Genomic DNA, 144,179 nt, shown 5'->3' with positions numbered 1-144,179 from the left:
TTCTCATCACTGCAGTCAAACACAAATGTCCATTTGACCCCACTGATGTTTAGAAAATCAAAAGAATGTTCTTAAAATGTAGAATTTCAAACAATATTCTACTAGTGTATGGGCAGCTTTAGATTTGTTGCTCCAATGTGAAATGAAATGTATTACTACAACGCAACAGTCTAACTGGTCCCTGAGGGCCGGTTCACACCATGAACGCACATGCGCCTGTGTCGTGTGTTTTGACAGGCTGCAAAAAGTAGTGTTTGAGCTACTTTTAAAAAAGCACAGCATCAAACTGCTGTACCATACCGCATCTGCAATCTGTGTTTGAGATGCCATTAATAATACATTGGAACTCCCATGCAGATCGCAAGGGCTGTGCGCTTGAATGTGGTGCGGGAAACGCGCAAGGAACAAACAGAAAGCCCATACAGAGGTACATGCTGAAAGCTGGAGGACACGTCTGCAGGAGCCCGCATTGTTCCCATGAACCACTAATCACGGGTGCAAGGCTTTCTAAGCTCCTGCAGGAAAAAAATAAATGCTTTTTTCTGTAAAAATATGTGCATTTATTATTTATTCTGCAAAGCAGGGTGGATAAAAATCAATGATAAAAAAAAAAAAAAAAAAAAAAAAAAAAAAAAAAAAAAAAAAAAAAAAAAAAATCGGATTTTTTTTATTTAAATCGGATTTTTTGGAATAAAATGCTTTTTGAGGAAAATATATTACCATCCAAAGGTTATTCCATCATGAAATAAAGATTAGTTTTTTAATTATGTAGAATAAGGCTGTATATGTTTAATTTTTTTGGTAAATAAATTCCATGAATCCATTCACAATGTCATGCTCTTCCAGAGGTTTTTGTAAGATTATTGGGCAGTTTCTCTGCCTACAAGATATTATCACAGATGATTGGTTTACTTTTGCAGTTATCAAAACTGAATTTGACTCAGCGGAGATCACATGCCTCTTCACAGCAAGAATGTTATAACATGAAGAGTTAAGAAAAAGACCTTCATCCTAACTTCTACAAACCTATGAATACAGAATCAACCCCTTCAGTGCTAAGTTTCAAGAAGTTCAGTGAATAGAATAGAAACAATATTTTTCTGATTGTTTGGAGTGGAATAGATCTGCACAAGAAGAAAGTGAAACTAAGTGTGAGGAGGAAGGGGCTGACAGTCCAAGTTTCTTAAAATATATAGATTTTGTTTAGCCGAATTAGTTACCAAACATGGATGTTTAAGCAAATCACATATGCTGGAATATTATTGTTTCAGTTGAATAAATCTATTTAAATTGTTATTAAGGTAATGATTATTTTTCTCCTTCCTAAGTACAACAAGAAAGTTGTCCAAATATGAATGATTAACCTATTAAACTGGGGATAAAAAAACTAATCTGAAAAGTTGTTATTCTAAAAATCTTCATCTACTTGCATATTAAAGTTATACCAGCAAGAATTAGTCTTTATGTAGAAAACTAGGATTTAAATCAAGCCTTACTGACTAGTGATTTAAATCAAATCCACCCTGCTGTAAAGATAAACTTATCCTTTAAGCTGGTGCCATAATCACTGCCCCAGGCTTCCTGATTCAGGATGGCTCCTTTCCCCTTGTAGCATCCTATGGAGCCACCCTTGTATGCAGAGACTAGAGCTGTGTCTCCCTACACTGTGTGCCTCAATAGAAACATGCATTCTTCATAGCCTGGGACAGCAAAGCGCTCCCCTGCTCCTCCCCCTCCTTCTGCAAGCTAGCAGACTGACTGGAGACCGTACTATCCACTGTTAACCATTTCCTGGGAAAATAGACTAGAAGTTCAGGGAAGCGGCACTGAAACAGAAGCCAAAAGCATTGAAAGTTGTAAACTGCAAGTGCTGGGGTAAGAATTTAACAAATAGCTCCGTGGTGAATGTTTATTTTATTGTGCTCAATGTGATACACAAAAAAAAAAAAAAAAAAACGTTTGAGGGTTTAATACTACTTGCACGTTCTGTAGCGACCGGGTAGTGCTGACAGTGTTAGTGAGTCACCCATTCAGGGCAGAGTGAGAGTGTCTCCCGATAGCCCCCCATCCCCAGTCGCTCTGCCTTGTCATCTCCATGTTCTGTCTCACAGATCGGGGGGTTCCAGGTATGGGGGGGAATATGTGAGAATACTTGTGTACAAACATGCAGGAGGGAGATCAACCACCCTGCTAAGCTCTGACACCAGCTGACACCAGAGCTTACTCAGGGTAGACTCCTGTACCGGGGAGGTGACTGTTAAAGCCGGCCATAGAACATGTATTATTTTTATGTTACCAACATGGCTTCTGTTCCTGCTCCCACTTTTACTTCTGGTAAGTTATTTTGGTTTGGTTTTGTAACAACTTGTATGCACTGTGGATTCAACCATACATTTATGGTTGGCCTTACCACTTGTGCTAGTACTTTGAAGGGGTCCTGCTTTGGTATTATATTAAGTTTTTTCTTTTTGTACTTCCCTTCTAATAAAAATATTATAGAACAAAAAAAAAAAAAGCCGGCCACAGATGGATTGAATCTCGGCCTGTTCAGTAGGGCCAAGTTATGATCCATCTATGGGCAGGCTGGTTACAGTGAAGTCAATCAAGCGATCGACTTACCAGCCTATAAGATTTTTTGCATGCGATCACTGCAGCAGTGATCACAGAGTTCTGCTGGCAGGGAAGGCTCCCTGCTGGTACAACACAATAGCACTGCAGGAGGGATTCCCCCATCAACACAGACTGTGCTGATGGTGAAAAAAATTAGCGTTTTGTTTTCCCTGCAACCCATGGTTGCAGGAAAGAAAACTGCACCGCCTATGGATTGCTTAAGTGATGCATTGCCCATGCAGATTTCTTTTTCCCCAATTGTCAGCATACAATAAAAACTTGGTGCTAACCATCCTTTGGTCCCATTCACTGTATCACTGTTGGAGTCTGTGGCTCAGCACAAGCTCCTCGTGTTGCCTATGACTGATGTTGAATGGAGTATACAGAGATCTCCTCTTACAATTGTAACACTGATGTATTTATGGATCTGGTTTGGGCCAGAGGAAACACTGAACACTTCTATGTAAAGGGATGAAAACAACCCAGCACAATGAGACCATGTGCTGTATGGAGGCACAGGGGCAAAATAACTGCCTTGCAGCACCTGGGTCCCAGGCTCAAATGCTGGCTTCCACAATCAAAACGTACAGGAGAACTGACATGAAAAGGTTGTGCAGTCTGTGTGACTGTATATAGTGAGGACATTACAGCCTGGTATCACTATGACAGTCACTGATGTGATAAGTGACATTGGGCCCATTAAGGTGCTTGATACAGTATTCCTGGGACAATGTACACACAAAATTAGAGACAGTGTACACTGAAGCCTTTACAAACACCAACTGAAGTCTGCAGCACTAATGCCCAACTAAGAACAGACATTGGCTCCTTCTCTGGACCTGTTGGTTTGCTTTAATACAAAGATTGTAAAAAGCTTTATTATTTTTTTAAAAATAAAAAATAAACATGTTATACTTATGTGCTCTGTGCTATAGTTTTGCACAGAGCAGCCCCAATCCTCCTATTCTACTAGCACTTTAAAATTTACCTACTAAAGTTCAGTGCATGTATAAGGTCTGTTTTTAGACTGAAATACGATACGTAAGTTTGCCATGGAATATTTTTGTTCCTATATGCAATAAAGAAGATTTTTGTATTCACCTGTTGCCGACATTTTTGGAATTGGACTCCCAATACAGCCTCTTAGCTGTATATTTACAGCGTGAGATCTAAGGCACTGCTACCTCTGACTGCTAGTCTCAAGGTATCTGGAGTGAAATCTGGTGAGGTCACCACTGTACTTCTCACTGTTCTCCTTGATGACATGAGGAAGCAAAGCCCCACCTCTACCAGTACTGCTGACTGGTTATTTGCACTGTGCATGGATTTTTTTTTTTTTTTTTTTTGGGATACCACCAAAACATATCGGCCGAAAATAAATGTATCGGTATCTTGCAAATAGGAAAAATTTTGCTAATACAGGGGACTGTGTGTACTGCAGATGTGAAGGGGGGGGGTCACTATAGGTCAGTGCTGGTTTTTAGATGCAATTGCCGGGTTTTTCTTTTCCTTCACTAGGATGCTTCAATAGCGGCCTTCAGCTCTTCTGCATTGTTCGGTCTCATGTCTCTCATCTTTCTCTTGGCAATGCCCCATAGATCTCTATGGGGTTCAGGTCAGGCAAGTTTGCTGGCCAATCAAGCACAGTAATCCCACGGTCACTGAACCAGGTTTTGGTGCTTTTGGCAGTGTGGGCAGGTGCAAAGTCCTGCTGGAAAATGAAGTCAGCATCCCCATAAAGCTCGTCTGCAGAAGGAAGCATGAAGTGCTCTAAAATCTCCTGGTAGACGGCGGCATTGACCCTGGACTTAATGAAGCATAGTGGACCAACACCAGCAGATGACATGGCTCCTCAAATCAACACAGACTGTGGAAACTTCACACTGGACTTTAAGCATCTTGCAGTGTGTGCCTCTCCATTCTTCCTCCATACTCTGGGTCCCTGGTTTCCAAATGAGATGCAAAAGTTGCTCTCATCAGAAAAGAGGACTTTGGACCACTGAGCAACAGACCAGGTCTGTTTTTTTTTAGCCCAGGTAAGACACTTCTGACGTTGTTTGTTGTTCAGGAGCGGCTTGACAAGAGGAATACGACAATTGAAGCCCATGTCCAGGATCCGTCTGTGTGTGGTGGCTCTTGATGCACTGACTCCAGCCTCAGTCCACTCCTTGTGAAAGTCCCCAACACTTTTGAATGGCCTTTTCCTGACAATCCTCTCCAGGCTGCGGTCATGTGGATTGCTCTTCAGAAGGAACCACAAGCCTAAAAGAGCCCTAAAAGTTTGACTGGAGTTTTACAATGTATGATGAAAACACCTGAGCCATCACATAGCCCCATGATAGAACAATGAAACAGTGTATGAACTACATTCCCAACTGGTCGATGTTATGCATATTGGCCAATGCACAACCATGTGATGTGCAACAGAAGGATTACACCTGTTTCTCTTGTTTAGCACATAGAATTCACAGAAAGCGTGCAAAAAAAAAAAAAAAAAAGGGAGGGTGTCAGACTTCACTTTGGGCCCATTCACATGGTTGCCATAACATGCACAATTTCTCAAAGCACATTAAGTGCTTTGCTTAGTGGCACCCCAACACAATAAGTGCTCATTCACACAGAAGCTCAGCAGGAAAAGCCCTTTGTTTACTTTTCTGCACTCGTATTGAGATGCGTGCAGGCTGCCCCTATTAATGAATGGAAATGCTGTAGGGCTCTGCCAGGTCGCACAGACCTGGCTGAGACCTGCAGTGCTTCTCCACAAAGATGGCGACGCAGGACAAAGTCTGGGTTGGACAGAGGACAATACTGGACTCCATGGAGAAGTGAGTACATTATTTCTATATACATACAGGAATAAAAAAAATAAAACAAAAAACACAACAGTTAGGCTTCATGCACATAGCGTTAAAAAATGCCTCTTTTACAGGTGTTTATTTTTTTCGGCCTCTAAACGCACCTCTATGTTATCCTATCTGTCCATGAACACAAAGGTCTATTACAGGAGTTTCAGAAGAGGAGGTGGTTTACAGGCCGAGAATAAAATCATCACCAGCTCATTCAGAAGAGTGTATAAACAGAAAAAGCGTATGAATGCGTATAAATGTGCATTTACACTACACATGTTCAAGTGCGTTTGTGTGTTAATGCATTCTAATGGCAATAAATTAATATTCTGGACAGTAGAATGCATTAATGTGTCGTTAAACCCACATCATACAAAACAGTATTTCATGCTGTACATATTCACTCAGTCACTATGGGAATTGTTTTCTGTATTCTGCAAAAAACCTGCTTGATCCTGTTGTTCTCTGTCTCCCCCTTCTGTCCATGTCCCCACTGAAGTTGATTTTTCAGAACAGTGTTGGCAGCTACTGCACATGCTCAGTTTTCAGTGTATTTCTGTACTCCGCATTCCCTTCCTATCACATCTCACCAGCCCATGTGACAATAGAGCAACATATGTGGGCATATACACAGTGGTAAATGACAACCCGCTCCCTCCCTCCTCCTCCATGCCCACTAGCCAGCTAAACAGAATGGGGTGGGATATTACATCTTGATTGATGGAGGCTTCACCTCCCTGTTATTTATTCTAAGACACAGTCTGGAGGGGTGTGACACAGCCTGTGACTTGTATAAATCCGCCCACACCATGTTATTACCAAAAATAATAAAGATTTGATTTCAAATAAATATTTGTATGACAACTTAAACAGTTTATTGATATTATTTATTTTTACTCTGTATTCCAAAGGCAGTTTTTTGAACATGTGACCAGCAGCAGAGGACTAGAAGCTCCTTCTGCCACTATTTCCCTGCAGGCAGGCTGGGAAACAGCTGCATATTGATTAGGAAAAAAGGTACATAGATTTTTTTTTTTTCAAATAGTTAGGATGTCATCATCCACATACAGAAAGAAAAGGGATAATGTAAATTAAGCAGTGTGTGTTTAGTATCGGTTTAATGCCAAAAACATGAACACACTTAAATGCATGTGCAAAATGTGGCTTTTATCACAGTTTTCTAAGCCACTTTTCTCCTGGCAGGAGAAGAGGCATTTAGAGGAGCTGAGCAAACACTCCGTGTGTGAGGCCTTAAAGAAGAGCTCCAGTCTCATCTGTAAAAATTCGAAAGCCAGCAGCTACAAAAATTGTAGCTGCTGACTTATAATAAACAGAAACTCACCTGTCCCAGGATCCAGTGCTGTGCTCACCCCAGCCGTTCTCACCTCCTGTCTTTTGTCTCAGGCATTTTATCTGTGGGCACCCAGCTGTGACAGGGAGTGGAGGTGCTATGGAAAGAACTTCCACTCTGATCACCTAGGCGGTCAGAGCTGAAGTGGGAGAGGATACCTGTCAAAAATCGGGTACCTTCCCCCACCCCCCCCCCCCCAAAAAGTGCCATTTTTTACCACAAGTGGGGAAGGAGGACTTTCCTTTTTGGATGGAGCACCGCTCCAAATTAGGTGAAAGTGGAATTGCTCTTTACCTGCTTCCCTATCAGCAACAGTAAATATACGTCCTGGTAGGGAAGCAGTGAAACCGGGATCATGGCTGAGGCTACAAAAATTATCCCAGTATCATTTTTTTTTCAGCCGGCGATCCTCTATGAAGTAAAAGTAATCTGAGCGGCTAAGCAGCTGCTGGATTACTTTTCCAGGCGTACACCCCAACGTGCCGTTTACCGACACGGATGCACATGAAGCCCAGGATGTTATCTGCTGCTGCAACCCGGTTATCACAGATATGACCAAGGACCGGATCGTCCCTGGCCATCTCTATGATCCTGGGAGGCCGGAAGCAATATCAAAACATTACTGCCAGTTCTGGCGATTTAAACACTGCCATTTGTTTGCTGGAAAGCACGAAATCAATTTTGTTTGATCTCATGCTTTCCAGCATAGAGGTTAATAAACCTCAGATCTCTCCAAAAAGAGGACCTGTAATGACTAATTTCTATCACAAGCAAAGATTACATTCCTTGTGATAGGAAAAAAAGTGATGAAAAAGAACTTTAAAAAGAAACAGTATGTAAAAAAAAAAAATGTTTTAAGTGCTCCCTTCCTAGCAATCCTCACGGCCGCATATGTAAATGGTGTTTGCACCACATGTTAGGTATTGCCGCAAACATTATAGCGATAGCAATATTTCAAACACTCTTCTGTAACTCTAAATGGGTGAACTGTAAATATTTTTTAAGTGACGCCTATTGAGATTTTTAAGTTTTAGATTTTGTTCCCATAGTTGCAGCCACTCCCGCCACCCCACCTCTCTCTTACAGATAGTACAGGGGAACTTCTCCCCGTATTGTCTGTGAGATTTGAAAACAGTGGGGTCGTGCGGGGCTCCGCCGCCCACATGGCTGCTTCATTCATTCATGGACTTAGCAGCTGTGGGCTTGTAATTTTCAATGAGCTACCACGGTACTGTGGAGCGCCATGGTAGTTCATTGAAGCTTCCTGTCAGAATATCTGCTTGACCGTACATCCCGTACACCAAGCAAATATTCTGACAGGTCTGCAGGAGACCTGCATGACATCATCGATCTACTGATCCCTGGTGCAATGATTTCCAGGCTCCTTTGGACAAAAATAATAAAAGCACATTTATTTACCTGCAAAAATTTTTTTTAAAAAATGTGCATTTATTATTTTTGTCCAAAAGGTGAACTTATCCTTTAAGTACAGCAGTTTGCCACCATTCCATGAGTGTGCACAATTTTAAAGCCTGACATGTTTGGTGTCCATTTACTCGGCGTAACATCATCTTTTACATTTTGCAAAGAATTTAGCTTACGCATTATGTTTTTTTGCATTAGAATTCATTCAAATGTATTATTGCCAAAAAAAAAAAAAAAATTTAAGTTTGAAAAATCGCTGCATGGCAAAAAAAATTGCAACACCCATCGTTTTTTTCTCTAGGGCCTCTGCATATATATATATATATATATAATGTTTGGGGGCTTCTGAGGAATTTTCTAGCAAAAAAAATAAATTTTTTTTTAAATGTAGAAATGTCAGAATAGGCTTGGAAACCAAGTGGTTAAAGCGGAGCTCCATCCAAAAAGGGAAGTTCTGTTTTAAGGCCTTATCCCTAGCTCCCCATTAACAATTGGCACCTTTGGGTAGATTTTGACAGGTACCCGCTCCCATTCTGCCGCCATTGCATAGGTGATCAGAAGTGGAAGTTCTCTCCCCCTCCCCCACAGTCTTCTGGGACATGTGACAGGTCCCAGAGAACTGCGGGACCATTCACAAAACGCATCACTACTCATGCATGCGCAGTGGGCACCTAGTTGTGAAGCCATAAGCTGTCACAGCCGAGTGCCCACACTTAGCATGATGGCACCGGGGACACAGGACGGCCGGTGAAGCCGGCTGCGGAGAGGACACCGCTGGATCCTAGAACAGGTGAGTGTCTGTTTTTTTTTAAAAGTGAGCAGCTACGGTTTTCGACTCTTTTTTGCACCGGAGATACGCTTTATTCAGCAAAACGCACGCCATCGCAGTTTTAAAAAAAAAAAAGCAAACCGTGCAATGCGCACGGCAACGCCCCCCTACATTGCACACCAGCAGGGGGCACATTGTAGCCTGAAGGCTGCGGTGAACGATCCCTAAGGCCAATGGGAATTTTGCTGCCCTGCCTTCCTAACGCCCACTGACATCAGCTCTAAGTAAGTCCGGCAGCACTGTAACCCATAGCAACCGCTCCTGTGAACAGAACTGAAATCTGATTGGATACCAAGGTCTCCTCTGTCCACTTTTTCTTATGAAAAGGAAGTCACCACCAAGAAAAACACCTGGGTGAGAAGCCACTGCTGGACACTGACCCCGTAATGTGGCTGCCTGGGAGGGGCTGCTTCTATCAGGCTTCTCACACAGGTGCTGTGGTCCTGACAATGTCAGGGGAGGGCCAGAAGTTGCAGACCAGGACTTACCCACATCTGGGTCGAAGGGGTTGGAGGTGAAGAGCGGCATGGCTGCGGGGGAGGACGGGATGGGGGGGTCTCCTCAGGATGCTGGATCCGGGAATTCCTGCTGATCACTCCCCTCCTCCTGTCTGCCTGAGCATCAGCTCTCCAGAGGGGCCACACAGCTGCCTGGGCCACTGAGCATGCCGGGAAATGCGGCTGTCTATTCCATTGCCTGTCCCCACCAAGACATATAAAAGGCAGCGGCGCCGGGCTGTCCCCTCTTATTAATTAGGAGGGGAGACAAAGGAGACGGAGAGAGGAGCTTGTCAGCGACTCCCTGGACTGATGCTGGGATTGGAATTTGATGACGCTCCCTCTGGGGGGAGAAGGCGGAGACAGGTATTGCGCAGCCGCACTGCAGAGGGTGGGGGGGCTGACGAGATGATCAGGTTGTGCGCATGGGTAAGGGGGATACCCTGCCGATGCAAAAAAACAAAAAGCGGGTCATGTGATCACAGATTACCTGATAATAAACAACACCACGTGATGGAGTCCTGGTCACGTGGCCGGTCATTGCTCTCGTTTCATGTCCTCATCGGTGTCTCCTGTGTTCTTGTATATGAAATACACACGTCATCCATCCCCCGTGTTCAGTCCAGGGGCGGACTGACAACTCATGGGGCCCCCGGGCAATAGGGGATCATGGGGCCCCTGTGTCCTTGCCCAAACTCTAAAAAGCCTAAGAAAAATGTACCAGGGGCATCTCATGGGGCCCCCTACTGACCCCGGGGCCCTCGGGCAGTGCCCGAGTTTCCAAATGGTCAGTCCGCCCCTGGTGCAGTCACTCAGTCCTAATGTCTGGGACTCTTCACACCATTTGCTCTGAGATGTACTAGGCAGAGTTGTCCACCCCAGATACCAGGCACTGTGTCTTGTTTCCTTTGTCGTCCATTCACACCGCAGTGTTGTGCGCTGAAAAATTACTCTGAATAAAGCATACAGTGAAGGAGATAAGTATTTGATCCCCTGCTGGTTTTCAATGTTTGCCCCTCACACAGAAATGATCAGTCTAAAAATCAAATGGTAGGTGTATTGTAACACTGAGAGACAGAATAACAACAAACTCAGAAGAAATGCATGTCTAACAAATGATGGCTGATTTACATGTTCATGAGGGAAATAAGTATTTGATGCCCTATCATTCAGCAGGATTTCTGGCTACCCGGTGTCTTTCATACAGGTAACAAGCTGAGATTAGAAGCCCTCCTGAGATGTGTACAAACCTGGTGGCCAACTCCAGGAAACGTCTGACCTCTGTGATTGCCAACAAGGGATTTGCCAAGTACTAAGTTATGTTTTGTGAAGGGGATCAAATACTTATTTACTTCATGAACATGCAACTCAGTCATCATTTGTTAGACATGCATTTCTTTTGAATTTTTTGTTGCTATTCTGTCTCTCAGTGTTACAATACACCTACCATTTGATTTTTAGACTGATCATTTCTTTGTGAGTGGGCAAACATTCAAAGTCAGCAGGGGATCAAATATTTCCTTCAATGTACCTGTGAACCCTCACCTTGTAACACAAGCCATTCAGTTACTAATCCCCGGACCCTGCATTCACTATATCTGGTCTCCCCGGACCCTGCATTCACTATATCTGGTCTCCCTGGACCCTGCATTCATTATATCTGGTCTCCCCGGACCCTGCATTTACTATATCTGGTCTCCCCGGACCCTGCATTCACTATATCTGGTCTCCCCGGACCCTGCATTCATTATATCTGGTCTCCCCGGACCCTGCATTCACTATATCCAGTCTCCCCGGACCCTGCATTCACTATATCCAGTCTCCCCGGACCCTGCATTCACTATATCCAGTCTCCCCGGACCCTGCATTCACTATATCCAGTCTCCCCGGACCCCGCATTCACTATATCTACTCTCCCCGTACCCTGCATTCACCATATCCGGTCTCCCTGGACCCCGCATTCACTATATCTACTCTCCCCAGACCCTGCATTCACTATATCTGCTCTCCCCAGACCCTGCATTCACTATATCTGCTCTCCCCGGACCCTGCTTTCACTATATCTGCTCTCCCCGGACCCCGCATTCACTATATCTGGTCTCCCAGGACCCTGCATTCACTATATCTGGTCTCCCTGGACCCTGCATTCACTATATCTGGTCTCCCCGGACCCCGCATTCACTATATCCGGTCTCCCAGGACCCCGCATTCACTATATCCGGTCTCCCAGGACCCCGCATTCACTATATCCGGTCTCCCAGGACCCCGCATTCACTATATCCGGTCTCCCAGGACCCCGCATTCACTATATCTGGTCTCCCAGGACCCCGCATTCACTATATCTGGTCTTCCCGGACCCCGCATTCACTATATCTGCTCTCCCCGGACCCGGCATTTACTATATCTGCTCTCCCCGGACCCGGGAATTCACTATATCTGCTCTCCCCGGACCTCGCATTCACTATCTGCTCTCCCCGGACCTCGCATTCACTATATCTGCTCTCCCCGGACCTCGCATTCACTATATCTGCTCTCCCCGGACCTCGCATTCACTATATCTGCCCCCCCCCGGACCTCGCATTCACTATATCTGCTCTCCCCGGACCTCGCATTCACTATATCTGCGCTCCCCGGACCTCGCATTCACTATATCTGCTCTTCCCGGACCTCGCATTCACTATATCTGCTCTCCCCGGACCTCGCATTCACTATATCTGCTCTCCCTGGACCTCGCATTCACTATATCTGCTCTCCCCGGACCTCGCATTCACTAGATCTGCTCTCCCAGGACCCTGAATTCACTATAACCAGTCTCCCCGGACCCTGCATTCACTATATCCAAACTCCCCAGACCCTACATCCACTATATCTGGTCTCCCACAGTTCTCAGAACATGGAAATGCAATTATTTTAGTAGATATAAACTGCTAAATACCTTTTCTCATCAGCAGTTAGTGACTTCTATCAGTGTTCAGCAAAGCACTGTTTAAAACTTGTAGGATGAGTTTTCATTCTCCTCTGACTGTCCTATGAGGCTGCAGGACCCCTGACCCTCTGGACAGTGCTGATTGGCCCTGTGCTGATCACATACACTCTCCCAAGAACAAAACAAACTCTCAAGCAACACAAACTGAGCATGTGCAGCTTGCCCCCAAGGTTCTGTTCTATCAGGAGAAGGATTGGGAACAGTAGAAGGGGAGGATCAGAGAAGACACGATCAAACATCCTTTTTACACAATGCAGAGGATTAACCTCTTAAAGCGGAGTTCAAGCCCTTTCTTTTTCTCCTCTGAAAGGCCGCTTTGGAAATATATATATGTACATATGTGGATATATATATATATATATATATATATATATATATATACACACACACGTGTGTGTATTTTTTTTTTTCTAAATACATTTTATTGATAATTTCTGGCTACACTTCCGGTCCCGGTCACCTAGGCGATTACATCATCAGGCATTCCCAAGGGCTTCTGGGATATCGGTGTCATCTATCCCAGCAGTCCTAGGGAATACCTAATACCAAAATCTCGCTTTATTATGAGACTGGAAGTGACGTGACTGCTGGGATTTCTACGCACTGCGCAGGCAAGAGAAAGTGCCACACCTTCTTCACACTGCGCAGGAGCGAGAACAGGAAGTGCATGCTGGGTAGCCAGTTGCACAATTTCCCGTAAGAATGTCTGAGCAGGCTTCAGGTGCCCACACTTCAGATGACAGCGCTCAAATATGACGGTGCAGTAAGTAATTTTATTTTTTATAAGGAAAGCAAAGGATTACAAATACAGGTAATCTCAATTTGCATTGCCTAAGCTGCCACTTTCACGCGGGTGCCTTTAGAAATAATAATTAAACAGCCAGAACTCTGCTTTAAGTTTCCATAGTGATTATAACAAGCATGCTTTACAGCATATACAGACACCTAAAAACGGGTGGAACATGTAACATGTTCCCAAAGGTGAACCTATCCTTTAAGATCGGGGTTACTGCAGGTCAAGCTGGATGACATAACAGGTTGGGACTCTATCTCCTCCACCTGGTTCTGGAAGACCATGGAACCTTCCAGAAGTCAGTGGGCAAAAGAGGTGGAGATAGGGTTGCCACCTCAATGCTTTAAAACCGAACACATATTAATTACACAGGTTCTGAGGCTAATTTAATGCAGATAAGGCACTAAGTGAGTTTAGTTACCACTTTAGTCAGCCCCAGAACCTGTGTAATTAATATGTGTTCGGTTTTAAAGGCATGAGGTGGCAACCCTAGGTAGAGACCTAATCTGCATGTTTATGGGAGTCTAACCAATCCCAGGTTTGGAGGCCCTGCTAGAGTGCTGAGGCCAACCAATAAATATGGGTTAGTCATGCTGGCAGGGGAGTCGGGAGGAAGATGGAATGCTGAGGAGGCTGTCTGTGGACTGGGAAGGGTCCCCTAAGTCTAGGGGGGCTGGCTCAAGAGGATCCATTGAGCATCACGATATGAACAGGATCAAGTCAAACAACAAAAAAACAAAAATTCCAAACTTACCAACCAGCCTGCAGCCAACCAAATTATCCTGTCTAACAGTTCACCAGGGGTTTAGTTAGCACACATTTGAAAATACATGCATAAGCTTCAGAGCTTCTTTATGGCACACCATTATTTTCTGCAGTCCTAACTCTATAAGTCTGAGAGCCTCCATAGTAGAAGCACATGTATTATGATGTGTAGCACCCTCCTAGTTTAGCTAGAGGGAGCTAAAATCCTGATTGTTAATGAGGAAGGCTGAGTAGCAGCCCGGTTGTAATAGCCAGAAGGTCAAATTGTGCTCAGGAGCTGAGAGGCTCTGTAGGCCATCTCCTCTTGAATTTCCCCCTGCTCTAGGCTTTGGAGGAGGACCCTAGATGCAGTGGGTGGATCTGAGAAGTGGCTGGCTTGCACTCTTGAGGGATTCTGGCCAATCCCCAACAGGAGGTTGGAAAGGGGCCAGGAAAACCTTAAAAGTGTTGTTCAGCTGCAGGAGAGTTTGGGTGGAAGACAGGGAGGAAGATGTGAGGCTGAAGAAAGGAGGCTACAAGGAGGCCCAATGGGATAGGATCTACCTGCAGTCCTAGAGCTGGAAAGGGAGAAGCTCATACTCTCACTGGCCTCCAGAGCGAGGACAACCTGTATGGCAGGGAAGGAGCAGCCCAGCTAAAAAGGCCTGTTAGCAGCCACCAGCCCACCAGCGGTACAGGAAAGGATCTGAGTGAGTACACCTGCACCCCCTGGGTGGATAGGCGGAGCACTCTGATGGGAAACCAGATTCGCTTCCAATTTGGAACTGTCCACTTTTAAAGTAACAGGCAATAGATCCCCTGTTCAGGGACACCTCCAGATTTCTGGGTGAAGAAGTGTTTATCTAGGGTCTGGGGTGGTACATTAAAGATACACTGGCCAGCTCTCCAACAGATTTTTCCAGTGGATTTGAAGTATTCGAGTTGAATCCGAAATGAAAATATTGAATCAATCCAAATTCATTGTGAAGAATAGCTGGTTCTATATTTAATTTGAAATTCAAATTTCAGAAGATGGCTATGTTCCTTCTATTTTATTCCATTCTTTTTGAAATTTGAAATTCGATTTTCAGAAGATGGTGATATTTGTTCTATTCTATTTTATTTTATTCTATTCTTTTATTTTATATTCTATTGTTTTCTGTTCTGTTCTATTCTATTAGTTTCAAATTTGATTCAAATTCAGATCATTCATTATTTTGGACAAAATTTTGTTTAATTATTTCGGATTCATTTAAATTCGATACTCTTGTAATTCAGATACATTCGAATTTCTGAATAACAGATATTTTGTCCAAATTTCGATTCAAAACAAAACAGACCACACATGTCTACCTCAAACCTGATGGTGCAGTGTTTCCTATTTAGGTACCCTGGCATACATCATCTTCTGAGGCAGGCTAGAAGAGTGTGTAGCACTGCACATTGTCATTATCACACAGTGTTTGACTGGCTGACATTCAGCGGCAACTCAAACTGTCTGGTATGTGATTTACCTGCAGTTCCATCAGCTGGCTGTCAACAAGTATATGTGTGGTACAAGGACAGGCTCAGGAGATCTGGGTTTTTCACCATGTCAATTTATTCTCTCTCTCCCTCCCTCTCCCTCCCGCCCTCTCTCTCCTCTCTCCTATCTCTCTCTTCCCTATCTCTCTCCTTCCTCTCTCCCTCTCTTTCCCTCTCTCTCGCCCCTTCTCTCTCTCTCCTTCTCTGTCCTCTCTCTTCTCTCTCTCTCTTCCCTCTCTCTCCCCTCCCTCTCTGTCTCTCTCTTCCCCCTCTCCCTCCCTCTCTCTCTTCCCCCCCCTCTCCCTCTCTCTCTCTTCCCCCCTCTATCTCTCTTTCTCCCCCCTCTCCCTCTCTTTCTCTCTCTCCCTCTCTCTCCCGCTCCCTCCCTCTCCCTCTCTCTCTCTCCTTCTCTCTCTTTCTCCCTCTCTTCTCAGAAATAAGACACTGTAACTATTTATTTCTATATGAAATCTGCTTGCTTTCTCTTTCTAAAATGGCAGCCTATCAAAACAAGATTTAATAGCTGTGCTGAAATTTTTTCATTGCCATATGAAATCTGGCTGCTCCCCTTCTCTCCAATTGCATCCTTGCAAAAATGGAGTACAAACTGTCCAGCAAATCTGTATAATTTTTCTGTCTTCAGGCCGCATTCACACTTGTGTTTCCTGAAAGTCAACTCACAGGAAACATGCCTTTTGCTTTTCAGAAACGCACAAAAAACACAATGCGAACGTGCGCCGCATTAAATGTTAATGGCACCCAAAATGCAGTTGGCAGATGTGCATTTTTATGCACATTCTGTCATGCCTCAAACGTGCTACTGAAAAAGGTTCTGGAGGTTCTTTGGCACATTTGGCTTGTGTAAGGTAGCCCATTCACATGAATAGGCTGCCCTATGCGCAATGCACAGAAACACATGAAACATGCACAAAAAAAAAGCAAGCAAGCACAGACAATCTCACTACACCAAATGTGAAAGGGGGTCTCAGCATCAGAATAAATACACTGTAATGTTTTATTTTCAACTTAAATCTTCTTGCTCTCTCCCTTGCACATTGTATCTGTCCGGCAAAGATGTACACTTTTTCTGCCTTTGGTCTCAGAAAAATACACTGAAATTTTTCATTTAATGAGAAACCCTGCCTAGTCTCTCCAAATCTATTGAGGTGTAGTAAAAGCACTTACATGTTGTGAAGCACATCATTCCAATATTTCTTGACTCTGATATAATAAACTGTCATTTTTCTCACAGTGAAAACTGCCCCATCTCTTCTTCTAACATAATGGCCCAGTAAAACTACTTACATAATGTTCAGCTATTCTATACATTATACCTAGCTGCTGTGTTTTAAATATCACACTCTAATTGTTGTTATATTATAAAATATTACTCATCTCTCCTGCTTACATTGCTGTCCAGTGCCCAGTCAAGGTGCTTACATACTCTCCAGCCACTGTTCTATATGTGTGGCTATTGTCTCTACAACGTGACACTGTAATTTTTGATTCAGCATAACAACTACCTCATCTCTGGAATATGGTTTGTGGTTTTGAAGTGTTTTGGTTCACTCTATTTTGACATTGTATTAAAACTTGTGCACAATATAGTGTGATACTGAAAAGAAATCACAAGCTATTCTATGGAAATAGTTTTGCCACTGCCAAAGTTGTTGATGGCTTTAGCTTTATTTTTTCCAAGTGTATACTATTCAATAGATTTTAAATCTATTGTATACGTTTCTTCCACAGCTCAATTCTCACATATTACTGCTACACAAAAAACTATTGTCTTACCATAAAAACACCTAATAGGAAATCAATCCTATTAGGTTCCTGCTGCCATAGGGAAGCCAATAAAAAATTAACAAGTAAATTGCAATCTTTTATAAATTTTTCTCTTTCGTCCACGTCCAGGGAAATTAGCTACAGTGCCATGGGCTGTAAATATCTTGACAATGTTGCGCACAGTGGACACAGGAACATTAAGATCTGTGAATTGATACAGGTGGGTTTAATTACAAATTACAGGAGCATCACAAACTTGGATTGCAATTATTTATTACAATTTTGAGAAGGTGCCAATAATTTTGTCCAGTCAATTTTTGGGATTTTGCATGGAATGTGTCATATTTGGCTTTTTGTTTCTCAACTTTTTTGTGTCATTCCAATACAAACAAAAGAAATAAGCATGAGAATGCCTAAACATTTGTAATTGCAACAATTTTCTGGGCGTAGTAGTGCATTATCTGACAGGAATGCAGGAGTGCCTATATTTTTGGCCATGACTGTAACTGGATACTAACATTTATAGGTAAAGTTGATTCAGGGAATATCTGATTGCCTCTCGGGGGATCAGGAAGGAATTTTTCCCCTGCTTGAGGAAATTGGATCATGCTTTCCTGGGGTTTTATTCCCTTCCCCTGGATCAACTGTGTGTATAGTATTGTGTATATGGGATTGTATTTTTTTTTTCCTTTTTATTGGCTGAACTAGATGGACTTGTGATTTTCTCAAAATTGTATGTTAGTGCAAATAAAAAAAGTATCACAGACAGTACTCAATTTTTTCTTTTCAACCAGACTAACTATGTAATACAGAGACAAACCTCTTCTACACCTCTGATCACATGGACAATGATTGTGAGCCTGTTTACCTGTATGCATTGCACAAACACGTGCATTACACCAATGTACGTTACATGCATTGTTGCAGTGCAGTGCCATTCATTTTGAATGTAACTAACAGTTGGGGGCGGTAAAATCCAATGGTTGAGCCATGGTTTTACCTTCCCCCAACTGCTCACCTATTAGCTGCAGAGGTAGCAGCTGGAGGTGTACACATGCCATTATTATACCCTCTGTCGCTTTCAAGTGAAAGGGGCTGCTATGCATCCGACCTGCAACCACGTGCAATGCATACGGTTGCGTGGACTGCAAGGGCTTAAAGGAAGTTGTGAGGAGGAAATACAACACTTCCTTTCCGCCTGTCAAATGTCGATCGCTCTTTACACTTTAGACATTTGTATAAAGGAGCCCTAACACACTGAGGCCACGCACCGTGTATTATGTAAAATATTTTGTGGCATGTCCAAGGTTCCGGACATTTTGGTGCATTGGCAGCCCATTGATTTCAATGGACTTCCATAACACAACACAAATTAACACGCAACATAACACGTGTTGACACCCCACAAGGATTTAAATGTCCTTGTGCTTGGGACCTTAGTGTGGCCATACATAGCCTCATTCTGTGCTGGTCGACAGCCCATCTCATTGTGAGATTCCCTAGGGTGGCACTCTAGAAGTATTACTGACCATCAATGGCAGGCAGATGTCTGACCTACTGCCATTAACCTACTACAAGCCTAATTTATTGTGCTAGGAAAGATACACAACCTGCTTCTTAACCTCCTTAGTGGTATTCCTGAGTGTAGCTCGGGGTAAAATGTCAGTACCAAAAGCGGTAACCCCGAGCTACACTCGGGCATACCATGCAGCGTTGCATAGGGAGTCCCTGCAGCACTTACCTTGTCCTGCGCTCCCACGATGTTTCCCCTGCAGCGTCCCCGGCCATCTCCTCCGACTGATGCCGGCATCCGGCTTCCGTGTTCCGGTCCCTGTGACGTCGGGACGCTGGCGGCAAATTTGAAATTTTTAAAAAATGTCATTTTTTTAAAAAATGATTATTACATAGTAAAACATTGCTGCTTCAATGCATTTCACATACATTTTGTCCCTACTGCTTTGTCCTGTGCCCTGCCTGCATTTTGACTGTTCTTTCTGCCTGGAAACTTAGAAAAGTCCATGGCGTCCAAAAAGCGTCCCTTTACGTCAAAAGCGGTTTTAGACCGGCTAGAGAACAGCGATAGTAAATCAGAACCACTTGCAGAATTGATGTGATGATTCGTGGGGGAAATTCGTCATCAGACACTGAAAATGATTTTACGACTTTGCTCAGCGATGTGCGAATTTGCCTCTGTATTTCAAATTTCAGTGTTTTTGGTTTGATTATATTAGTGAATTAAATGTATTATTATTATATTATTATTTTTTATGATTATTTATTAAATTATAATTTATGATTTTGTGTTTCAAATTTTATCCTACCCGGAATGTTTAATAGACTCTTGTTCGGACAGATTTCAGTGAGTTATTCCTAAAAATTACAGCCTACAATAAAAAACTACATATTTCCATGCAAAAAAATGGTACCGCTTTCAGCACAAAAAATCGGAAAGAATCATACCGATAGGGAGGTTAAAATGTTATTTGCCATTCCCACTCGACAGAAGTCAGTCTAATGATCATCTTCTGTTGAACAGGAACGTTGGAAAACTTTCATTCGATCAGCGGCTGCAGTGCTGATCAGTGTATTCTGAGAGTGAAGGAGTCCCTCATGTCAGAATACAGTAAGGGTCCTTTCACATGGGTGTTCCGTTTTTTCTCTTCAGTTCAGTCACGTTTTTTCAAAGAGTAAACGGGTGACTTTACATCTGTTTTTTCATCCGTTTACATCCATTTTTTATCTGTTTACATCCGTTTTTTCATCTGTTTTTTCATCTGTTTTTCATCCATTTACATTTCTTCCATTTACATTGGTTTACATCAGTTTTTCCTCAATTTAGATTCGTTTTCATCCATCTACATCCATTTTTGGTCTGTTTACATCCGTTTTTTGTCCGTTCAGGGTTTTTTTTTTGCGGAAGAAAAATAAGGTTTTCTTCCATTCAAAAAAACGGATGCTAATGGATGCGGACATTAACGGACGTAAAAAGATGTTCATCCGTTTACATCTGCAAGTCCATAGAAATACATGGGGGTCCGTTTTTCATCCATAAACGTACAGTTTAAAAACGGACATACGGAACACCTGTCTGAAAGAGACCTAATACAGTGGGGAGGATTTCTCAATCCACCTCTTTTGTGTGGATGGGGAATTCACAAATTTTTTAATTTGTTGGCCAGCCCACCACCTGATAAATAAAAATCCATCCATGCATGGCCAGCCTAAGACATTAGAAAAAGGTATTTATTGTTATATTTTTTTCTGACTGTGTAAGAGGGAGGGTGGAGGAGGCAAAACAAAGGAAATCTTCTTCGTGGGTGAAGGTCTGCTTTGGGCTCTGAGGAAGAGGCCTCAAAACGCGTCAGCCAGTTGGTCATCCAGGGTTCCATCGTTGTGGACTCAGCTGCTATATGGATTGAACCACATTGTTCATTGTGATGTGCCTGTGTTTTATATGTCCATTGTGAGTATGATACCTACTTTTTTATTCTTTCAATAAATATTTTAAACGATAATGCACTAGGCCGGTACGCCCTCTTTGTTTTTCTTTTGCATGAAGGTCTGCTTAAGCCTGGGTTTACACTTCTGCAGTGCGGCTTATTGCATGTGATTCGCACACGAACCACATTCCTGTGCAAATCACATGCGAATTCTGTGCGGTGCAATTTGAGAAATACGTTTTGTATGGCTCAAATCGCACCACATCCGCATCAAAAAGCTGCAGGACCCTTTTTGTTCAGTCGGCACTACAATCGGATCGCATGGGTATTCACACCGCGTTTTGCGAACCGATTTCGGGTGTTGTTAACGCCCACTTAAGCCTGGGTTCACATTTCTGCGGCGCAACATATCGCATGTGATTTGCACAGGAACCACACCGTATTCCTGTGCAAATCACATGCGAATTCTGTGTGGTGCAATTTGAGACATATGGTTTGTATGGCTCTAATCGCACCGCATCCACAACAAAAAGCTGCAGGACCCTTTTTTTTGTTGGCACTAGAATCGGATTGCATGGGTATTCACACCTATGATTATTTATTTCAGGTACTTATATAGTGCCGTCAATTTACGCAGTGCTTTACATATATATATATATATTGTACATTCACATCAGTCCCTAACCCTCAAGGGGTGTACAATCTAAAGTCCCTAACTCACATTCATACATATACATACTAGGGCCAATTTAGACAGGAGCCAATTCACCTACCAGCATGTCTTTGGAGTGTGGGAGGAAACCGGAGTACCCGGAGGAAACCCACATATGCACAGGCAAACTCCAGGCAGGTGGTGCTGGGGTTGGGATTCGAACCCACGACCCTAGTACTGCCAGGTGGAAGTGCTAACCATTTAGCCACTGTGCTGTCCATTATAATTATGATGCGGTGCGGAATTTGCACAAAAACCAGTGCAAATTCCGCACCGCATCAGTGTGAACCCAGACTTAATAGTGAAGTGCAATTGTTGTGTAAAGTGATGTCTTCATAGAAGGAGGAGATGGAGATCAGGACAGAAAAAAGCAGCTGCGGATAGGAGGGAGCAGGCTTTGTTGGCAGCTCTGTAAGAAGGAGTGTGTATTGTTCCAGCTGAGTCACAGATCATGTGCTCAGTCATGCTCTCCATTTATCACTGCAGGACATGCATATTACTCAGTAATCAGTCACAGGATGCAATGAAACACAATACATCACACAGGTATTTCCTCTGCTAGACACGGGGACCTTTGCCTCTGCAGCTCAGTGCATGCTGAGATTTATATTCCATTTGTATCAAAGTAGCTAACAGGGGCGGACTAACAACTCATGGGGCCCCCGGGCAATAGGGGATCATGGGGCCCCTGTGTCCTTGCCCAAACTCAAAAAAGCCTATGAAAAAGGTACCAGGGGCATCTCATGGGGCCCCCTACTGACCCCGGGCCCGCGGGCAGTGCCCAAGTTTCCATATGGTCAGTCCGCCCCTTGTAGTTAATATTAACCTGTCTGGTGTAAATTAAGGCTCCATGCACACTGGGCGTTTTAATAACACTGGTAGCATTAGCTGTGTAATGTCGCATTAAAAAACGCACGTTTTTCAGAATTTTTTTAGCGTTTAGCTGCGTTTTTCTGCGCTTGCGGCTTTTAGTGTTTGTTTTTTTTTTTTAAAAAAAAAAAATTTGTGCTAAAAAAAACTTACAAAAACACCGGTGTGCCGCGATTTACTGTATTTTTTTCTGCGTTTACCAGCATTAGAGCGTTTTTACAGCTAAAAAAGCTCCTCTAGAAACCCACTAGCTCTGGGGTTTTTTTCCAGCCAAAAAACGCTGATTAACCCCCCTGGCGGTATTCCCGAGTGTAGCTCGGGGTAAACTTTCAGTACCAAAAGCTACACTCGGGAATACCCTGCAGCGTTGCTCCGGGATCACTCCAGCACTTTCCTTGTTCTTCGCTCCTGTGATGTGCCCCCTGCAGCGTACCTGGCCAGCTCCTCCGGCCAATGTCGGCATCCGTCTTCCGAGTTCCGTTCCCCGCGAGCGTCGGGATGTACGGGACACATGGTAAATGAAACCGGCGGGAAATTCAAAAAATTTTAAAAAGTGACAGTCACTAAATACACTAAAATCACATAGTATAACATTACTGTTTCAAACCATTTCACATACATTTTGTCCCGAGTGCTTTGTCCGGCGCCCTGCCTGCATTTTTACTGTTCTTTCTGCCTGGAAACTGAGAAACGTCCATGGTGTCCAAAAAGCGTCCCTTTAGGTCAAAAGCGGTTTTAGACCGGCTAGAGAACAGCGATAGTAAATTAGAACTACTTGCAGAATTGAGTGATAATGATTCGTGGGGAAATTCGTCATCAGACACTGAAAACGATTTTGCAACTTTGCTCAGTGATGTGCAAACTTGGCGCTATATTTCAAATTTCAGTGTTTTTGGTTTGATTAAATTGTTGAATTAAATTTATTATTATTATATTATTATTTTTTATGATTATTTATTATATTATAATTTATGATTTCGTGTTTCAAATTTTATTATACCCGGGATGTTTACTAGACTCTTGTATGAAAAGATTTCAGTGAGTTATTCCTAAAAATGACAGGCCTACAATAAAAAAACAACATATTTCCATGCAAAAAAATGTACCGCTTTGAGCACAGAAACATTGACATAATTAGACCGCTAGGGAGGTTAAAGCCTGTGTGTGCATGGACACATAGGATAACATGCTGGAGAGTTTGCTGGCTGTGGAAAAAATGACAAAAGCCAAAAACAGCAGCTGTACCATTCAGAATACTTACCTTCAGCTCCATGGCCCTGTCTGGTGCTATACAATCATTGCTGAAAGAAGCCTCTTGCTGTACATGTATGCTACTTGGACCATTCATATATCTGGCTTGAGCAATATTGCTCTATATAGAAACAATAAAGTGCAGCGCTACAAAAATAATATCCAAGTGACAATTATATATGCGGTCATCAAATATAGGAATATTGAAGATGATAAACAGTTCAGTGATGGGGGACTCTCAGGGAGTATAGGTGCAATCCAATCCCAGGAATAGATAAATTGCCTGCTTACCAGAAGCGCAATATCAATACGCATGTACAGGTTATATGTAGCCGGGGTCCCATGTAGGCGCTGCTTATAGTACCCAGATGGTCCGTCGGTGGTAAGACGATGCTGGCCTGGTCGGATCACACTGCTCCTTGGATCCACGCAGAGAACCTGGTTCTCTGGTTTTACAGGTTCTCTGCGTGGATCCAAGGAGCAGTGTGATCCGACCAGGCCAGCATCGTCTTACCACCGACGGACCATCTGGGTACTATAAGCAGCGCCTACATGGGACCCCGGCTACATATAACCTGTACATGCGTATTGATATTGCGCTTCTGGTAAGCAGGCAATTTATCTATTCCTGGGATTGGATTGCACCTATACTCCCTGAGAGTCCCCCATCACTGAACTGTTTATCATCTTCAATATTCCTATATTTGATGACCGCATATATAATTGTCACTTGGATATTATTTTTGTAGCGCTGCACTTTATTGTTTCTATTCTGGTTGGAAGGGCTTGTAGTTCCTTTTGTGCATTTGCCGCTCACTGAAGTGCGCTCACTTTTCTTTATTTTATACAATATTGCTCTATATGACTAGGGCCCACCATGAGAATGGTTGGAGGGCCACACAGCTAAGAACTAAGGAATGAGGCAAAAGGTAAGTACTTTGGCTGCCACTCGGGACTGAGGGATAACATTTTAAGACAACTTCACTAAAAGTGATAGATACCTAATGAGCCATGATTGGTTTACATATGCCTTTATCAACCAAGTTTTCATGGAACCCTAGGGTTCCTCCAGATCTTGCTAGGGGTTCCCTAAGCTTCCCAGATAAGTAACCACTGACACCAATTATCTTTTTAACTATCTGTAAAGGGGGAAATATACCATTATTCCCACCGACCATCATGCTAATGAACTGTGAGCTGAAGAGATAGTATTTATTATCGGGTTAGCTGAAACCAGAATGTTATTTCCAGGTCTTCTCAGTGTTGAAAAATGATGCTCTACACCAGCCTTTCTCAATCTTTTCAACACAGAGGAATCCTTGAATTAATTTTCTCGGGCTCAGGGAACTCCTGATACAAATTACTATATTTACAACTCATGATACATCAGTGTGATGGTCAATGGGAAGAATGCTCCGTATACTTCTGGTCATTGGAAAGAATTATTCCCCTATAAATAGCTAAAAAGATTAATGGTGTTAGTAGGAATTTATATCAGCCAAAGTCGCCTCTGCTTTTATTCCAGACCGGACAAGACAAAGCTATTGAATCGCTCCTCCCTTGTGCTCTATTATTGGAGGAGCCATGTGCCACTGTATGTTGATTTGACAGATCCAGTCTGAAACAAAATCTGTCTGTGTGTGGCCAGTTTATTAATAAGAATTTTCATTCATCCTTATATCGGCCAAAGTCGCCTCTACTTTTATTCCAGACCGGACAAGACAAACCTATTGAATCGCTCCTCCCTTGTGCTCTATTATTGGAGGAGCCATGTGCCACTGTATGTGAGATTTGTCAGCTCCAGCTGTCAGCTGTGCCTCAAACTTCAGCCTGACCCTGCAGCTTTTGCCTGTGAAGCCATGGCATCAAGTGAGGACGATGGGTCTGTAGAGGAGAAGGAAAATGCCAAAAAAAAGCCGATCAGCTCGATGGCCACAGCATGGCTCACTTTTTACAACATTGCCATGACCGCAGGGTATGTATTGCATTTTCAAATGTTGCAATATAGCATAGCACCTGTACAAATCTTCCATCTTCTGTCTGATTAGAATGCATTCTACAATCTGAATTATACAGGAGAGGCAAAGTTATACAACTGACATTTTTTTTTATATCCTGTGACTGTAAATCCTTTACGTGTCAATAAAATTTAGGCGTAAAAAACAGAAAAAATTTTGTTTATTAAGCTAGTTAACTAAGTGAAAGTTTTGGAACTTTCTAAAAGCTTTTAGAATATTTTGTGGAATTATATGGCTGCTTTTTGAGAAATATGTATTCCGTTATAAAGGTGTGATCATAAAAGGATATGTAACCCAGGCTGTGCCAGCCGCTATAGGTCTTTTAGGTTGTTTGAATTTTTTTTGACATTTTGTTGATCAAGAGAATTCCTTGAGAAATGGAATTGTAGCCAAGGAATGGTGAATGAACAGCAATTAGTTCTGTGCTCATGCGAGTTGCATTGCCTAATACGGTTCATTACAGCAGCTGCGTCACCCTACTGCCGGTCTGTGTGGATAAGTATAGCATAAGAAGCCAGTAGGCGGGGAAAGTGCTTCCCTCGGCACATTTTACAGTAACACAAGCATGTTGCCCTCAACATAACTGTTCGTTCACAGCGCCGTACGGCTAAAATAAGGGAGCCGGCTATAGCTTTTGCATTATATTTAGTGCATAGAGCCCTCTGGAATTATTTGCTTTCCTTTAAAGCTGAACTCCAGGCAAATATAAAATACTCAATTGAATGCAGATTTGTGTCCATTAATACGTTATTTAATGTATGTTTTAAACTGCAAGCAATGTAAGTACCAGCATTTGGCTTGGTTTCAGCCTCTTGCAGTCTCTGTGCAGCAGAGCTCAGACTGGGAGAGGGAGAAGCCGCACAAGGAGCCACTCTGTTGTGCTTCAGTGCTCACGTGCTAACGGGGTATGCTGAGAGGAGGAGAGAGCAGAGTGACAGAAAGATGAGCTCATTGGTCTGCTGCTTCTCCTTTCACTGTCCAGTCACAGTCTGGGGGAGAGACAGGACCTGTAAATGTTACTGTACTGCAACAGATACAAAATTAGATCTCAGAGCTGTCTTGGGTGGCAGAGCTGTGAAAATCTCAGAACTGGATGTACAAAATTACAAATGCTTTGGCAGGTACTGTAAATCAGCTCGCATACAGTATATGTATTTCGTCTGTGCCTTTGCAGTTTTCCTGGAGCAAAGCTTTAAAGTGTAAAGCAGGGGTCTCCAAACTTTTCAAAAAAAAGGGCCAGTATACAGTCCTTCAGACTTTAGGAGGGCCAGATTGGGGCCAGTGAGGATAGAATATGTCCTGGCCCCAGCGTCAGTGAGAATAAACATGGCCTCAGGGTTGTTGGTCAGTAGGAGGAGTAGTGCCCCATCATTGGTATTAGTGAAAAGAATAGTACACCATCATTGGTTCTAGCGGGAAGAATAGTACACCATCATTGGTTCTAGTGGGAAGAATAGTACACCATCATTGGTTCTAGCGGGAAGAATAGTACACCATCATTGGTTCTAGCGGGAAGAATAGTACACCATCATTGGTTCTAGCGGGAAGAATAATACACCATCATTGGTTCTAGCGGGAAGAATAGTACACCATCATTGGTTCTAGCGGGAAGAATAGGACACCACCATTGGTTCTAGTGGGAAGAATAGTACACCATCATTGGTTCTAGCGGGAAGAATAGTACACCATCATTGGTTCTAGTGGGAAGAATAGTACACCATCATTGGTTCTAGCGGGAAGAATAGTACACCATCATTGGTTCTAGCGGGAAGAATAGGACACCACCATTGGTTCTAGCGGGAAGAATAGGACACCACCATTGGTTCTAGCGGGAAGAATAGTACACCATCATTGGTTCTAGCGGGAAGAATAGTACACCATCATTGGTTCTAGCGGGAAGAATAGTACACCATGATTGGTTCTAGCGGGAAGAATAGTACACCATGATTGGTTCTAGCGGGAAGAATAGTACACCATCATTAGTTCTAGCGGGAAGAATAGTACACCATCATTGGTTCTAGCGGGAAGAATAGTACACTATCATTGGTTCTAGCGGGAAGAATAGTACACCATCAGTTGTTCTAGCGGGAAGAATAGTACACCATCATTGGTTCTAGCCGGAAGAATAGTGCGCCATCATTGGCTCTAGCGGGAAGAATAGTACGCCATCATTGGTTCTAGCGGGAAGAATAGTGCGCCATCATTGGTTCTAGCGGGAAGAATAGTACGCCATCATTGGTTCTAGCGGGAAGAATAGTACGCCATCATTGGTTCTAGCGGGAAGAATAGTACGCCATCATTGGTTCTAGCGGGAAGAATAGTACGCCATCATTGGTTCTAGCGGGAAGAATAGTACGCCATCATTGGTTCTAGCGGGAAGAATAGTACGCCAACATTGGTTCTAGCGGGAAGAATAGTACGCCATCATTGGTTCTAGCGGGAAGAATAGTACGCCTCATTGGTTCTAGCGGGAAGAATAGTACACCATCATTGGTTCTAGTGGGAAGAATAGTACGCCTCATTGGTTCTAGCGGGAAGAATAGTACGCCTCATTGGTTCTAGCGGGAAGAACAGTACACCATCATTGGTTCTAGTGGGAAGAATAGTACACCATCATTGGTTTCAATGGAAGAAGTGCTGCTACATTATTGGTCTCAGTGGGAGGAATAGTGCCCCAAGGGCCAGATAAAAGGTAGCAAAGGGCCATATCCAGACCTTGGGTCGCAGTTTGGAGACCCTTAGTGTAAAGTGTTCATCTTTCAGTGTTTTAAACATACATTTGATTGTGTTTTGCTCTAACTGTCTGACAAGTGCAAAAAAAACTGTTTATAACACAAGAAACCTTGTCAGCTAATAACTTTATGTGCTTCCTGCCTCCTCACTGTTATCACTTAGTATAGTTCCCAGTTTTCTTTGTGAACTACAGAACACCTCTCCCAGTGTTATGGAGATGAGGAGAAGGAAAGGTGTTTTGTAGTGCTAAGACACTTTCTATCCTAGGGTGACAGCACTGCTGCATAGATACAGAACCTGAGCAAGAGGGCGTTGGGAGGACACTTGGTCATTGCATGGTCATCGATGGCAGCGATTCAGGACCCCAATTACACATGTGCAAAACCATTTGTAAAATGTCTGCAGAAAATGCTTGAAAATCACCAGGAATACCCTCTGCTCAGGTGTGTGTGAATGCAGCAAAGCCTCCTTTACACTCTGTCTGACTACTCTCGACAAGCAGAATCCCATTCTTTCTAATTGTCCCTGGTCACATTTTGGCCCTATGAGAGTGCCTGTAAATATGCGATCCGCATGTTTTTATGGGTGTATTTATTTCTGAAGACCTTCTCTCCTTCTCTTCCCCAGCTTTCGAAATAAATGCCTGAAGCTTGATACATGTGCAAAAACGCTCGTAAAATGCCTGGATAAAAATGCTTCAAAATCACCAGGAATACAATGTGCTTATGCTGCCCAATTGTGAATGCAGGCTAATGTGAAGTCTGAATGGTTGCTATGGGTTATTGCACTTTGTACCTCATCATTGCTTTTAACTCTGCTTTATTGAATAACTAGACAATCTTGCCCAATAATTATTGTCTCTGCTAGTACAAATCGCTTAGAAACAATATGTTCCTCAAAAAAGGCAGACTTTATCAGCATTATTATTTTATTATTATTATACAGTATTTATAAAGCGCCAATAGTTCACTCAGCGCTGTACATTACAAAGGGGGACAGAACATGTGACAGAACAATACCAATACAATGCAAAACATGAGGGGATCGAGGGCCCTGCTCTTTCGAGCTTACAATCTAGAAGGGATGGGATACTGGTACAGGAGGAGATAGCTGTGGGGGATGGAGTGGTAGGAAGAGTGGAGGAGGTCAGCAAGTTAGCAGGGGGTGAGGTAGGCTTCCCTGAAGAGATGGGTTTTCAGGGTGCGCCTAAAGGAGAGGAGAGTAGGTGATAATCTGATGGGTTGGGGCAGGGAGTTCCAGAGGATGGGTGACACCCTGGAGAAGTCCTGGAGGCGGGCATGGGAGGAGGAGACCAGGGAACTAGAGAGAAGGAGGTCTTGTGAGGAGCGGAGTGTGCGTGTTGGGCGGTACTTGGATATTAGGTCAGTGATGTAGTTCGGGGCAGTATGGTGGACAGCTTTGTACGTCAGTGTTAGGATTTTAAATTTGATCCGTTGCGCAATCGGAAGCCAGTGGAGGGATTGGCAGAGGGGGGTGGCGGAAATGGAGCGGTTGGAAAGGTGAATGAGTCTGGCAGCCGTATTCAGGATCGACTGAAGCGGGGATAGCCAGCGGCGAGGCAGGCCAGTGAGGAGGGAGTTGCAGTAGTCGATTCGTGATATGATGAGGGAGTGGATGAGCTGTTTAGTGGTTTCTGGGGTTAGGAACGTGCGGATTTTGGCGATGTTGCGGAGGTGGAGTCTGCACGAGTTTGTTAAAGATTGGACTTGGGGCTGGAAGGATAGGTTGGAGTCCAGAATGACACCAAGTACTCTGGCCTGCAGAGCGGGTTTGATATTGGCGTTGTTGGATGTGATGTAGAAGTCAATGGGGGGTGGGGTTCGGGCTGGGGGGAAGACAAGGAGCTCGGTTTTGGAGAGATTCAGTTTAAGGAAGTGGAGCGACATCCAATCTGATATGTCGCTCAGTAGGTGTGTGATTTGGGCAGAGACCGAAGGGGTGAGGTGGGGGGTTGAGAGATAGATTTGTGTGTCGTCGGCATAGAGGTGGTAGTTGAAGCCGTGAGAGTGTATGAGTTGGCCAAGGGAGGAGGTGTAGATGGAGAAGAGAAGGGGCCCAAGGACAGAGCCTTGAGGGACCCCAACAGAGAGGGGGAGTGAGGGGGAGGTGGTAGCATTATAAGTAACGCTGAAAGAGCGTTGTGACAGGTAGGATGAGAGCCAGGAGAGAGCAGAATCTCTGAGGCCGAGGGAGTGTAGTATTTTGAGGAGGAGGGGGTGGTCAACTGTGTCGAAGGCCGCAGAGAGGTCAAGGAGTAGGAGCACTGAATAGTGGCCATTAGCTTTGGCGGTTAGAAGGTCGTTGGAGAGTTTGAGTAAGGCGGTTTCGGTGGAGTGTAGGGGGCGGAAGCCAGACTGTAGGGGATCGAGGAGGTTGTTGTCGTTGAGGTGAGAGCATAGGCGGGTGTAGACGAGACGCTCGAGGAGTTTAGATGTAAGTGGGAGCAGGGAGATGGGTCTGAGGTTGTTCGGGTCATTGGGGTCCAGGGAGGGCTTTTTAAGTATGGGGGTGATGTGTGCATGCTTCAGTGGGGAGGGGAAAGTGCCGGAGGAGAGGGAGAGATTAAAGATGTGGGTGAGGGAGCGTAGGATGGAGGGGGAGGGAGGTCGTAGGAATTGTGAGGGGATAGGGTCGAGGGGGCAGGTGGTGAGGCGGGCATCAGAGAGGATCTTGGAGACTTCCTCAATGGTAGTAAGGTCAAAGGTGTGGAGTGTTGGGGGAGCTTCAGTATGAGGAATGTAGGGTGGGGTGGGAGTGGAGGTCAGAGCAGTGGTGGGGCCGTGGGAGAGGGGTGATGAGGGGGTAGCTGAGTGAGGGGGAACGGGGTCGGAGGGAGTTTGAGCAGTGACGAAGTCCCTGCGGGTAATGTCGAGGGGGAGGGGGGATGAGGGGGTAGCTGTGTGAGAGGGGACGGGTTGAGAGGGCGTGTGAGTTGCGGCAATGTCCTTGCGAATTGTGTCAATCTTGTTTTTGAAGTGATTGGCAATCTCAAGGGCGGTGAGCGAGGTGCTGGGTGGAGGTGGGGGTGGAGAGAGTAGAGAGTTGAAGGTGGAGAAGAGTCGGCGAGGATTGGAGGAGAGGGCCTTGATGAGGGTCAGGAAGTAGGCTTGTTTGGCTGCGTGGAGGGAGGAGGTGTAGGTGCGGAAGGCAGATTTGTAGCAGGAGAAAGCTTGTTGGGATTTTGTTTTGCGCCATAGTCGCTCCAGGGCACGACTGCGTCGTTTGAGGGTTTTGGTGTGATCAGTCTGCCAGGGCTGGAGCGGTCGGAGTCTGATGTTGCGTGTGGTTAAAGGCGCTAGTGAGTCAAGGGCTGCTGACAGCGCGTTGTTGTAGGCAGTCATAGCCAAGTCGGGGCAGGACAGGGGGAGGATGCGGTCGTGGAGTTGATCAGCTGCAGAGTGGAGGGGGGCAGGGTTAAGGTTGCGGAGGTTACGGCTGGTAGTAGTGTGACATTTGGAGGGGTAGGCGTTGGAGGACGAGGAGATAGAGAAGGTGATCAGGTTGTGGTCAGAGAGAGGGAAGGGGGTGTTAGTGAGGTTGTGGGGAGCGCAGCGGTTGGAGAAGACAAGATCAAGGATATTACCGTCGGAGTGGGTGGTGGATTGTATGCACTGTGCAAGTGCAAAGGAGGAGGTTAAGTGGAGGAGACGGGCTGTGTCCGGGTTGTCAAGGTTGACAGGGATGTTGAAATCCCCAAGAATGATGGTGGGTAGCTCAGAGGAGAGGAAGAAGGGTAGCCAGGAGGAGAAGTCTTCCAGGAAGCGGGGTATGGATCCAGGAGGCCGGTATATCACAGCAATCTTCAGGGGGGTTGGGGAGAATAGTCGGACGCAGTGGGCCTCGAAGGAGGAGAAGGATAGGGAGGGGGGGTTTGGGAGGACTCGGAAGGTGCTCCGCGGTGACAGGAGCAGACCAACTCCACCACCTTTACGACCGTTAGGTCTGGGTGAGTGGGTCCAGGTGAGACCTCCATAGGAGAGTGCAGCAGGGGAGGTAGAGTCAGTGGGCTGGATCCAGGTTTCCGTGATCGCCAGGAGGTTGAGGGAGCGGGAAACAAAGAGGTCGTGGATGGCGGTAAGCTTGTTGCACACCGATCGGGCGTTCAGGAGTGCACATGAAAACGGGGGGGAGATTTTAGGGAGCAGGGGGACAGATACTAGGTTGCGGTAGGACATGGCGGCGGGAGGGTGTTGTGCGGGTGAGGGAGGTGGTGGAGGGCCAGGATTCGGGGAGATGTCTCCCGCGGCTAGGAGGAGGAGAAGGGTGAGAAAGGTGGCATGGGAGCGGGATGTGCAGGAGCGTGAGAAACTCCTAGTGGAGGTGTTGGGGTCAGTGGGAGAGTGGAATAATAGGAGAAGGTGGTGGGTGCCATAGAGGGGCGAAGGAAGCAGTGAGGACACAATGTACAAATGTTTAGGAGGAGCAGAGGGATATAGTGAATGGATTTGGGAATGGAGGAGAGGAAAATGAGAAGGAGTAGAAGAGGCATTGTGGGGGGTGATGAGAGCAGTAGTAGGGAGATGATAGCAATGAGGGGGAGATGTGCAAGGTTTGGGGTGGAGCAGAGGGGTAAAGAAATGAGCATAACGCGAGGCAACTTGTAAAGTCACAATTTTTATTTCCACATAATTGACATAAAAGGATAAAAAAAATCAATACAACATCATCTTATTAAATACATTTAGGATGAAAAAATACCCAACCATGAGAAGGAGTACTAGAATACGCATACCAAAGTTATATACCAACATAACATCATACTATAAATTGGCGGTCATGAATATAATTAAATATCTCTGAAAGATGTTACTAGCATCTCCATACATATTGCGTCAACACGTTCTGTGAACCTTTCTAGCTTCCTCAGGATGAGATTGGGTAGATGTTGTCATAAACTGTAGAGCGTAACACAGCGTGTAAATATACAAATAGGCTCTATATTGTATTGTACATATAATAAAACAAATAGGATTTTTTTTTCCTCATGCATGCTTGCCCGATGAAGGCATCTTGTAGAACATAGATGGTCAGATGGTAAATTCCCTCTTTCTTCTTCCTCATCCATTCAGGAACCTTCGTGGGACTCTAGCATTCTTGTAGAGGGCAGGAGCTAGGCCAAAAGATATTGCAAGATGCCATGACTGTGCATACACATCCAAACTTCAGATGGGCCTGTAAATCTGCTTTCTTGAGGAGTAGGACCTTGCGGGCGCTGCAGGATTTCAGTCCATGGTGGCGTATTGTGTTACCAATGTTTTGTTTGGTGACTGTAGTCCCAACTGCCTTGAGATCATTCACAAGCTCCTCCTATTCTGGGCTGATCCCTCACTTTTCTCATGATCATCCTTACCCCATGAGGCGAAATTTTGCATGGAGCTCCAGACCGAGGGCGACTGATGGTTATATTGTATTTCTTACATTTACGCATAATCGCTCCAACAGTTGTCTTCTTCTCACCAAGTTTCTTGATGATGGTCTTGTAGTCCATTCCAGCCTTGTACAGGTCTACAATCTTGACAGCTCTTTGGTCTTGCCCATGGTGGCGAGGTTTGAATGGAAGAAAGATTCTGTGGACAGGTGTCTTTTACACACATAACGAGTTGTTGTTAGGAGCACCTTTCCTAAATTGACAGGACTAATCTGTGTACCACATGAGCACATAGCCAGTGGGAGCCAGAATTATTGTTGGTTGGTAGGGAATCAAATACTTATTTTACTCACTAAACTGCAACTCATTTTATAACATTTGTATCATGTTTTTTTCTGGATTTTTGGTTGATATTCTGTCTTTATCATTTAAACTACAGCTATGATAAAAAATATAGACCCTTCATTTCCTTGTAAGTTGGCAAACTTACAAAATCTGCAAGGGAACAAATAACTATTTTCCTCACTGTATATGCCTTTACATAGCTTTCACTAAATGTGTTATTTTGGTTGAGTGCAGCCATCTGAAGTCTCTCCTATGTTCCTGGTCTTCACCTGGCACTTTACACCTGATATGTGAGGATAGCGTGGGAGATCGGGTAGCATATTGGCCTGGAGCAGCATCCTATTTATTTGGGTTCATGCAGCTGGCTTTGTCAAGTGGCATTATCCCCAGAACTATGCAGGCACCAGCAAATGGGAGGTCAATCAGCCACAGCTCAAGGAACCCCTAGCAACCTCTGGAGGAACCCTGGTTTACAATGGCTGCTATAGAGCATTAGGCTTGGAGGCTGAGTTTATGAGAAATACTATTAACTACCATTGATACTAACAGATTTCATAGAATCTTTACAGATTATTAAATGAAAATGCTATGGCCAAGACAGTTATATATTCCCCCAGGCATTTCTATGTATTCCCCCAGGCATTTCTATACATGACACCCATAGACACCAGGGTCACCAGCTTCCCTACATATAAATTAAAGATAGAGGTTGTCACTGGATAATTCCTTCTGCCTGTAATCAAATTACTATAATCATAGTGCTTCTTTATCAGAAATGAAGAAAATAATGATATTTTTGTCGCCCATGGCAACCAGTCAGTTCCATTTTTTTTTCAAGAGTAGGGAACAAAAGGAAGGATCTGATTGGTTGTTCTAGTAATAACAGAGACACTGTTCTTCACTATTAATCCTGTTTGATTACATAGAGCTTTGGCTCCACAAACTGTTGGCTAGTAACCCCTATCACGTTTCAGCTTTGTTAGGTATGCAATTATATCAGTCATTTGCCAACACATTCCCTGTGGAGGACACACGGCCGTTTACATCAATGACTGCCAGCCACGGTGCAGATTTCTTCACTATTGATCAGATATAGGATTCCTCTTCTTTATTGCCACATACACTTGGGAATTTATTCAGTTCAAATAAGTTTTACAGCTGTAAGCTAAAGGATTAATCAATCAGCATTGTTTGAAATTCTAATCAATTACCAATTCATCATTAGATTGGAATGGAAATTACTTAGAAAAAATATACAGTAAATGCTCAAATGGTCCTAACCAAAAGAATCAAAGGGTATTAAAACCAATTGCCCTCCAGGAGATTTATCCCCACAACCCCCCCCCCCCCCCCCTTCCCATGACCAGGCCACTTTTTTGCTATTATGGTGCTGTGCTAATTTAAATGACAGTTGCGCAGTCATGCAACACTGTACATAAATGAAATTCATATAATTTTTTCAAACAAATAGAGCTTTCTTTTGGTGGTATTTGATCATCACTGGGTTTTTTATTACTTGCGCTATGAATGAAAAAAAGACTGAAAATTCTGAAAAAAAACCCACAATATTTTTAGTTTTTAAAATAAAACATTTAGTTTATAAAACATATCCAATAAAAATATTTAAATAATTAAAAATTCTCCACAAATTTAGGCCACAAAGTGTTCTGCTATATGTCTTTGGTATAAAAAAAATTCCCAATAAGTGTATACTTATTGGTTTGTGTGAAAATGATAGCATCTTCAAATGACGGTGTATATACTGGAATTTTTATACTAGTAAAGTTTAATGTGATCTAGAACAACTAATCAGTGCTACTACAGAAAATTCACAATACTGTTGAAGAAAAGAACACATTTTCGTTTGTCCTTCTGGATCCTTGGATTATAGGAAATATGTAACTGATTCTGTTAATTCATTATGAAGTTTGCATGCCCTGATTGTCAGTGCAGCCCCATCAGTGCCAATCAGTGTAGATTATCAGGGCCCATCAGTGCAGATTGTCAGTGCCCATTAGTGCTGCCTTATCAATACAGCCTCATCAGTGCCCATCAGTGCAGCTTATCAGTGCTGCCTCATCAATGCAGCCTCAGTGTCCATCAGTGCAGCCTCATAAGTGCCCACAGTTCACATGAGTTAAGCCTCATCAGTGCCCATCAGTTCACATCAGTGCAGTCTCATCATTGCATATCAGTGCAACCTCATCAGTACAGACTCATCATTGCATATCAGTGCAACCTCATCAGTACACATCAGTACAGACTCATCACTGCATATCAGTACAACCTCATCAGTACACATCAGTACAGACTCACCATTGCACATCAGTGAAGAAGAAAAATTACTCCATTGCAAAATCTTATCACAAAAAACTAAGAAAAATATTTTCTTTTCAAAATTTTCGGTCTTTTTTAGTTTGTTTAGCAAAAAATAAAAGACGCGGCTACAGGGTCACACTTACATTACATCACTTCCCAATCTACACTACAATGTGTCTACATCGAACAAACAAAAACCTTTGTTGTTCGATAATTTTCACACAATTAATCCTCTGGTTTGACTTGCTGAAGAACATTGAGAAAAACCAGCTGGTCGTTCGCCTGATTTTCTTATAGCGTGTACCAAGCTAAAGACTAGCTACAATTTTTCTCAGCCAGGAGACAATTCATCAGTTAGAAATTTCCCTTCCCATTAGATTCAGCAAAACATTTCCACCTTGTCCTTTGATTTTTTTTTTGCTCGCTGTGGTCGAAACGGAATGTCAAATCATCTCCTTTAACTCTTAGATAATCAAACGAACGTTCTGAAAATGACAGTTTTTGAACGAAGTTCTACATGTTTAGGACCAGCTTAGGATGGCACAAATTGTCCTTATTGCTTAACAGTCTTCTAGATGGCAGATCAGAGGAGAAGTTTTGTTATTAATGTCATCGTTGTGTGTCACATTGTACGCAGTAAACTTTGGAACACTTTCAAAACCTAAACACAACTTGCTATTGCTGGCATAAGCCTACTGTATGCTATGATCTCTTTTCTGATAAAGTGTTTTGCGTCCGGATGTGTAGACAGATTTGCCAATACATCGGTGAAGCAGCTGCTTATTACAGTGTTGATGGACTACTAATGTGACCCAATAAGTCTGGCCATAAACAGTCCATTTGGTGGAGGCTTCTAAAACTCAGTGTTTAAGGTGTTAGCCCTTTCATTTTTGATCTTGAGCAACTTCGGGCACCTATGCTGCCACTTCCAAGAGTGGTGAATAATGTTTCCCCTGCTGGGACCTGTGGTATCAAACACAAGGCCGAATCCTGCCCACCATGCCATTTTCATGTGGCCCTTGCACCTCTTCTGCATCTGGGGCACCCCATTGCTCTCCACCCCCACCTTGTCTCAGCATTCCGCAGCTGAGTGGAGGACAGTACTAATCCGCCAGATTCTGCGCTTCTCTGTGCAGCTGTGGACAGGCTCATCTTTTGACCCCCCTCTCCCATCTCAGCAGTCGGCAGCAGAGAGGAGGACAGAACTCTGCCTACAGATCCTGCTCCTCTTTATGCAGCTGCAATGCAGCACTCCCTCATCTCCACCTCCCCTGGTCTCAGCATTCAGCAGACTCTGACAGCTTCCTCCAGCTCTCCTCTGGTCCTCCTTCAGACCCTGTACTTTCTGCTTCCCAGCTCTGCCCCCAGCTTCTTCCCAGCAGCATCACAAAGAAAAAAGGGTGCACTGTGATGGAAGCAAGGGTGGGGGATTCTCGACTCCTGATGGTGATGGAGGGGGTGTGTGTGCTCTGGACATGTGCTTATAAATATTGTGAGAATAATACAGTTATTTGCCAGTTAAAAAGGAGGGTCATACACTGCTGGTATCAGCTGGAGATTGCTCAGATAAAACACCATGGCACAACCATGTTCTGTCTGAGCAGTCTCCAATAAAGCTTCTTGTGTATGATATCAGTGGTGTGCGACTCTACAGACTTGAATCATCTGCTACAGGAGTATGAGTGGGCTCCATGCAAGAGTCTTCAGGAGGGGAGGAGAAGAGGAGGGGTTTTCTGAGATAAATACACTCTCCTTTCTGCATGCCTGAGATAAAGGCAGATGAATTCCAGGAGGTAAATGCTACATGAATCATCTGCCCTTCCTTAAAGTGTTACTAAACCCCGGACCCTGCATTCACTATATCTGGTCTTCCACAGTACACAACATGGAAATGCAATTATTTTAGTAAATATAAACTGCTAAATACCTTTTCTCATCAGCAGTTAGAGCAGTCTTGTGACTTCTATCAGTGTCCAGCAGAGCACTGGTTAAAGCTGGTAGGAGGATGCAAAACCACTGACCTCTGTCTGGACAGTGCTGATTGGCCCTGTGCTGATCACATGGAAAAAAAACCTCTCTAGCAATACACAGTAAAATAAGCATGTGCAGAATGGCTACGGGTTCAGTCTGTCTTATCTGGAGATAAGATGTGGACATTCAAACAAGAGGAGGATCAGAAAAGTCAGGATCAAATGGCCTTTTTCTGCAATGCAGAGAATTAACCCCTTAGGTCCCACAGTGAGTATAACAAGCATGGTTTACTGCATATACAGACTGATCTTACTGTTGTGGGTTTAGTAACACTTTAAGAAGTCCACAGCCAGACATGCTAGGGGGTGTTTTTTTAATGTGATTTCTCAGCAAAATGAAGAATGGAGACATAGATGGATGGGGGAGTTTGCTTTGAATTTTAAAAAGGAATTAAACAGTGCTTTTGGTTTGTGGTTCTCAGATGCAGTGTAGTTCCCCTTTAATGCTGAATTTCAGGTATGGCTATTTTTGCATAGTTACATTGGGCCAGCTCTCGATCAATGTAGGTATGCATGTTTCATGTCTGGAAGAGCCCACTGGAAGGTGGAAATCTCTGTAATAGGCACTGCTACTCCTGTGATTTCCTCTGGCTTCTCAGGTCCCATTCCGAGCAGCTGTCCTGCTGCTTCGTGAACACGGGATCGCTCACTTCACCTGGGCACCATTCAGAGAACACTTTGCATTTACTCAATCAATGCAAAATGTTCTCTGATTGGAGGAGGTGGAGATTGTAACGTCAATACCCCGTATCTCCATTTTGTCCAATCACAGAATGCTTTGAATTCACAGATAAAATGCAGAATGTTCTCTGAATGGCGTTTGTGCGGAGTGAGTGAGCTCCTGTGTTCACAGCAGGACAGCCTCTTGGCACAGAACCAGGAATATCAGAAATCATTGCAGTAGCAGTGTCTACTACAGTGATTTCCAGCTTTCAGGGGGATCTTCCAGGTATGGCACATACTATATATACTTACATTAGTTCAAGCTGGACCAAGGTAACTATGCAAAAATAGCCAAACAGGAACTCGGCTTTAGAGAGTCAATCCACCCTAGACATATATTTCAGTTGTATGCTGGAGAGTTAAATCGCTTGAGAGTTTCTTATGCATTATAGGTTGTCTTTTGGTGAGATCTCTGTGCTGGATTCCTGGCCCTGAATAAAGACAAAGACAGTCGGCACTTCAGGATAAACAACCAGCATCTATACCAGGGGTGGGCAAACTTTTTGACTTGAGGGCCGCAATGGGTTCATATATTGGACCCGGGGGCCGGACCAAGAGTAGATATAGTAATTCATCCCCCATAGTAATTCATCCCCCATAGTAATTCATCCCCCATAGTAATTCATCCCCCATAGTAATTCATCCCCCATATAGTAATTCATCCCCCATATAGTAATTCATCCCCCATAGTAATTCATCCCCCATAGTAATTCATCCCCCATATAGTAATTCATCCCCCATAGTAATTCATCCCCCATAGTAATTCATCCCCCATAGTAATTCATCCCCCATATAGTAATTCATCCCCCCTATAGTAATTCATCCCCCCATAGTAATTCATTCCCCATATTCCCCTGTGTCAATTTACTTACCTTTGCTCCGCGCGTTCCTCTCACCGTGTTCCCGCGCCGTTCCGGTCTTCAGGGCGGACTGTGAGAGGAGCCTAGCTCCCCTCACGTTCGTCACGCTGCCCCGCCTACACACATCCTGACAGCCATCCTGACAGTATCACGCTCCGCGGGCCGGATTAAAAGGTCCGCCGGGCCGTATACGGCCCGCGGGCCATAGTTTGCCCATTGCTGGTCTATACCTTTAATAAATAAACATGTACAAGGCTAAAACGGCCAACGTGTTTCAGACAATTAGTCCTTAATCATGGCTATGACTCAGGACTAACTGTCCGAAACGCGTTGGTGGTATTAGCCTTGTACATGTTGATTTAATATAGGTATAGACGCTGGTTGTTTATCCTGACGTGCCGACCATCTTTGTCCTTATCGTGGATCTGTGGGGACATCAGCAGCCTCTGGGTCTGAGCACCAGGTGGAGCAATAATAGAGGGGCCTTCACATCTGTCATTCCTGGCATGAATACCCACTGTGCCCATCTTGAAGGGTGCCCACCATCCTTGTTGAATTTTTTTTATTTTGTAATATGGATAATGAAAGAGGAGGAGCTGGAACATTCAACAGTGAATATGAATAGACAAAACTCAAAGGTGAACAGAAAGAGGGTAAAGGCTTATGGCACCTCACTTTTGGTATATCCAAGATGTCATATAAGATGCCAAGATATATAAGATGCCAGGAGCTGACTCGGCCCATCAAGTGCCATCTATCAGCTAAAACATCAAGTTTGAGTGCACGGGGCCTGGATTGCATCTTCATGTCACTCAAAGTTTCCTGTGCAACCTGTCCCTGCAACTCGTGCAGCATTACTATACAGTTCTTGCTTCCTGTAGAATGGACAGAGGTGGCACAGGGACATGAATAATATTCTCCTGACTATTTGGAATGGAGAGAGTCCATTAAAGAAATTGGTACTGGATAAGAAAGATGGTAACCTACTACATGTCTCCATGCAGGTGGGTTGTGAACTGATGATGATGAGTTTATCTTTAGAAATGTCACTAAGGTCCCTTTCACACAGGCGTTCCATATGTCCGTTTTTCATCTGCCCGTTTAGAGATGATAAGCAGACCCCCATGTATTTCTATGGACTTGTGGATGTAAACGGATGAACATCTTTTTACATCCATTAATGTTGGCATCTGTTAACATCCGTTTCTTTGAACAGAAGAAAACCCTATTTTTTGCCGCAAAAAAACCCAGAACGGACGAAAAGCGGATGTTAACAGATGTAAACAGATGTAAACGGACCAAAACTGATGTAAACGGACCAAAAACGGATGTAAACGGATGAAAAATGGATGAGAAAACAGATGAAAAAATGGATGTAAATGGATGAAAAAACAGATGAAAAAATGGATGTAAATGGATGAAAAAACAGATGAAAAAATGGATGTAAAAATGGATGTAAACTCATCCGTTTTTTCTTTGAAAAAACGTGACTGAACTGAAGAAAAAAAAACAGAACGCCTAGGGAAAGGACCATAAAGGCAACATTTTTTAACCGTTTTGGATAGAGTGGAGAGGGATTAGAACACCTGTCAGGTTTTTTTGTCCCCGTTAGGGAAATTCACCCTCTCACTCTGTCTTGTTTACAGTTATTGTCAAAAGTGAAAGTAAAAGAAAATTCAACATTTTGGGTTGACATCAAGACAGTAATAAAGGGGGAAATCTTCCAATGGAAACACTAGTTCTAGTGACACCCCAGGATTTTCACAATTTGGAAGGATTTCCTCCCACTTCCTGTTTTGGCAATAGGGCAGGAAGTGAAGAGAAATCTCCACAATGGGAGACAGATGGCAAAACAAAAACTCACAGGGGTTATAACCCTCCCTTACTCTATCCAAAGTGAAAAAAAAAGTTTTGCCTTTAGTGACACTTACACTTTGAGATTGATTTACTAAAGCCGAGGAGTGCAAAATCCGGTGCCGTTCTGCACAGAAACCGATCAGATTCCAGGTATTATTGGCAAAGCTTAATTGAACAAGCTGAAGTTGGCATTGGATTGGCTACCATGCACAGCTGCTCCAGATTTTGCACTCTCCAGTTTTAGAAAATCAACCACCTTGTTGTAATGTGCATGCCTTATTGACCTATAGAGAAGTTGTATATCCACATTGCAGGGGGATGTTCTACATCTCTGACTTAGATTTAAAAAAATTTTTAAAAATCAAATTTCGTCGTGAATTTATGCCAAAATGTATTCTGCTACGTCTTTGCTAAAAAAAAATCGCAATACATGTCAATTAATTGGTTTATGTGAAAGTTATAGCGTTTACAAATGGCAGTATAGATACTGGAATTTTTTTTTCTACTAGTAATGGCGGCGATCAGCGATTTATAGCAGGACTGTGGTGGACATTCTGACACTGGGGGGAAATGACTTGGTTTCATTGACATCCCCAGTGACACCAATACAGTGATCAGTGCTGAAAAAAAGCACTGACACTGTACTAATGGCACTGGGCAGGAACGGGTTAACATGAGGGGCGATCAAAGGTTTAACTGTGTGCAGGGAGTATTATACTAGGGGGCGGTGTCTGTGTGCTTCACTGTAATCACACTGCTCTGGATGGCTGTGCTGTGCATAATGGTTATAATGTTATAATGGTCGAAACAATACTGAAGCGTACTGCTCCGCAACGGTTGCCTCATACAACTACCCTGACAACACGCTGCGCCTCTCTTGTTTTTCCCTCTCTAGTACAGTTTGTGAATTTAGAGCAATATAAAGGCGAAAATTGTCATTCAGAATATAAGAATTTCTTAGAATATTAATTTTGTTTTATTATTCATAAAACATGCAAATAATGTCCAAATTTTAATCAGGACCACCAAACTTTTCTCGCGGACCATTGGTTGGCAACTGCTGCTACAAAGTATTGACTCAGGGGGGGCTGAATACAAATGTATGTCACGCTTTTCAGATATTTATTTGTAAAAAATGTTTAAAACCATTTATCATTTTCCTTCCACTTCACAATTATGTGCCACCTTGTGTTGGTCTATCACATCAAATCCCAATAAAACACATTTACGTTTTTGGTTGTAATATGACAAAATGTGGAAAATTTCAAGGGGTATGAATACTTTTTCAAGGCACTGTACTTGTGTCCTTAAAATATATCTATGCAAGTAAGTTGAATTTAATCAAACCATCCTGATACTGCTAGACTTAACCTGACCATTTAGGTACAAATGTCTTCTGGTCAGGAAAGGGTTAAAATAAAACGCACCAATGAATGCAGGTATGCATTAGTTTAAAAAAAATGACAGCCAGTGTAAGTATGTGATTTTGACTTGGTATCAGTCTCTTTTATTCCCATGTAAAGAATAACTCAGACAAGGAAAAGCAGAGGCAGCACTAGGTGGCAATCAGGAGCAGGGGCGGGCTGACCATTTGGAAACTCGGGCACTGCCCGAGGGCCCGGGGTCAGTAGGGGGCCCCATGAGATGCCCCTGGTACCTTTTTCATAGGCTTTTTTGAGTTTGGGCAAGGACACAGGGGCCCCATGATCCCATATTGCCCGGGGGCCCCATGGGTTGTCAGTCCGCCCCTGATCAGGAGTGCTACATGCAGTTGTACTGACCAGGAACATCACTGTCCAATCACAGAGCGGGGCATCAAGGAGATCTAATTTTCTGGTTTAACAGGCACAAAGAATAGTCAGATTATCAGCCTATACATTCTTGCTGGATTATGTATATCTCAGGACTTCATTAAAGTGGAGTTCCAGCCATTTTTGTGTTTATTAAAAGTCAGCAGCTGCAAAAACTGTAGCTGCTGACATTTAATAAACACACACTTACCTGTCCCGGGGTCCAGCATGTTCTCACCCACGCCATCCCTTTTCCCCTTCTCTTCTCCATGGCGCTGGCATCTCAACTGTGGGCACCTAATTGGACCGGCAGTCTCCTGGGACCTGTGAAAATTCCCAGGAGAGTGCGGAAGGGAGGAAGGGGCTAAACTTCCAGATCACTTTGCCGCAGCAAACTGTCCGTTTTTCAGGTGGACACGACTGAACCGTCTATATTCTTCTATTGTAGTAGCAATTTTGGAAAACCAGGGAACTCCAGACATGGACTTGAGGAAAACAAGTTATTTATTAAAACAGGGTTGAGTGACCCAGCCAGGCTCATGCTTGCAAAGCCAAGTAACTTGTATCTACTTCTTACAAGCGTATATACCAATGATTACATCACAATGCATATTTATCCTCTTTCACTTTCTGTACATTCAAAAGTCTTTCTAAATTGCAGAATATAACCTTGAATAGCAGCTCCAGATAAGGGTACTAGCTACAGACTGGTATCCATTACTCACAGGAAATAAGGGAGGGGGAAAGTGAACTGAAAACTTTGCTTTTCAAGCAGATCCTATTAACAATATTAAAGTTTAAAAGGGAACTCTGCCATATCTGGGTGCTGCCACACTATGGATAGTCATATATAAATGTCCGTTTACACCTGGCTACCTCTGACCCGGCAAAAACAAACAAACCTGATCTGCATGCTTGATCCAAGTCAGAAGACTCTGAATGCAGTGAATCCAGAGGTCAGTATAACAGTTGTATATTTTCTCAGGACAGATTTAAGGCTTTTTCACATGGGCATAAAAAAAACGCTGCGTTTAAATGCATATTTTCTGCATAAAAGAAAGATCCTGCGTACATTACATGCCTCAAGTACTTGCATTTATTCACATTTTTATGCGTTTATGTGCGTATATGTGTCAAATCGGCAGATCTATCCATGGAAAATCTGCAGCTGCATCCTACTTTCCTTGTGTGCGAATAAACACAGCACGCATTTTTATGTAGTTGATTACTATAGTGCTGTGTTTAGGTGTATACAAAACTATTTGCTGTACGCATTTAAATGCGGCTTTTTTATGTCCATGTGAATGAGCCCCAAGTCTTAGGTCTCCTTTACATAGATGGACGAAACCATAAAAACAGGAGGTTGAGCAATTGTTTTACTCCTCCAACTGCCGCGTGGTAAGTTAGTATGGCCAATAAACATCATACCACCTGTTGTGTTTGGCAGGAAATGCCACCAAACATTTAATTGCATGAGACCACACCGCATTCACTCTGCAACAGCATGTAACGCACTTGGTGCTTTCAATGGCTAACACAGGTGGTGAGCCGCTTTTCAAATGCCTCCAAAAGTGGCCCACGGTGGATCGCTTTTCAGAGGGGCTGCAAACAATGCTGCATGTCTAAACAAGGCCTTACTACAGTATATGACAGGTTTACTTTGAGTTTTACCCTGCAAATTTCTGCTTCTCTCCGTGCAATTTTTTGTGTGGTGTTGTAGATCATCAGCAGCCACCATCTCACTATTTCCAGGTCAAAGAGCAAAATGTTATTAAGCATTACAATACAGCAGTAATATTATGTAGCAACCCTCTAGTTAGCCAAGGAGAGTTAGAGGCTGGATAGCAGCTTGGGATGAGTCAGCCTGGAATGAGTCAGCCAGGTAACTTTAGGTCAGGGCTGAGGGCTCTGCAGGTCAGTTCCCTGATACCGTCACCTGCTCTGGAAGCTTGAGAAGTCTCTAGAAGGCAGTGGGTGGGGGTGAGGAGGGGCTGATCTGCATACTCAGTGGACTCTGACCAATCCCCAAGCAGGAGGCTTGGCATGAGGTCAGGGTGGCTCTTAAAGTGTTACTAAACCCACAACAGTAAAATCAGTCTGTATATGCAGTAGCGCATGCTTGTTATACTCACTGTGGAACCTAAGGGGTTAATCCTCTGCAATGTTTAAAAATGCTGTTTGATCCTGACTTCTCTGATCCTTCCCTTCTTCCAATGTCCCCCTCCTATCTCCTGATAAGACATGTGTGGAGTCACTCTGCACATGCTCAGCTTGGTGTGTATTGCTAGAGAGGTTTTTTTTTTTTTTTCCTTGGGAGAGTGCATGTGATCAGCACAAGGCCAATCAGCGTTGTCTAGACAGAGGTCAGAGATTTTGCATCCTCCTAGAGCAAAATGAGAACTCCTCCTACAAGCTTTAACCAGTGCTCTGCTGAACACTGATAGAAGTCACAAGACTGCTCTAACTGCTGATGAGAAAAGGTATTTAGCAGTTTATATTTACTAAAATAATTGCATGTCCATGTTGTGTATACTGTGGGAGACCAAATATAGTGAATACAGGGTCCTGGGGTTTAGTAACACTTTAAGTATGGGAGAGCCTGATCAGGAAATGTTCAGTGTTGGGTGGAAGATGATGTGAGGAGGATGGAGTGTGGAGCCTGGGAGGAGGTCCAGGGAGGGGGCACCTGCAGGAAAGATCTTGGAAGGAGGATCGCTTATCCTCAACTGTCCCCTAAGAGGTGACAGCCTGGGAAGCAGGGAACTAGCCAGCCCAACGTAAGGCCTGAAGGCAGCCACCAACCCACATGCTTAGAGGACTGAGAGAGTAATCCCACACCCCCTGGGCCAGATAAGGGGAGAGGGCAGTCAGGTGGCAAATCTTCTCATCTGGGGCTGCTCTACTACAGTGGCAGTTTCTGGGTCCCCTTGCTCAGGAACTCCCTCAGGCAGCTGGGTGAAGAGGAGACTTCATCTGGGGTCTGATGAGGTACACCAGAACAACTGGAGAGCTCTTCAAGGAAAGACTGTTTGTCTAATGGACTTGTATATGCTTGCTAAGGAGATTTGTCTTCATGTTCAAAGTTCCTTGGGCATCCCATACACCCCTCAATCCCATCCAAGATCAATACCTCTTAATAAAACTAAAAAAAACAAGCCGAAGGACTATTTACTGTCTCCAGTGTGCAAGTGTTGAAGAAAATGGGTGTTGCCTGGCTGTGCAATACTATAGGGGGACCCAAAATTCTGCAACTCCTAAAGGGGTTGTGCTACAATTATACTAAGTAAATATCAAACAGGAACAACCAGCGGTTTATTTTAAGTTTGAGGTCCTTGAAGGTGAAGACAAAGAATCCCTTGGGCCAGGGCAGGGATTTCACTGTAAGTACGCAGTACATCCCGTTGTAGTCATAAATGTAAAGGGAAGCACCGTAAAAAACATCAGCTCATTGTAAGCTCATCAATGTATTTTTTTAATAAAATCCTACCCATTTTATAGTGTGTAATTATATTTGCACATGGGGACAGACATATTTTTATTACATACACAGGTTCTATCTCCTACTTTGCAGTGCTACACAATAGCTTTGTTTTACTGCTCTCACTGTAAGCCCATGGGCCCCATCTATAAGACAGAGGTATGTCCTTTCCATGACCATACTGCTGCAAAAAAAAAATAATTAGGAATTACGAGTCAGACAGCCCAGATAAAACAATGCACTCCCTGTGTGGCTGGTCTCTTTAAGTCAGTGGTTGTTAAGAAAGGAGATAGAATGAGGTTTATTCAGAACCGGAGCTCCCTCTAGTGGCTAAAATTCAAATTTTTATTACACTAACAAAATGCACAAAAATGCAAGTCACATCAAAGCGGGAACACTGCAATACCAACTCATAATTTATTCACTTGAAAATATTATAGATACTGTATATTGCTGTTAGCTTTAGTGAGTTATAAGATAAACAAACTTCTGGATATTCCATGTTAATAGATAAATGATTGTGGAGCTGCTGGAGGGTTTTAACAGTTCTAATGTCAGCTATATGTAAACTTGATCCCTGTGTAAGTATCATGCACTAAACACTTGTCCTAAGTCCTTCCAGACTGTCACTTATGTAAGTCCCGCTGGTATAACACTGTCTGGAGCATTTTATATACAGCACATGTGGTGTTTGATGTCTGCACGGAATGCATGTGAACAGTGCTGGGACAAGGTCATCTAGAGCCCAGGGCAAGCATGTCAAATTGCGCCCCCCCCAATAACATATGAGAATTATGTGTCAGTAAAAATCCCCCCCCCAAAAAAAAGAAATCAAGCACTAATCTGCATGCTTACCCCTAAGCATAAACCCTACTTCTTCCCAGTACAAATCCACCCTTCTGAAATCTTTGCCCCCTCACATCCCCGAGCTCAAATGCTTTCATCCCCCATATGCTCTCATCACAATCCCCCCCCCCCCCCAAAAAAAAAAAAATTTCCCTCTCCTAGCACAAATACTCTGCCCCTCAAATTTCCCCTCTGAGCACAAATCCCCCCGCTCCCCCCTCCACACAAAAACAAATTTCCCCTCCTAGCACAAATCCCCTACCCCCATATTGCCTTTTTTAGCACAAACCCCCCCCCCAAATGGGTTGTTGTATAAGGTGAGGGTTTACGTATACTTTAAATCTGAACTCTAGTAACCAAAACTTTCATTTTAAATATATTCCTCAGTAGCCACAAAGAGTATAAATCCACAAATGCTATTGCTCACCTAAATATCACCTTGCAAAGGTAGTGGTGACATCATCACTGTGCTACACATAGCCTAAGCAGAACTGGGGGAGGGACCAGAGGTGGACTGACAACTCATGGGGCCCCCGGGCAATAGGGGATCATGGGGCCCCTGTATCCTTGCCTAAACTCAAAAAAGCCTATGAAAAAGGTACCAGGGGCATCTCATGTGGCCCCCTTCTGACCCCGGGCCCTCGGGCAGTGCCCGAGTTTCCAAATGGTCAGTCCGTCCCTGGGAGGGACCCAACAGGCTCCACCAACTACAGGCTGCTTGCAGAAACCTACAGGGTGGGGCAGAGAAAAGACCAGTCACCCTGCACAAGGAGAGGGAGTAGCAGTGACTGGTCTTTACTACAGGAAACCTCTGCACAGAGACAAAATTTCATGCTAGATCATTGCACAGATCTGGAAGATATATACAAAGCACACCAAGATTCAAGTAAGGATACACATGACTCTAGTGTTTAGACAATATTTGCTTGTCCCGAAGTTTAGCTATAGGTCCTCACTTGAGCTCATTCCTAATGGTTAGCATACAAATGTTAGAGATACTGTACATACAGTAGCCCTACAGAACAGACAGTGCACAGTCCACATCTGCTACTTCTCTGCAAACAGGAAACAGAAACTTTATTATATAGAAATGACAGAGTTTTTTTCATAGATGCAGCTACAAACTTATAAATACTGCTATCTACTGGTTGAAGAATATATCTCTACTGAATACTGAAGTAGTTGTTGCAAAATACATGAACACTGTATTCCAACACCCACACTCAAGAACTACTTTGAGTTAGTCCCATTTTGGATTTCAGTTCTAAAAATGTGTTTCCTGTAAATGGTTTTGTCAAAGCACCTGATCCACTTCTGTTTCTCATGAGTTGGAAGTCTTTGTATCTCATCCCATGAATCTGGCTCTGGTTTTAATGCTACACAAGCAACATAGGACAGACGTCTGGCTTTACTGCTTCTGGTGGATTTCCTGATTGAAGCCTTTTGTGGCCTGGTTTCTTCTTTTATAATATTTGGATTGTCTGCGTTCATTTCTATTTCTGTGTCACTTTGTTGTTTATGGTCATGTGACACTGATGTGGAATTTCCCTCAGTTTGAAGCATTTGTGTTAATTCATGAAATTTTGAACACACTGAAGTTTCATCGACAATTACACGTCTATTGATGGTTACCTTGTTTGTGTCTTGGTGTAGAATTCTGTATCCTTTTTGAGATTCACTATACCCCAAAAGTACACATTTCTTTGCGTGAGCATCTCATTTTGTACGTTTTTCTTTTGGGATTTCTCACATAGAGTACGGTTCATTCTTTCTGCAACTCTGTTTTGTTCTTGGTTGTATGGTACAATAGTCTGAAATATTATGCCATGCTTTCTGAGAATCGCCTGTGTGTTATCACCTCTATAGTATATTCAGTTCCATTGTCTGTGCGCAATGCATTCAGAATTTTGACACATTTGATGTTTACTTGAGCTAAATGCTGTTCAAGTTTCTCTGGTACTTCACTTTTGTTCTGTAACAGATATAGTATAGTATACTTGGAGAAATCATCTATAAAAGTGAGAAAATACCTCTTCTATCCTGGAATCAATTTTTCCATTGAACCACAAAGATCTGAATGAATTAAGTCCTTTTATACAGCTGGTGCATTTCATTGTTTGATCACATGGACTAATTTTTATTCCACTTGCATTCTCAGTTAATTTCTTTTTTATGTCAGGATTTGGGTGCCCAAGTCGTCTGTGCCTTGTGTGAATGCAGTTTGAATGTTTTTCCTCCTTAGAAGTATTAGCCACCTCATTGCAGTTCAGCTGATACAGTTCATCTGTCATTTTAGCCTTTGCAATAACATATCCCCTTTTGTGAGCTTCTTCACTGACAAAAGATTATGAAGTAGGGACATACAGGACATTTTTCACATGTATCTTTCTGGTGACACTCTGGGAAATAGTACAGTAAAGTAAACTATCTCCTATTCCTTATGATTCCATTATTTGCTCAATAGCTATGGTGATTTTTTTTTGTTTTATAAGTACCTGAAATAAATAAATAAATTTTTAATCTTATTTTTCATCTTTAAAGCAGACTCTGCAATAGAAGCACCTTCACTATGATTGCTTTCTGTTTTACGCTTATATTCATCCACAAGATTTCCCTTAACATATTTCAATGTCAGTTCATCATCTGGGAGTGCATCAAGTGCTGTGACAAGCATATCATAACTTTCTGGTAAAATAGTGCTGCAACATGAAAATATTTTATTTCTTCTATAATATTTCTTAGGCATTCAAACATTTCCAGGGGTTGCCTTATTTAATCCTGCATCTCTTGGCCTTTCATCAGCTTGGTCTAGTACAGCTTTCTAATGAAATACAGTTTATTGCTAAGATTAGCTCTTTCATGCATCTTTTGTAATCCTTCCCACATTTCTTTAGCAGTTTCACATTTACATATATGTATGATTTGATCATCTTCTATGCTAAGGGAGAGTGTGCTCTGAGCTTTCTGATCTTTCTGTATCCATTCATCATGGGCAGCACAGTGGCTAAATGGTTAGTACTTCCGCCTGGCAGTACTAGGTTCGTTGGTTTGAATCCCAGCCGTGGCAACATCTGCCTGGAGTTTGCATGTTCTCCCTGTGCCTGCTTGGGTTTCCTCCCACACCCCAAAGACATGCTGGTAGGTTAATTGGCTCCTGTCTAAATTGTCCCTAGTATGTATGAATGTGAGTTAGGGACTTTAGATGGTACGCCCCTTGAGGGATAGGGATTGATGTGAATGTACAATATATGTATGTAAAGTGCTGTGTAAATTGACAGCTCTATATAAGTACCTGAAATAAATAAATAAATCTGAGGAGTGTCCTAGCCCATTTCCTATACAATGGTGTGTTACCCCTTTATGCAATAAAGCAGTATCAACGGTATTACGCTATGTGGTGTCCCTTATTGGACTCTCTTCATTGAGAGTCCCCACTTGCAGAAACCGGTTTAGAGGGACCACAGACGGTGACACAGTGTTAAGGCCTTATTGGAGTACCTACCCTGGATGAGATTGGATGGTGCATTACTCTGACCCTGTTCTGGCAGTAGATGACCACTACCTGATGAGAGAGGATATCTTATATGCGCATTTTTGACGCACTTCTGGTGAGTGCGCATTCTTTATACCTACATCCACTGTGTGATACACCGGATTTCCGTTTTAACGCACTTCAATTGGATCTATTGGTTCCCCATGTGGGCGTTTGAATCATTTTGGGACATTCACTCATTTTAATTCACTCAGTGTAATTCACCATTTTACACTCGATTGTATTGCTATTATATGTCTTTTTTATGTCCATTTAGCATGTTGTTTCAATATGTTTAGTTATATTTACATCTAGCGCTGCACCTTTTTCTTTATATAGATTGATTGGAAGGTTTGTCCTTGGTTGCCTTTTTGGTGTTCTTGCGGCTATTTTCTGTAGTTTCAGATAGTGCTCGCTTACTATTTCTCTCCTAGCCTGACCTCATTTACACATTTTCACATACCTTCTCTTATTAGCAGAATTTTCATCTTGAATTTCCACGACTGGTAGTTGTGGTTTTCCAGGTTTGCAAATGAAAGCTTTGTTGTATCTGTGCTACTAGCCATTTTCTCTTATTCTGTTGCAGTCTTCTTTCTGTTGCTGTATCTTGCACTCAGTTGCTGCAGTCTTCTATGACTGGGTGTCTGGGCTATGTCTGGTCCCATAACCTGTTAGAGATTCTCTATACAGCCCTACAGAACAGACAGTGCACAGTCCACATGTGTTTATCTACCATTTGTATGCAAACAGGAAACAGGAACTTTGTTATAGAGAAAAGACATACAGTTCTATCATAGATGCAGCTACAAATTTATAAACACTGTCATCTGGTGAAGAATATTTCTTTACTGAACACTGCAGTAGTTGCAAAATACGGTACATGAACACTGTATTCCAACAACAAGCCCCAAAAAGTAGTACTCCTTTGTATTTCCCACCATATCTTCCTCCTTTCTTGGGTGATACAGATTTATGTGCATTGCAGGGGCGGACTGACCATTTGGAAACTTGGGCACTGCCCGAGGGCCCAGGGTCAGTAGGAGGCCCCATGAGATGCTCCTGGTACCTTTTTCATAGGCTTTTTTGAGTTTGGGCAAGGACACAGGGGCCACATGATCCCCTATTGCCCAGGGGCCCCATAAGTTGTCAGTCCGCCCCTGGTGCATTGTATTCCTTGCAAATGTGTACGCACCACACGGGCACCATCCGTTTCAGTTCCCTCTTGTTTATCAGCAGATAGTTATCCTTCACATTGAACTATATAATACACAATAATCCAGCTCTTGTAGGAATGTACACCATTTACACACCATTCACATGATCCAGTCACTGGCATCAGATCAGACTCGGAAGGAAGAAGCGTTTGGAGCCAGCTAAGGCTTTACAACAGGCTTGATTAATTCACTTTCATGTTGATCTGTTACAAAGTAGGAGATACAAGAAGAAGATACTATGTGAAACATGACCACCCTACATGTGGATAACTGGATCGTTCAAATATGAATAGCAAGGTCTGGACTAAAATAACTCAACGATTCATTAAGCTGAAGCAGCAAACTGCAGAGTTCATAGACCATGTTTGTCTGTCTATCTACATATCTTGGAACATTTACATAAACCAGGGATTTAGTTGGGGGTGTGGCCAAATGATCACTGTTTTAGGGGGCATGGTTTGGGATTGACAGGTTGGGATTTGCAGGATGGAATATATTGTCGAAATGGTTCCTAGAACAAACAGCACTACAGCAATCATAGCAATACAAAGGCAGCAGATTTAGCCTAGCTTCACATCAATGAGAGTTGAATCTGATTTGCAGTGTGATTTCAGAAGCAGCTCCAGTGCGAGTTGGTACTGGAATCTCATAGACTCCACAGCATACAGTTTCCATTCAAGACTGTGGAGTAAACAAATCACACCGCACTATACTCGCATAGGACCCTCTTTCAAATCGCATCAGGTTCGCACTGCATATATGTGCACAGCCTTGAAACGCATCAGCAATCACAACAGTATGAATCAGGGCTTAAAGTGTTACTAAACCCACTATATCTGCCCTCCCACAGTACACAGAACATGGAAGTGCAATTATTTTAGTAAATATAAACTGCTAAATCTCCTAGATTGTAAGCTCAAAAGAGTAGTGCCCTCTAACCCCTCGTGTGCTGTTTGTTGTTGCTGTACTAATTCATGTATTGTCCCCCCCCCCCCCATTGTACAGCGCTGAGCAAACCCTTTGGCGCTATATAAACTCGATGTAATGTAAATACTTTTTCTTGTCAGCAGTTAGAGCAGTCTTGGGACTTCTGTCAGTGTCCAGCAGAGCACTGGTTAAAGCTTGTAGGAGGAGTTTTAATTTTGTTTTAGGAGGATGCAGAACCCCTGACCTCTGTCTGGACAGTGCTGATTGTCCCTGTGCTGATCACATGCATTCTCCCAAGAAAAAAAAACTTCTCTAGCAATACACAACAAACTGAGCGTGTGCAGAGTGACTCCACACAATATGTCTTATCAGAAGATAAGAGGGGGGTGATCAGAGAAGACAGGATCAAACAGTGTTTTTACACAATGCAGAAGATTAACCCCTTAGGTTAGAGTATAACAAACATGCTTTATGACACATACAGACTGATTTCACTGCTGTGTGTTTAGTAACACTTTAATTATACAGGTGTAGCACCCTCCTACTTAGGGCATAGGATGCTAATTAAGTTTAGTTTAGCTCCTCAGTAGCCAGTAGAGTAGTGGTTGATTGCTTTAGTCTCCTCAATGTTTCACAAGCTGCTGGTTTGATTGTTTCCCCCTGCATTCTAGAGGGTTCTAAAACCACAGTGGAAGGAAACACAGAAAGGTAGCTTGAAACTTTATGGGGACCCAGTCAATTCCTGGGGAGGTGTGCCCAGTAAGTGGCCAGAGAGCCCTCAAATAGTCTGAGACCTGGAGCAGGGGTGTGTGGGTCCTGAGGCTAGTCCTGCAAGTGGAGTTCCTTCATAAAGGGTTCTGCCCCTAAGGGCAGTCTGCTGGAAACACTGCTTTAAGGTCATTGAGGTTCCAGCTGTAGCTTAGCTGGGGGGGGCCTATTTCCAAAGTTTGATCTGGACATTTTAAGGTCTGGAGAGCTCACTCAAGAGTACCTGGTGGAAAATTGGGAGAAGTGTCCAGCTGCCCTGTGGTACTAAGAGTCTGTGTCTCCCTTACTGAAGAGTGCCCGGTGGATATCGGAAGGAGACAACCAATGATCCTGTGGCATCACCAGTACCGACCTATATCCTATGCCCTAGTGACTGTGTGCAGTTCCCAGTTCTTCAAAAGCAGGTCAAAGGCATTACTAGGCCAGAAGTGAATCTTGTGGGAGCTGTCAGATCAGTTGAGAGAGGTGTCCTCAGATAATTCAGTATCTCTGGCTATCCCATGCACCCCCCCAAACCCCTTCCAAGTTTAATTCTGTCAAACTGGCGGCCTTCCACCTGTTGCCAAACTACAAGTCCCATGAGGCATTGCAAGATTGACAGTTACAAGCATGACTCCCAAAGGCAGAGTAGTTTCGCAACAGCTGGAGGGCCGCCAGTTTGACACCCCTGCCCTAGACAATTCTTGAGCTCGAGAGGAAGAGAAAATGCTATGTGCCTGGCTGTGTTTGCACTAGAATTTGGAAAGGAATCAGCTTGTTATCTTTTTCAGGGTGCGCTACACAGGCAGTGGTCAAGCAGGACAAGGAGAATTTGCAACACAGAGGCTTAGCAGTTAGCACTTCAGCATTGCAGCAATTGGACCCTTGGTTTGAACCACAACCAGGACATTATGCACGTTCTCCATGTGCTTCAATGTGTTCACATCCGCACTCCAAAGTTATGTGTGTAGGTTCATCGAGGCCGGATTTACATCTCAGGAACCTATAGGCAGAAAATTCTGAAGTCCCCCCCCCCCAAAAAAAAAGTAAGTCCTACATTTTTTTCTTGATAAACTATTTTTATATGTGTAAGGGGGAATACTGTGGACTTTGATGAAAAGGGGGAATTCTGATGTAAAGGGGGTCTCTGGTCACCAAAGCCCCCCTTACACAAGAGCCCCCAGAGTTCTTCTTAGCATACCTCCCAATTTCTGAATTTTATAACGAGGGACACTTGAGGGAGGAAATGGCCTGTGACGTGCGTAGCGTGCTGTGGCAAAAATGGGTGTGGCCAACCACTTAACAGTGGAAGGGGCTTAAGGGGTGTGGTTAAACAAAACCTGAGCTTCCTTTGACCTATAAAATATGTTTTGATTGCTGTGGCACAAGCAACAGTCTCACAGACACAAGCCCCAGCACAATCATTTAAAAAAAAGAATAAAAAGCTTCCATTAGAAATGGTTTTCCACAAACTGTGGAAGAGTGCGTTACACAGTGTGGAAGGATTCAGGAGCGCATTATGTACAGAGTGCAGGATTCAGGAGTGCGCTACTGATAGGGTTTAGGAATGTGCTATGTACAGAGTGCAGAATTCAGGAGTGTGTTTCATACAGAGTGCAGGATTCAGGAGTACTTTTAATACAGAGTGCAGGATTCAGGAGTGTGTTATGTACACAGTGCAGGATTCAGGAGTGCGTTATGTACAGAGTGCAGGATTCAGGAGTGCGTTATGTACAGAGTGCAGGATTCAGGAGTGCGTTATGTACAGAGTGCAGGATTCAGGAGTGCGTTATGTACACAGTGCAGGATTCAGGAGTGTGTTATGTACACAGTGCAGGATTCAGGAGTGTGTTATGTACACAGTGCAGGATTCAGGAGTGCGTTATGTACAGAGTGTAGGATTCAGGAGTGTGTTTCATACAGAGTGCAGGATTCGGGAGTGTGTTTCATACAGAGTGCAGGATTTGGGAGTGTGTTTCATACAGAGTGCAGGATTCAGGAGTGTGTTATCTACAGAGTGCAGGATTCAGGAGTGTGTTATGTACAGAGTGCAGGATTCAGGAGTGTGTTATGTACACAGTGCAGGATTCAGGAGTGCGTTATGTACAGAGTGCAGGATTCAGGAGTGCGTTATGTACAGAGTGCAGGATTCAGGAGTGCGTTATGTACAGAGTGCAGGATTCAGGAGTGCGTTATGTACAGAGTGTAGGATTCAGGAGTGCGTTATGTACAGTGTAGGATTCAGGAGCGCGTTATGTACAGTGTAGGATTCAGGAGTGCGTTATGTACAGTGTAGGATTCAGGAGTGCGTTATGTACACAGTGCAGGATTCAGGAGTGTGTAATGTACACGGTGCAGGATTCAGGAGTGTGTAATGTACAGAGTGTAGGATTCAGGAGTGTGTTATGTACAGAGTGCAGGATTCAGGAGTGCGTCATGTACAGAGTGCAGGATTCAGCAATGCGTTATGTACAGAGTGCAAGATTTAGGTGTGCATTTCATACAGAGTGCAAGATTCAGAGGTGCGCTTCATACGGAGTGCAGGATTCAGGAGTGCACTTCATACAGAGTGCAGGATTCAAGAACGTGTTTCCTACAGAGTGCAGGGTTCAGGAATGTGCTATGTACAGAATGGAGGATTCAGCAGTGCGTTTCCTACACAGTGCAGGATTCAGGAGTACATTTTGTACAAAGCGCAAAGTTCAGGAGTTAGTTAAACCACAAAGACACCAATTCATTAAACATAGCACACTTATGTTCTAAAATCTTGATTAAGAGCAGACAGGAAAGAGGGAAGAATACAGACATCGGATGGACAACAAATGAGTGCAGCCTAGCAGGACTTGCAGTACTGTAAACATCCACACAGCCAGGGATTGGTGGGCAAGCCAGTGTACAGCTGCAATGAGAGAGAGTGCAGCTGTCAACGCCAACCTATGATGATAAGTGGGGCCAATATGCATTTCAGGGGCTCCTGCACTCTATCTGTTTGTGGATGCATGCCCTGCCTGCTTGCACACCAATTCCTGGTTGTGTTAGGAGAGGGAGATAGAGGCACCCCTCTAGGAAAGGTGCCTGCAGGCACATTCCTTACTGCCTAATGGGAAATCAGGCCCTGAGGTTAATTGCCTATAATCTAAATTGGTCCCAGCGTGTGAGTGTGCATCTAGGAATCCCAACTTTAGTCCATAGCAACATTCTGTTAAGTGGCTAAGGCAGCTCTTGTACACATTCCAAGCATGAAGCCAATGAAAAATAAGGTTCTGAGGTTGGGATTGCCCCAAAGATTGCAGCAAAGTCATGGTATCTATGAAGGAAAGGGAACAAGAACCTCATCTCCCCCACCATCCTGCCTCTATTCCATAACCACATGAAATGAGTTGTTTGGATTGCCATGGAAGAGAGAACATAGCTCACACTTCTTCCAACTCCATCCTCCTTCAGAGCCTTCAGACCAGATATCTGGTTCCTGCCATGACTGAGACTAATGTTGCTCACATTGCTACTACAGTCATCTAATGGCTGGAATTGTGTTAACAGCCTGGAAGCTGGAGATCCACTACCAACTGGAAAATTTTGTTGAAGGGATTCTACCTGTGTCTGTAATTTGATGATACCCTCTTCCTATTTAAGATACACGGCTGCTGAAAAAAGTGACTTGTCCACTGATAACTCCTAAACTCTTCCCAAGAGAGGCTATTTTGTACAACATGAAATTAAAATGCAAATGATCTCGTTATTATCTAAAACAAAAAATACATATTAAAACACTAAAGTGATGTCTCAAATATAAAAAGAAACTTGTATTGAATGTTTTGTCAAAGTATAGGAAAGAGCAACTATGTTGGTGATTCCTATAAACTAGATTTATTTTTTTATTATTGTTTCATAACAAGTGATAATACTAATTCCAAAGCCTAAAGTTAAAGTGTCTCTTTAATTAGCCATACAATTTATATACAGGCATACCTCGGTTTATAAATTTAATGCGTTTTGTGGGACTTTTCGTATTGCGAAAAATTTGTAAACCGAAACTGGTTTCCCATAGGAATGCACTGAAAACTAATTAATCCATTCCGGGTAAAAAAAAAAGTAAAAAAAAGTCTTTTATCTGTTCAAAACTTTTTATAAAATGCACTTTAAAGGCATAAATACTGTACAGGGGCATGATTAACAATTAATTCGTAAATGCATTGAAAACCAATCTGTTCCGGAGGTCAGGAAAAAGTAAAAAAAAGTTTTATCTGTTCAAAACTCTTTACAGAGTGCACTTTGAAGGCATAAAGGGACATGATTAAAAACAAAATCATAAATGCACTGAAAACCAATTAATCTGTTACGGAGGTCAGAAAAAAAGTCACAAAAAGTTTTATCTGTTCAAAACTCTTTATAAAGTACACTTTAAAGGTATAGTACTGTACAGGGATATGATTAAAAAAAAATTGTAAATGCATTGAAACCAATTAATCCGTTTGTATTGCGAAAAAAATTTGTAAACCGAGTAATTATTTTCAATGAATGCGTTCATAAACCGAGGTACGCCTGTATTTTATTTTTAATTATTGTTTCATAATAACAACTGATAATACAAATTCCAAAGCCTAAAGTCAAAGTGTCTCTTTAATTAGCCATACAATTTCTATACATCCAAACAGCAGTATGTTGAATTACCCATCACTTAAAACACTTAGCATGAAAGCTGGATTTCTGCTGCACGTAGTACACAGGGGATGTGTTTTCTAGCATCCAGTCTGATTATGCGCTAAGTCCATTGACTGCTGACTGCGCCGGATAACAGGTGTCAAGTGTCCAGTGTCGGACAACTTCTCTTGCACTGCTAGTGTATCTGGCAAAAGTGTCTGGGAAAGCTCAGGACACTACATTGTGGAAATATAACATACTTGTGGAGATTCATGTATTAATTTGCTTAATAAGTTAGTGGCAGGTAGATGGTAACTTTCATACTTTTAACCTCGGTGCATGAAACATAGAAGAAAAATCCATCAAGTTTGTTTATGGATTTATTTTGTCTGAGTATAGATCTCTGTTTGTTCTAGGCATGTTTTAGCCCACTACTGTTGCCAACTCACTACCTTTGCTGGAAGTCTATTTCAAGCATCAACGACGTTTAGTAAAGCTTGATCTTGGCTTCCATTTGAAAATACTGCCCTCATGAACCTTATTCACACCCTTCATGTATAACGCCTAGAAGAACATGAAAGGAAATTGGCGGTAAAAAAGCAAAACTAGACCAGTGTTTCTCAACCTTTTATCAGTCAAGGCACCCTTTGAAATTATGGACAGTCCCGAGGCACCCTATGGAAATTATTCTAAAATGGGGTGCCTCTAGACCAGTGGTGGGCAACCTTTTTTTTCAACTGAGCCAAATCTCGCCAAAACCATGATTGAAATTTATTTTGAGAGCCACATTTTTAAAACTGAAAATACATCTCCCATATAGTAATTCATCCCCCATAGTAATTCATCCCCCATATAGTAATTCATCCCCCATAGTGTAATTCATCCCCCATAGTAATTCATCCCCCATATAGTAATTCATCCCCCATAGTAATTCATCCCCCATAGTAATTCATCCCCCATAGTAATTCATCCCCCATATAGTAATTCATCCTCCATATAGTAATTCATCCCCCATATAGTAATTCATCCCCCATAGTAATTCATCCCCCATATAGTAATTCATCCCCCATAGTAATTCATCCCCCATATAGTAATTCATCCCCCATAGCAATTCATCCCCCGTATAGTATTTCATCCCTCGTATAGTATTTCATCCCCCGTATAGTATTTCATCCCTCATATAGTATTTCATCCCCCATATAGTAATTCATCCCTCATATAGTATTTCGACCCTCATATAGTATTTCATCCCTCATATAGTATTTCATCCCCCCATATAGTATTTCATCCCCCCATATAGTATTTCATCCCTCATATAGTATTTCATCCCTCATATAGTATTTCATCCCCCCATATAGTATTTCATCCCTCATATAGTATTTCATCCCCCCATATAGTATTTCATCCCTCATATAGTATTTCATCCCCCCATATAGTATTTCATCCCTCATATAGTATTTCATCCCCCCATATAGTAATTCATCCCTCATATAGTATTTCATCCCTCATATAGTAATTCATCCCTCATATAGTAATTCATCCCTCATATAGTATTTCATCCCTCATATAGTATTTCATCCCCCCATATAGTATTTCATCCCCCCATATAGTATTTCATCCCTCATATAGTATTTCATCCCTCATATAGTATTTCATCCCCCCATATAGTATTTCATCCCTCATATAGTATTTCATCCCCCCATATAGTATTTCATCCCTCATATAGTATTTCATCCCCCCATATAGTAATTCATCCCTCATATAGTATTTCATCCCTCATATAGTATTTCATCCCCCCATATAGTATTTCATCCCTCATATAGTATTTCATCCCCTCATATAGTATTTCATCCCTCATATAGTATTTCATCCCTCATAAAGTATTTCATCCCTCATATAGTATTTCATCCCCCACAGTACTATTCCCCCCCCCCCTTCTAGTAAGCCAAGTCCCCCGTGTCAATTCACTTACCTTTTGCGTTCCTCTCGCTGTCTTCCCGCGCCGTTCGGGTCTTCAGGGCGGACTGTGAGAGGAGCCTAGCTCCCCTCCCCTCACGTTCGGCACGCTGCCCCGCCTACACACATCCTGACAGCCACATCCGCGGGCCGGATTAAAAGGTCCGCGCGGACTTTTGGGGCTGCCAACCGAGAGGAGGCAGGGGAGCGGCCGACCGAGAGGAGGGAGGGGAGCAGGCGCCCGGCACACAGAAGAGCCGCATTAGAGTGGGTAAAGAGCCGCATGTGGCTTGCGAGCCGCGGCTTGCCGACCACTGCTCTAGACTGTCCATAATTTTAAAAGGGCACCCCATTCTAAAACGTATAAAACTATTCTAATAGCTTTATATAACACAGCAACATCCACATACAAGGGACACCCAACATTAGAGGTGCTTTATTTTTTCCAAAGCAATTACACTTTTGCACACTGGTACTGACTAGTATTCCAATTCTCCCTCAGTTTTTCTCTATCACTGAAATAATGTGACCCCCCCCCCCCCATAGCACAGAATGAGAGGAGCGGGGGAGGGTCAAACAAAGATGCTGTGCAGTCAACCAACATTCTCCTTATCAACTGATGTCACTAGTTGTCAGGACACCGGAGGCTAGATGAAAACCTGTGGCTTTGTGTAACTCAAAGACAGGTTTGTTCCATCTGCTGGCTTGTGTACAAGTTTTAAGCAATTTTAGACATTTTGGCAAGGCACCCCTGAAGAAACCTCAAGGCACCCCAGGTTGCCTGTGCACCCTGGTTGAGAAAAGTTGAACTAGACTGGTAGAAGCCCAGAATTACTTTTATTTGTACTCATCGAGGTGAGCCCATGCGTTTCCGGTTTGGTATCATCTCAAATTTGCCCTACTAATCTCAATGAAATGAAAAAATGTGTATAGATATTATATATATTATATATATAAATGCCACTGCACTCTGTTCATGAGGTAAGTGTCCAGTTGCTCACCCAAAAAAGATATATAGAGGCACTCACATATTTTACAGCGGATAGTCAACATCATTTTTATTGTCAACATTTTGATGGAACTCAGTCTATCCTTCTCAAGACCTGCAAGATCTGTGAGTGCCTCCATTGCGGTTTTTGGATTTGTATAGATATATACTGTGTATTGTGATGATTTGGGGTTATTTAGCTCGTTTAGTAGTGAGTTTACTCAATGCAAGTATTTTTCAGGGCTTTCTGCCCACTTTTTTTTAAAACAAATGAAATTTCACCAAAAAGGTTTCCCACGCAGGGGTTTTCACCATCAATACAAAACAGAAAACAACATTCAGCCTCGTGGCTCTCCTTGCAGCTTTACTACTCTGTTCTCAGTAGTTTTGGTCTTCCTGACCATCTAACACATCCAGAGCTCGTGCACTAACTGCTGTACTTCAGCTCTGTGTCCTTCCAGCAGCATCCCAGCTGCTCTTTCCCTCATGGACTGTCTTCCATACTCATGCCTCAAACTGTCCTGACTTGGACAGGTAGGTGCGTAGCAGCACCTCTCATAGGGTTGCCACCTCATCCCTTTAAAACCAAACTCATATTAATTACCACCTTAATCAGCCACAGAACCTGTATAAATAATATGTGTTCAGTTTTAAAGGGATGAGGTGGCAACCCTAACCTCTCATGGTCCCCTTCACACACTGACCCTCTCAGGAGGGTGGGGCCCTGAGCTCTGATCCCAGCTCCACTATGAAGAAAGCACACACCTGGCTCATTAAGGTGCTTGTTTCCTCCAAAATCTGCCTTAATCTGCCTAATTACATGTGGCATGACCTCGCTCCTCATCACTTACTAACCTTTAACAGGGTCCCACGGGTCTCTCTACCAGTCCTTCTACCTTTTGGCCTTGGGTTCCTGTGTTTCTTTTTACCTCCCCCAAACTACTCTCCTGGGACTGCAGGAGGCCTACTTCCTTGGCATCTGTCAGGGTACCGCCTCTCTCACCACCTGTAACAACCTCAATCACCAAAATCTGCTTTCTGCTTGCACTGAATGATATATATATATATATATATATATATATATATATTTGACCTCCAGACCAGAAGTAGCTGACTTTCAACAGATTACTGTGAACTTTTGAGCTTTGGTCTTTGGTAACCGCATATTGTCACCTTGTGCTGCTCTAGAGAACAAGTGGCTGTGTAGAGTCTCTAAGTCCCCCGTCTTCCTGCTAGCTATGCAGTGTTACGTTGTGGCAGAAACATAATGCTTCTGTTGGCATATGCTTCCTCTACAAGTCTTAACTGAGATATTTGCATCCCATCCTGTAATGACAATCCAATACTTCTTATTGTGGACTCTCTTAAAGGGAACCTATTCCTTACCCATGCAGGGCAAAGCTTCTGGTTCCCTTACCTGTTGCCTTATCCAGCTACACATTTCCTTCACTCCCCCATCACTCCATTCAGCTGCCCAAAACTTAGAGAGGAAGACTTGTGTAAGCTCCATGTCTTGTGTTGGAGCTCACACAGGTTCATAAACTCTCTCCCTACCCCCACATGACACATGTTCCTGCATACCTGAGAGTACAGGGTATTTTGTGTACTGCAGTAGCTGAAAAAAACAGTGTTAAAGTGAAGAAAGATAAGTATGTGTTAATGCTAAAGTAAACCAAATCCCTAAAATCTTGCATAAACTTTAACATGACGAAGTATGTTAAAGATCATTTTCAATATTTTTTAATCACATTTATTGATGATAATGCCTGGTGATCCCGCCATAAGGAGCCTTGTTCAGTCACTTTCTGTTCTTGGATGATAATGCTCTGTACCCCGTTTCCCAGTTGTGCTCCTGAATTGTCATCTGTAAGATTTACCAGTTGAGTCAAACTTTCATTCGAAAACGAGCATGTGCATGTGGTAGGGGACACAGGTATCTGACACTCCTGGAAATGTTAAATGCCAGAGTCCTTCAGAGACTGCAGCAGTGGAATGGGGAGAAGTAGAAGAAATGGGCTGCCAGAAAGGTGAGTATATGCTATATGCTTTTGCAGGAATCTGCTGATTTAAAGATTTAGGGACCAGACAGGGTATTTTTAGGCTCAGTTCCCCTTTTTCAAATCAAGCAAAAGAGGGATTTTGCAAAGTGTGCAAACCTATTTAGTTAGCCTAAAAAGATGGACAATTGCCCCACATCCCCAAGTCTTAAAAGGAAAAGGTAAAATGAAAAGTAATATATTATTTCACTGATACATTGAATTGACCCTGCAGGTGGCTGGTTCTCGCCATTGCGATGTTTCGGTTCTACATGGGCAAAGGAACACATAAGGGGCTCTACAAGAGTATCCAGAAGACTCTTAAATTTTTCCAAACATTTGCTTTACTTGAGGTAAATGTGCTGCTCCTTAGCATGTGTAACTCTTTTCAATTTGTATCTAACCCTGTATTTAGAAATGCTAAAAGTCCTTTTCCTATATACACAAGCATCAATAGACAGCATTCCTAGGCCTTCTTATGGAAAGACCAAAAGGGTGTATGGAGCTGAATGGCTAATATTTACATTTTGCTTTGCTCTCCATTGGTTTCCCAGGAACTCTGCATGGAGAGTGTATGTATAAGCCATGAATTTTTAGTTTTGGATAGAGTATGGTAGCACTTCTGTCATTTTTTTTTTTTTGCTGTTGTTGTCTGCCTCTGCTTTGGTCAGTTTTCCTTTACTTCCTGCCAGGGAAACACAGGATGTAAAGCAGGGAAAGCAAGGAAAGCAGGATGTGAGATGGACCCTTTCCAAAGGGAACCTTAGGTAAATGGCACTGAAATTGCACCTATGTCTATATCAGCGCTACTTTAAATAGGACCAAATCACACCACTTTGAAATTGCATTTGGTGTGAACTAGGACTGTCAATGAAAGATTATTTTTAGCTCCTGTTTTGATGACAATTGAAGCATTTTCCCAATTTATCATCTTTTGGTCCTGGGAACAAAGGTCATCAGGACAAATGGAGAGAGTGAATTTTCCTAGCAAGTTCAAAGAGCAATAAAACTTGAAAGAAAATCTAACCCTTCCCTACTCTATCTAAAACTAACCTTCGCTGCTTCCTAGCCTCTATAGAACATCAAAGACCTGCTCCTTTTTTAATCTTTTTTGTACCTCCTTACTGCTACTTGCCTTGTGATATTGATAAAAAGTGCTTATCCCTCCTCACCTCCATGTTAGAATTGTCTACGTTTCTATCAAAGATTGCAGTTTATAGCCTGCCTAATGTAAATATAATGTAATTTAAGAATGCTAGCACTTCTCATAAACTATTGATGTGTGTATTTTCTTTTACAGTTGGTCCACTGCGCACTTGGTGAGTTCATCTGTTTTATATCCTATTAGTAAAATGGTGTCCTGCAGTTGAGGGGTAGCAGGAGGAAGTATTCATATTCTTGTAATATATCAAGCTTTTCATTCTGACTTTCAGAATTAGGATTTTACCAATCCCTAGTGCATTCTTGGTGATGTCACCAATGTTTAGTGAATTAATCTGCTGCATTCTCAATGATGTCACCAGTCTCTGCTGAATGGATAGAGTGCATTCTCAATGATTTCTCTAGTGCAATGCTTCTCAACTTTTTTTCAGTCAAGGCACCCTTTAAAATTCTGCACAATCTTAAGGCACCCTTTAAAATTCTGCACAATCTTAAGGCACCCTTTAAAATTCTGCACAATCTTAAGACACCCTTTAAAATTCTGCACAATCTTCAGACACCCTTTAAAATTCTGCACAATCTTAAGGCACCCTTTAAAATTCTGCACAATCTTGAGGCACCCTTTAAAATTCTGCACAATCTTGAGGCACCCTTTAAAATTCTGCACAATCTTGAGGCACCCTTTAAAATTCTGCACAATCTTGAGGCACCCTTTAAAATTCTGCACAATCTTGAGGCACCCTTTAAAATTCTGCACAATCTTGAGGCACCCTTTAAAATTCTGCACAATCTTGAGGCACCCTTTAAAATTCTGCACAATCTTGAGGCACCCTTTAAAATTCTGCGCAATCTCAAGGCATCCATTACAAAATGTAATAATAATAAACTAAACTAATAGTTTTTCAAAACACAGCAACATCTGCATATGTGGGACATCCAACATTAGAGGTGATTTATTCTTCCAAAGCAAATAACCCTTTGCACACTGGTACTGACTAGTATTCCATTGTTTCTCTTCTCCCTCATTTTCTCTCTCTCACTCAGCTAATGTAACCCCAGTGCTGACAGAGAGGGGCAGAAGAGGGACAAGCAAGAATGCTGTGCAGGTGCCCTATATCCTTCTTATGAACTGATGGCATCATTTTTTTTATGTTGTCTTGGCTAAAAAGTTGTATTGGTGCACAACGTGTAACTAAAAGGCAGGCTTGATCCACCTGCCAGTTTGTATACAATTTTGGGGAAATGTTTAGGCATTTTGCTAAGGCACCCCTAAAGAAACCTGAAGGCACCCCAGGTTGAGAAAGGCTGCTCTAGTGAATGGATGGGCTGTGTCTTAGTGATGTCACTAGTTTCTAGTGAATGGATAGGCTGTATTCTTAGCATAGGTTTGTGCAGTTAATTGCATTAGGGTGTGCACACCAAAGCTCAAACACACATGCATGTGTGTTTATGTATGTATATATATATATATATATATATATATATATATATATATATATACAATCTTCCTTTCTGCATTTGGCCCCACTGGCACATTATCTTCCTGTATTCAGATTCAGAGTGAGAGAAAAATGCTATCACACTTCTCTTATAAGCAGAGCAGCTCAGTGGGAGATCTTGCCTATCTCCCCACTGGCACACAGAGCAATGATGCTAGTACAGATGGGCTTATTAGGATGTTCACAGGCACAACTGGCACACCCCGTGTGCACACCTATGATTCTTAGTGATATCACTGCAATCTTAGTGTTGGCACCAGTCTCTAGTGCAGTATTGACCATCTTCAGTCCTCACATACCCTCCAAAGGCCATGTTGTTTTGGGTATTTCCCATAGCTAAAATAGCCCTCATTATTATCAAGCCATTGAGATTGATTTAAAGTACCTGTACAAGGTGAGGGAAATCCTGAAAACATTGCCTGTTCAGGGTACTTGAGAAATGAGGTTGGGAACCATTGCTCTAGTGAATGGATAGGTTGTATTCTCAGTGAAGTCACCTGTCTTTAGTGAATGGATAGGGTGTATTCTCAGTGATGTCACTAGTCTCTAGTTATTGAATAGGGTGTATTCTCAGTGATATCACCAGTCTCTATTGATTGGATAGGGTGTACTCTCAGTGATATCACTAGTCTTTAGTGATTGGATAGGGTGTATTCACAGTGATGTCACCTGTCTTTAGTGATTGGATAGGGTGTATTCTCAGTGATGTCACCTGTCTTTAGTGATTGGATAGGGTATATTCTCAGTGATGTCACCTGTCTCTATTGATTGGATAGGGTGTATTCACAGTGATGTCACCTGTCTCTATTGATTGGATAGGGTGTATTCACAGTGATGTCACCTGTCTTTAGTGATTGGATAGGGTGTATTCTCAGTGATGTCACCTGTCTTTAGTGATTGGATAGGGTGTATTCTCTGTGATGTCACATGTCTCTATTGATTGGATAGGGTGTATTCACAGTGATGTCACCTGTCTCTATTGATTGGATAGGGTGTATTCACAGTGATGTCACCTGTCTCTATTGATTGGATAGGGTGTATTCACAGTGATTTCACCTGTCTCTATTGATTGGATAGGGCGTACTCTCAGGGATATCATTAGTCTTTAGTGATTGTATAGGCAGTATTCTTAGTGATATCACGAGTCTCTAGTGAATGGATAGGTTGTATTTGTAGTGTTGCTATTGATCTTTAGTGAATGGATAGGCTGCTCTCAATGTTTTCATTGGCCCCTAGTTAATGGATAGGCTGCATTTTTGTGTCGTCACTGATTGATGCTGCATTTATTGATGTTTATGATTAATATAGTGTTGACATGACATTCTCTCTTTGTGAACTGGTGTTAATGTACATTGGTTTGGGCTGAAAAAGAAAACTAATTATCTGTGACAGTAATTTTAGTTTTACATTTTATCGGGGCTGAAAATATGTGGTTACCCCCCAAACAGAAATTTAAGACTTAAGTAGATGCTGATGGGTTTCACTACCCATTACCTTATGTGTACCTGTTAGATACCATTGGTGATTTCTCTCCACCTATGTCTTTGATACCTTACACCTGCTGTAAACATTACTAGAGCGACATATAATTAACCAGGGAAGAATTCTGCCCTTCTATATCTTGTAGAGAAAATAGGTGTGGACTGATCCTTTTAACAAGTCCAATTTGCATGTTTTCTTATTGAACGTGTCATGCAGCTAATGAGAATCCCTCTTTCTTCCAAGGTATAGTGCGCACATCGGTGCTAGTAACGGGGGTCCAAGTCAGCTCAAGAATCTTTATGGTTTGGTTTATTACCAACAGCATTAAACAGGTAGGTAGTAGAATGTGCTTCAATTGTATTGGTAAAATAAATTCCAATAACCCTTCACTTTGTAAAGGCCACATTTTATAACTCTTTTATAGTATGGCCGCAAAAATTAAAAATGAATGACAGATTGCCAAAGATAGCAGGACCAACCCCAAAAAATTCTTCAAATATATTAATAGTAAAAAGGTCCAGTCCGAGCATGTAGGCCCTTTACAAAATAATCTAGAGTGGGTGACTGGGGACAAAGAGAAGGCGCATTTATTAAATACCTTCTTCAGCTCTGTGTATACAAAAAAGCACGGGGGAGCACTTGTCTATAATGGGCATGGTATTGACACAGCCCCAGATGATCCACATTGGCTCACAATTGATATGATCCAAAAATGTTTAGAAAGTATAAAGGTGAATAAAGCACCTGGATCGGATGGCATACACCCACGGGTCCTTAAAGAATTGAACTCTGTCATTTCAAAGCCATTGTTTCTAAATTTTAGGGACTCTTTAATGACTGGCATAGTACCACTGGACTGGCGTAAGGGCAATGTGGTGCCAATATTTAAAAAATGGTCAAAATCTTTACCAAGTAATTATAGACCTGTTAGTTTAACATCTATAGTTGGGAAGATACTGGAGAGTTGAATAAAAGACCACATAGGTGAGTTCTTGCTGGAAAAAAATATTTTAAGCAACAGACAGCATGGATTCATGAAAGACAGAAGTTGTCAAACAAATCTGATTTCTTTTTATGAGGGGGTGAGCAAAACCTTGAACAGAGGGGTGGTGGTGGACGTGGTATACTTGTACAGAGGGGTGGCTATGGACATGGTATACTTAGACAGAGGGGTGGCAGTGGACGTGGTATACTTGAATTTTGCAAAAGAGTTTTACACAGTTCCCTACACACGGCTAATGTGTAAGGTAAACTCTACGGGCTTGGAAAAATCTGTATGTAAATGAATAGAAAACTGGCTAAAAGATTGTATTCAAAGAGTTAGTGGTCTCGGGGTTGTCAGTGGTGTACCCCAAGGTTCAGTGTTGGGATCCTTACTTTTTAATATATTTATAAACAATATAGGGTCTGGGATTAAAAATCCCATTTCAGTCTTTGCAGATGACACCAAGCTGTGCAGAGGAATAACGTCCTTACAGGATGTCTCCAACTTACAAGCCGACCTCAATGCTCTGTTTAATTGGGCAACTATGTGGCAATTGAGGTTTAATGTTGATAAATGTAAGGTTCTGCACTGGAGGGCTAAGAATATGCATGCATCATACATACTAGGGGGGGTACAACTGGGGGAATCAATGGTGGAGAAGGATCTGGGGGTTCTGGTAGATCACAAGCTTAATAAGGCAATGCAAAGCTGCGGTTTGTAAAGCGAGCAAAATCCTCTCTTGTATTATAAGAGGTATGGACTCCAGAGAGAGATATCATTTCCCCCGGTACAAATCATTAGTAAGACCTCATCTGGAATATGCAGTTCAGTTTTGGGACCAATTCACAAAAAGAACATTGGGGAACTGGAGAAAGTACAGAGAAGGGAAACCAAACTCATACGAGGCATGGAGGAGCTCAGCTATGAGGAAAGATTAGAGGAACTGAATTTATTCTCTCTTGAGAATAGGACATGAAGGGGGGGATATGATCAACATGTATAAATACATCAGTGGTTCATATAGTGAACTTGGTGTAGAGCTATTCACCCTGAGGTCATCACAGAGGACAAGGGAGCACTCTTTACGTCTGGAGGAAAAGAAATTTAATCTCCAAACCCGGAAAGGTTTCTTCACAGTGAGAGCTGTGAAAATGTGGAATAGACTCCCTCAAGAGTTGGTTCTGGCCAGCTCAGTGGATTGCTTTAAAAAAGTCCTGGATTCTTTCTTAGATATACAGAATATAACTGGATATTGACATTTATAGGTAAAGTTGATCCAGGGAATATCCGATTGCCTCTCGGGTGATCAGGTAGGAATTTTTTTCCCTGCAGGAGCAAATTGGATCATGCTTTGCTGGTTTTTTTTGCCTTCCTGTGGATCAACTGTGGGTATAGGATTATAACTTTTGTCTTTTGTTTTTTTTTAATGGTTGAACTGGATGGACTTTTGTATTTTTTCAGCTAGACTAACTATGTAACTATGTAACAATGTTTATAAAAAAAAAAACTAGACCCAACTCCAGTCAATTTTATAAAGTTTTGGATAGAGTAGCGAAGGTTTAGAACCTCTGTTGGGTTTTTATTGCTGTCCCTGTGCCCACTGGGGACATTTGTCACTTCCTATCCAGTGACAGCTGAGTGCAGGAATCAGGCACATCAGACTGCTTTTTAAAACAAGTATTATCTAGGTCATTGATGAAGGTGGACAGGGGGCCAAGACAGTAAAATACTTATCAATTATCGCTATATATATTTGTTTACAATTTTGAGTTCCCAATGGGACAAAATATTTAATATATGTCCGATGTCCCTAAGTGCCCTCTAACACTAGCTGTGATATTGGACATGTCATCCCCTCTCTGCCTAACATCACAGTTAGCAACGAGATGGCTGCTTTGCTTTGTAACAACTGTCTCCAGCTCCCTGCACTCGCCCGAGGTAAGCACTAGTAAGAATGCAGAGGGATGGTAAGATGATACACCTCAGCTTTTAGAACTATGTAACATACGAGGGGCGTTCAAGTCAAACCGGGACTTTTAATTTTACAGGTATAAAAATGGATGCTGGCATGGTGATACTACACGCAGTAGTAAGTGGCGAGTGTGTCCTATTACTGATAGGCAGCCAGTCCAGAGACCGTTAATCAAGATGGTGGACCACAGTGTCAGTGCGTGCTTGGAACAGCGTGTGGTGATGAAGTTTCTTGTAAACAAAGGCATAAAACCCACCGATATCTATAGAAGACTTCAAGCACAGTACGGCGATGAGACAATCAGCCGTAGTAAGACATTTGAATGGTGTAAACATTTTCAAAGATGTCCGTACGTCCGTCAATGACGATCCCAGCCATGGTGGTTCCCAGCCCAAAGCAGTCATTCCTGTGAGAGCGTAGAACATCTGATCCTGGATAATCGACGCAGAACCTGTCATGAAATTGCAGAAGAGATGAATCTTTCTGTGAGAACGGTGAACACAATGGGGACGAAGTAAAGCAGGCTGTCCCAGGATGGTTCAGACATACTGACAAATTTTTCTATGCCAGAACTTTCCAGACAATAGTTAACCACTTGCCCTCCTGAGGATTTCCCCCCCTTCCTGACCAGGCCATTTTTTGCGTTAAGGTGCTGCTTTATTTTAAATGACAATTGCGCGGTCATGCAACGCTGCACCCAAATGAAATTTGGGTCCTTTTTTCCCATGAATTTAGCTTTCTTTTGGTGGTATTTGGTCACCTGTGTGTGTTTTTATTTTTTGCGCTATAAAAAAAATAGACTGACAACTCTGAGAAAAAAAACTATATTTTTGACTTTTTGTTATTAAACACGTCCAGTAAAAAAATTGTAAAAATCAAATTTCATCATAAATTTAGGCCAAAATGTATTATGCTATATGTCTTTGCTAAAAAAAATTCCAATATAAGTAAATTAATTGGTTTACGTGAAAGTTATAGCGTTTACAAATGGCGGTATTTATACTGAATTTTTTTTTAATTTTCACTAGTAATCGTGGTGATCAGCGACTTATAGCGGGACTGTGGCGGGCATTCTGACACTGGGGGGAACTGACTTGGTGTTACTGCCATTCCTAGTGACACCAATACAGTGATCAGTGCTATAAAAATACACTGATTTGTACTAATGGCACTGGGCAGGAAGGGGTTAACATGAGGGGTGATCAAAGGGTTAACTGTGTGCTGGGAGTGTTTTACTATGGGACTGTGTGTTTGTGCTTCACTGTAAACACTGTAAACACACTGCACGCACACAGTGTGCAAGAGCAGACAGGGAGGAGTACTGTTTTGTTTTCAAACAGTTCTCCTCCCCGTCAGAGGTGCTTGGCAGTCACCAGGCACCGGCAAGTAATCACCTGCCAGGACCAGGTGATTTACAGCCATGGGTAGGGTGCACAAGCCTCACGTGCGCTCCCTACCCGGAAATGCAGAATCACATATATGTACGTGATTTTGCACAGCCGTGCTGCCCTGTAGCAGTATTTATGCTATAGGACAGACGGGAAGCGGTTAAACACTGTGATAAGTGTATTATGTAGCAGGAGAGTATGTCAAAAAATAAATGCAATTTCCAGTCCTTGAAATCTGCTCTTTTACTATATCAACTCAAAAGGCCTGGTTTGACTTGAACGTTCCTCATATAATTTGATAACAAGTGTGATGGTACATAAAAAATAAAATTATGCTTATGTAAGAGGGCCCTTTTCCACTGAGCACCAATGTAATGGGTTCTTTCTCCACTGATTATCAGTGTAAGAGGGCATGTAAGGATATGTCAAAAAATAAATGCAATTTCCATTCCTTGAAATTTGTTCTTTTATTACATAAACTCAAAAGTCTCAGTTTGATTTGAACACCCCTCATATATACAGCATACAGCATATATACAGCATACAGCACGTGGTTCTCAGGACCATGTAAAATACTACATAGCATATGGGATGCAAGGGTCAGGACTATGTAATACACAACAGTTCATATTCAGTGCACAAGTCAGAATTATGTAATGTACAACATAACATTTAGAGTGCAATGGCACAGTATATAAAGTGCAGCAGCCAGGACAATGTAATGTACAACACAGCATAAACAGTGCAAACATCAGGATATTCTAATGTACATACATTGTGTCTAAAGTGAAATGGTCAGGACTACATAAATTACAACATTGTGTATACAGAGCAGAAGTCAGTGTGCACAGGCCAGGGCTATATAAAGCCTGGTACACATGTACTGAAAGTTGGATGGATCCTACTGAACCTTTTGTCCTTGTGTACCACTGTTGGTTCAACAAAAACTAGTCTAACGACCAGCTTCTGACAAATGGTCTTGATGGAAAACCAGCATTCGGTCAGCCTTTACAGCCAATAGCTGTAAGAGCTGATCAGTGTATTCTGGCAAGGGGGGTGCCCCCCTGTTAGAATACAATAGCTTAGCAATAGCTTAGTTGTGTTGATGTGGGGGATTTGTCACGTTTCTTTTATTCATTTAACCTGCTGGTTGAAAAAACACTATACATGTATACCCAATTTAATGCACTGCAAAACTTCCAGGGCGTGGACCCTTATGCTGGTGGTCAGTGATGAGTGAGCCCTTAAATGTTGGTGGTCACTGGTAAGTGTCACCTTATACATGCCAGGGGTTAGTGCCCCCATAACTTTGGTGTACAGTGGTCAGTGTCCTATAATAATAATAATAACAATAATATCATAATTATAAATAATTTTCACTGGTTTATGACCCAGTTCTTTGGTGGTCAGCGGGAGCTTCACTGTTTACTTCCTTGGGAAAAGCTGCAGAGGTCCCGCACACCTCTACTTCTTGCATCTTTTCTAATTAAAGTTCTGCCAGATCCATGCTAACAGGTGGGTTATGGCTCTTACAGTTGGAGTGATCTGCTCTGTTAGAGATCTCTCTAGACCCAGGAAACCAAACAGGAGACCCTGGGCATGTACCATAGGTGCCCAGATTGATGATGCCTATGGTTAAGCAGACAGCTAAGGCAATTTATTAATAGCAAAAAGTACAAAGAAAATCCCATATAGCCAGAAAAGCGGACTAATCAAAACCTAAGTCTTTTTTTATAGCAACACCAGTCTGGGGCATTCTAGTTTAGATCTGCTCTAGTCCAAACTAGGCCAACCGTTAAGTGATGGAACATCTGGTGTTGCTTTGTTAGAGATCTCACTAGACCCTGGGAATCGAAAAGGAAACCCAGTATTTGTGCCATAGGTGTCCATATCTAGTGATGTCTATGTTTAGGCAGAAAGCTTGGGCAATTTATTAAACGTATCAAAACCTATTTGTCTTTTTTTTTAATAGCTACACCAGTCTGGGGCATTGTAGTTTAGATCTGCTCTAGTCTAAAGTAGGCCAACCATTAAGTGATGGAACCGTTGGTGTTACTTTGTTAGAGATCTCACTAGACCCTGGGAGTCGAACATGAAACCCAGTATTTGTGCCATAGGTGTCCATATCTAATGATGTCTATGTTTAGGCAGAAAGCTTGGGCAATTTATTAAACGTATCAAAACCTGTTTGTCTTTTTTTTTTTTTTTTTTAAATAGAAACACCAACCTGGAGCTTTCTAGTTTTAGTTCTACCCTTATCCAACCTATGCTAATCATGAAGTGATGGATCAGTTTATGTTTTTTCTTTTTGCTGTGGCTGATAAACAGTTCAAAAGCACAAATCTCTCTTTAAGGCCTGTCTTTCTTCTTTCTCATTTAATGCAACCTGGTGTTGGCAATAAATTTTAATGTGTATGATTCAGTGCTTCGAATAAACACATCCATAATCAATGCTGTACTTTGTTTGGGGCTGGAAGAAGGCTCTCGTTTCAGATTACGTTTTTATGTGAAGCTTGTGGTTCTTGGAGCTGATCTTGGCATGAAGGGAGGTATCTGCAGACTGGGCTGTTTAAGAAGAGGCATGGTTCATTCTCCGAGCTCCTGGGCTCCCTTCCATGTCTCTGCACTTACTGCAAAAAAGAAATGTACTGTAACACATACATTTATATCCACCACTCATTCTCTTCCGTTTCACTGTGTTGGTGGGATCAAAAAAATAAAAAATAAATTTAAACCCATCTAGTTCTAAACCCAGATTTATAAGTGTATATAGGTGGAGTGTTAAAATAAATTAAAAATACACTATAAGAGGCATCATCCACAAATCATTAAACCATATACCAAAGAGAGGGTGGAACTTTAATTACTCCTCCAATAGTGAAGATCACAAACCATTAAAATGTACACAAAATTTTATTGGAAGATTCCATATTAAAAAAGGCCATAGAGCATTTACAAAAAGCAAGCATTAGAACACGATACAGCATAGAAACCAAATAGAGGGCGTGATAAAGTCACTATACTGGTCTACGCGTTTCCATCAGGAACTGTGAAACCTCAAAATCTGTTCATGTTGCTTTGTGATGGTGTTCATTATACTGTGACTAAACAAGACAGAAATAAACAACCAAATGCAGCACATACAATGTATAAAATATATGCGTCATATTTCACATGACTGTAATTCAGTCCTCTACAGGAAGAAAAAAAAAACCCCTCCCTGTTAGATCTAAACTCAATCACTAAAGCTTGTATAAACTTTAATATTTTAATGCCATTTCAATAGTTGTTGCTAACCTTTTTTTAAATTTCCAGTTTTCCATGAAGGTCCTTGTTCAGATGATATGGATTGACAATGTCTTCCAGTGGCACTCTAGGGTTTTGACTGCTTTTAATAAATTGCCCCTTGTCACCCTGTCACATGTAGGCCCGATAGAGACTTCAGGTGACTGTGCTAACACACAATAATCAGAAATGGTCCACTGTTGTCGCTAACAGGAAGGCTGGTGTACACCCAATGCTGAAGTGAGTTTGTGTAGTCTTTAAATCTTTTTTGGGGGGCTTTTCCTAGAGATATTTAATATTTTATTTTAGCATTGCAGCATTGTAAAGTAGCAAAGTAAGAGTAGATTGGATTATATAATGGTGTTTTAGAACATTTATGGATGAGTATAATATACTATAAAAGTTGCTTTACTCCAAAATGTTCTTGAAATACAGCAATCCTTGTTTGATCAGGTACAGTTCTTCCATCCCGTACAGAAAACTGCTGTTTGCACCCTTCGTTTTGTATTCAATGTTATTATAGTTTTTGGGACATTTTGGTAATTTTAGGCAAAGTATTGTCTACTATAAAAAATATATCAGAATTACATCAAACAGACTGGTAAATAATAAGTTGGTCAAATAAGAAGTTTTGGTGCTGTGTAAAGTATTGTTAAAATCTAAACCAGCCATTCTCAACCAGGGTTCATTGGTTCCTCCAGAGGTAGCTAGGGGTTCCTTTAGCAGTGGCAGACTGACCTCCCATCTCATGGTGTCTGCGAAGTTCCTGGGCCAACATCACTTGGCAAAGTCAACAGCATGACACTAACGATTCTTCCCACTGACCACAAACGTAAAGAGCATGTATTATCTCACTGACCACAATGCAAGGTTGTGCTCCTACCACTTCCCCTAATGAAATGGTGCATTCTTTTTCACTGTTCACCAATGTAATGGGCATTGTTCTTCTCACCGAGAAGACCTAACCTCCATGTGAGGTCCTCATGCTCCCGCTAACCACCAATGTAAGAAAGCATTTTTCTGTTTTTATGACCCTCTACTTCTTTTACAAAGATGACTGTGCTGGCCTCCTAATCATGAGATGAGGAGAGCAATTTAAATACCCCTCATGTTTTCTGGTGGGACAGTGGGATTGCTATGGGCGTAGGGCCAGGAGGATAGATGGATTTCTCTCCTCCATCCCTTTTTTCCCAACTTATCTACCTGTCTGTTGCTGCTTTCCTTCCCTTCCTCTGTTTATTCCTTCCCCTCCCCACCCTTCTCCCCTTCCTCCTTTCTAATCCCTCTTATTGTCTACGCACTCCCTGCATTAAACTTTCCCCACTGGGGTTGATTGTTGTTTCCCCCTCTAATAGTAAAATGAAAAATAAAGGAGGAGATGGTATGTTTTAGGAATGTAGACAAGTGGATTTGCTGACTCTTTTGTATGTATCTTTCGGTGTAAAAAAAGTTTTCTGCATTCCATTCAGTTGTATATTTGTTGGAATATTGTGTTATACTATTTCTTCAAAATAAAGAATTAAAAAAAAAAGAAAAAGAAAGCATTTTTCTCTTAGATTGTAAGCTCTAACGAGCAGGGCCCTGTGATCCCTCCTGTATTAATTTGTATTGTAATTGTACTGTCTGCCCTTATGTTGTAAAGCACTGCATAAACTGTTGGCGCTATATAAATCCTCTATAATAATAATATTCATCATTTTTCCACTGACCACCAGTGTAAGGGAGTCTGGTTTTCTTTCCAAGACATACTATTATTTTTCATTTTCATTTTGTAATTCTTACAGAAAATAATTTCATATAGATGAACAGGTACTCACAAATGATCCTCCTTTGATGCCAAATACTCTAGCTCTTTTACTTATTCTTTTTCATTTTATATTTATATTGTAGCTTCTTGATCTTCAAAGTGTAACATGGGGCTGTAGATATCATTTTCAGCAAGGGTTCCATAATACCTGAAAACTATTTTAAGAGTTCCTCAGGGCTAAAAAGGTTGAGAAAGGTAGAGCAGCAGGGAGTCAGAGAAAGAGATTCACTTTTTGCATACCATATTCCATAAAAGCGCAAAGCCTCAGAGAAAAGAAATAACTGATATTTATAGCATGCAAATAATATCTGCTAATATGTGAATATTACAAAAAAAAGGTTTATGCAGAGTCATAACTAGAACCTTCAGGGCCCTGGGTCAAAAAACCATGATGGGCCCGGGGCCCTTTCCATCAGTCCCGGGGCCCTTTCTTCTGAGCCCTGGGTCCTTCACACTAATCATGGCCCTTTACTCCCATTGTGGGGCTTTGCTACAGTCCCACAGTGGGACCCTTTCACATTCTCCTTCTGTCTTGGGACCCCCGTGGTGGTGGAACGTCAGGGCCCGGACCTTTGCAACTCTGGTAGTTCTGCCACTGGTTTTATGACATTTACAAATGATCTTGGTTCAGACAATAATAAGATCAATTGCAATACCATATACTGTATTGTATTGCCTACATTAGCCTTTCTCAACCAGGGTGTAATGGCACTCTGGGGCACTGTCTGGGCTTGTCAGGGGTGGCAACATTTGATGATGGCGTAACACATACTGTATATGCAGTGTCAGGAAAGTGGGGTGTCTTCCGTGGCATTGCGCATGTGTTTGTGTTGGCCCGGCACAGAGGCTGAACTGTCACCAACAATTCCTGGTCGTAACAATCGGGAGACAGTAAGACCAGCTCCTGATCATTGTAATAGCCAATCACAGTGATCACTAGTGTTAGAATCCACTCATGTAAGTATCTCCTCTTTGAGGGAAAAAGATGCATTGTATGTTTTTCTACCTGATGGAGGGGGTCTGTGTAAACAAAAATGTCTGGTGCCAAAAAAAAATAGGGATGATATAGTTAGGTCAGAGCTTGATCAAGGTTAAGCTGGCCATACACTGATCGAAGCTTGGCCAGTTTCTGGACTGGCCACATTTTGGTCAGTATGTGGCTATTCCCATTCAACAGAATTTGATCATATGATAGACATGTCAAAGGGACATACTGGAAATGTTTCCTTGATCAGCAAATCAGAATACAATGTGAATATATTATGCTCAATCTATAGATCCGATCCATCCTGTGGGGATTGTCAGCTTGCTTTAAAACTTACCTTGTTGTAGAGCGGGTTCAGTGTCACCCGGTGCAATAGGTGTCACCCGGTCCGGCACGCACACCCCACACCTGCCTAGGGACGCCCCTGCATGTATGTGGTATCCTGATGTGTCAGGAGTAATAAAATTAGGTGTTTTTGTTGGGGTTTTTTTTGGTGGTGGGTCATGATAATGATATCAAATAGACAGTGAAAATTAAAACATATACAGTATATGGTGTTGTAATGGATCATCTCATGGCCCTAGTCAAGTAAATGTGTAAATGTCATAAAACAATGTTTTATGGGGAAAAAATGACATTTGCAATGCTTTCATTTGTGTAATGTTATTTAGTATTTGCATACTATAAATATTCCTTGTTTTCTTTACTCTGATATTTTGATAAGTGAATGGTTAAACCTCCTATTTCTTGCTGTCTGTCTCGCTGGGCAAATTTTCCTTCATTTCTTGTCTTCAGACACAACAGTAAGGGCAATCCTCTCTTAGACAGATGTCACTGAAACAAGTGTGTCCATTGAAAGATTTCCTCTCTATTCCCGTTCCAGTGACAACACAAAATTTTAGATTTTCCTCCATTTTCAGTTTTAGTGCCAATGGTCACAAGCAGGGGCGAACTTACCGTTTGGAAACTTGGGCACTGCCTGAGGGCCCGGGGTCAGTAGGGGGCCCCATGAGATGCCCCTGATACCTTTTTTCATAGGCTTTTTTAAATTTGGGCAAGGACACAGGGGCCCCATGATCCCCTATTGCCCGGGGGCCCCATGAGTTGTCAGTCCGCCCCTGGTCACAAGGACAAATAGAGAGGGATAATCTTTGCAGCAGAAAGACGGATAGTAATAAAAAGCTGACAGTGGATCTTCCCTGCTTTAAATAAATAAAGGCATTAAGTATATTTCCCATTCACAGCTTAAGAACAGAGTGTCACTAAAAACTATTTTTAAATATTGGCAACGTGTATATTGTGTAATCACAAAAGTCAGTACAAAGTTTCCTCTCCTGCGGATACTATTATGCACTAGAATAGACCAAGTAGCATTTGTATTCAGCTGGAATAATGTGAGTGCAGCACTGTGATCACCACAGAGCTCAGATTTTATGATGAACGATAGCAGACCGATGATTGCACTCCAGATTACACTACATGCTGATACCCAGGAATTGTATTCCAAACTACAGGCTGCTACAGGTGCAATTGCGAACTTGGGTACTGTAATGTTGAAAGCTTGCCAGCAGGTGGTGCACTTGTCACACAGAGGATACCCCAATGGATTTAATCTCTTGAAGCTTGATATACTGTACAGTAAATGTCTAACTTTTCATCAGGAGTAGTCCTCTATGCTGCTGTATCATAAACGTTTAACTACAAAGAAACCCTTGAAATAATGTTGATGTCTCAATAAACCCCTACTAAAAATTATTGTATATGGGCAGCACAGTGGCTAAATGGTTAGCATTTCTGCCTGGCAGTACTAGGATTGTTGGTTCATATCCCAACCCACCACCTACCTGGAGTTTGCATGTTCTCCCTGTGCCTGCATAGGTTTCCTCTGGGTATTCCAGTTTCCTCCCACACTCCAAAGACATGCTTGTATGTAAATTGGCTCCTGTCTAAATTGTCCCTAGTATGTGTATGAATGAATGCAAGTTAGGAACCTTAGATTGTACTACACCCAGGGGCGGACTGACAACTCATGGGGCCCCCGGGAAATAGGGGATCATGGGGCCCCTGTGTCCTTGCCCAAACTCAAAAAAGCCTATGAAAAAGGTACCAGGGGCATCTCATGGGGCCCCCTACTAACCCCGGGCCCTCGGGCAGTGCCCGAGTTTCCAAATGGTCAGTCCGCCCCTGACTACACCCCTTGTGGGTTAGGTACTGATGTGAATGTACAATATATATGTAAAGCGCTGCATAAATTGACAACACTATATAAGTAGATGACATAAATAAATATATATGGCTCATAGTACATTGACTAGACCAGAAAGCTGCAGATATAGGCGTTAACAAACAAATGCAGTGTTCCCTAAGGGACATTTTACCCCCCTCCTGCTCTATATGACAACATTTTCAGTAAGAATCACTGAATAAAATGAATAGTTATGGCTAGAAAAGAAATGCAGACAGCGAAAATGGTAATGCTCCCTTGAGGTCCCCATACACTAGACCAGTGGTCTCCAAATGGTGGTCCTCTGCTTGCCTCTATTTGGCCCTCTGGTAACTGTTCCATCAACTGACACCAATGATGGAGCACCATTCCCCCTACTGTCACCATCAATGGGGCACTATTCCCCTCATTGATACCAACAACAGGGCACTATTCCTCCTATTAAAACCAATGATGGGTCACTGACATTTTCTACTCCCGCTGCCCACAGTCCGGCACCCCTAAAGCCTAAAGGACAGTAAACTGGCCCTTTGCTTAGAAAGTTTGGAGACCCCTGCACTAGATGACAAATCATTTGAAAATCTGTCATTTGGGCAGTTAGTTAGTTTTGCCTCCAGTTAATGAGCACAGCACAAAAATTGGTAGTGATGTTCTTGAGCCAAAAAAATTGCAAGATATATTTGTAAAATAGACGATAAATTGAAAGGTTAATGCGTTTCTTGCCCATTAAAAATCGAGCTGTTGGTACTGTGCATATGTGACCCCGAAGCAGAAAACAAACAAAAAACAGATTAATTTATATCCATTAAACGATTTATTGTTCCAAATTCGGTCATTACATGGTGGCAATATTGTTTGCTCTCCCGACCATGTGTACGTTTTTTGAAAATGCGTTCAAACGATTTTTCGAGTAGTGTATGATTAGCATCACATTTGTCAGTGGAGAAAGCCCCCCTCACATTTGTGGTGATTGGAGAAAAACCCCTTATATTAAGTCAGTGGTGAAGGGTCCCCTTATATTGGTGGTCAGTGGAGATGGGCCCTTCTATATTTGTAGAGATTGGAGAACCCTACCCCACCCCCCATATATTGGTGGTCAGTGGAGAAGGGACCTTTTGCATTGGTGGTTAGTGAAGAAGGTCACTCTTACATTTGTGGTCAATGGAGAAGGGCCCTCTTACATTTGTGAACATTGGAGGAATTACCCTTCACATTGGCAGTCAGTAGAGAGGAGCTCTCTTACAACGGTGTTCAGTGGAGAAGGGCCCCATTACAGTGGTGCTCAGTGGATAAGGGCCCCTTAGATTGGTGGTCAGTGCAGAAGGGTCCCATTACATTGGTGATCAGTAGAGAAGGGCCCCTTACATTAGTGGTCAGTGAAGAAGGGTCCCATTACATTGATGGCCAGAAGAGAAGGGTCCCATTACATTGATGGTCAGTGGAGAAGGGTTCCATTATCAATGTAAGGGGGCCACTCTCCAATATCCACCAATGTAATGGAACCCTTCTCCACTGACCATCAATGTAATGGGACCCTTCTCTTCTGGCCATCAATGTAATGGGACCCTTCTTCACTGACCACTAATGGAAGGGGCCCTTCTCTACTGATCACCAATGTAATGGGTCCCTTCAACACTGACTATCAATGTAAGGGGGCCACTCTCCAATATCCACCAATGTAGTCAGTGTTGAAGGGACCCATTACATTGGTGGTCAGAGAAGAAGGGCCCCTTACATTGGTGGTCAATGGAGAAGTGTCCATTTACATTGGTGGTTAGTGGAGAGTGCCCCCCTTACATTGATAGTCAGTGGAGAAGAGACCCATTACATTGGTGCTGAGTGGAAAAGGGCCCTCTTACATAAGCATCATTCTACTTTTCATCATGTACCACCACACTTGTTATCATATTATAGAATGTGCAGTTTATTATGGACTAATGAAGACATGCTTGGGTTCTCATAGAGGAAACCTTTAATGAGACATATTTCCATCCCAAAGAGGTCTGTAACTCAGCAAACATTTTTGAAAAAATATTTTTATTTGAGAACCTATCACTTTTTTGCAGGAATGTACAATATTTGTGTTCAGCATGCCATAGTTGAGTAGATCTGAATTGAATGGATAAATTAGGCTCAGCTGTGGCTACTTTCTTAAGAAAAAGAACTGTAAGACTTTGCACAACTTTATTTAATTGAACCTAGAAAACATTTAGCTGGTTTACAGTGGTTCTAAAGCTAAAACATATCTTACCTTAATGCATTCCCTTCATTTAAGATTTTTTTTTCCCATGCAGTGGGGCTGTGCTGGAACTGCATGAGTTATATGCTCGTTTTTGTGTAGGGGGTAGATATATTCACCTAATCCGCCGATCCTCCAAGTGCCGCTTCTGCCCCCGCATGCTAGAGATCTTGTTCATGGGCTGTACCTGACTTCATCATATTCATAGACTGGCTCTGGACGTGAGGATGGCAGGAACAGTCTACCACTGGACGTGGGGAATTGTTGTTTTCTGGAGAATTGACGGATCAGGTAAGTTATAGTCTCTCTGTTTCCCTGGAAAAAATTAACAGATGATACATTTAAGGTAAAAAATGTTTTTCCACTTGCTGTGCCCCCCCCAAAGTGCTAGGGTTTAGGTGAGGTGCGAGCAGGGGCGGACTGACAACTCATGGGGCCCCCCGGCAATAGGGGATCATGGGGCCCCTGTGTCCTTGCCCAAACTCAAAAAAGCCTATGAAAAAGGTACCAGGGGCATCTCATGGGGCCCCCTACTGACCCCGGGCCCTCAGGCAGTGCCCGAGTTTTCGAATGGTCAGTCCGCCCCTGGGTGCGAGTGTAAATTTTAAACTTTAGGTGGAAGGGGGTTAGGTGTTAGGGTTCAGGTAGGCATCAGGTTAAGTGTTAGGGTTAAGTTAGTAGGGAAGGTTACTTAGGGTTCAGATGGGGGAAGGTTGAGGTTTAGGGTTTGAGGAGGGAGAGGGTCAAGGACATTTATCTTACTGTGCACTGCTGACGTGACTTAATGCACCAAAAAGTAATAAACTGCATTTTGTGTGTTTTTGTTTTCAGATCCAGAATGAGGAGAGCGTTCTTCTCTTCCTGATTGTATGGACTGTGACGGAGGTCACTCGATATTCCTACTACACTTTTAATCTTCTCAAGCACGTGCCATACTTTATTAAATGGGCCAGGTGAGGAGATGTGTTCTCACATACTGTATATATACGTGGACTGATTGTAAGTGGAAGACAAGTTGTCTACCAGCAGATTTCTGGATTGTAGGAGGAAACAGAACCATCCATATGAAATACAAACTCTGGGTGTGCAAGTCGTCTGAAGTTAGGGCTAGGTTCACGTTTGGCTAACATCCCCCGGCATCAGCAGCAGGGACACAGAAACTGCTGCAAAGTTTGGTAACTCATGACAACCAATCAGTTATTCTGGTCTACATCCCCACTGGGGAGAGTCACCCTCTTTATCTGCCCCAGTGACCACTCACACTATCACAGAACATTAGGGGAGATCCTGAATTGCCACCAGAACTTAGAATGGACTTTCCCTCATTTTAGGTGGACTCCCTCTTGTGCCTCTGGAACAGGAAGTGAAGGGAAATCTCCCTAAAGTGGTCCTTCACCCAAAAATGAAAGTTACCCTCCTCCAAGCCTATGACTATATCATAGGTTTTTTTGGTGCTGGGGGGGGTGAGTACCTTTTTTATTGATGGAACCTACTCCCACTTCCCTATTCCACACCTAGACAAGGATGACCCCCCAACTGTCCACAGCCTCCTTGGATAATGTCACACATTTCAAGGGGCTACAGGATCAGTCTTACAGCAGTCTGTCTTCTTGCACATGTGCAGTAAGGGTCCAGCTGTGATTCATCTGAAAGTGACAGCCTGCTCACAAAGCCAAGATGGCAGCACAGAGCTCTTAGAAGAATCAGCTGCATGTAAAACAGTGCTGGACTGCATGGGCTGGTAATTATCTGCTTCTTAAGTATTTGTAGCTGCTGAATTTTAAGTTTCACATGCCCGAGTAAAGTTTCTCTTAAAGTGTTACCAAACCCACAACAGTAACATCAGTCTGTATATGTAGTAAAGCATTCTGATTATACTCACTGCAGACTTTAAGGGGTTAATCCTCCACATTGTGTAAAAAGAATGTTTGATCCTGTTTTCTCTGATCCTCCCCTTCTTCTACTGACCCCAGCCTATCTTCTGATAGTACAGAGCTTTGGGGGCAAACTGTACATGCTCAGTTTGGTGTGTATTGCTAGGGAATTTTATTTTCTTTCTTGGGAGGGTGTATGTGATCAGCACAGGGCCAATCCGTATTGTCCAGGTCAGGGGTTATGCAGCCTCATAGGACAATCAGTGGGAGAATGAAAACTCCTACAAGCTTTAACCAGTGCTCTACTGGACACTGATAGAAGTCACAAGACTGCTCTAACTGCTGATGAGAAAAGGTATTTAGCAGTTTATGTTTACTAAAATAATTGCATTTCCATGTTCTGTGTACTGTGGGAGACCAGATATAGTAAATGCAGGGTCAGGGGTTTAGTAACACTTTAAATTGGATAAAGACAGAAAAAAATATAGCAGGCAGTAGCTTTAACCCTTCCCTACTCTATCCAAACGTTTTGACTTTACATACACTTTAACTGGTTGTGAACTGGACTGCATTGATGTACACAGGGAATGTGCTGTCTTTCTGCTCCACTGATGCTCACAATTCCTAGCTGTCAAAATGACAGCCTGGAGTTGCTATGTAAATATGACAGCTGTAAAAGCTTCTGCTGTCACAAAACAGATCTCCAGACAAAGAGTTTTTAAACATTATCAGTAACCTGATAAGTAAAAAATATAGTGTTTTTTTTTTTTTTTTTAAATAAAACACGTTCTTATGTAACCCCTTATTAACCCTTAGTTAATCCTAAAACAGCTCTTATTAGTTCCTTCTTCCCCTTCTCCCCTTAACTATAATTTCCCTGCTCACTTCTTGATTTCTTGATTTGTTTTGTTTATTACTTTATTTAATGTGTCATAAAAAGCCCACAAAAGAAAAGCCTTTAATTCATTCGTAAATAACTTTGCAATGCTTTGTACAGGAATCATAATGTTACAGTTTTTTAGTTGTGTTACATTTTTTGTCTATACCTTGCATAAAAAAATGAAAGCTTTGTTTGCCCTAATAAATAATAAATACATTATTTGGGTATTTTAAAGTAGTATTATAGGCAGAACCTTTTTTTCATTTTGGATAGAGCAGGGGAGGGTTATCGCCATCTGTGTCCCATTGTGGAGATTTCCCTTTACTTCATGTCCCATAGTTAAGCATGAAATGAGAGGAAATCCATGCAAATCCCTCAAATATACAGGGCAAATAGAGAGTAAATCTCCTAATCAAGGGCACAGACAGCAAAAAAGAAAAACTGACAGGTGTTCTGATCCCTCTCCACTCTATCCAAAACTAAAAAAAAAGTTTTGCCTTTATTTATACTTTAAAAGTGAAATTCCAGGATATCATTTACTAATGGTAAACCTGCTCCCTTCCCCCCACCGAACACCTATACTAACTGGTGGAAGAAAGATGCATATACTTGCTGATTTTCAGGCTGTTCCAGACTGGTCCTGTAATCTCCTCTGTGTCAGTGAGCACCAGCTGCAGGAGAGAGGAGAGAGTGCTCCAACAACAGATGGAATGCCTGGGCATGACATCACCCATAGCCTTACTAAGGTCCATCCATTGGTGGCGCTCACGCCTCTCCCCTAAAGCCTCTGATAGCTGATACAGGGTAGCTGGATCATGTGACCGGGTCAGAGCATGCTGGAAAAAAGGTAACTACAGACATCTCTATTCTACATGTTAGTTAGTATAGGTGTTAGGAGGGAGAGGGTCAGTTTTAAGATTAGTGAGTGTAGCACCCTTCTGGTTAGCTAGGGGTTAGTTAGAGAGGCTGAGCAGCAGCCAAGGGAATAGTCAGCGGGGTCAAATTTGGGTCAGGGCTGAGAGGCTCTGCTGATCAGTTCCTTGATACCTCCCCCTGCTCTACAATTTTGGAGAAGATTCTAGAAGCAGTAGATGGGGATGAGGAGGGGCTGGTCTGTATACTCCAGAGACTCCCCAAGCAGGAGGCTTGGAATGGGAACAGAGCAGCCCTTAAGTATGACTGAGCCTGGTTAGCAGCAGAAGAGTTCGAGTGGAAGATGTGAGGAAAGCTGAGATGTAGGAGCCTAAGAGGGGGCCCAGTGGGAAGGGGCCTCCCTACAGGCTGGGATTTGGAGTGCTCAGCCTCACCTGAAGGAAGCCACCTACCTACACCAGTGAATGAGTAATCCTACACCTCCTGGGCCAGTTAAGGGGAAAAGAGCACTCTGGTGGGAAATCTGGTTAGCTCCTTACCCAGGACTGTTTCATCTTAACATTGCATGCACTGGAGCCCCTGGCCTAGGGATTCCTCCTAGGGATTCCTCCAGACAGCTGGATAGAGGAGAACCATCTGGGGTTTGAAGTGGTACACTGGGAGAGGCCTGGAGAGCTCTTCAAGAAAATAAACCCTTCTATGGACTTGTACATACTGTAATTCCTAAGGAGTCTGTCCTTTGTTTGCAGTTCCCTTGGGCATCCCATACTGTACACCCCTTACCCCATCCAAGTTTATCATCCTCTAATAAAATTTAGAAAAATCCAAGCTCAAGGACTGTTTTACTGTCTCTGAAATGCAAGTCTGTGGAAAATATGTGTTGCCTGGCTGTGCAGGACTATAGGGGGACCCAAATCTCTAGCGACTCTTATTGGGGTAGTGGTACATTAATTAAATCCTGGAATTCCATGTTAAGTAATGTCAATGTTATTGTCGAATAAACAGGCCCATAGCAGAAATATAAAAATTGTTCTGGTCCATAGGAGGTGTACAGATGTGAGAATTCATTCCAATGAATGAAAGGGATAAACCAGGGACTGAAAGGCTGGGGGGGAGACATCCAGATGAGGTCTTCCAGCCAGGAATGAGGTGGGCTTCATCTGACTTGAAGCAGCTTCTAATACACACTATGAGAAGCTCGCAGAGTGCAGTGAAATCAGAGTAAGCAATTTCAGTCCAGGAGAGGAGCCGGTACAACTGCGCAAGACTGAAGAGAAGGCGCAAACAGGATCATTTCACAGTGTGGGCAGATTGGATAAATTGGGGTCTGGACCAAGATATTAGGGACACTTGTTGATTCTACCCTTCACTGACCTGACAATAGTCTAATTGTACTACTTCTCTTAACATGTCATGATTTCTTTTTGTGCGGAATGATTGGATAAACCTGTTATCAGTCCCTGAAACTGGAACACTGCAATAGATGATCTGAGATGAATGAAGACACTATATCAGGGGAATATTGCTATCATCGCTCAGTCTTTTGTTAGAAGCCTTGCACACAGAGATGTTGACCTATATTCTTAATCTGATCGAACATCCATTGTGGGGTGGAGGACAGTCCGCCAGGAGGGCTGAGGAATATCACACAAACCGTGACACAATTTCAGCCACGGCCTAGACAGTTCACCTTGATGTCTTTGTAAAACTGATATGAGAATCGTGTCCCTGGTTGTCACAGAATTTAACCAACAATACCTCGCGGTTTTAATGAGTATCTGGAGGCAGTTGATTCTGACAGGTTACAGTGATAGAAAAATATTGTATATCCTATATAGAATATAAAGGACATTCTAGATAAAATTAGAAAACTATTATCCAAAAATTAACATTTATAAAATGTAAAATAAAATGAGTTGTGAACATACAATGTTATAGACGTTTTCTAATACATACCATGCATCACTTGCTCCTGATAGTGGGGGTGGGATTACAGGACACTGTGCAGACACACAGGGGGCCTGTATTCCATAGTCTGTTCAGCCTGAGGCAAGATGCAGTCTGTGTTTGAGCAGGGAATATGTTCAAGAGCTAAGCTGTGATTGGGAAGGGGTCTGTGCCAGAGGCAGGCTGTGATTGGGAGGGGGTATGTTCAAGAGCTAAGCTGTGATTGGGAGGGGGTCTGTGCCAGCGGCATGCTGTGATTGGGAATGGTTGTTCATGAGGAAAGCTTTGATTGGGAGGGGGTCTTTGCCAGAGGCAAGCTGTGATTGGGAGGGGGTGTGTTTAAGAGGCAAGCTGTGATTGGGAGGGGGTCTTTGCCAGAGGCAGGCTGTGATTGGGAAGGGGTGTGTTCAAGAAGTAAGCTGTGATTGGGAGGGGGTCTGTGCCAGAGGCAGGCTGTGATTGGGAGGGGGTGTGTTCAAGAGGCAAGCTGTGACTGGGAGGAGGTCATTTGCCAGAGGCAAGCTGTGATTGAGAGAGGATCTATGCCACAGCCAGGCTGTGACTGGGAGGGGGTGTGTTTAAGAGGCAAGCTGTGATTGGAAGGGGGTCTTTGCCAGAGGCAAGGTGTGATTGGGAGGGTGTGTGTCCAAGAGCTAAGCTGTGATTGGGAGGGGGTCTGTGCCAGAGGCAGGAAGATGTGATTGGGAAGGGGTGTTCACAAGGAAAGCTTTGATTGGGAGGGGGTCTTTGCCAGAGGCAAGCTGTGATTGAGAGAGAATCTATGCCAGAGGCAGGCTGTGATTGGGAGGGGATGTGTTCAAGAGGCAAGCTGTGATTGGAAAGGGGTCTTTGCCAGAGGCAGGCTGTGATTGGGAAGGGATGTGTTCAAGAGGTAAGCTGTGATTGGGAAGGGGTCTGTGCCAGAGGCAGGCTGTGATTGGGAGGGGGTATGTTCAAGAGCTAAGCTGTGATTGGGAAGGAGTGTGTTCAAGATGTAAGCTGTGATTGGGAAGGCGTCTGTGCCAGAGGCAGGCTGTGATTGGGAATGGGTGTGTTCAAGAGGCAAGCTGTGATTGGGAGGGGGTCTTTGCCAGAGGCAAGCTGTGATTGAGAGATGATCTATGCCAGAGGCAGGCTGTGATTGGGAGGGGGTGTGCTTAAGAGGTACGCTGTGATTGGGAGGGGCTCTGCACCAGAGGCAGGCTGTGATTGGGAGGAGTTGTGTTCAAGAGGCAAGCTGTGATTGGGAGGGGGTCTGTGCCAGAGGCAGGCTGTGATTGGGAGGGGGTGTGTTCAAGAGGCAAGCTGTGATTGGGAGTGGGTCTGTGCCAGAGGCAGGCTGTGATTGGGAAGGGGTGTTCAAGAGGCAAGCTGTGATTGGGAGGGGGTCTTTGCCAGAGGCAAGCTGTGATTGGGAGGGGGTCTTTGCCAGAGGCATGCTGTGATTGGGAGGGGGTCTGTGCCAGAGGCAGGCTGTGATTGGGAATGGGTGTGTTCAAGAGGTAAGCTGTGATTGGGAGGGGATCTTTGCCAGAGGCAAGCTGTGATTGAGAGAGGATCTATGCCAGAGGCAGGCTGTGATTGGGAGAGGGTGTGTTCAAGAGGTAAGCTGTGATTTGGAGGGGCTCTGTGCCAGAGGCAGGCTGTTATTGGGAGGAGGTGTGTTCAAGAGGTAAGCTGTGATTGGGAAGGGCTCTGTGCCAGAGGCAAGCTGTGATTGGGAAGGGGTGTGTTCAAGAAGTAAGCTGTGATTGTGAGGGGCTTAGTGCCAGAGGCAGGCTGTGATTGGGAATGAGTGTGTTCAAGAGGAAAGATGTGATTGGGAGAGGGTCTGTGCCAGAGGCAGGCTGTGATTGTTCGGGGGATTGACAACTGAACAAATAATACAAGCATGCTGTGTGTCTGCCCAGTGTCCTGTACCTATGCAAACTGACCACAATAATACAGGTCAGGATCTGTGGTTTGTGTGGTCAGTTTAGTACAAATAAGAAAGGTGACTGGCAAGATCAACCAGGTACCTCAGAAGGAAGAAGTACAGGAAAAGGATAGATTCTATGATTTATAAGATACACATAAGTAGGATAACATTTAAACTCCAAGTGGGCAAATAAATATACATTCGAGACTTATCTGCCAAGTTAATTTTAATTCTGTGCAGCCATTTTTGTGATTTATACATCTCTATGGGACAGCATAACCAGGAGGATGACACTGTATATTCTGTTAGAGTTAAGAAATATAGTGGTGTCATCTCCCTAGCTGCTGATTGAACAGTGAAGCAGCAGCAACGCATTGATGAGCTACCATAGCTGCTCACTCTACTCTCTCCTATCAGTAAATGTGCAGGCATCAGAGACTGATTGTCTCCTAGAGCTTCATCTTCCTTTCCCAGGTCTGATTGCAGATATGCAAAATGTAACTGGATGATTATATCAACTTTCAAAAAAGTGTTCCTTTAAGAGGCAATCGTGTCGAGACTATGGACATTAAAGTATATACATAGCTTTTAAGAGGTGTATTTCCAAAGACATTTACCCAGTAAAAGTGCATGTGCCTTCATTCTGTGAGAATGGTGCAAAAAGGAATGTTGCGCTATTTCCTATCCTCGTCGAATATTTGTATTGATTTAAAACAGAAAATACTGCATTTGGTCATTAGATGGTGCTAAGTCTAATAAGAATTCCTATAATACTTAGTGCCATCTAGTGGCCAGATAAAGTACTTTCTGTGACACAGTGACATGTTGCCTTATGTGTCACTACAGTACCATTTACTATGAAATACCTGGGGATTTTGCTAATTTCTCTGCCTTCCTGTAAAATTCTAACAAGGCCTAGCATGAATGGAAATATTCATTGACAAGCAGTGAAGGACCATTAAGTGAGCTTTTACTGCCCTCTGCAGCTGCGTGTATTCTTAAGTAATTTACCCTTAAAGATAGAATAGAGATTCTAATGGCAAGTTTCAGTTTGATTCTAAAAACTTAAAGTGTTACTAAACCCACAACAGTAAAATCAGTCTGTATATGCAGTAAAACAGGCTTGTTACACTCACTCTGGAACCTAAGGGGTTAATCCTCTACATTGTGTAAAAAGGCTGTTTGATCCTTTCTTCTCTGTTCCTCCCCTTTGTCAAGCAACCACCTCTTATCTCCTGATAAGACAGACCGAACCATAGGCATTTTGAACATGCTCAGCTTGGTGTGTATTGCTAGATAGGTTTTTTTTTTTTCTTTCTTGGGAGAGTGCATGTGACCAGCACAGAGCCAATCAGTGCTGTCAAGACAGAGGTCAGGGGTTCTACATCCTCCTAGAGCAGAAAGAAAACTCCTCCTACAAGCTTTAGCAAGTGCTTGGCTGAACACTGATAGAAGTCACAAGACTGCTCTAACTGTTGATGAGAAAAGATATTTAGCAGTTTAGATTTACTAAAATAATTTCCATGCTGTGTGTACTGTGGGAGACCGGATATAGTGAATGCAGGGTCCGGGAAGACCAGATATAGTGAATGCAGGGTCCGGGAAGACCAGATATAGTGAATGCAGGGTCCTGGGAGACCAGATATAGTGAATGCAGGGTCCGGGGTTTAGTAACACTTTAAGCTGGCCATACACAGCTTGAATTTTGATCTATTATTTTGAACCAGCTGAAAATTGAGCCGTGGGTGGCCTTGGCAACACCAAACACCTCTACACATTTCATTGATTATATAAATATATATATTATAAATAATTTAATGTCCATAGACTGAGCACAGGTGCACTTTAAAGACCGACTGCAGGAAACTGTAAAATGACCCCTTGTAGTGGGACTGTTCTTAAATCAGGATACCAAAAATGAATTAAACACGATCATACAGCTCTTTTATAGCAGCTTATACACACATAATCATACTGGAGTTCTCCATTATTGTACTCATCACTTTTCGTCTGTATTCCAGAAATGGAGTTAACACTGTCTGCTTTTCTTCTCCAGGTATAATTTATTTATTGTCTTGTATCCTGTTGGTGTAGCTGGTGAACTCTTAACAATTTATGCTGCTTTACCGTATGTGCGGAAGACTGCAATGTACTCTCTGCGACTTCCAAACAAGTACAACGTTTCCTTCGATTACTACTACTTCCTGATCGCCGTCATGTGTTCTTATATACCATGTGAGTCAGAAAATATTTTTTACAATGTTATTTTTGCAGTTAAAACAACAAAAACATAACAATTTGAAAACTTAAACTATATAACTCTTTTTAATTTTTTACGCAACTATTTTTTTTATTCTACTATGTATATCAAATCTTTATTTTACACACATAAACATAACATTTAATACAGGGTGCATGTGTGACTCAGCATTTACAGAGCATTATGGGTTTCCTAAGGTGAGAGTAGAGCTGACACTGTTGGCTTTCAGACTGTCTCTCACTAATTGGATGTTTGTAAGGAGCCAGAGGGCACAGGCATTGAGGAGTGGAAAGGAAGAGTCACTCATTCTACTCTTCAGCTGAGTGAAAATGAGAACTTAAAGCAGAACTCCAGTCAGAATTGTTGTTTTCTCATGCAGTGGGGCTGTGCCCGCCCGGAATGGGTTAACTGCTCATTTTGTCAAGAGGCTTAGTAAAAAGCTCTACTTACCCCATCCTCCGATCCCCTGAAAAACCTGTGCTCCCCCACATCCAACAGTGGACTGTTCCAGCCGTCTTCACATCCTGAGCAGGTCTATGGGCATGGTGACATCTGAAACAGCCCATTCACAAGACTGATAGCGTGCAGGGGGGGGGGGGGCAGGAGCAGCAGGGACCGGTCTTGCACCCAGAGTGATGGCAGATTAGGTAAGTATATCTGAGCTTTGGGAACCTTTAGACAAAAACAAGCGTTTAACCCATGCATTGCAGGGACAGCCCCACTTCATGGGGAAATAAAATGTTTTGCCCGGAATTCTTCTTTAAAGCATATGTAAACCCTGACAGTGAACTTCTCTTAGCCCCTTTTTGATCTGTTGGATAAACCATTGAAAGTGGTATATCTGCAAAAAAAACCTGTCAATCCTGCTGGAAATCTTGTGAGCTGATTGTTTCCTGTACTCTCTGTCTGTGCTGCACTAGATGGAGCTGAAGATCAAAGGAAAGAAATACTTATCTACTATGGTGGTCAGACTCTAATAAGGACATAAGAAAAGGAGAAGGCGCATCTAAGTGCAATAACACCAGTATTTATTGGAGAAAACAGTTTAAAACAGAGAAGTAGTGTAAGTCAAGCTCATCATCCCATACAGACATAATGGCAGTTCTCCTGTCAAAGTTCTCTCTGACCTCACACGCCAACCAGCAGCTGAGGGAAAGGTGGATTGCAGAGGCAAGACTTCCGAGACCAGCGTAGAACACATGTATCCGAAGTGACGTCAAAAGGGGGCAGTTACGCGTTTCGGAGCAAGCGCAAAGCTCCTCTCACCAACCTGAGCCCCCAGACAGGAGAGCTTGAATAAATAGGAGGAATGGGTGGGGAACAAAATGGCAAATGACAAATGAGTCAGTGAGCTATACAAAGGGAAATACTGTATATGTTGAAGCCCCAATGCGCAGGATGAAATGCATCAGGGCTGGGCTCAGGAGGAGCTCATGGCTGAGGCTGTTCACCTTTCTTTTCACCTGTTGCGCTAGTGGTGTGCAACACACAGTATAGTTACATAGGAAGCTCTAATTGGCACGCCATGTATGATGATATCATCTAAGCCCCGCCCCTATGTGTTTTTTTACAGGTTCACATGCTATCATCATGACTTAATACATATAAACACATATGTTTTTTGGACAAAGTGGTGGGGTCATAGCAGATCACAAGGCTTTACACTTTTCCACCCGTGATCCTTGCTCCAGAAATACACAGTTTCTTGGCAGTGCACACCCCTAATCGGCCTTATGAATGGAGCCATAATGTTGTTGACCATTTAGTAACGGTAACAAATCATTCACCATCTAAAATCTTTCTTTTCAGTATTTCCCCAGCTGTATTTCCACATGCTCCGCCAAAGAAGAAAAGTCCTGCATGGAGAAGTCTTTGTGGAAAAGGACGAATAACCCAATGACATCGTAAAGGAGTCTTTATGCTCAGAGGCTCTTTGCTCTGCAAAGTCTACTCACTGCAATGTTCAGTTGGTTTCAAATCCTGGATAACCTTGTCCCACATACAACAGACTCTTTTCCAACAAAAACAAACAATCTGGAATTTACAATGGCGTTTTTGGGTCGTCCAGTCCCAGATTGTACCCAACCCCCGTACCCCACCATTTTTTTTATAGATTTCAACCTTCACCAACTTTGACTCATGTTTTCATTGAGTTTTTAAGGTGCTTTGTGATCTTTTTATAAAGCGAATGAAGATGAATTCTCAGTCAGACATCAGTGATTTGTCTTGTTTATTTTTGTACTGTATCTATAATACTGTATCAGCTACATCTCAGAACATCGAATAAAGGGAAATAAAGTCAGCTTTTACTTTCATACCAACATTATGGTGACACTGTTAACCCTGCCCACAGTCCAAATCTCATCTGGGTGCAGGCAACTAAATCACATCCACTTTACAGGTCGGTCACTTACACTTTGCCTTGAAATATATGGGAATGCCCATCATGTCCACTTATGAGTTGGACCCGCTATGACCCCACCTTTATAAATGTGGGGACGGCCTTCACAGGCACATTGCATACCAGAACGCTACAGCTAGGGCAGCAGCCATTCTTCCTTCATCCAAACTTCCAGTAAAAGAAAAAGGGAGAGGGGGAGAAAGAAGTACAGAAGGGGAGAAAAAGGAGGGATAGGAGGAAGGGGGAGTGTGAGCAGAAAGATGGAACAGAGAGTTAGCCTGGGTTCACAAGGATGATGTGCGGCATATCGCATGTGATCCGCACAGGAATCGCACCGCATTTCTGTGCAAATCACATGCGAATTCTGTGCGGTGCAATTTGAGCCATACATTTTGTATGACTCAAATCGAACCGCACCCGCACCAAAAAGGAGCAGGTCCCTGTTTTTGGTCCGCACTAGAATCAGACTGCATGGGTATTCACACCGATGCGATTCGATTATACACATCGCACCACGTTTTGCGAACCGATTTTAGGGTGTTGTTAACTTAACCACTTGCCAACCGCGCTATAGCTGAATGACGGCTACAGCGCGATTGTCCAGTTCTGGGAGGGTGTTGTATGACGTCCTCCCAGAACGCTCCCTCCCGCACGCCCCCAGGGGCACGCACCTGGTGATCTCCTTGATCGCTGTGTCCTACGGACACAGCTGATCACATGATACAGTAAAAGGCTAGTCACAGCGGCCTTTTACCAAGTGATCAGCTGTGTCCAATGACACAACACATCACTGGTAAATGCAGTTGCCGGTTATCGGCTGCACTTTCCTCACACTGTCACAGTGTGAGAAAAGTACTGCCGATAACCATCAATTGTCAGAGGATGGCTTGGCACCGATCATCAGGACACTGATGATCAGTGCCCTGATGGTCAATGCCCAGCAGTGCCACCCACCAGTGCTGCCCACCTGTGCCCAGCAGTGCCACCCACCTGGGCCCATCTGTGCCTAGTAGTGCCACCCACCAGTGCCCAGCAGTGCCGCCTCATCAGTGCCAGCTCATCAGTGACACCTATCAGTGCTGCCTATCAGTACCCATCAGTGCTGCCTATCCGTGCCACCCCATCAATGCTATGTATCAGTGCCCATCAGTGCTGCCCATCAGTGTCCATCAGTGCTGCCTATCAGTGCAGCCTCAACAACGCACATCAGTGAAGGAGAAAAATTACCTGTATGCAAAATTTTATAATAGAAACAAAGAAAAACTTTTTTTTTCAAATTTGTTGCTCTTTTTTTGTTTATAGCGCAAAAAATAAAACACACAGCGGTGATTAAATACCACCAAAAGAAACTTCTATTTGGAGTGAAAAAATTATAAAAATTTCATATGGGTGCAGTGTTGCATGACCGCGCAATTGTCATTCAAAGTGCAATAGCGCTGAAAGCTTAAAATTGGCCTGGGCATGAAGGGGGTATAAGTGCCTGGTAGGCAAGTGGTTAACAGACACACCCGCAGCGGTTCGCATGAATGGCGTGAGATTGTGATGTGGTGCGGAATTCGCACAGAAACCGCTGCGAACTACACACCGCATCAATGTGAACCCAGGCTTAGGAAAAGGGAGAGACAGAAGGCAAGGGAGAGCAGGGTAGACAAGAAGGGAAGTGTATCGCTAGGGAGGGGCTTACATTCAGGAGCCTCATGTAGGGGGGCGCCTGAGATGGGAGACAAATAAGCAACCAAGGGGGAGATACCCAGGATGACCAAATATTGTTAAACTTTTTAGGGCAATTACGCCCCATATAGGTCATATACTGTACATGGGTAAAGAGGCATTGATCGTAGAGCGCCATACAGAGACCATCGGAGGCTCCGACAATTTCCATTTAGAGAAAATAATTTTCCTTGCATAGTAAGCAGCATAGAAAACAAAGAGTCTCATGTGGGAGGTGGTGGGCAGGTTATCGGTTACAACCATTTTAATTGTTAGTCCTCTCTCTGCTGAACTACAATCTCTGTGATAAAAAGTACAGGTGAAACTCGAAAAATTAGAATATCGTGCAAAAGTTCATTTATTTCAGTAATGCAACTTAAAAGGTGAAACTAATATATGAGATAGACTCATTACATGCAAAGCAAGATAGTTCAAACCGCGATTTGTCATAATTGTGATGATTATGGCGTACAGCTCATGAAAACCCCAAATCCACAATCTCAGAAAATTAGAATAATGTGAAAAGGTGCAATATTCTCGGCTCAAAGTGTCCCACTCTAATCAGCTAATTAAGCCATAACACCTGCAAAGGGTTCCTGAGCCTTTAAATGGTCTCTCAGTCTGTTTCAGTAGGAATCACAATCATGGGAAAGACTGCTGACCTGACAGTTGTGCAGAAAACCATCATTGACACCCTCCATAAGGAGGGAAAGCCTCAAAAGGTAATTGCAAAAGAAGTTGGATGTTCCCAAAGTGCTGTATCAAAGCACATTAATAGAACGTTATGTGGAAGGGAAAAGTGTGGAAGAAAAAGGTGCACAAGTAGCAGGAATGACCACAGCCTGGAGAGGATTGTCAGGAAAAGGCTATTCAAAAGTGTTGGGGACTTTCACAAGGAGTGGACTGAGGCTGGAGTCAGTGCATCAAGAGCCACCACACACAGACGGATCCTGGACATGGGCTTCAAAAGTCATATTCCTCTTGTCAAACCGCTCCTGAACAGCAAACAACGTCAGAAGCATCTTACCTTGGCTAATAAAAAACAGACCTGGTCTGTTGCTCAGTGGTCCAAAGTCCTCTTTTCTGATGAGAGCAACTTTTGCATCTCATTTGGAAACCAAGGACCCAGAGTATGCAGGAAGAATGGAGAGGCACACACTGCAAGATGCTTGAAGTCCAGTGTGAAGTTTCCACAGTCTATGTTGATTTGGGGAGCCATGTCATCTGCTGGTGTTGGTCCACTGTGCTTCATTAAGTCCAGGGTCAACGCAGCCGTCTACCAGGAGATTGTGGAGCACTTCATGCTTCCTTCCACAGATGAGCTTTATTGGGATGCTGACTTCATTTTCCAGCAGGACTTGGCACCTGCCCACATTGCCAAGAGAAAGATGAGAGACATGAGACCGAACAATGCAGAAGACCTGAAGGCCGCTATTGAAGCATCCTGGTCTTCCATAACACCTCAGCAGTGCCACAGGCTCATAGCTTCCATGCCACGCCGCATTGAGACAGTAATTGCTGCAAAAGGGGCCCAAACCAAGTACTGAGTACATATGCATGCTTATAATTTTCAGAGGTCCGATATTGTTCTATGTACAATTCTTGTTTTATTGATTGCATGTAATATTCAAATTTTCTGATATTGTGGATTTGGGGTTTTCATGAGCTGTAAGCCAAAATCATCACAATTATGACAAATCACAGCTTGAACTATCTTGCTTTGCATGTAATGAGTCTATCTCATATATTAGTTTCACCTTTTAAGTTGCATTACTGAAATAAATGAACTTTTGCACGATATTCTAATTTTTCGAGTTCCACCTGTATATTAATTTTCTCCCCATTACTGAGGATGTGCAAGCTAGCACAGATCAATGAAGATCCCTGAAGTCTAGCACTTGCATCCTTACTAAATGCTTACAGGGAACCTGTCATTTAAAAAAAATGTTACAGTTATAAATTTTCGGCAGAACTCTGTGGACGCCTTTACTTCCCTACATTTACAGACAAATCTCTATGTGATCTGACAGGTAAAGATTTGGTATTTGCTTATAGTAATGAAGCTTGCCTATTCCTTCTTGCCTATAGCACATTTCTAGTGGCTAGCAAGCATGGCTGCTGTTAGAAACCACGAGGCCCCATACAGCCAACCTGACAGGGCCACCTCCCCAAAAAACCCAACACAGTTTACTATACTTCAATCATGAATGAACACAGCGAGTGATAGGTATTGATCGCTCACTGTGTTCATTCATGAAAGGAAGGTGCTGGTAAATGTGACATATTTACTGGAACCTTCCCCCATTCTCCATCCTGAAGGATCCAATTGTCCTAGTGCCTGCAGCTGCCGGTGGGAAGGAAAGGAGGGTGGCCGGCAGCACTGTGGGGTGGGGGGGCCTGGGCAGCAGGGGGAAACGTGGTGCACGAGGAGGGTGACGCGGGGCCATTACTGGAACCGATCCCCTGTACGGCTCTCTCTGCAGCAGCTGAAAGCCGATGGGAGGGAGAGAAATTAGCTTTCAGCTGCTGCAGAAAAGCCGTAAAGGGAATCAGTTCCAGTAATCGCCCCTCATCTGTTCTGATAACCCTCCCTGCCTACATCTGATTCACCCAGCTGTCTGGGGCCCCCTGCTGACCTAGGCCCCCTTACAGGAGGACTAGTGGTACCCTCTTATCAATGGCCCTCAGTTCTATCAGGATATATTTAGGGGACAATGGAAGTAGGGGAGGATCAGAGAAGTCAGGATCAAACAGCCTTTTTAATGCAATGTGGAGGATTAACCCCTTAGGTTACACAGTGAGTATAACAAGCATGCTTTACTGCATATACAGAATGACGCGGGGCAATTACTGGAACCGGTCCCCTGTACTGCTCTCTCTCCAGCAGCTGAAAGTCGACAGGAGGGAGAGAAGTCGGCTTTCAGCTGCTGCAGGAAAAGCTGCAGTAATCACCCCTCCGCTGTTCTGATCACCCTCTCTGCCTACATCTGTTTCACCCAGCTGCCTGGGCCCCCCTGCTGGCCTGGGCCCCCTACAGGAGGACTAGTGGTACCCTCTTATCCACAGCCCTGATAGTAAGGCTCTCTATCATAGTAATTGGCCAATAGAAATGCTAGGGGGTGGAGAGAGGGTGAGGGGGCGAGGGTAGGAAGTAATGGCAATTTCTTTTATAAGTGCATAATTGTAATAATTTAGATTTTTGCGTAAGCCCCGTGCACTCTCTCACCTGTCACAGCTGATGAATTCCTCTGCAGCAACAGGAGAGCGACCTGTTCTTCAGGGTTAAGGAGAAGGACGTCACTCGCTCCTGTACCACTAGGGGGCACTTGTCCTAACAGCTGCTCCATCCTAGAAAGAAGACAAGACGAAACTTGGACAACTGTCAGAAGCTTCACTCCTTTCAGCAAATGGACTTATACAACCTGTGAGCTAAAGGGGGCCTCAAATGTGGCCCCTGACATCACCAAAGGGCCACACATAATATCAATATATGTAATGCTTGAGAGGACTCTCAGAAACTGCAGACCTAATTAAGGAAATGAGGGTCATAGAGTGTGGGCAGGATACATTGTTGGCTGGGGATATGCTGCAGGAGACAATACGACACCAAAAACATGTTACATGAGGCTAGTAGAGATCAATGCTATTACTAATCAATGTTCCCACTACAGACTGCTGAGGTCCGAGGGCCACACATCATATACCAAAGGGCCGCATGTGGTTGCAGGTTGGGGCAGCAGGGCCTCAAGGTATGGAAAAAGCATTATTGGATATTTTTAAAATCTGATTTGTTTATGTTAGAAATTCTGTATACAGCCCCACAGAACAGACAGTATACTGTCCACATATGTATTGCTGCTTCACTGCATCCAGGAAACAGGAAACTTTATTCAGAGAAAAGACAGAGTATACCATAGATGCAGCTACAAACTTATAAACACTGCCATCTACTGGCTGTAGAATATATCTCTACTAAATATTGATGTAGTTGTCGCAAAAAATACACCAGCACTTGATTCTAACAGTTTAGCATTACAGAATGGTGTTTATGGACTGCATTTTGTTTTATAAAAGTGAACTAAACCTTTAAATAATATAGGTTTCCCTTGTCAACTTAGAGGCAAAAATTGTGTTTTTTTTCACATTTCAGGACTCCATGATTATCCACAAATCGGTGGCCTGCTTTTTATTAAAGATTACATTTCTTATAGTGAATGCAGGGTCCTGGGTTTAGTAACACTTTATCTGGTCTCCCACAGTACACAGAATATGGAAATGATAATTATTTTCGTAAATATAAACTGCAAAATACCTTTTCACATCAGCAGTTAGAGCAGTCTTGTGACTTCTATCAGTGATCAGCTGAGCACTGGTTAAAGCTTGTAGGAGGAGTATTCATTCTCACCTTATTGTCCTATGAGGCTGTATAATCCCTGACCTCTCCCAAGAAAAAAAAACTCTCTCGCAATACACACCAAACTGACCGTGTGCAGAGTGACTCCAAACTTCAGTTCTATCGGAGATATTTACAGGACAAGGGGAGAAGGGGAGGATCAGAGAAGACAGGATCAAACAGCGTTTTTTGACACAATGCAGAGGATTAACCCCTTAGGTTCCACAGTGAGTATAACAAGCATGGTTTACTGCATATACAGACTGATGTTACTGTTGTGGGTTTAGTAACACTTTAATATTGCAAGCATGGGCTGTTTAGGTACATCACTAAAGAGACTGACTGTTTCTAGCATTGTTTTCTGCATGCTGATCTGTTAAATTCACTGTAAAATTTCTGCCTAACAAATGGACGACATCTTGAATAGGCCTTTATCTGAAGCCCTTATGGAAGTTGTTTCATGAATACCAGAATTAGGAAACAACTTCATCACTCATACATAAATAGTGTTGCGCTAACTCATATAAACATAATAGTCCATAAACAGATACAAATGTGACAGTTCAATCAAAATATAAATATATAAAGTGCTTGAATGCACATACTTCCACATACAAGTTACACTACAAATCCCACTGAAAGTCAAATCAAAATCGGACTGCAGCAGCGGGAACCTTGCCTGAAGTGTATTTTCACATTTGCAACCTAATTGGAATAACCCACATAGAAGAAAAATATATTTGAAATATATTTTAAAAATATTCTTCCCAAATATATTTACATTTATTTTTTAAAATATATTCTTCAGATTCTTTTAACATATAAAAAAGTCATTTTAACATATATTTTTACATATATTTGTAAATGCATTCCAAAAATGTAGATTTGCATTTTTAAAGACATACAGCATATTTGAAAATGAATTAAAAATATTTTTCATATATTTTGTAATAAAAATGTATATCAACATATTATATATATATTTATTGAACTATATTTTGAAATATATTGAATATGGGCAAAATTGTAGTATTTCAAATATATGTCAATATATTTGGGAAGAATATTTAAAAAATGTATTTCAAATATATTTTTCTTCCATGTGGGAGCGCCTACTTTGTATTTGTTATATGTTCACATTCACATAGCAGCCTTCCAAAAATGATTGAAACATTGCAGATCACCTTTTTTAGATGCTCTATTCTGGACCCTCTAGCAAGAAAAATCCTAGGTATTTCTCTTTGTTTATGAGGGGGCTGGGCAGCTGTGTTTGCCATATTTAACCCTGTCTGTACTGTGCAGGCAGATCTTCATTAGCAGTGGTAACTAGATTTGAACACTGGTCAGTCCTAGCAAAGGATTAAAGATGTAGGGGCTGGGCTTCTGGCTTTGTATGTTAATGAGGACAGACTTGGGACAGGCTCACTCTAACATTGTTTAAAAAACCTTGTAGTCAGCTATGACACCTCCTCCTGAAAAGCATCTAAAAGGTAAGAAATATAAAAATATAAAAAAATGTATGTATGCTTTGTGAATGGGAACACATAATAGATGTTTAGTGGGGTTTTCTGAAAGTTGACTGCAAAAGTGGAAATACGCTTTGAGGCTGGCTTCATACTTGTGTTTACAGTAAGGGCTCATTTACAATAGTATTAGCCCTCTGAAGAGAGATCCACAGTGGGTAGCTCTTCAGAGGGCATTTGATAGATGGTGAAAAGGAGTCAGCGTCTGTTTTAACCCCTAAAAACCTGTATCACCATGACACAACCACACACATTGCATGCAGTTGAAGTGGTCGCACTGCCTGACAAACGTGATGGAGGGGCAATTTTTGCAAAGCATTGTGCCTGTGAAATGTGCGTAGCTCTGTTCTCTGCCTTTACAGCTTAAAAGGGAGCAGTTGGAGGGTGGTAAAATAGCAGCTCAGGGCATGGGAAGCCAGGCATTGCCAGGGGGGGACATATAACACAACAGAATAAATAAACTAAAATAAATGAACAATTATTTTCCTATACAGGACTGTCAGCAGCTCTTGTGACAAATCCAACACACTCAGACAATATGGCGGCTTTGAGCCCACCCTTTTAAAGAAAGGGGACTGGTTCTTCTGTTTCTCCAAATTGTTGTTTTTTATGATTCCCCTATCCAGAGTCAAATGGCTGTGCACTGCAATGCAGATTGTCCATTATTTCTGGCAGCCCTCTGAAAAGCAATCCATTGTGAAGCGCTCTTCAGAGAGTGCAAACAAGCCCTCAGTTCTACAAATGGCCAAAATAAGTGACAAGATTCAATGGGGTTTACTGCAAAGTTTGAAGAAGATTTACAAAAATGTTTGTGAAGTGAACCCAGGCAGCTTCACTCATCCCTGGTGAGGACAGAAAGGATGTTCTCAGCACAGTCTGCGTATAATCAAATATGGCAGCTTAATTATCACAGGAAATGCAGTCCATGTGTATACCAGACATTGCCACTGCATCCCTGCTATGTCATTATATTCTATACAATGAGTGTTTTCAATCTGATCATACTGAAAGGATTTCTCTGAAGGGAAGAAGATAACAATATTCTCTTAATTGCAGAATGTTACTTTTCTTAAATTGTTACTAAACCCACAACAGTAAAATCAGTCTGTGTATGCAGTAAAACATGCTTGTTATACTTGCTGTGGAACTTAAGGGGTTAATCCTGCGCATTGTGTAAATAGGCTGTTTGATCCTGTCTTCTCTGATACTCCCCTTCTTCTACTGTCCCCAATTCTTCTCTTGATAACACAGAACCTTTGGGGTCGATTTGCACATGCTCAGTTTGGTGTGTATTGCTAAAGAGTTTTTTTTTTTCTTGGGGGGGTGCATGTGACCGGAACAGGGCCAATCAACACTGTCCAGACAAAGGCTCAGGGGTCCTGCAGCCTCATAGGACAGTCAGAGTAGAATAAAAACTCCTCCTACAAGCTTTAACCAGACACTAACACCGGAACTTAGAAGGGACTTTCTCTTATTTTAGGTGGACTTCCTTTTGTGTCTCTGGAACAGGAAGTGAAGGGAAATCTCCCTAAAGTGGTCCTTCACCCAAAAATGAAAGTTACCCTCCCCCAAGGCAATCATAGGTTTTTTTTTTGTGTGGGGGGGTAACTTTTTATTGATGGAACCTACTCTCACTTCCCTATTCCACACCTAGACATGGATGACACCACCTTGACTAACCTCCAGCTGCCCACAGCCTCCTTGGATAATGTCACACATTCTAGGAGTCTACAGGATCAGTCTTACAGCAGTCTGTCTTCTTGCACATGTGCAGTAAGGGTCCAGCTGTGATTCATCTGAAAGTGACAGCCTGCTCACAAAGCCAAGATCGCCATCTTGGGTTTGGGAGCAGGCTGTCATTGGAAGCGGGAGCGGTTACCTGCTAGAAATAGGTACTCACTCCCTAAAAATAAAAAAACTCTCCAAAAAGCTCCCACAGAGCCCTTAGAATAATCGGCTGCATGCAGGGGCATCCCTAGGGTTGGTGTCACCCGGTGTGATAACACTTGGTGACACCCCCTCCGACGATCCCCGCGGAATCGATCGGATCTGAGGATTGAGCATAATGGATTGGATTCTCCGATCCATTATGCTCCCCAATCCTCAGATCTGATCCATCCTGCGGGGATCGTCAGCATGCAACCTATACGGGGTGACACCGGACCCGCTCCATGAAAAGGTAAGTTCTAAACAAAGCCAACGATCCCCACAGGATGGATTGGATCCATCCTGCGGGGATCGTCGGCTTGCTTTACGACTTACCTTTTCATGGAGTGGGTCCAGTGTCACCCCGTGCGGTCGGTGTCACCCGGTGCGGGCCGCACCCCCTGCACCTGCCTCGGGACGCCACTGGCTGCATGTAACACAGTGCTAGACTGCATGGGATGGTAATTATCTGCTTCTTAAAAGTCAGCAACTAAGTATTTACAGCTGCTGAAGTTTCACACTTCTGAGTAAAATTTCTCATAAAGTTTTACTCAACCCACAACAGTCTGTATATGTAGTAAAGAGTGCTTGTTATACTCACTGTGGAACCTAAAGGGTTAATCCTCCGTATTGTGTAAAAAGGATGTTTGATCATCTCTTCTCTGATCATCCCCCTCTTTTAATGTCCCCAATCCAACAGCTGATAGAACAGAGCCTTGGGGGCAAGCTGCACATGCTCAGTTTGGTGTGTATTGATAGAGAGCTTTTTTTCATCTTGGGAAAGTGCATGTGATCAGCACAGTGCCAATCAGCACTGTCCAGACAGAGGGTCAGGGGTTATGCAGCCTCATAGGGAGAATGAAAACTCCTCCTACAAGCTTTAACCAGTGCTCTGCTGGACACTGATAGAAGTCACAAGACTGCTCTAACTGCTGATGAAAAAAGATATTTAGCAGTTTATATTTACTAAAATATTTGCATTTCCATGTTCTGGGCACTGTGGGAGACGACTTGGACTGTGGGAGAAGACTTTAAATCCTAGTACACCAAAATAGGTGACAGTATATATTGCTGCACCTCCCAATAAATTATTTAACGGATACTACATCTCTATAAATAATACTCAGTTATACATTAAAGAGTCTATATATCACAAACAATGAATAAAAAATTTAAATAAAATGCAAAATGTCCATGCAAAAATGTGAATATCTTCTCCAATTGCACCGTATAGTACATGACTGCATTCCACCTCTTGTGATCCTCCACAAAAACATATGTAGTACATACAATGAGAAAACTGAATGAAAAATACCGCTTTTGATGGGATCCTCCGATAATCTGATCATTAAGATACAGCTTTCGAGAGATGATCAGGACAGTTCATGCAAAAGTATCCAAATAGACAAGCATGAAAATTTTTATTGTATGATACCATAATGAACGATTTTCATTTAGTCAGTGCAGTATTCCTCTGAAAAAAAGGAGTGACCAAGACCGCGCGTGCTCGGAAATGAAAGAATACATTACATTACATCACTTCCGAAGCTGTATTTTGTCTTACTATAATTTTCCTAATCTTGGTAACCTCTTCATTTTTGGTATGAGACTAACATGCAAAACAAAATGTACGCTCATTCATTCAGTATTCTCATCATGTTTACGAGGCTTAACTCTACCACTTTTGGAGGGTTTTTTAATTCTAGGGAGTGAGTACCTGTTTCTAGCAGATACACGCTCCCACTCCCACTTGGCTTGCCTAGGTGAGCAAAGCGGAAGTTCACCCCCTCCCTCTCCGCCCATTGTGAATGCCTAGCTCACAAAGTATAGGGATCCTCAAATGTGCCCCCCCCCAGGGACGGACTGACAACTCATGGGGCCCCCGGGCTATAGGGGATCATGGGGCTCCTGTGTCCTTGCCCAAACTCAAGAAAGCCTATGAAAAAGGTACCAGGGGAATCTCATGGGGCCTGCTACTGACCCTGGGCCCTTGGGCAGTGCCTGAGTTTCCAAATGGTCAGTCCGCCCCTGGCCCCCCCCAAGTATCTCCCAATAATATAATAATATCATATGTAGCACCCTCTAGTGCACTGCTAGAATAGTGTAGGGTATTATAGGCAAAATTATTGTGTATGACTCATGGAGTCACGTGATTAAGAACACGTTATTGCAGGTCAGCTGGATGACTCAACAGGTTGTGACTCTATTGCCTCCTCCTGACTCTGGAGAGTCACAGAACCTTCCGGAAGTCGGTAAGAAGAAATTGGTGGAGGCCTAATATGCATATTCATGGGGGGACTGACCATTCCCTGGTTTGGAGGCCCTGGTAGAGTGGTGGACTGGGATATAAATATAGGAGAGTCAGGCTGACAGGGGAGTCAGTTGGAAGATGGAGTGCTGAGGAGATTGTCAGTGCCTAGGAGGCATTCCCTAGGTCTTGTGGGGAAGGCATCTAGACTGGGCTCAGTCTGGCTCAGGAGGATACATTTTGCAGAGAGGAGCAGATGGGATCAAGGCCTGGAGCAGCAAGGAGCAGGGAGGACAGTGAGTACAGCAGCACACTTTGGGATCTACAAGGCAAAAGCTGCCTTACGTAGCAAGCTTTCTAAGGACAGCACTGGGCTCAATCGTTTATCCTTGTCTCGGGAGAAGGCAGGAGGGCTGGTAGTGTTTGCAGGCTGTGGAGCTGGGAGCAGCGTTGTATGGGGGAGAGAAGACATCTCTGCATGTAGCTACAAGAAGTAAAGTGATTTTTGAGGGGCTGCTAGTTCCTTGCCGTAAAGGGCAGCTACTACTGATCCACAAAACGACTGACGGTTTTCATGAAAAGAACAGACCAGGATCTGCTTTTGTACATAGGAGGGAAGTGTTCCCCTTCCATTGATTCACGCCAAACTGGGCATCCCATAATTTCTATTTCCCTATCAAAGCTGAATTACCCAATAAAACAACAAAACCAAGCCCATGGACTGGTCACTGTCTTTGGATGCAAATCTGTGTGAGAAATACCTGTTGCCTGGCTGTGCAGAGGGAAGCTTAGGGGTACCCGTAACACAGCGGCCCTCACAAGGGTAGCGCTACAAATATTATACTGTATATGTCATGCTATAGAAGTTGTTATAGACTGAAGACTTACCAGTGGAAATGGTCTACCATCTCCTGAAGTTATACTGTACAAGACAGTCAAAGATGAGGGACATATGTTGCATAAATTGCTAGGGATTAGTGTTCTTAAAGGCTCCTTCTGAAATTATTGCTCTCACCACTGACTGCTGGGACCCAAGAATAGCACCTCAAACTCCAAAGGGCCGAATGCGACCTTAGGGCCACAGATTGGCCCTAGGACTGTTATCTCAGTTGGTGAAAGCCCTGCAAAAGCCCTGCACACAGATAGGGCAGATCTTCTCACCTAGGTATATGACAGCAGTGAGAATCTGGTGGGGGAATCTAAACCTACACAGCTTCACTTTGCTTCATTGGTGCCATCTTGTTGGTCCTGCCAAGTATTGTTAGAAATATGTAGGCACCATCAAACGGAAGGTCAATCATCCACAGTTCAAGGAACCTCTGGTAAACTCTGGAGGAACCCTAGGATTCAATAGAACCCTGGTTAAGAATGGCTAGCTTACAAGGCATAGGGAGCTACAGTTTGAGCACCTGGGTCCTATAGCCTTCCTAGGATTGTGATCTCAGCTGGTGGAAGTCTTGCACACAGGTTGGGGTAGATCCTCTCACCTAGGTATTTGACAGTAGTGAGCATCTTGTGGGGGGATGTTAAACCTACCCAGCTTCACTCTAAATAGAAAAATCCATTTTGCATGAAGTCTATTTTTTGGCACATGTTTTGACAACCATATGAATTTCCCTTCAACAGACTGAGTTCTACTGTTATCAGTCTGTTAACACGGTGAAATGTTTACTGCGGTTGGACCCGCAGGCCGATAATGGTACTTTAATGACTCAGACAGCAGATCAGTCAGATACAGATGCCTGACAAATTGGGAGATAACGATGTGATGTAAAATCTGTGTTTCTACTCTGACATCTGTCACTGAGGCTACTTTTCAGAACAAAGGAACCTGGAAGAAAATCTCACACTCATTACAGATTATTAGAAAGAGTCTCTGTTCTCTAAATATCCATGCTGTGCCATTGGAACAAGCCAGCAGGGAAATGTAATCCCTTAATGCACTCTAATTGCATGTACAGTGTCAACGGAATGCATAATAATATTACATTCCATCTCAATGACTTGTCAAATGTTTTCTAAGCCCTTATTCATATTATACTTTAACCCATTAAAGAACTGATATTCCAGGTATAGATGGACTCTGGAAGGCAGAGCTGACCTTGGCTTCTTATGTGCCTTGGATGGCCCAGCAGGAAACTCTATCTGCCATAATTCCCACCTAGAAAAAGTGTTGTGTTTCAATTCTGGTGTTGTCAAATGGTTTAACTATCATCAGCACATCCCAAATAGGCCCCTCCTCTAACGTGTTTCACTCCAAAGAAGTCTATCATAAATGAGGGAAGGAGGAGGGGGGCTGTACTGCATAGATTAAACAAACTAAAGGCAAACTCTCTTGTAGCTTTAGAAAGTGAGGGGTTGGAACATCTGTCAGGGTTTATTGCTGTCTTTGCCCCCCGTTAGGGAGAATCACCTTCTCCATTTGTCATATTAACCGTTATCACCAAAAGTGAAAATTAAATCCAAATCCAGAACAGGAATAGAGGGAAAATCTTCCAATGGGGACACTAGTTCCAATGACAATCAGTGATTTCTTCTCTTTGGGGGGATTTCCTCTCACTTCCTATTTTCCATGAGACAGGAAGTGAAAGGAAATCTTCCAATAGCACACAGATGGCAAAAATAAAACCTGACGGTTTAACTTTCCCTTACTTTATCCAAAGTGAAAAAAAATGTTTTGCCTTTAGTTTTACTTTAAACACTCCTTTCTGTCTCGGGAACAGTAGAAGTTCTACTTACCCTGTTCCTCACTCCACCAGCATCTGGTCTCTTCTTCACTCTCTGAAGAAGTGTGTAGCTAGGCTCTTGGTGTCCTCACTTACAATGCAGAACTACCTGCACAAGCAAGAAATTAGATAGTTTTTTTCCCCTAGTCAAAATGAGATTTTGTGAGCAGTCCCCACTGCAAGGGTCAAATTTTATTTTTAATAGACATGTGCATGCTGGAAATTTTTTCGTTTCATTTTGTTCATTGAAGAATTTTGTTGCGTCATATTAGTTATGTTGAACCGTTTTGTTATAGCAATTCCTTTCGCATCTTCGACATTCATTTCGTTTATTCATTGGTCTGTGTGGATTTTAAACGTTTAGCAGTTTTTCCAGAAGATTGCTATATATTTAATTAATTATTGAGTTGGAAGGATTCAATATTTTCGAAATCTAGTCCAACTTACCAAGAGAAATGGCATGAGCTGCTTGGACCATATCAACTGGGGTCATGTGCATCCGAATTAACAAATGGAGCGAAATTGGGATCCATTCGTTATCCAAATCCGGATGATCAAACTAATTTAAAAATTAAATTCATTTCCACTTGAGCCCAACCTACTATCGCATCATGTGACATCACCTGAATAAAATGCGTACGTTAATTTTGTATTACAACTTTATTTCGGATTCGTTGCCATTCATTACTATGTCCATTGATGATTTGTGAGCAATATATGGACAATTGTGTCAATACATGGGCAACAAATGAGCAATTGTGTCTATACATGGACAACAGTAGTGTTAGAATTTTCTATAATATAAAATAAATGAAAATCCAGCAGAAAGCATGGAAGCCTCTCAATGATCATGGCAGGTGAGCAGACTCAGTGCAGACATCTCGCCAATAGATTCTATGTGAGAAATCAGACATTGACAGGTAGTGTATCTCTCCAGCATCAAGGAAAAAAATAAAAAAATGTAGTCTTAGGTGGACTAGCCTACTAAATATATGCAGTATCTTGTGTGCAGTGCAATTCCTTTCTCTACGTCTTCTGTATGAACTGTAATTATGTCAGTGTATATCTTTTGCCAGCACATCATGGATCAACAGGTACCATCAGAAAGTTTTATTGTAGAATGTTCACATCTCAATCAGCAAAGTGCAATGTTTTGGAGTTGCGCAGGACCCCTTCATCAGACATGCCTTCACTTTTGGGTGAAGGTCGGCTTTAAGACTAAGATTTCGGTTAAGGGTTAGGTTCATGGTTTTGGATTATGTTTAGGGGTGTGGTTAAATTAGAGCTTCAGTCAAAATTTAAAAAAATTAAAGTCAGCAGCTAGCAAAACTATAGTTGCTGACTTTTAAAAAACAGACACTCACGTGTCCCTCAATCTAGCAGTGTCCTCACCTCTTCAGTGTGGGAACTTGGCTGTGACAGCTTGCTGCTTCACATGCAGGTGCCCACTGTGCATTCGCGAGTAGCACTGAGCATTGTGTAGTAGTCCCATAGTCTCCTGGGACCTGTCACGTGTCCCAGAAGACTACAGGGAAGAAGAACAACTTTTGCTACCGATTGCCTAGGCGCTTGCAGCGGAGGTGGGAGCGGGTACCTGTCAAATTGGGGTACCCCCTCCCCAAAGGTGACAATCCTTAAGAGGGAGCAGGGGATGAGGTCTTAAAGTGGTACTTGCCCTTTTGGCTGGAGCTCCGCCTAAACGTTAAGGGTCAGAAAGCATGAAATAATTTTTAAGGTGCAGTTAAAGTTTGTAACAAATTAAGAAAAGCTGACACTCCTACTGCAGCAAACCTGAAGAAATGATGGGTATGCTGTATTCTATACAAAAGGAAACCTGTAAATTGGCCGTAAGCTGTGTTCAGACATCTGGAAGGGAGAAAAAGCTAATTACAGTGCAGCTTGTGATTGGAGTTCCTTTTGAAAGCAAACCAGGATGCTTGCTATTGTATTTATTAATTTGAGAATCCTCTTCTTTGTGCTTCTTCAATTTAGATGCCATACTACTTCAGCAGCTGAAATTCTTTGACTTTAGCATTATTCGGTGCCCATGGAGCTAAACCCCACTTACCTGCTTTTATACTATCCAATGAGATCAGTTCATCAAATAATATCATCTTATTAGACAGTTGGATGATGAAGTCATTAGTGGATACACAGAAAAGGGCAGCAGGGTAACAGATGGTTCCTTGAGGGGCTTAGCTGGCCAACACACGTTGCAATCTATGCAATCTCATGGTGAAGTGGTCTAAAAGGAACAAAGAAAGCCCTCTATTGAACAGGTGCATAGCACTGACAATTACTGAGCAATATTTTTGATAAATAGCTGATCATTCAATTTGGTAAAATACAATTTCAGTTTCCTCACCTCTTGACACATTAATAGAATTTCTGCTTGGCAAGCACAGCTGTCACTTTGAAAATATCTATATCCTATTATAGGCTTAGATCTCAACCCTAGAATTTCTCCACATTAAAAATTCCAGAAGAGTTATTGGTGCATTTTACTGCTTTCTCAATAAACTGATTTTCTCCTTCTGGCTGATTAGTTCCAAAATATGAAATTGGAAATATGAGAACACCAATGTGTTCATGTAAGCTACTTAGGGCAAATCTTGAATGGGGATGTAATATCGGAACTGTGTGATGTGTAGGGGTATGTTAGGGCTGATCGGATCTTGCCAAACTCTACACCATATCGATGAATTGGTGAAATGTTAGGGTTAGGTTGAGGCTGACACATTGGTGCTAAACATTTTTGGTAATGAGATCAATTCCCCAGACAGACACTCCCCATAACCCCAACCCTCTCTAATGTAAACTTAAAGCTCACCTCTGGGCTTTGGGTTCCCTCCAGTGTCCCCCTTTCTCTAATGAAGCCCCCACAACTGTAGTTTAAGCTTTTTTTTTATATATATTTATGTTTCCTAGATGTCTTTAGACTGTTCACATGATGTTCTGGGTTCTCACTGGATCTTCTCCTGATATTGGGTAGTCCTCAGTAATGTAGAGACTTTATCACATTTTCTCTGCTCTCTGCATCATTACATAGTGAAGGTAGGTCTTGCACTGATACCCCTTAGGGGACAGTCTGCTCATACATCCTGTTATTCAACCCAAAAGACTGAGGACAACTAGTGGTGGGAAGGAATTAAATAGAAGAAGAGTGGAGAAGCCTGAGCTCCTTTTTAATTTTTTTAAACTTAGGAGGGGGCCAATTCAAAAACTGAATTTTAACCCCTGGTTTGCATACCCACCTGGCCAGCTCCAATGCTCCTGGTACTTGGCTCTCCTGTCCTGTGAATCATGACCTGCATATATTATGTTTGAGGAAGCTATTACTGATCTCCCTTCCTAGTGGTGGTCACCAGAAGCATTACAATGTGAAGAGACATGTTTATAGCCAGGTCTGGATTTCCCAATAGGCACTGTAGGCATGTGACTACAGGCACCCTTCCTAGAGGGGCACCCGTCTGTATGAGAGTACTTTCAGTGAAGTGCTGATGGAAGGGTGGGCTCAGGCTGAGAGGGAATCAGCAGCAGGTGGGAAGGCGGCATATGGCAGACATCACATCTTCAGCACAGCGGGCAGAGGCTGCTGTCAGCGTGAAGGGAACACACAGGCACAGGAGTACACTGAGTGAGGGATCCTCCATTCATCAGTTCTCAGAAAAAGTATAGTCAGTAAAAGAGATACACAGCAAAGTGTGCATGCCTTGCCCCAATGCAATGCCCTGGTTGTTGCCCATGATGATTTATGCCTCTTTCATACTAGCACCCAACAGTGCAAGGGGACCTTTGCCAAGCCTGATGACTATGATGTAAGGGAGGGGGGCTTTGGTGACCAGAGACCACCTTACATCAGAGTTTCCTTTTACATCACGGTCTGCAGTGTCCCCCTTACATCAGAGTACCCTTTTACATCACAGTCCGCAGAGGTCCCCCTTGCACTGTAAGGGGGAACCCAGCAGCTCTTTTTCACTTTAACCTGGATAGGTAAAGCCTCCTGCACTCTCCAGTGTCAAATCCCCAGTTTAGTTCAATCCAGTTCCATCCGCTTGAATCACATATGATATATCCTGCAGCCCTCCATATGGCTCAGACTGTGGCCCCGGAGTAGACGGGCCCCCAGGGGATGGCACGGAGACGCGCTCCTCTCCTACAGACGATCCCTCTGCACCTACCGGGCTCTTCCGGGCTGAATTAGCCAGATGCCATCCCTCAGGTGAGAGAGTCCTAAACATTATCAAGGACAGGGAACCTTGACACCTGCTCCACCTTTGATATTCTCCTGCTCCCAGTTGCGGACATTGCACATAGTTATTAGACGCTGCAGCCTAGTTCCTCCAGCCGCTGACGTTTGACCACACTCAAGCCTTATCATCGGAGCTGATAGCAGGACAGTCATTCCACAGGCTGAACCACCAGTGTGTCACTACCATCATCAATTTATTCTATTAAGGAGACCTTTTCCTATTGTGCCAATAGTCTTGCAGTCTAGCGAGGAGTTGCCATGTGCCAACAATCACTTCTGCCAGCTTAACCTCTTGTTGCTTTACATTCACTAGTGACTAGTTCTTTAAAAGGGCATTATACAAGTCAACTGCTGCTTCCACGGGGAGTGCTGTTCTTCCATTTCTTTATTGCATTGTTCCTCAGAGAACCGTTACTTACACTTCCTCTCACTGTGCACCGATTGGGCCCCATAATGCGTGCAGAAGACTCTTCACTGCCTTTAAAAGAACATTGGTGTTTTGGGGGAAAGAGCTTCTTCCTTATTTCAGGCTACCTCCCTGATATCAGCTCCTGAGGTCCGACGTGAGCTAGTCTACCTGTTTGATAGTTCTTGCTGCTCACTGGGGACTGTAAAGTCACCTCAGGTTGCAAGTGTTGGGTTAGTTTCTGAAAAGCAGGACTGCTAACACTAACTGAGACTCTGTGATAAGTGTTTTCTTTTCTTGTTTAATCACTTGCTGACCACAGATAGCCAAATGACGACTTCACTGCGGCTGGCCAGTTCTGGGAGGGCGTCATAAGACGTCCTCCCAGAACGCGCTCTCCTGCGCGCCCCCAGTGATCTCCGTGATCACTCTGTCCTACGGACACAGCTTATTATGTGATGTGGTAAAAGGCCAATCAGAGTATCCTTTTACCAAGTGATCAGCCATGTCCAATGACACACTGATCACCGGGGAAATGCAATTGCCGGTTATTGGCTGCACTTTCCTCACGCTGTCACAGCGTGAGGAAAGTACTGCCGAGAGACGGCAGTTGTCAGAGGAGGGATCGGCACCGATCATCAGGTCACTGATGATCGGTGCCCAGCAGTGCCACCCACCAGTGCCACCCACAAGTGCCCAGCAGTGCCACCCACAAGTGTCCAGCAGTGCCACCCACCTGTGCCCATCAGTGCCCACCGGTGCCACCCACCAGTGCCCATCAGTGCAGCCCAGCAGTGACACCCATCAGTGCCACCCAACAGTGCCACCCATCAGTGCCCAGCAGTGCCACCAGTCAGTGCCTAGCAGTGCCACCAGTCAGTGCCGACAGTCAGTGCCATCAGTCAGTGCCCATCAGTGCCGCCTCATCAGTGCCCATCATCAGTGCCGCTATCAGTGCCGCCTATCAATGCCCATCAGTGCCGCCTATCAGTGCTGCCTATCAATGCCCATCAGTGCCACTTATCCGTGACACCTCATCAGTGCCGCCTATCAGTGCCCATAAATTTTATAATAGAAACAAAGAAAAAGTTTTTTCTTCACATTTTTTGCTCTTTTTTTGTTTATAGCGCAAAAAATAAAACACCCAGCAGTGAGTAAATACCACCAAAAGAAAGCTCTATTTGTGAGAAAAAAAATGATAAAAATTTCATATGAGTACAATATGACCCCCTGGTCAGGAAGGGGGTATAAGTGCCCGGTAGGCAAGTGGTTAAAGCTGACACAAGTAGTAAATGACACTGTACATGCCAATTCTGTTTATGTTGTGTAACCGAGCTACATTGAAGTTTGCTAGAAACCTCTTACTAGGTTACTCCAATCAGTATGCGAGTCTACATTTTGGGGGTGATTTATCCTGGTTACGAGTATTCTGTGGTGTCAGCAGGGGTTGGGCTTTCAGAGTGGGGTCCAGAGCAACAGGGAGCCCGAACATAATCCAGCAACTCCTAAGGGGGTAGTGCTTCAATTGAATTATGTAGGGTAAGGAGGATGGAACGTGACTGTTAAGAAGCATAGGTATAAAGTCATATCCACTTAACCTACAACCTTGTGCCTTCATAACAAATAAAACACAGAAACTGTTGTTGGATTGGAAGGGCAAGGCCACAACTTTATTTATCACTTATAATTACAACTTCAGTAAATGCTCCAAAATGAAACATAAGACTTCAAATTGAACGTACCAGTCACAGCCAAGCTGTGAGCACCAAATACCAACATAGCCTAGATGCCTGTCCTAGTCATCAGTTCAGGAAAGGCACTGTCTTCACATGAAGCACTGAGGTTATTAACCAGATCATTGTAGCCGGCAAGGTAAAAATCCGCCACCCACACATTAGGGTGGGTGGGAGTTTCTCATGCAGGAGTAGAAGTCCAAAGAAAACGTGCTCCTGCCCACCAATGCTCATATACCCCCTCACTTAGCCCATCCACCTAAGACCTTAAGGGGAAACCCTGCACTAGAGGATGCCAGTCCCTAGCATGTGGGGGCTCCTTCATGCTTCTTATTCTGTAACAGATCTCACTAGTGGTGTGCATACTGCATGGTGAACCACATACTTCCCCCCCCCCACTGTCCCTCATTAGGATAGACTGTCCCTTTTTATGGAAGCAAATCCCTCTGTCATCCTTCTTTTTGGTCTGGTGTAAAATGTGTGTCCTCCACCAGGGCTCACCTAAATCAGGACAGATTAAGGCCTAACTCCCGGGCTGCACATAATCCTCAGCCCTCTTCTCTTTTATATAAACATTTCTTCAAATGTCCATTACATCAATATCCTGTCAATTAATCATCCAGCAATTCCGTTTCAGAGGGTGGTGTACCTTGATACTGTATGCCCAATAGTAGGTCACCCTTTCACTTGTTTGCTGCATGAAGCACAATTTTTTTATCTTGAGTGGTGGAGGAACCTAAAGCGGTTGAAGCGGTTTTCATACCAGTCCTGGTCTGAGTATAAGCAAGTGGGTAACTGCACCTATAGACTGGAGTTGAGGGGTACATTGTTTCGTCATGGTAGAGATCGGGGCTACCTGGATGTCCTACAAAGGGTCATTACTTTAAAGGAGGTCCGTGAATGTTTTGGCACATGTGTATTTAAAGGGGCAGTTACTTGGAGACTGTTATGTGAATTTAATATTTCCTTTAACTGCTATCTGTGATATTATAAACATACTGCACTATGAGTTTTCTTGTGTTTTGATATCGGGATAAGAAATAGAGATCTACGATTCTGAGTGCATGAGGAATGTATCAGGAAGGAAGATTACTACCAATTTTTCTGGAGTTTATGTGAAGTGCTTTCCTTGATTTGCTTATGTGTGCGTGTCTGAGCCTTTCCTCTACCTATAATGTCACAGGCTGAAGGGTTTTCTTTTAGACGTTTGCTGTGTGAGTAGACATTCATGGGATTGTTTTATAATTGTTGATGAATACATGTACACTATGGAGATGTTTATATTTTAATGCTGGTATCACGCTCAAGGGAAGTGGATAAGAGAAATAGGATTACGTTCTGTTGGTGAGTCCATATCTGGTGGAAAAAGAGAGAGATATTGAATGTCCTGCCAGATATTCTGCGAAAAGCGCTGTATGACTCACTGTTAAGGGAGTCAAAATTATTAGGTAAGCCTTTCATCTGTTTGGGGGATTTGAGAACACAGAGGTGGACACAATATTGGATCGTTTAGTGAAGAAGCATAGACTTTATAGACATTATATCACTTGTCACATGATATACTCATCACTATGGTTTGAAATTATATTTTGTTTCACATAGTTTTGTGATTTTATTTTTATTACATAACACTGGTGATTGTTTGTATTATTTATACCTAATAGAAAAATAGTGGTGAAAAAAACACTCATGGATTTAATTAATCATGGTCTAGTCATTTTATTACTCACCCAAACCTAAAGGCTGTATCTCTAATTTATTTTTTTACAAAGACACCTCCTGTGGGTTACCTATTTTTCCCATCCATATATGAAGGCTGTAGCTCGAATGTTTGTAGGAAGATGCCTGCAATTGCATTGTGTTTCTACATTTAGACTTATTGTTGCTGTTGTGTAACAGAGGCCATGTTTTGAGCTGTATGTCCTCATTGTGCACAGCTAACCAAGAGGTGGGGGACCATGTGCACTTTTTAACCCATCATAGCCTGGACAAAGGATTGTCCCTTAGACCTACAAGGACACTATGGGCCTGGGATTTTCCCCAGAGTACCCCTTGGATTGGGCCAATACACAATACACACCTTGAGAGGTTCCTGGTGTAGCCCAACCAACACCCTCCAAGTTGTCCATTAATGCTTTAGGCCTTATGGCAATGGACGCCAATAGCAGCCTCACCAGCACTGACCCTTTCCAGAGGACATCCCAATGTTGAGGTTAGGAGAACAAAGAGTCCAAACAATGGAAGCCTTTCAACTCTTTACTGAATACAGCTGATTTACATGTTTACATACTTCAGTCATCAGCACATTACTTATACAAACAATTGAAAGAACAATAGTGAAAGGAAAGCCAAGCTGAGAAGCCTATATCTTTTACAGGGGTTTGGCAGAGTTCAGCATCCTATGCCAAGGGGTGCGAGTAGTCCCAACAGTCCTGCACCATCTTTCCAATGCTTCCCCCTCAGAGAAAGCTTCAAGAGATATAGCCTCATAGCCCATATCCTTGCTGCTGATTGATCCTTCAGTCACCTCCAGTAATGACCCAGGGAGATCTCCTGCCAGACTATTTATACCTAAGCCCAATTTCCCAAGACATCCCGCACTGGTATAGGGCAGTGGTGCCACTACCTCATTATCTATGGTCACACGCCTCTATTACTCTGAGGCCCTCCAGCAGCTACTTAAGATACTAGACTACCTACTCAATACAAGAGGTCCTGATCCTGCTCTCATGGCTAACTATGGCACACCTACTGGCCAAGTTGGAAAACTACACCTGTGCCCTTACTCTACATAACAGCTACAACTGGCCAGTTTTTACCCACCCAAACTTAAGAGGTGTAGCACTAATTTGTGGAGACTTTGGATATGGGAAGATAGGACGTGGCTAATGTGGGCTATGATATCAGGTGTTTTTGTTTCTTATTTACAATTTTTTATTTCACTTTCAAATGATGCAGTAAGTGCTGCAAAAAAGGCAGCTGATGGCAAGGAACAAGTAATGCTGTGCTTTAATCAACCAAGTAAAATGTAAAAAATTATTATATCACAACAAAATAAAACCATATATTCTCAGAAAATACACAATCATTAAAGTAGCAACCCCTGCCTCCAAAAAAGCCGATTTACTGACAACTACCCTCAAGTCCACCCCAAATTAAGGAAAAACTCCAATTAAGGTTCGTATAATCCTTAAGAGTGGACATTCCATATTTGCTCCATTTTAGTCTGCAAAAAATGTCTTTGAAAAGTGTTTTTATTTATTAGTGAAAAAAATAAAACCTGTTCCAGAAATACAGAGTTGTCTTGGGTCCTCTGCACACTTCCTGTGTTATCTCAAAGAGTCAATTTAGACCTCCCAGTTCTATCATTAGACTACAAATTAGTTAGTGCCTATGCTTTAGTGATATATGAAGACAATGGGATTAGTCAAGTATTTGAGCAAAAAAAAAAAAACTGGGCAGGGCTGACACCACTCAGTCCACAAAAATGCTGTGTTTCAGCCAACAATAAAAAATTAAAAGCTGGGTGCATTTCTGGCAGATCAACAGATATGTTTTTGTACTTGCAGGGTCTTTATGGGAAAAAAAGCACAGGAAATGTATTATTATTATTTATTACAGGTACTTATATAGACTGGCTAGTCCACTGATTGATTGCTTATGGTATTAATATTTTTCTGTTTTATATATATTTTTATTGATCATCATTTCCTTCAGCGCTGCATACAGTTGCAAGTATGGGAACCCCTTGGGATTACGTGGAGTTTTGCATGAATTGGGCATAAAATGTGCTCTGAACGTCATCTAAGTCACAACAATGAAGAACACAGTCTGCTGAACATAACACTACACAAACATTAGATGTTGCCATGCTTTAATTGCACATAACATGTAAACATTCGCAGTGCAGGGAGGAAAAAGTATGTGAGGCCCTAGCCTAATGACTTCTCCCAGAGCTAATTGGAGCCAGGAGTGAGCCAACCTTGACTCCAATCAGTGTGATGATATTGGATGTGTTGCTGACAGCTGTCCTGCCCTTAAAAAACACACACCTGTTTTGGGTTTACTGGTTTCAAGAAGCACTGTCTGATGTGAACCATGCCTCGCAGAAAAGAGCTCTCAGAAGACCTACAATCAAGAATTGTTGACTTGCATGAAGCTGGAAAGGGTTACAAAAGTATCTCCAAAAGCCTTGATGTTCATGTGTCTACGGTAAGACAGACTGTCTGCAAATGGAGAAAGTTTAGCACTGTTGCTAGTCTCCCTAGGCGTGGTCGTCCTGTAAAAATGACTGCAAGAGCACAGCGCAGAATGCTGCATGAGGTAAAGAAGAATTCCAGAGTGTCAGCTAAAGACCTACAGAAAACTTTGGCACATGCTAACATTTTTGTTGACACATCTACAATAAGGAAAACATTAAACAAGAATGGAGTACATGGGAGGACACCACGGAGGAAGCCATTGCTGTCCAAAAAGAATATTGCAGCACGTTTGAAGTTTGCAAAAGAGCACCTGGATGTTCCACAGAAGTACTGGCAAAATTTTACTGTGGACAGATGAAACCAAGATTGAGTTGTTTGGGAAGAACACACAACACTATGTGTGGAGAAAAAAAGGCACAGCACACCAACATCAAAACCTCATCCCCACTGTAAAACATGGCGGAGGGAGCATCATGGTTTGGGGCTGCTTTGCTGCCTCAGGGCCTGGACGGATTGTTGTCATTGATGGGAAAATGAATTCCAGAGTTTATCAAGACATTTTGCAGGAAAACTTACGACCATCTGTCCGCCAACTGAAGCTCCGCAGAGGATGGGTGATGCAACAGGACAATGACCCAAAGCATACAAGTAATTCAACAAAACAATGGCTGCAACAGCACAGAATACGCCTTCTGGAGTGACCCAGTCAGAGTCCTGACCTCAACCCGATTGAAATGCTGTGGCATGACCTTAAGAGAGCGATTCACATCAGACATCCCAAGAATATTGCTACACTGAAACAGTTTTGTGAAGAGGAGTGGTCCAAAATTAATCCAGATCATTGTGCAGGTCTGATCTGCAACTACAGGAAACGTTTGGTTGAGGTTATTGCTGCCAAAGGAGGGTCAACCAGTTATTAAGTCCAAAGGTTCACATACTTTTTCCTCCCTGCACTGTGAATGTTTACATGTTAAGTGCAATTAAACCATGGCAACATCTAATGTTTGTGTAGTATTATGTTCAGCAGACTGTGTTCTTCTATTGTTGTGACTTAGATGACATTCAGAGCACATTTTATGCCCAATTCATGCAAAACTCCACGTAATCTCAAGGGGTTCACATACTTTTCCTTGCAACTGTACATACATGTTATGATTTTCAATGCTCTGGGTGAGGGAAGAAGGTTCTCACCCAAGATTTGACGGTACATTGCCTCGTCCATCGTCCCTTTGATGAGGTGCAGTTGTCCTGTCCCCTTAGCAGAAAAAAACCCCCAAAGCAGAATGTTTCCATCACCATGTTTGACAGTTGGGATGGTGTTCTTGGGGTCATAGGCAGCATTCCTCCTCCTTCAAACACAGCGAGTTGAGTTGATGCCAAAGAGCTCGATTTTGGTCTCATCTGACCACAAAACTTTCACCCAGTCCTCCTCTGCATCATTCAGATGTTCAGTGGCAAACTTCAGATGGGCCTGGACGTGCTTTCTTGAGCAGAGGGACCTTGCGGGCACTGCAGGATTTCAATCCTTGTCGCCGTAGTGTGTTACCAATTGTTTTCTTGGTGACTGTGGTCCCAGCTGCCTGGAGATCATTGACAGGATCCTCACGTGCAGTTCTGGGATGATTCCTCACTGTTCTCATGATCATTGACACTCCACGAGGTGAGATCTTGTATGGTGCACCAGACCTAGGGAGACTGACAGTTATTTTGTGTTTCTTCCATTTGCGAATGATTGCACCAACTGTTGTCACCTTCTCACCAAGCTGCTTGGCGATAGTTTGGTAGCCCAGTCCAGCCTTGTGTTAGGTCTACAATCTTGTCCCTGACATACTTGGACAGCTCTTTGGTTTTTGCCATGTTGGAGAGTTTGGAATCTGATTGTTTGATTGCTCCTGTGGACAGGTGTCTTTTATACAGGTAACAAAATGAGATTAGCAGCACTCCCTCTAAGAGACTTCTTCTAATCTCAGCTTATTACCTGTATGAAAGACACCTGGTAGCCAGAAATCCTGCTGAATGATAGGGGATCAAATACTTATTTCCCTCATGAACATGTAAATCAGTGCATAATTTGTTAGACCTGCATTTCTTTAGAATTTTTTGTTGCTATTCTCTCTCCGTGTTACAATACACCTACCATTCGATTTTTAGTGTGATCATTTCTTTGCGAGTGGGCAAACATTCAAAATCAGCAGGGGATCAAATACTTATTTCCTTCACTGTAAATATATTGTACATTCACATCGGTCCCTAACCCTCAAGGGGTGTACAATCTAAGGTCCCTAACTCACATTCATACATACACATACTAAGGCCAATTTAGACAGAAGCCTGTTACCTACCAGCATGGATTTTTTGGAGTGTAGGAGGAAACTGGAGTACCCAGAGGAAACCCATGCAGGCACAGGGAGAACATGCAAACTCCAGGCAGGTGGTGCTGTGTTTGGGATTTGAACCAACAACACTAATACTGCCAGGCAGAAGTGCTAACCACTTAGCCATTGTGCTGCCCGAGGAAGCATAGAGAGATGCACTACATCTTTTTTTTTGCCTTGATAAAAGCCTAAAAACTGCAGGTAAGAGGTTAACAGATAAAATGTTAGCAATCCATATCATCTGATTGGCCGATGTGAGGCTCTTTCCAGAGTTACAGGCTGTGCAGGGTACTGAGGATCAATACCAAAATATGATGCAGGTTTGAAATTGAATTTGAATCCTAGAATTTTGCTGGAAAATCAAGTTCGACCCAAATTTTATCCCTAGTTCTACAGCTGCCCTTACTCACCCAGACCACAAGCCATCAGTTTATTGTTCATGGTAGTGGGGCTCTCAGAATTCCCAGAGACAGCTCCATATTTCAGAGGTTTTTATGAGAAAACGCTTCAGACTGGATCATGTCAGAGCAGGCCACATCAGTGAAATATGTCACAGGCGATGGTAATTATTCTGAACTTTTGCAGGAACCGGCCACTTATCTAGTCACCTTCAGAAGTTTAATTCGCAGAGGCTGTAAAATATTATACCATCTGAAAAACATACCTGACATGTCTATATTTAGCCCAGCATGCTTCACATTCAGTGCTGGGCTGGATCTAGCCTTTCACCAGTGACACATGTACAGTTTTTCAGGAATGCAATGACAAGTGCAATGTTTAGGAGTCTTTGTATAAAACGATCATTGTGTGGATGTGACAAACATTTGCACCATCAGAGTGAAAATTGTACTTCGTCCATTATGTGTGATTCCATACCGTCAGTGTCACCTAGTGGCAATAAAGGTGGAAATTAACAAAGAGTGTTACAAGCTTGTGCCACTCTTCCAAACATAAAAAAATTGCACAGATGCTGCTCCTAATTAACAAAAGCTCCTTTGTGAGTTCTCTGTTCTCCTGGGAGGAGAGCTGCAGCTTCATGTTTGTCCTGACGGACCCCCCTCCCCCACACAGCCATTCACTGGGAAGCTTAGAATTCTGTTGTTTCTCCTCCCCCAGCTCTTATGCAGCTGAGAATAGAGCATATGTGGTCAGTTATAAAAAGGGAAAACAAGTGTTTATAATGTTTCTTCTATGTATACACAAATGTTTTGCCTTTAATTTCTGAATGGTTCTTTTACAAGGTGAGGGTTTACATATACTTTAATGTGCACTGAACAAAAATTTCAAACGATGCCAACAGAATTCCCAGTTCTCTTCTGTGGATTATAGAACTCCTCCAAACAGTATGGAAGCTGATTGGTTTCTGTGCAGAGCTGCACCAGATTTAGCACTGTCCAGCTTTAGTAAATAACCTCCAATGTATCTCTCTCCTCCATTCAGAGAGAGAAAACACAGGGGCCGGCTTCATGGTGACCGAAGACTGTGATAGCCAATCAGAGGCTATCACAGCGATCAGGTGACCCAGAATCGAGAGTTCCAGGTTCCGGTCATTAGTACACCATTTGCGGCCTTGGCTGTTAATCACCGGGTCCCGGCCAGTGATTTCTTGCCGGCACCAGGTGATCACCGAGCAGGGGCGGACTGACCATTCGAGCACTCGGGCACTGCCCGAGGGCCCGAGGTCAACAGGGGGCCCCATGAAATGCCCCCGGTACCTTTTGTATAGGCTTTTTTGAGTGTGGGCAAGGACACAGGGGCCCCATGATCACCTATTGCCCGGGGGCCCCATGAGTGTCAGTCCGCCCCTGTCACCGAGTATCTCCAATGGGGGAGAGACCTGTGCATAAACAACACAGATCTCTCCCCTGTCAGCTCCTGCACACTGCTTTGAATGGCTGTGCATAGCAGAGCCATACAAAGCAGTGTGCTTACAGTGAAACACAGCCTCATAGTAAAACAGCACACAGTTAACCCTTTGATCGCCCCACATGTTAACCCCTTCCTGCCCAGTGTCATTAGTACAGGGTCAGTGCTTTTTATTAGCACTGATCACTGTATTGGTGTCACTGAGGATGTCAGTGACACCAAGTCAGTTTCCCCCAGTGTCAGAAAGCTCGCCACAGACTCGCAGTCCCACTGTCCCGCAATAAGTCGCTGATCACCGCCATTACTAGTAAAAAAAATAATACATTTCAGTATATATACCGCCATTTGTAAATGCTATATCTTTCATGTAAACCAATTATTTTACATGTATTGGGATTTTTTTAGCAAAGACATGGATCAGAATACATTTTGGCCTAAATTTATGACAAAATTGGATTCATAAAATTTTTTACTAGACATGTTTAATAGCAAGAAGTCAAAAAAAATTTTCTCAAGATTGTCGGTCTTTTTTTGTTTATACCGCAAAATATAAAATATGCACAGGCGATCAAATACAACAGAAAGAAAGCTCTATTTTTGACAAACAAGAACGTAAATTTTATTTGGGTGCAGCGTTGCATGACCGTGCAATTGTCAGTTAAAGTAACACAGCGCCGTATCACAAAAAATTGCCTGGTCAGGAAGGAGGATAAATCTTCAGGAGGGCAAGTGGTTAAACTAGACTAAAACTTAAACAGTTTTTTTTTTAATATGTGCCTGGAATTCCAACTTTACAGTTAAAATGATGAAGACGTCTGCGTAGTCCTCTTCACTGTAAATCATGTTTGCTCTCTGGATGCCCTAGCAAGTACTGCAGTCTTCCACTTGTATTAGTTCTGCAGATTTTAACAAGTGCGTGTGGGATTTTCAGAGTTTGGCACTTTCCCACACATTTTATAACACCCATATGTTATTCCAAACTGTTCTGTGAAATTCAAGCTTAGAACCGCCCCTACAGAGTGACAAACATACTGAACAGGATTTTACAGAGTGAAACACTGGACCAGAAAAACCATTTAATCAAAAAATCTTTTTTTTTTTTAGCAACATGATTTTGCTGTTTCAGATACTCCTTTTACATAAAACTTGTGTTCTGTAACCTGTTGCATAAATCCAAGTCAGGATCAAACATCCTTTTTACACAATGCAGAGTATTAACCCCTTAGGTTCCACAGTGAGTATAACCAGCATGCTTTACTGCATATACAGACTGATTTTACTGTTGTGGGTTTAGGAACATTTTAACCACTTCAATACCGGGCACTTATACCCCCTTCCTGCCCAGGCCAATTTTCAGCTTTGAATGACAATTGCGCGGTCATGCAACACTGTACCCATATGACATTTTTATAATTTTTTTCACACAAGTCGAGCTTTCTTTTGGTGGTATTTAATTACCACTGAGTTTTTTATTTTTTGATAAATAAAACAAGACACCTGAAACTTTTGAAAAAAAATGCACTTTTCTTCATTTCGGTTATAAAATTTTGCAAATAAATAAAATTTCTTCATAAATTTAGGTCAAAATGTATTCTGCTACATTTTTTTGGTGAAAATAATAATATTCATTGAATTCATATTTTTTTTTCAAATGCTTGTATAACTTGTTTTATTTTTTATTACGTTTTCTTTTTTCTTACTATTTTATTTTTCAGCACACTATGACCAGAGCAATACAATGTTACCATAGTAACATTGAACTACTCAGGGCAAGTGATCAGGATTTTTTTTTCTAATACATTATGATTGCTAATACCAATGTATTTCATTGATATTTGCAATCATTGTTACTGCATGAAACTGATTCATTCAGGCTTCTGTTGTGATTAGCTGATTACATGATACAGATGGGCTGTGATTGGCCCTGTCTGTATCATGTGACTGCCTTGACCAGTCACAGATTAAAGAATAATTGTAACGGACTGAGGCTATGAGGCTGATTTACACCATCTGTGTCTCAGTCCTATGGGCCATTGCCCTTCATTGGAAATTACCTACGGTACCATTGGCCTCAATTATACGAAGAGTCGATGCGGCAATGCTCACGGAACGTATTCACTTTATGTTGCTGGATAGGATGCACTTACTTGACAAAAAATGGGATGCTTGGAAAACTCATAGACATTTACTATCTGACCAATGATTATTTATGCTTTAATTGATGGCGTCTTTCTGTTGGTGGCTTTATTGCTCTGCCTACCTTACTAATGTATTTAACTTTTATGTTCTACAGTCTTCAGTCCTGTACCTTTTTGGACTGAAGCGTAGGTAAGTATAAAGATCTTTCTCAGTCCTGTACCTTTTTGGACTGAAGCGTAGGTAAGTATAAAGATCTTTCTTTCCACAGGGTAGATAGAATACACTAAGAATGGGGGTGGGAGTAGATTTAGGTATAGTTAGTTTTTAACTGAACTTACACTTTAACTCTTCTTAAAGTGTTACTAATCCCACAAAAGTGAAATCAGTCTGTATATGCAGTAAAGCATGCTTGTTATACTCACTGTGGAACCTAAGGGGTTAATCCTCTGCATTGTGTAAAAACGCTATTTGATCCTGACTTCTCTGATTCTCCCCTTCTTCTACTGTCCCCCTTTTAAGTCTTGATAAGACATATTGTGTGCAGTCACTCTGCACATGCTCAGTTTTAAGTGTATTGCTAGAGAGGGTTTTTTTTCTTGGGAGAGTGCATGTGATCAGCAGAGGGCCAATCAGCACTGTCCAGACAGAGGTCAGGGGTCCTGCATCCTCCTAGAGCAGAATGAAAACTCCTCCTACAAGCTTTATCCAGTGCTCAGCTAGAAACTGATAGTCACAAGACTGCTATATACTGCTGATGAGAAAAGATATTTAGCAGTTTATATTTACTAAAATAATTGCATTTCCATATTGTGTGTGCTGTGGGAGACCAGATATAGTGAATGCAGGGTCCTGGGTTTAGTAACACTTTAAGGGCTTTTCCCTTTAGTAATCCCTTTTTGCCACAAGATGTCCCTGGTCTTCTATATTTATTGACACACTTGATCCGGAAGACTGAGAACATACTGTAGGTAAAAGTTGTCATGGGCTCTGACCTCACAATTTAAAGAAGAAGTCTCACTTTGATTTTTTTAATGTGTTTTGCTCCCCAGGGGACAAGGTACATGCAGTACTTTGTCTCATCTTTTAGATTGTGATGACAGTGCCCCTCCTCTCCACTTCATGCAATTAGAAAAGACCTTATATTCATTGAAAATGATACAAGGCATTCCATGAATGGTGGAGGTGCTTGGAAAATGACTGCCTGTGGTCAGTGTGCAGAGAAGAAGCTGCTCACACAGAACATGAGAAGGGCCCAAGCTATCAAATGCTATTTCCTGGCTTTCAGGTTCAACCTTTTGCTGTGTTATTTTGTGCCACTTACCTGCAAATGTCTGCTGCTTCTCTTTTCACTGTCCATTCACAGGGTGGGAGTGGATTAAGACCTGTAAGTAGTCCTACACTGTAGCAGAGAGAAATCAGGTCTCCTGACCTAGCAGACAAGGCTGTGTCGTGTGGCAAGGCTGTGTGAATCTCAGAACTGGATCGACAGAAATACAAATCCTCTAACAGGTGTAGCGGTACACCCGAAGGAGCTACTGCGATTGAACCGGTGCTTTGCAAAACTAGTGCAGAGGCAACCAGGCACACAGCACCATCCATCTGGAAGAAAAATATATTTAAAAAATACTCTTCCCAAATATATTGACATATTATTGAAATGCTACAATTTTGGCCATATTCTATATATATATACAGTCATGGCCGAAATTGTTGGCACCCTTGATATTTCTCCAGGAAATCATGTATTTCTCACGAAACGTATTGCATTAACACATGTTTTGCTATACACATGTTTATTCCCTTTGTGTGTATTGGGACAAAACAAAAAAAGGGAGGAAAGAAAGCAAATTCGACATAATGTCACACAAACCTCCAAAAATGGGCTGGACAAAAGTATTGGCACCCTTTCACAACTGCGGATAAATAAGAATGTTACAAGCATGTGATGCTCCTGTAAACTCACCTGGGGCAAGTAACAGGTGTGGGCAATATAGAAATCACACCTGAAAGCAGATAAAAAGGAGAGACGTTCACTTAACCTTTGCATTGTGTGTCTGTCTGTGCCACACTAAGCATGGACAACAGAAAGAGGAGACGAGAACTGTCTGAGGACCTGAGAACCAAAATTGTGGCAAAATATCAACAATCTCAAGGTTACAAGTCCATCTCCAGAGAACTAGATTTGCCTTTGTCCACAGTGCGCAACATTATCAAGAAGTTTGCAACCCATGGCACTGTAGCTAATCTCCCTGGTCGTGGACGGATGAGGAAAATTGATGAAAGATTGCAACGCAGAATAGTCCGGATGGTGGATAAGCAGCCCCAAACATGTTCCAAAGACATTCAAGCTGTCCTGCAGGCTCAGGGAGCATCAGTGTCAGCGCGAACTATCCGTCGACATTTAAATGAAATGAAACGCTATGGCAGGAGACCCAGGAGGACCCCACTGCTGACACAGAGACATAAAAAAGCAAGACTACAGTTTGCCAAAATGTACTTGAGTAAGCCAAAAGCCTTCTGGGAAAACGTCTTGTGGACAGATGAGACCAAGATAGAGCTTTTCGGTAAAGCACATCATTCTACTGTTTACCGAAAACGGAATGAGGCCTACAAAGAACAAAACACAGTACCTACGGTAAAATATGGTGGAGGTTCAATGATGTTTTGGGGTTGTTTTGCTGCCTCTGGCACTGGGTGCCTTGACTGTGTGCAAGGCATCATGAAATCTGAGGATTACCAAAGGATTTTGGGTCGCACTGTAGGGCCCAGTGTCAGAAAGCTGGGTTTGCGTCCAAGATCCTGGGTCTTCCAGCAGGACAATGACCCCAAACATACGTCAAAAAGCACTCAGAAATGGATGGCAAAGAAGCGCTGGAGAGTTCTGAAGTGGCCAGCAATGAGCCCAGATCTAAATCCCATTGAACACCTGTGGAGAGATCTTAAAATTGCTGTTGGGAAAAGGTGTCCTTCCAATAAGAGAGACCTGGAGCTGTTTGCAAAGGAAGAGTGGTCCAAAATTCCGGGTGAGAGGTGTCAGAAGCTTATTGATGGTTATAGGAAGCGACTGATTTCAGTTATGTTTTCCAAAGGGTGTGCAACCAAATATTAAGTTAAGGGTGCCAATACTTTTGTCCAGCCCATTTTTGGGGTTTTGTGTGACATTATGTCATATTTGCTTTTCTGCCTCTGTTTTATATTTGTTCCAATACATACAAAGGGAATAAACATGTGTATAGCAAAACATGTGTTAATGCAATACCTTTTTTGTGTGAAATACTTGATTTTCAGGAAAAATATCAAGGGTGCCAACAATTTCGGCCATGACTGTATATACACACACACACTGCATGTTGAAATGTGTTTTTATATATTACAAAATAACAAAATATATGAAAAAGATTTTTTAAAATATATATTTTTAAAATATATTCTTCAGATTTTTTTTAACATATATTTTTACATATATTTGTAAATGCATTCCAAAAATGTAGATTTGTATTTTTAAAGACATACAGTATATTTGAAATGTATTTTTAAAAATATTTTCATATATTTTGTAATAAAAACGTATTTCAACATACAGTATATATATATATTTTGAAATATATTAAATATGGCCAAAATTGTAGCATTTCAAATATATGTCTATTTTTCTTCCATGCGGGCAGTTCTTTCACTCTTGGCTCAGTAATGAGTCTATGTGATGGTTTTTAGCATTTTTATTGCTGAAGAACTTGGGGTATAGGGGGATATGGGATACTCCAGATTCGCTGAATTTTTGTAGGAGGACACTAAGCCTCCCTGGGCAGTCTCTATGCAGGAATAAGTACATGCCAGAACTGAGTCCTTTTTTAAAAGTTATCCCAGTCAGGACTACCACTGGCTCTTCTACCTAAAAGGAAAGAGCACAAAGTCACTAGTCCCCCGAGCTCAGGTCAGTACTCACAATGTTACTCCTTTCATTATCCACTGGACACTCTTCAATGAGGGAGAGGTTAATGCTCACAATGCCACAGGACAGCCAGACTTCTTCTAACTTCTACTAGACCAGTGGTCGGCAAGCCGCGGCTCGCGAGCCACATGCGGCTCTTTACACGCTTTAATGCGGCTCTTGTGTGCCGGGCGCCCGCTCCCCTCCCTCCTCTCGGGCGGCAGGGACTCTGCAGCGTGATCCAAAAAAAAAACATCCAGGGCAGCGCGCTCAAATGCAATGATTGGCCAGTCTCGCTGCCACTCACATCCTGATAGCCAGTGATTGGCTGTCAGGATGTGTGTAGGCGGGGCAGCGTGACGAACGTGAGAGGAGCTAGGCTCCTCTCACAGTCCGCCCTGAAGACCGGAACGGCGCGGGAACACGGCGAGAGGAACGCGCGGAGCAAAGGTAAGTGAATTGACACGGGGGGACTTGGCTTACTACTTGCTACTTACTTACTACTACTATATGAGGGATGAATTAATATGGGGGATGAATTACTATAGGGGGGATGAATTACTATGGGGGATGAATTACTATAGGGGGGATGAATTACTATGGGGGATGAATTACTATAGGGGGGATGAATTACTATATGGGGGATGAATTAATATGGGGGATGAATTACTATAGGGGGGATGAATTACTATATGGGGGATGAATTACCATATGGGGGATGAATTACTATAGGGGGGATGAATTACTATATGGGGGATGAATTACTATGGGGGATGAATTACTATATGGGGGATGAATTACTATATCGGGGATGAATTACTATGGGGGATGAATTACTATAAAAACTTATTGAAACTAAAAACAGTGTACCATCCTATGTATTTTCAGCTCTCAAAATAAATTTCAATCGTGGTTTTGGCGAGATTTGGCGAGATTTGGCTCAGTTGAAAAAAAAGGTTGCCCACCACTGTACTAGACACTCTTCAGTGAGCTCCCCAGACTAGGTCCTTAGATGAGGGTTCCCTTGCATGCTTCAAAAAGGATTTTTAGAAGTAGCCTATTCCCCTCCTTCAGTTCTGCCAAGGCTGGGACCTTGATGCAGCAAACTCCAGCAGTCTGCCCAGAGGGGCAGAGCCACTAAGGCTGGGGACACCTCCTGCACGGGTAGACCCAGGACTGGAACAGAACTGCTCCAGGCCTCAAGCTATTTATGTGTTCTTCAGCCACCTACTGGGCACACCTCCCCAGGGATTGGCTACAGCACAATAAATATTCATGATACTTATTTGCCTTGCTCAACCTTCTATGTTCCAGATGTCTCCAGAAGGCGGGGAGAGAAATTAAACCTGCAGCTTGTCAAACCCAGAACAGCCAAAGAAATAAACAGCTCCTGAGGTCATCACAGATGACAAGGGGGCTCTCTTTACGTCTGGAGGAAAATAAATGTAGTCTCCAAACACGAAAAGGTTTATTCACAGGGAGAGCTGTGAGAATGTGGAATAGACTCCCTCAAGAGTTGGTTCTGGCCAGCTCAGTGGATTGCTTTAAAAAAGTCCTGGATTCTTTCTTAGATACACAGAATATAACTGGATACTAACATTTATAGGTAAAGTTGATCCAGGGAACATCTGATTGCCTCTCGGGGGATCAGGAAGGAATTGTTTTCCCAGCAGGAGCAAATTGGATCATGCTTTGCTGGGTTTTTTTTTGCCTTCCTCTGGATCAACTATGGGTATAGGATTATAGCTTTTTTTTTAAATGGTTGAACTGGATGGACTTTTGTCTTTTTTCAGCCAGACTAACTATGTAACTATGTAACTATGTAGCTGCTCCAATGATTACAGAGGAGGTAAAAAGACTGAAATTTACTTAACATCTTAGCAACCTACCTAGGAGGCTGCTACACAGGTAAAGCATCACCAATATACTGTATATCCTTCAATTGTGTATTTAACTTTTTGCCTGATCTTCAGCATAAATTACACAAACCTAAAACAACATTAGCAGCTTTAGAGAGTTTTCAAATCCTTTAAATCCTTGAATTTTGTTCTAGAAGACATTTTTGCAATTTTAGATATGCTGACCTGTAAGAACATCTTTGTAGAAGCCTCACTGAAACAATAGAGAGGACTTTTCCCTGTATATAGTATGTTTTTGTCAGAGATTCAAATATAGCTCATAGCATTCGCTGCAATCAGAAGCTTCCGGCACATGATCACCCAATATCACTATTTCTGTCTAATCTGAGAAATAGTCTTTTTATTTTTGTTCACACCATTGTGCTAATCAAAGTATAAATTAGAACAAACACTTGAACTGGAAATAACAACATTTCTGATTCTAAAAAAAAATGTGATTTACATTTCTTATTATTATCAGTAATGGTATTAGCTTTCTTTTTAGAATTTTCCCTTCATGTTTAAAGGGACAGCGTCTTCAGAAAATGTACTTGAAATATGTGTTTTCTGTTTCAAATTTTACTTTACTGTATGCATTGGCATTACTCCTAAGACTCAGTCTGTCTGGACAGTATGCTGACCTCCTGACCTGGCATCATCCATAGGCAGCTTAACTCTTCAATAGAATCCCCGCCCTTTTGTGTAATACAGAATACGCTGGACACAGCTGATTGGGCCAGCAATGATAGCTTCCTTCCGGGTTCCGCCAAACAGGTTTGGTCCGAATTCAAGCTCATCATTCAAGAGGGTGAATCTCAGAAGCAGAGACCTAGACGGGATGACCGCCTACATCTAAAAAAACAAAAAACAAAACTTTTGGCTTTAGATACATTTTAATTCAAGCAAAACAAAAAAAGTGTGACAGCCATATACAGTTGTGTTCAAAATAATAGCAGTCAGACATCACTAACCTGATCAATCACTGTTTTTGGTAGAAATGATATTTCTACATGGCAAATAATTTACTAGCAGGTGTAGTAGAGTAATAGAAATCCAACAGACCCAACAGTCATGACATGCATGCTGCTGATTCTGTGTCATTGAATCACTAATTGAAAGGGGCATGTTCAAAATAATAGCAGTGTGGAGTTCTATTAGTGAGGTCATTCATTCTTTGAAAAACAGGTGGCAATTATTGCCCTTATTTAAGGAAGGAAGGCAGCAAATGTTGTACATGCTGGTTACAGTGCATTTCTCTCTGAAATTCTAAGGAAAATGGGTCGTTCCAGACATTGTTCAGAAGAACAGCGTTCCTTGATTAAAAAGTTGATTGGAGAGGGGAAAACATATAAAGAAGTGCAGAAAATGATAGGCTGCTCAGCTAAAATGATCGCAAATGCTTTAAAATGACAACCAAAATCTGAAAGACGTGGAAGAAAGCAAAAAACTACCATTTGAATGGATAGAAGAATACCCAAAATGGCAAGGACTCAGCCAACAATCAGCTCCAGGAAGATCAGAGAAGGTGTAAAGTTCCCTGTGAGTACTGTTACAATTAGAAGACGCCTATGTGAAGCCAAGCTATCTGCAAGAAGCCCCCGCAAAGTCCCACTGTTGAAAAAAAGACGTGCTGAAGAGGTTACAATTTGCCAAAGAGCACATTGACTGGCCTAAAGAGAAATGGCGCAACATTTTGTGGACTGATGAAAGTAAGATTGTTCTTTTTGGGTCTAGTGGCCGGAGACAGTTTGTCAGACGACCCCCAAACACTGAATTCAAGCCACAGTACACTGTGAAGACAGTGAAGCATGGTGGCGCAAGCATCATGATATGGTGATGTTTCCCATACTACGGTGTTGGGCCTATTTATCGCATACCAGGGATCATGGATCAGTTTGAATACATCAGAATACTTGAAGAGGTCATGCTGCCTTATGCTGAAGAGGAAATGCCCTTGAAATGGATGTTCCAACAAGACAACGACCCCAAACACACCAGTAAATGTGCCACATCTTGCTTCCAGACCAACAAGATTGACGTTATGGAGTGGCCAGCCCAATCCCCGGATCTTAATCCAATAGAAAACTTGTGGGGTGACATCAAAAATGCAGTTTCTGAGGCAAAACCAAGAAATCGAGAAGAACTGTGGAATGTAGTCCAATCATCCTGGGCTGGAATACCTGTTCACAGGGGCCAGAAGTTGGTTGACTCCATGCAACACAGATGTACAGCAGTTCTCAGAAACAGTGCTTATACAACCAAATATTCATTAAGTGATTCAAAGGAAAGCAAAATCTTCAAATATTTTTCAGTTTATATAATGAATGTTTGAGTTTGTAAAGAAGAATACAAACACTGCTATTTTTTTGAACAGTCTAATATTCACTTTTCTTCAATTTGTTTTAGAGGAACAACACAAATTTGATATATTTTTCTTTATGTTTGGGTTTGGAATAGGATGTGTAGTGTTCCCAATGCATTTGTGTGTATGGAAATAAAAGCTATTAGAAGGATTTTGAGCTTTATTCACTTTTTTCAACACTCTGCTATTATTTTGAACACAACTGTATATGATTGAATAGTACTAGTGAACCTAATAAAAATAAATCAATGCAAACGTAATGTGTTCATGTGGACAGTGTTAAATTAAAGTTAAATTAAAGACACAAGAATTCTCATTTAAATATATTCATTGATAGCCAGAAAGAATGTATATCCACTTAGTTCACACCAACTGCCTTTACATACCCAGATATTACCTTGAAAATGTAGCAGTGACATCATCTGTACATACTACCCACCTCCTACAGGCTGCAGAAAACTACAGGAGAGGATGGAGACAAGGAGGGACGCCATTGATTGGTCTCTCTTACAGGAAGTTCCGGCACAAAGACAGTTTTAATCTGCATGATTTTGAAAAAATACACAAAGCACACTAAGATTCCAGTAAAAATATAAATGTCTCTTGTATTTAGACTATATTTGCTTATCCTGCAGTTCAGTTTTCAGCCCGGATTCACACTGATTCGGTGCAGAATTCGTAGTGTTTTCTGTGCAAATTCCGCACCGCATCAGAATCGCACCCCGTTCATGTGAACCAATGCGGATGTGTAGGTTAAGTTAATAACACCCCTAAATCGGTCCACAAAACGCGGTGCGATGTGCAGAATCGGATTACATAGGTGTGAAAACCGATACGATACGATTCTAATGAGGACCCAAAAAAGGGTCCTGCACCTTGTTGGTGCGGTGCGATTTGAGCCATACAAAATGTATGGCTCCAATCACACCGCACACAAATCACATGTGATTTGCACAGGAATGCGGTGCGTTCCTGTGCGAATCACGTGATGTACCGCACCGCATTAGTTTGAACCTAGCCTGAGGGCCAATTCACATCTTTATGCACTTTTTTATAATGTTCAGGTCTTCAGAAGGCATGCACAGACCTAACAGCCAGTCCAACAGCCAACCAGGGGCGGACTGACCATTTGGAAACTAGGGCACTGCCCGAGGACCCGGGGTCAGTAGGGGGCCCCATGAGATGCCCCTGGTACCTTTTTCATAGGCTTTTTTGAGTTTGGGCAAGGACACAGGGGCCCAATGATCCCCTATTGCCCGGGGGCCCCATGAGTTGTCAGTCCGCCCCTGCAGCCAACTAAAGGAGTACACACAGCGGGCTGACAACACTACAGCTAATTGCAAGGCAGTGGGTTAGCGTTGTCAGCCTGCAACAGTATGTGCTGCTACTGCTAGGATCTTCAGGCAAAAAACTTTGCAATAGTTTCTCAAAAAAAATTATTTACCTAAAAAAAAAAAACTATATACAGTATGGCATCATGCCAAACATACTGAAAAATCAATTTTTGGATCACAGGCGCTTTAAATTGTACTGTCTCCAGGATACCACTAATTGGCTCACTTATATGAAAATATGGCATCTCAAGCATGTAGAAAATAGGAAAATTGTGCCAAAATTCCTCTTGTGTTACAATAATAGCACAAAATTAATACTTACAGAAAATGCACAACAGTCTCTCTTTAATAATTTTCAACAGACCTAGTTCAGACCTGTTTATTTGAGTAGTTCAGACCTGTTTATTTGAGAAAAGCCTCACGTATAACCTGCAATTTATCAGACACGCCATGTCATTATGTCAACAAGTCAAAAAAAAAAGTCTAGTGGTTTTTGCTTTTAATTTGTCTTTGGAGAAATATTTTACTTTCTTAGCCATGCCTGTGCACCTACATCCAATACTAATCTTCTCCTATATTTTATTTCTGCTACACGTTCAGCAAACAAACCGCTCGTACTAAATGAGATATTTCCAAAGGGTACAATCAACTCTTTTCTGTATATTGCTTTTCATTGTACATTGCTTCTAACTCTTGCAACTGTAATTTTTAAACTATCAAGGGATAGCTCAGTGCCACGAGCTAAGGAGTTATTAAAGTGGGAATATTACATAATGCTGGATGCAATTTACAGGGCAATTCTCTCATCTGGGAAAGCTATAGGCTAGCGATGTTATTTTTTTTTTGGTGATTCAAAAGTTCCCTTTTGATTTTCGTATATAAAAAAGTAGGCTTAGTGGAGTACTTAAGGGCTGTGGGGACCTATTTCAGTATTTAAAGAGCACCTGTGTGAGCAGCATGTGAAGGAAGCATCCTCATGAGCTATACACTGGACTACTGGGGTGTAGTAAAGCAGAACCAATTAAAAAAAACCTGTAAAATTCACATTTTTCAATCTATATTCGCCTATCAGGGAGTAAAGCTGGCCATATATGTGTAGATTTTCGGACGAGAATATTTGTACGAAAAGTCATTAAAAATTTGATCGGAGAGCAGGGGTGGACTGACAACTCATGGGGCCCCCGGGCAATAGAGGATCATGGGGCCCGTGTCCTTGCCCAAACTCAAAAAAGCCTATGAAAAAGGTACCAGGGGCATCTCATGGGGCCCCCTACTGACCCCGGGCCCTCGGGCAGTGCCTGAGTTTCCAAATGGTCAGTCCGCCCCTGTTGGAGAGGGGAAAACATATAAAGAAGTGCAGAAAATGATAGGCTGCTCAGCTAAAATGATCACAAATGCGCAGTCAACATTATTTGAACATTCGGGGAATGGACGAATGTCGTTCGAAAATTGTCTTTTGCTTTTAACATTCAAGTTTAAAAGGAATGTAATTTCTGAACGATAACCACTAATGCCCTGTACACACGATAAGAAAATTGTACAAAAAACTGTGCAGAACCACTAATCAAAAAATTTTTCTTTGTTGATGAGCAGGATGTTTTAACCGATAACGATATTGTGAACGAAAAAATCCGGTTGAATATAGAAAAAGTTTGTGGTTTCACATACGAATGATCGATTTTCTATGCGGTGGTATGACAGTCGTACAAAAACCATCTAGCAAGCGCTATCAGGCATGAGCGGAAACAGAAGATGACTCGGATGTTTATGTCCAAGTTAAATGTTAAAAGTAGATTGTCCTAATGAGATAATGAATCCAGAATTCTGCAGATTATATTTTATGTATCACTATTTATGTATATAGATAATGTAATAAACGATATTATACTCATTGCTGGTAATTGTTGTGTATATCGCTCGTTCTGGCTGGAAGGGCGTGGCTACAAGGTCACACGCACACTGCACCACTTGAACAGAAGACATCAACACTACGTATTGCCCAACGAATGATTTTTTTTAGATTGGTTAATGTGGATCATGATTTCGACCAACGAACAAACGCCTCTCAGTCGTCGGATGACCGATTGGTCAATCTCCTAATCGTGTTTTCCCACCTTTATGCTGGCCGAAAATTTGTTTGATCAAGAAAAGTTTAGCTTTTCGAATTTTCCCATCAAAAACATCGATTTGACACCACTAGCGATTAGAAAATCTAAGAATTTTCTTGAAATGAAAATTCTTGAACGAAAATCTATACATGTATGGCCAGCTTAACTCTTTCCCTGGTTGTTCCTAAAGATGAGCTTGGGTTTGGGCTCCACCTAAACCCATGTTTGCCTGAACATAGCACAAAGCTGTCATTGTTAGGCCAATCAGCTGCAGGCAGGTGCCACATGGTCATATTAGGTATGTGATGTGATATCATGAGCATCCCCACCCATTTTTATGAATTCAGCTGTGGAATGGGAAATTCCTCACCCCTAGCTGATTGGCCTGGGACTGACAGCTTCCTTCAACATTCAGACCAACCCAAAACTTAACCCTACTTGTCAGTTACACGATATGACCTATTGTAGCATGCTGCTTCTACAGACATGTGCAACAATAGTTCTCATATATTATACTGTAATTAATGGTTCTGCCACTAGGTGATGGTAATGGGTTAAACCAATTTCCCACCAACATATGTGACCTCAAGTAAGTGCTATATACATAAGCTATTCAAATTCAAGCACAAACATATCTCCATGTCTAAAACATAATGCCAGTCAGTGACCAGACCTGTAGCTGTTCTCCAACTGTGTGTCTGTCCAATACTGGCACTATATGTCGATTAAATTGTACTGTAAGTATTTGGTATTTTCCACAGTAGAGTAGTGACTGCCAGAGAAGGATCACTTTTACACAGTTGGCCTGCTTGAAGATGTATTTTAACCACTTGCCCTCTGGAGGATTTACCCCCCCCCCCCCTTCCTAACCAGGCCATTTTTTGCGATATGGCGCTGCGTTACTTTAACTGACAATTGTGCGGTCATGCAACACTGCATCCAAATTAAATTCATGTCCTTTTTTCCCACAAATTAAGCTTTCTTTGGGTGGTATTTGATCGCCTGTGCGTTTTTTATTTTTTGCACTATAAACAAAAAAAGACCGAAATTTTGAGAAAAAAACCTGTATTTTTTTACTTTTTGCTATTAAATATGTCCAGTAAAAAAATAAAATTTTGTCATCAATCTAGGCCAAAATGTATTCTGCTAAATGTCTTTGCTAAAAAAAATCCCAATACATGTAAATTACATGAAAGTTATAGTGTCTACAAATGGCGGTATATATACTGGAATTTTTTTTATACTAGTAATGGTCAGTGATCAGTAACTTATAGTGGGACTGCGGGACTGCAGCGGGCATTCTGACACTGGGGGGGAACTGGCTAACTGTCACTGACATCCCCAGTGACACTATTACAGTGATCATTGCTAATAAAAGGCAACTACATTGTACTAATGGCACTGGGCAGGAAGAGGTTAACACCTGGGGGGATCAAACAGTTAACTTTGTGCTGTGTGCTGTTTTACTGTGTGCTGTGTTTCAATGTGTTCAATATGCAGAGCAATACAAAGCAATGTGCAGGAGCTGACAGGTGAGAGATTTGTATTGTTTACATACTGGTCTCTCCCCCTCCAGTGATACTCGGCGATCGCTGGGTGCTGGCGAGGAATCACTGTCCGGAACCGGTGATTGACAGGTCTGGCCGCCAATGACAGCACGGGTACCCCCTTACCCGGAAATGCAAAATTACATATATATATATATATATATATATATATATATATATACAGTGGGGATCGAAAGTTTGGGCACCCCAGCTAAAAATTTGTAATAATGTGCATAAAGAAGCCAAGGAAAGATGGAAAAATCACCAAAAGGCATCAAATTACAGATTAGACATTCTTATAATATGTCAACAAAAGTTAGAGTTTATTTCCATCATTTACACTTTCAAAATAACCGAAAACAAAAAAATGGCGTCTGCAAAAGTTTGGGCACCCTGCAGAATTTATAGCATGTACTGCCCCTTTGCAAAGCTGAGACCTGCCAGTGTCATGGATTGTTCTCAATCATCATCTGGGAAGACCAGGTGATGTCAATCTCAAAGGTTTTAAATGCCCAGACTCATCTGACCTTGCCCCAACAATCGGCACCATGGGTTCTTCTAAGCAGTTGTCTAGAAAACTGAAACTGAAAATAGTTGATGCTCACAAAGCTGGAGAAGGCTATAAGAAGATAGCAAAGCATTTTCAGATGTCAATATCCTCTGTTCGGAATGTAATTAAGAAATGGCAGTCATCAGGAACAGTGGAAGTTAAAGCAAGATCTGGAAGACCAAGAAAAATATCAGACAGAACAGCTCGCAGGATTGTGAGAAAAACAATTCAAAACCCACGTTTGACTGCACGATCCCTCCAGAAAGATCTGGCAGACACTGGAGTTGTGGTACACTATTCCACTATAAAGAGATACTTGTACAAATATGGTCTTCATGGAAGAGTCATCAGAAGAAAACCTCTTCTACGTCCTCACCACAAAAATCATCGTTTGAACTTTGCAAATGAACATATAGACAAGCCTGATGCATTTTGGAAACAAGTTCTGTGGACTGATGAGGTTAAAATTGAACTTTTTGGCCGGAATGAGCAAAGGTACGTTTGGAGAAGAAGGGGCACAGAATTTAATGAAAAGAACCTCTGTCCAACTGTTAAGCATGGGGTTGGATCAATCATGCTTTGGGGTTGTGTTTCAGCCAGTGGCACAGGGAACATCTCACGAGTAGAAGGAAAAATGGATTCAATAAAATTTCAGCAAATTTTGGATGGTAACTTGATGCCATCTGTGAAAAAGCTGAAGTTAAAGAGAGGATGGCTTCTACAAATGGATAATGATCCTAAACACACCTCGAAATCCACGGGGGATTACATCAAGAGGCGTAAACTGAAGGTTTTGCCATGGCCTTCACAATCTCCTGACCTCAACATAATTGAAAATCTATGGATAGACCTTAAAAGAGCAGTGCGTGACAGACAGCCCAGAAATCTCAAAGAACTGGAAGACTTTTGTAAGGAAGAATGGGCAAAGATACCACAAACAAGAATTGAAAGACTCTTGGCTGGCTACAAAAAGCGTTTACAAGCTGTGATACTTGCCAAAGGGGGCAGTACAAGATATTAACTCTGCAGGGTGCCCAAACTTTTGCAGACGCCATTTTTTTGTTTTCGGTTATTTTGAAAGTGTAAATGATGGAAATAAAATCTAACTTTTGTTGACATATTATAAGAATGTCTAATCTGTAATTTGATGCCTTTTGGAGATTTTTCCATCTTTCCTTGGCTTCTTTATGCACATTAATACAAATTTTTAGCTGGGGTGCCCAAACTTTCGATCCCCACTGTATATATATATATATGTGTGTGTGTGTGTGTGTGTGTGGTTTTGTGCAGCCCTGCCGCCCTGTAGCAGTATTTCTGCTATAGGGCGGCGGGAAAGCAGTTAATATATGTGAACCAAGAATCCCTGTTTATGTGCAAAAGTTTGCTGTCACAAGCTAGCCTGCAGTTTCTTGTTTGTGTATTCTTACCTCCTTGCTTCAGTGCTGTTCCTGATCCATTTCACATGTGTGTTTGTCTGTGCTCACCTATGGGCATCGTCTGCTGTTCTCTGGGTTTTATTTCCTTCCCTTCCATCACTTCCTGGCCCGCCTCCTTGTTTGCCTGCCTATATAAGACATGCTCAGTCTAGGCCACTTTGCCTGAGCAACGTCCTAGTTGTCTGAGCTCCTATATGTTGCTATGGCCTGTATCATGCATTGACTACTCGTGTATTAACCCCCGCTTCGTTCTCTGACTGTGCTTATTTTCTGCCCGTCCTGACCTCGGCTAATCTATCGGATTTCCGTTATCTCCTCCCATTGTACTCTGCTCCTGTGAGCGGTCTCCTCATCCTCAGCTGGGCGTAACCAGGGGCCCCGACCTGGTTTTAGCTTGCTGCAAATCCATCCCCACCATCAGGGGCTCTGGTGAAGAAGCAGGCTGGGGCTTAGACTCCACGCCCTGGGGTACCCCAAGTTGATTATCTACAAGGGCTCACTACCACAGGTGCTGACATTTTCTAGACATATGTAAGGGTGCATAGCAGTTTGCAGAGGGTTAATCCTAAATTTACGTTTAATATTGATGGCTCTTAATTCATTATAATTTTATTTCTGGATAAAGAATGCATTGCCTCTCCCTCTTCAAATGCGGCCTACTAAAAAGGCTTGAATGATGTACAGCGTGTCTGTGTAATATTTACAGCCCTTGTTTCTGACATAATGCACTGTGATTTTATTTTTTTTAACAACCTGCTTCTTCTCTTCTTCAAATTTGGCCTACTAAAACTGCTTACATGATGTTTCGGGTGTCTGTGTTATACTTCTGGCTTTTCATAATTGCCTGCTAAAAAGTTCATTATCTTGCTCTTTGTTCAAAAGCAGCCTACTACTCCATGTTCTATCCAAAACTAAACTAAAGTATTGGCTTTACATACACTTTAAATTTTTTGGAGGCACAAGTAAAAAGTCAACGAATACCATTAGGGCCATGTCACTGTTCTCAAATAAGCGATCCTGATACTAGTAAGTAGCGGCAACTTTACCATGACAGGATCACTAATAGTCTATTCACATAAATTTATTGCAGTAATGTACCTTGCATTCCATTGTGTTACAGTGCACCACATTACTTGCACCATATTTGGTGTGTTAGACAGTCCTTTCAAATAAATGGGCTGTATTAACACCCTGCACATCAATGGTGTGAATGGGCCCTAGGAGGCCACTTACTTTCACCTGCAAAGTCACTCTGTCATTGCTCCCTCACTAACAAGATTTTGCAGATGTTAGGGTCAGCAAGGGGACAATGCCCATTAGGGGAATTGGTTTTGTCATCTGTTGCTTCTGACGATGTGTCACCAACTTTGCAGTGGACATCAGTCTTTCAATCAGGGGCGGACTGACAACTCATGGGGCCCCCGGGCAATAGGGGATCATGGGGCCCCTGTGTCCTTGCCCAAACTCAAAAAAGCCTATGAAAAAGGTACCGGGGCATCTCATGGGGGCCCCTACTGACCCCAGGCTCTTGGGCAGTGCCCGAGTTTCCAAATGGTCAGTCCGCCCCTGCTTTCAATACTCAAAGGTTATCACTTATACAAATACGGATTTCATATACCTGTAAGACTAATTTTAATACCAATATGTGTATCATGCAAACATACAACGTTTATGTAAGTGCTAGTCTTTAGTTTTTATTGATTGGTAATTATAAAAAAAAAAAAAATCCACATGACCAAAGAATTGGCTTCAAGCAGGCATTATCTTATGTCAATGGATAGCATTAGTTTTCACCAAGAAAGAGAAAGCAATTATGCAAAACAGGATAACAAAACATTACACTAAAGCTATCTCAGGAAATAAATAGTTTTGGAAAGTATATAAACCAGCATGAGATGTTCCTGCAGGAGGAAAGCTGTGTATAAAGAGACAATTGAAACAACGGTTTTAAGTGAGTGATAATCTTATTAAGACTCCTGTCTGAGTGATGGTCCGCTTACGGCTATGTTCCTTTCTTACGTTCAAACTGTGACAATAATTGTGAAAAGCCGGTGAACTGAGATACACCAGATGACTTTCCTGTCCACAATCTTGCTGCTTTTTCCTTACCTAGATACCAATCGGCGTGACGCATCAACCACGCGTCAACAGGGTGTATCAACCACGCGCCAACATGGTGTATCAACCACGTGTCAACATGGCGCATCAACCAAGGGTGAGGACGACGGGGCATTTTGATGGA

The 144,179-nt window shown here is 42.6% G+C and overlaps 2 protein-coding genes across 4 annotated transcripts in view; one reads left to right on the top strand and one right to left on the bottom strand.

Annotated features, from left to right (window-relative positions):
* STAM (signal transducing adaptor molecule) overlaps window positions 1–9,929 on the bottom strand; it is a 70,329-nt gene extending 60,400 nt beyond the window's left edge. The window contains exon 1 of one of the 2 annotated variants that reach the window (XM_089693712.1): window positions 9,550–9,929. In XM_089693712.1, coding sequence (XP_089549838.1) covers window positions 9,550–9,589 — 40 coding nt within the window. In that variant the 5' untranslated portion in view covers window positions 9,590–9,929. The remainder of the gene's footprint in view (window positions 1–9,549) is intronic. The other variant, XM_089693711.1, reaches the window with a different exon arrangement.
* A 15,551-nt stretch (window positions 9,930–25,480) lies between these two features.
* HACD1 (3-hydroxyacyl-CoA dehydratase 1) lies at window positions 25,481–95,082 on the top strand. 2 transcript variants are annotated; one of them, XM_089693710.1, is made up of 7 exons: window positions 25,481–25,638; window positions 64,328–64,445; window positions 65,393–65,411; window positions 68,484–68,566; window positions 83,951–84,072; window positions 92,668–92,846; window positions 94,681–95,082. In XM_089693710.1, exons 1-7 carry the CDS (start codon window positions 25,523–25,525, stop codon window positions 94,761–94,763), a joined length of 720 nt encoding a protein of 239 aa, XP_089549836.1. In that variant the 5' UTR covers window positions 25,481–25,522; the 3' UTR covers window positions 94,764–95,082. The 2 variants fall into 2 exon arrangements, with proteins under 2 accessions (XP_089549836.1, XP_089549834.1); XM_089693708.1 differs by having other exon boundaries at window positions 68,478–68,566.
* The last annotated feature ends 49,097 nt before the right edge of the window (window positions 95,083–144,179 follow it).

This window comes from Staurois parvus, unplaced genomic scaffold (genome assembly GCF_062004578.1).
Source record: "Staurois parvus isolate SC_StPar_1 unplaced genomic scaffold, SC_StPar_1.0 ptg000636l, whole genome shotgun sequence".
In the NCBI taxonomy this organism is placed as follows: Eukaryota; Metazoa; Chordata; class Amphibia; order Anura; family Ranidae; genus Staurois; species Staurois parvus.
The sequence above is the reverse complement of the archived record's forward strand: the minus strand, read 5'-3'. Positions and strand labels throughout refer to the sequence as shown.

What these genes read in the sequence shown, in the direction of transcription:
- HACD1 (XM_089693708.1), top strand. Translation starts at nt 25,523, where the DNA reads ATGGCATCAAGTGAGGACGATGGGTCTGTAGAGGAGAAGGAAAATGCC. An exon ending in AACATTGCCATGACCGCAGG is followed by an intron (nt 25,639 to 64,327) that starts GTATGTATTGCA and finishes TTGACCCTGCAG; the next exon opens with GTGGCTGGTTCTCGCCATTG. An exon ending in CATGTGTTCTTATATACCAT is followed by an intron (nt 92,847 to 94,680) that starts GTGAGTCAGAAA and finishes CTTTCTTTTCAG; the next exon opens with TATTTCCCCAGCTGTATTTC.